At 40.3% G+C, this 123,824-nt stretch overlaps 11 protein-coding genes across 30 annotated transcripts; 4 read left to right on the top strand and 7 right to left on the bottom strand.

Annotated features, from left to right (window-relative positions):
- Positions 1–3,633: 3,633 nt before the first annotated feature.
- LOC130556044 (gamma-crystallin M2-like) lies at positions 3,634–4,601 on the top strand. The gene is made up of 3 exons (XM_057336696.1): positions 3,634–3,667; positions 3,815–4,057; positions 4,262–4,601. Exons 1-3 carry the CDS (start codon positions 3,656–3,658, stop codon positions 4,532–4,534), a joined length of 528 nt encoding a protein of 175 aa, XP_057192679.1. The 5' UTR covers positions 3,634–3,655; the 3' UTR covers positions 4,535–4,601.
- A 2,907-nt stretch (positions 4,602–7,508) lies between these two features.
- On the top strand, positions 7,509–8,424 carry LOC130556047 (gamma-crystallin M2-like). Its single transcript, XM_057336700.1, has 3 exons — positions 7,509–7,577; positions 7,706–7,948; positions 8,042–8,424. Exons 1-3 carry the CDS (start codon positions 7,569–7,571, stop codon positions 8,309–8,311), a joined length of 522 nt encoding a protein of 173 aa, XP_057192683.1. The 5' UTR covers positions 7,509–7,568; the 3' UTR covers positions 8,312–8,424.
- Positions 8,425–11,584: 3,160 nt separating this feature from the next.
- On the bottom strand, positions 11,585–12,519 carry LOC130556043 (gamma-crystallin M1). Its single transcript, XM_057336695.1, has 3 exons — positions 12,487–12,519; positions 12,044–12,295; positions 11,585–11,900 (listed from the first exon to the last, which is right to left on the bottom strand). Exons 1-3 carry the CDS (start codon positions 12,493–12,495, stop codon positions 11,625–11,627), a joined length of 537 nt encoding a protein of 178 aa, XP_057192678.1. The 5' UTR covers positions 12,496–12,519; the 3' UTR covers positions 11,585–11,624.
- A 15,219-nt stretch (positions 12,520–27,738) lies between these two features.
- Positions 27,739–31,105, bottom strand: LOC130556095 (beta/gamma crystallin domain-containing protein 2-like). The gene is given in 6 exon segments (XM_057336789.1): positions 27,739–27,829; positions 27,928–28,294; positions 28,402–28,622; positions 30,179–30,482; positions 30,668–30,910; positions 31,082–31,105. Coding segments are annotated over 5 exon segments (1,056 nt in total). The 5' UTR covers positions 31,097–31,105; the 3' UTR covers positions 27,739–27,829; positions 27,928–28,021.
- Positions 31,106–34,325: 3,220 nt separating this feature from the next.
- Positions 34,326–35,022, bottom strand: si:dkey-57a22.14 (gamma-crystallin D). The gene is made up of 3 exons (XM_057336787.1): positions 35,014–35,022; positions 34,689–34,931; positions 34,326–34,598 (listed from the first exon to the last, which is right to left on the bottom strand). Exons 1-3 carry the CDS (start codon positions 35,020–35,022, stop codon positions 34,326–34,328), a joined length of 525 nt encoding a protein of 174 aa, XP_057192770.1.
- A 2,624-nt stretch (positions 35,023–37,646) lies between these two features.
- On the bottom strand, positions 37,647–38,272 carry crygm7 (crystallin, gamma M7). Its single transcript, XM_057336788.1, is given in 4 exon segments — positions 37,647–37,856; positions 37,932–38,087; positions 38,089–38,175; positions 38,264–38,272. Coding segments are annotated over 4 exon segments (462 nt in total).
- A 7,492-nt stretch (positions 38,273–45,764) lies between these two features.
- Positions 45,765–47,027, bottom strand: si:dkey-57a22.15 (uncharacterized protein LOC795575 homolog). The gene is given in 4 exon segments (XM_057335440.1): positions 45,765–45,809; positions 45,811–46,041; positions 46,548–46,790; positions 47,019–47,027. Coding segments are annotated over 4 exon segments (528 nt in total).
- Positions 47,028–47,864: 837 nt separating this feature from the next.
- Positions 47,865–50,917, bottom strand: LOC130556096 (uncharacterized protein C2orf80-like). Its single transcript, XM_057336790.1, has 8 exons — positions 50,252–50,917; positions 49,896–49,977; positions 49,693–49,775; positions 49,486–49,573; positions 49,335–49,412; positions 48,784–48,871; positions 48,592–48,692; positions 47,865–48,026 (listed from the first exon to the last, which is right to left on the bottom strand). The coding sequence occupies exons 1-8, from the start codon at positions 50,290–50,292 to the stop codon at positions 47,958–47,960; spliced, it is 630 nt and encodes a 209-aa protein (XP_057192773.1). The 5' UTR covers positions 50,293–50,917; the 3' UTR covers positions 47,865–47,957.
- Positions 50,918–51,004: 87 nt separating this feature from the next.
- On the bottom strand, positions 51,005–65,926 carry sgo2 (shugoshin 2). The gene is made up of 8 exons (XM_057336783.1): positions 65,669–65,926; positions 65,464–65,577; positions 65,175–65,350; positions 55,658–55,735; positions 55,528–55,567; positions 53,508–55,406; positions 53,205–53,313; positions 51,005–51,326 (listed from the first exon to the last, which is right to left on the bottom strand). The coding sequence occupies exons 1-8, from the start codon at positions 65,688–65,690 to the stop codon at positions 51,236–51,238; spliced, it is 2,529 nt and encodes an 842-aa protein (XP_057192766.1). The 5' UTR covers positions 65,691–65,926; the 3' UTR covers positions 51,005–51,235.
- Positions 65,927–66,110: 184 nt separating this feature from the next.
- On the top strand, positions 66,111–71,390 carry uchl3 (ubiquitin carboxyl-terminal esterase L3 (ubiquitin thiolesterase)). 2 transcript variants are annotated; one of them, XM_057336784.1, is made up of 9 exons: positions 66,111–66,284; positions 66,452–66,463; positions 66,821–66,949; positions 67,185–67,341; positions 67,457–67,542; positions 67,790–67,837; positions 70,080–70,155; positions 70,818–70,876; positions 71,034–71,390. In XM_057336784.1, the coding sequence occupies exons 1-9, from the start codon at positions 66,243–66,245 to the stop codon at positions 71,115–71,117; spliced, it is 693 nt and encodes a 230-aa protein (XP_057192767.1). In that variant the 5' UTR covers positions 66,111–66,242; the 3' UTR covers positions 71,118–71,390. The 2 variants fall into 2 exon arrangements, with proteins under 2 accessions (XP_057192767.1, XP_057192768.1); XM_057336785.1 differs by lacking the exon at positions 66,452–66,463 and having other exon boundaries at positions 66,112–66,284; positions 71,034–71,389.
- Positions 71,391–72,072: 682 nt separating this feature from the next.
- On the top strand, positions 72,073–120,946 carry lmo7a (LIM domain 7a). 19 transcript variants are annotated; one of them, XM_057335325.1, is made up of 35 exons: positions 72,073–72,291; positions 76,559–76,629; positions 81,950–82,019; positions 87,222–87,328; positions 94,864–94,930; positions 95,268–95,381; positions 95,881–96,058; positions 97,025–97,265; positions 98,009–98,296; positions 98,493–98,771; positions 99,178–99,333; positions 100,378–101,130; positions 102,262–102,291; positions 109,357–109,480; positions 110,200–110,342; positions 110,541–111,186; positions 111,978–112,208; positions 112,323–112,437; positions 112,855–113,016; positions 114,141–114,313; positions 114,421–114,484; positions 114,815–114,865; positions 115,002–115,043; positions 116,233–116,258; positions 116,614–116,721; positions 116,844–116,930; positions 117,202–117,419; positions 117,660–117,716; positions 117,844–117,896; positions 118,048–118,194; positions 118,474–118,660; positions 119,074–119,334; positions 119,471–119,579; positions 120,072–120,174; positions 120,269–120,946. In XM_057335325.1, exons 1-35 carry the CDS (start codon positions 72,226–72,228, stop codon positions 120,289–120,291), a joined length of 5,550 nt encoding a protein of 1,849 aa, XP_057191308.1. In that variant the 5' UTR covers positions 72,073–72,225; the 3' UTR covers positions 120,292–120,946. The 19 variants fall into 19 exon arrangements, with proteins under 19 accessions (XP_057191308.1, XP_057191310.1, XP_057191313.1 ...); XM_057335327.1 differs by having other exon boundaries at positions 72,074–72,291; positions 98,493–98,762; XM_057335330.1 differs by having other exon boundaries at positions 72,074–72,291; positions 94,900–94,930.
- Positions 120,947–123,824: the final 2,878 nt, after the last annotated feature.

Raw genomic sequence — 123,824 nt, forward strand, 5'->3', positions numbered from 1 at the left:
CACAGACCGGGCAAGCCCCCCACGAACTGGCGAACATCCTCTGCCATGGTCGGCCACCAAAACCGCTGGCGGATGGCAGCCAGTGATCTCTTGGCTCCCGGATGGCACGTGAGTCTGGAGGAGTGACCCCAGCGGAGGACAGGAGCACGGACCGACTCATGAACAAAAAGAAGACTCGCTGGGCACCCTCGAGGCGCCCTGACACCAGCCAGCGCTCGCCTGACCCGCTGTTCAATTCCCCAGGTGATTGCCCCCACCACCCGCCCAAGCGGTAAAATGGTATCTGGAGGGGGCGAATCCTCTGGGGGGGTAAAACACAGTGACAGCACGTCAGGCTTGCCATTCTTAGAGCCCGGCCGATATGAGAGGACAAAGTTAAAACGCCCGAAAAAGAGTGCCCAGCGAGCCTTCCTGGAATTCAGCCGTTTGGCCAACCGAATGTACTCCAGGTTCTTGTGGTCGGTCCACACAACAAAGGGGATGGTGGCTCCTTCCAACCAGTGGCGCCATTCCCTCCAGGGCCAACCGGACTGCCAACAGCTCTTGATTGCCGACGTCGTAATTTCGTTCTGTGGGAGACAATCGGTGAGAAAAATAAGAACATGGGTGTAATTTTTGATCACCGGAGGAAACCTGGGAGAGAACCGCCCCAAAGCCCACCTCAGAGGCATCAACCTCCACCACGAACTGCCGGGCCGGGTCAGGAGAGGTGAGAATGGGGGCTGAGACAAACCTACTCTTAAGCTCCCCAAAAGCCTCCTGAGCAGCAACCGTCCACGTGAACGGCGTCTTGGTGGAGGTTAAAGCGGAGAGGGGGGCCGCCACCTGCCCGAAGTTCCTGATGAATTGCCGATAAAAATTGGCGAAACCCAGGAACTGTTGTAAAGTTTTGCGGGAAGTAGGTGGCGGCCAGTCAGAGAGGGCTCTCACCTTGGCAGGGTCCATACAAATACCCGTCGGTGAGATGTGTCCCAAGAACGAAAGCGACTGGACATTGAACTCACATTTCTCAGCCTTCACGAACAGTTGATTCTCCAGCAAGCGCTAGAGCACTCGTCTGACATGCTGAATGTCACAAAAATGAACTTATTAACCATATCTTGCAGCACGTCATTGATGAGTGCCTGGAAGACGGCTTGGGCATTGGAGAGTCCAAATGGCATAACCAAGTACTCGAAATGCCCTGTGGGAGTATTGAAAGCCGTCTTCCATTCATCCCCCTCCCTAATCCGGACCAGATGGTAGGCGTTGCGGTGATCTAGCTTCGTGAAGAACCTGGCTCACTGCAAGAGCTCAAAGGCCGATGACATAAGCGGTAGGGGATACCGATTTTTAATGGTTATGTGATTAAGGCCTCTGTAATCTATGCAGGGACACAAGGATCCATCTTTCTTCTTCACGAAGAAGAACCCTGCACCAGCCGGAGAGGAAGAGGGACAAATGATGCCTGCCGCTAGAGAATCATTGAGGTATTTCTCCATGGCTGCCTGTTCCGGGGTCGCCAGGGAGAAAAGCCGGCCGCGAGGCGGAGAGGTGGCACAATCGTACTGGCGATGAGGAGGGAGAGAGGTGGCCCGGGATTTACTGAAGACCGCCCATAACTCATGATAAATCTCAGGGACTCGGGTCAGATCAACCTGCTCCACCTGCGGAACAGAGAGAGAAGGAACAGAAAATCGTGCAGAACCAAGACAGTTAGCATGACAATAAGCACTCCAACTAGAAATAGAATTATTAGCCCAGTTTATAGCGGGATTATGAAGAGACAGCCAGGGGTGCTCAAGTATTATGGGAACCGTAGGGGATTTAAAAATGAGGAATGTTAGCTCCACCCTGTGGTTCCCTGAAGTAATGACCCCAAGCGGAACAGTGATAAATCAGACAGACTTAAGAACTCTACCATCCAGCGAGTGGGCGTTGATGGGTGAACTGAGAGGCACTGATAGGGAACCCCTTACTGCGCAGGCCCAAGCTTCATCCATGAAGTTCAACCGGGGTGCGAACTCTATCCAGGGGGACAAGGCAACTCGAAGACGAGCAGGCAGTAGTAGAAACCGAAGAGACAGTCCAAGGCGGTCTGGCTGGAACACACCACTCAGGAAGCGCCCGCACTGGACAAAAGACAAGGTTAGTTTCACAAAACACGACAAGATGATGTACCTCAGTACAGGGGCAAGGCGAAGAGCAAAACTAGTAAAACACACCTCGCTAGTAAAACACACTGGCGAGAGACAGAAGGACAGAGGCGAATATAACAGAGAAAGAATAATGAGAAGAGAGAGAACAGGTGCGCAAGAGAGCGTAATGATAGAGTGGCCACAGCTGTGCGAGAGCACACGTGGAAGAGTGCAAAAACAAAACAAATGAAAGAGGAAAAGTGAGCCTGGATCAAACCCGAGTCCTGACACTTTGACTTATGAAATTTTGCGGCTGATCCGTAATTATTTTAAATGTATTTTTTATAAAAGAAAAACAAAGCTTTTATAGTTTTTTTCTATTACAATAAACATAGCGAAATCACTTACATTGTTTTTGTGATTTCTTTTTTTTTTAGCAATAATCTGCAATAATTTAAAAAAATAATTCATGAGTTACATCTATTTTAGTGCCAACAGTGGGTTTTCACGAGTAGGCTTAAAAAGGGCTGCGCCAGTTAAGAAGTTAGATTTTATTCAATTTTGCTGGAATGATGGCATTCGATGCGAGTCTTTACGTTTAGTGTTCTCAAATTACTTCACCTTCGCTTTACAAAGCTTGCATATTGCATATGTCTTGTCAAGCTCCTTCTTACCATAAAGTTGATAAAATCCGAAGTATTTCCAAAAACTTGCCCTTGCTAAAAATGGGACGGGGTGTATTTCTTTTAGCCCCGCTGTTGCTGGGCTTAAGGTGTGTGGTCTCTCGACTGTCCGGCTGTTTCACCTTTTTTGTTCCGACAACATCACCAATTGTCATTTTAACTAGCAAATCAATTTTCGGAAATCTGTGAATCGAATCGCAAGAGGACTGAATCGCGATTCAAATGTGAATCGATTTTTTCACCCACCCCTATTAACCACAGCAACTTTAAAAGCAAGAGCATACACTTTATTGCACTTAAGGTAAAACAGACAAAAACAACAATGGGCAAAATTGATTGATAAAATGGGCATCTTGTTACCTGGATGACAGAAAAAATATATACTGTATATGTTTAAAAAATTGTTAATGGGAAACATGAATCTTGTCAAGCATCTTCTTTTTTTTTACTATTTATGTCAATCTGTGAGGAATACAATTACAAGGACAGTTTTTATATAAAATAAACAGAGTAATATGTAACTTGCAATATCCAATGCTTAGAACCAATGAATAGTTACTGTAGCTGGTATAAAATATACAAGACCAAGTTACACAAGCACGTATGGCCTATTTTCATTTGAGTGCTGTCTTGCCATTCGAACTGCTTAAAAAGCAGAAAATTCTAATATTCTCCACAACAAGGCTTGAAATAATAGCCCTTTCAAGTGGATACAAACAGTAAACCTCACCACACCATGCCGCTGACTAAGGCCTTTTAAACAATAGGAATACAAATTCTTTGGGAGTCCATATAGTATAAAGGCAGCAGGCTGTCATTGCATTGGCAAGTTCGAAAAAAACTACAACCGCAACCATGCACGGAAAAGTAAGCGAAGATAAAAAAAAAGAATCATACCCTTAATACAGTTCCAACCTACACACAACAAAACCAAAGCAGCTCAATTATTTTGGTAATGTTTAATATTGTAATGCTGTTAATCAGTCACTATTAACGTGTTTCTTCTTTTCTCAGGTCATCTTCTACGAGGACCGGAACTTCCAGGGTCGCTCTTACGAATGTATGAGCGACTGTGCTGACATGTCCTCCAACCTGAGCCGCTGTCACTCCTGTAGAGTGGAGAGTGGATGCTTCATGATGTATGACCGTACCAACTACATGGGAAACCAGTATTTCTTTAAGAGGGGCGAGTACGCTGACTACATGTCTATGTTTGGAATGAATGACTGCATCAGGTCCTGTCGTATGATCCCAATGGTGAGAACAGAAAATATTTTGATGTGTTTATAATAAATCAATATGGAGAATATTGAAACAAAAAAATCTGATTTAGTATCTTTGTAGACTGTCAAATTATGATAATCCCCAACTAAACTAAAATGTTTCAGATTTATGTTTTCAATTGTCAGTTAATTGGTTCTGGTCAATAAACATACATTAAGGCATACTTTTCGCATACAGTACAGGGGATCCTACAGAATGAGGATCTATGAGAGGGAGAACTTTGGAGGACAGATGTATGAGATGATGGATGACTGTGACAACATCATGGACCGCTACCGCATGTCTCACTGCCAGTCATGTCATGTGATGGACGGTCACTGGCTCATGTATGAGCAGCCCAACTACAGAGGCAGAATGTCGTACTTCAGGCCTGGAGAGTACAGGAGCTTCAGTAATATGGGTGGCATGAGATTCATGAGCATGAGGCGTATCATGGATTCCTGGTACTAATATGTTCTAATGTTCCAATAAAATAATTTCCTACAATACTAATCATTGTGTATTGGGAATTCTTTAATGTCACTAATATTTGCCTTGAAAGTTGGAAGCCACATAAAAAATACTTCCCAAGTTAAAATTTTAACTTTTAAACACTTGGTTAATATTCATGATTAAAAATGTTTAGATTCAATTTAGGGTAACATGATGCAAACTAAAATGTTATGATTTAGTTTTTTAGTCATGTGCTGAATAAAGAAAATTGAGTGATTAAACATGGAGAAATGCAGATTTAAATTACAGGAAGTTTAAAAAAATTAACAGTTACATAAAAGAAGTGGTCTAATCAGGTCAACAAAAAAATATGTAAAAGATGGAAAATGAATTGTAGTACCAAACTCAATTGATATAACAAATGTTAAACTTTGAGATATATGTAAATAAAAGATTTCTCTCTAGCACACAAAGTGTAGCTTTCCTCATGAAAAAAGGAATTTGATAAAACGAATTGTTTACAGGTGAATTCCATAATGAAATAACATTCAAAGACAATGAAACTCTGAAAATATTGTATTATACTGCATGAACCAAGTCGTATAACGCTGTACAGGTAACTTGCCTTAGCTCACATCCTAGCCTACTAATCGACCAAAACAATTAATAAAATTGGTAACGTTATCCCAAACTTGTACCTAGTAACAGAACAATCCAAACCTTAACAAGTAGTTTTGAAGGCCTACCTTAAATATACGCAGAAGATCCTTGTGTGCGTAATGGCCGTTAAGAGAGAAGCACAGTAGCACCCATCCGTTTTAGGTTCTAGGTCGGTGTTGTCCAATTTGGCGCAAAGCTCTCGCGCTTTCCAGTGGGCGCTGACAGTATGGTCCCTCCAAAGCTAATACGCCCTTTTCACAATGACGTCACTTAACTTCCGCCTTTTTGCAAAGCAGTGTATCATAACATCCGTCTTGCAACAAACAAGAAGAACTTTCCGTAAACTCCATTCTGAGGCGCTAGCGGAAGTAACTTCTTCTTGAGTTTTACTGGCGGTTGGCAAATCAGCTTATAGGTGCATTACCGCCATCTTATGAACTGGAGTGCTAGCGGAAGTAATGATACACTGCTTCGCGGTAGAACGGAAGATGCGTGACGTCATGTGAAAAGGGTGTATTGTTGGACTTTAAAGGCAGTCCTGCATGTTCAAAAATTTGCAAGAGACGTTTCTCCAAAATTAAGCAGAAGTTTTATTATCAGATGTAAAAAGGAGTAACAAAGCTTTGGGTTGTCAGACGACCTCTGAAAAACCAACAACCACAAATATTCAAAAACACCCCTATTTATAAAGTATGTGACGTCGCTCGTATCTTCTGACTCCTCCTCTGCCTTTTAAGGAGTGCTGCTCCGTTTCCACCAATCACCGTGAAGTCCTTTTTCTTAGTTCCTGTAAAATAACATTTCAAAACGTATATCCTGTGGTCAATCGCCAGTCCTTAGGAATGTTCTCCCTCCCCCAAGGAGTGGTCTCCTAAAAACAGTTTATTGTGGCCGGACAACACACCAACATTCTTAACATTCTTTTAGTAAAAAGAAAACACTTAATCATCTAATGTTTTTAATTATATAGCGTTGTTTCTTAATCCTATGATTCATTAAAACACATCACAACTCATGATTATACTTAGAACATATGCAATGGATTGATTCATAACATTTATTTTTCTTTGTGACTCTTTATATGTGTGTGTGTTTATCTAGATAATTTACGACTCCAACCCCCAACTTTCTCTGTTTTCTTTGTTTGCCCCAGTACTTTCCACTGAGTGAAATAGAAAGCACATGACCAAAACACACAGCTTAATGAAACAAATGAAAGAAAACACTTATTGATTATATTGATATTTAAATCATACTTTTATCTAAAAAATATTCCCACAGTATTCAGAGCGATATCTCCTCATCTCGCGATCAGGCAGTCCCCGTAAAATACTTGACGTAAACGGCAGTTTTAAGAGCGTTTGGTTAACCTGTGCAGATTCATTGCCGTCTCTGTCAGTCATGAAGAGATAGTGGCTGCATTGTGAGTTTGGCTACTTTACAACAAATGAACGGCTTGCCAAAAGTAAGCAGATATTCGCTAATATTTTTATACAAATATGAACTAGTGATAAACGCAGGGTTGGACAAAACTTTGAAAACGTATGCATGGTTTACTTTGAAACCAATGCTTGACGGCATGTCACAAAAAAGTCACGTGATTATTATTTGTGTCTGACGTTTCATTACAGGCGCTTCGAGCCTCATCGTGTGCGGTTTTCTACGTTAATGAAATTTTAGCTCTCATTGCTATTTTTTTCAATTAATTATCTCATACGGTCTTATGTCATCATATTGTGAAATGCCTTAATGCATTGCAAATTAATTAAATTAATTCACGTAACTTTAATTATATCTACTGTATTTTGACCTTTTAGAATAAGGTAACATTTGTGGGATAATGCTGATAAATTGATAATTGTGACTCATGGACTATACGTTTTCACTATAGGGTTCATGCCATTCTTGTCATGTGATGGATCATGTATGTAGCCTAGCAGCCCCACTACCGAGGCATAATGTGGTGGTTCAGACCTGGAGAGTACAGGAGCTTCTGCAAAATGTTTTATGGCATGACATTCATGAGCATAAGGCGTATTACAGAATTCCTAGTACTAATTTTTTATTCAGTGTTATATATTTTTATTCAATGAATGTAAATATTATCTTATAAAACCAAATACAACTTAAATATAGTTTCCAGTGATTTAAACGTGCAAATTTAAACATCTTCATGCATAGAGGTGTCCTGTATTTCGCCTCTGTTGTCTTGACAACTGATTCAAATGCTCATTGTTGTTTGAAAGCAGACCACTCCTTCAATAAAAGATGGGGAAAAAGCTGACATCTGAAGTTAATTGATGTGACTGACAATGTCTATTTTCCTAAAGTATATAAAAGGGTCCCAGCAGTTCTCTCTCTACGTTAAACTAGGACAACACTGATTAACAAAATGGGGAAGGTAAGGCTTTTGTGTCTTTTGTTTCTCTTTTTAAAAAACAATGTTATTTGCATAGCCTATCTGTTGAGGGGAGATGAGTTGTTAGTTTTGTACAGTAAATGATTGACATCATTAAAACTCTTTTACAGATCATCTTTTATGAAGACAAGAACTTCCAGGGCCGCTCCTATGAGTGCAGCAGTGACTGCGCTGATCTGCACTCTCATTTCAGCCGCTGTAACTCCATTCAGGTGGAGAGTGGAAGCTGGATGGTGTATGAGCGGCCACACTTTATGGGCTACCAGTACTTCCTGTGCAGGGGCGAGTACACTGACTATCAAAGATGGATGGGTTTCAACGACTGTGTCAGATCCTGTCGAATGATACCCCAAGTGAGCCCTTTGTTCTTGATCCAATTGCTACAGTATGGTTCACCTATATATCATATACGTTTTTATATCAAAAAAAATTATTCAACCCCATAGCACCAGGGATCCTTTAGAATGAAGATCTATGAACGTTCAGATTTCGGTGGTCAGACAATGGAGTTTACTGATGACTGTCCATCCCTTTATGATCGCTTCCACTACAACGATATCCACTCCTGCAACATACAAGATGGATACTGGATCTTCTATGAGCACCCCAATTATAGAGGTAGACAGTACCTCCTGAGACCCGGCGAGTACAAACGGTACAGCGACTGGGGTGCCATGAGTTCAAGAGTTGGTTCTATCAGACATATTACTATCTGATACCAAGCAGTAATAGCTCAGATACTGTAGATCTGGAATAAAAGCAAATGTTTTCTTCTCTCACCAATGACATTTACTATTGAATATGAAAATTAAACATGTTTGACCTGTGACTCCAGTTTGTACTGTACCTCATTCACATACATTTGGAGTCTCATTAACTTTTGCTGCAGTCCCACATGCCTCTCAGTTTTATGAAAAACATTGGTGGTTGGTCATATCTAGCTACTTCAAGACCTATAGCACATGTACGTCTATGTCTGCTAAAGATCTGGAGATCTGGAAAACATCTGTGTAAAAACATCTGATAAACTTTGTAGAAAAAGTTTTACATTCTAAATCATAAACATCTTACAGACATCTTCTAGATGTCTACACTGAAAAAAGGGTTTGTTGGAATTACTCAATTCAATCATGTACATTGGTTCCACACGATTTAAAGTTTTTGAAATAAAAAAAATGTTATGTTTTAAAAAATTAATTAAATCATGTGGAACACGATTACATGATTAAATTGAGTAATTCCAACAAACCTTACTTTTTTTCCAGTGTACAGTATATGTGTCACGGTCCTGCATTCTTGGTTCTGTATTTCTAGTCATGTGGCAGGATCGGGACTGAGCCCTTAGGTTTTATGTGAGAAAGCCATGAGATGCTTATGTTTTTTACTTCTCATGTGTTTTCTCGTGTCTCGTCAGTGGCTCCGCCCCTCTCGTTTCCTGTATTGTTTCCCATCCGTGTCTAATGTTTCCCACCTGCCCTAGCTCGTTATCCCTCATTTGTCTTGCCTTTATATACCCTCATGTTTCATTGTCTTTTGGCTCGTGCATTGTACATGGTGTCTTTCGTGGCGTTCGTCGTTGGATGTTTCATGTGCCTTTCTGTCTTCCCCTTGCTCCCATTTGGATTGTCTTGTCACGTTTAGTAAGTGTTCATTTAGTTTGCCTTGTAATGTTGTCGCTCCTAGGGGAGAGTTTCTTTCGGAGGCGAATGTACTTGTGGAAAAGATGGTGTTCTTCCATCTTTTCACGCATTCCGCAACTTCCAAACCGACGTTAGAGGAAATCTCTCTCCATGAATTCGCCGCCATCTGAAAGTCTTTATAGTCCACCGAAGAGGAGTCATACAGATGCGTGTATTTCCGAACCTCTTCAATCAGACGCTCAGTAACTTGGTCGATGTCGATGCTCGCCATGTTGTTCTTTTGTGGACTCTGAACTTGCCGGAAGAAGACGCCAGAAATGCATAGAAAGAAGTACGATGCTGCCAAACCGACCAATCACAGCGCTTTGCGGTCCGCGAAGGGTCCGCGTTGAGTTGACGGTTGTTACATTTTTGGAGAGGTGTGCGTCAGGCTACAGCGTAGGGTACGCACAGGGTACGCAGCTAGGCTACGCCGTAGGTTACGGCATAGGTCCTACGCAGAACCATAAATTGGCCTTTATTGGCTCTCGATTGCGTCATTACGTCTGTCTGAACTAGCTCTCTCTACATGTGTTGCATACATGGATAATCTTCATCTAAGCTTATTTCTGGCTTCAATTCAGAAGGTTTGCAACCCGATTTGTTTTGTAAAATACTGTTTGTTTGTCAATTTATGCAATAAATACCAGTGACTGTACATTTACGTTTTGTATGGTATGGGTTAGGGGTTCAAAAATATCTTTAAAACTATAAATATTGATGAAATGATTGATACTATAACAAATACGAAGATTTAAATCCATAAAAAGTGAACATGCTAAAGCAATGGAATGACTGTACTTCATAATAAGCTGCTGGTGCTAGAGGGCGCTCATCCCTAATATGTAACTTTTGATCGTAATACGGTGCTTGTACAAATGACCGACTGGGTCATTTTATGGGAGACAGTCTGAGTTTAACACTTGAGTTTGTAGGTACAATAAATGTAAACATTATGGAAGGTATATTCCACCCTTTTGTCAGTGTTGCTGTTCTCATTTCATATTCTTGGTTATTGCTAAAGTGGCTCAGTGTATTTGTGACCCCAAGCTAAATTCTTTAAAAAATACATTTTACAGAAAACAAGGACAACATCGTATTATTTTTAACACAAAATGTCAAATTATAATTGTTTAGCTATAGGATTTATATAAAAGTGTAAAATTTGTGTGGGTTTAAGATGCACTAATTTGAAAATGCAAGCAATTTAATGTTTCTTTCAACTCAACAGTTTTGGAAATGCATTTAAAGGCATAGTAGAGGTCCCTAAAGGTCACAAAACAATAACAATGGTATGAATGAGGGTGGAATGATGGAACCTTTACTCTTCGCTTCCACTGCCCATTGAAATTCTTCTGTCTTGCAATAAAAGTGGAACCCGAGGATGATGCTAAAATGCTAAATGCTGAATGCGAAAACTGAGGAGGTAAGTTACACTGGTTAAAACTAAATATCTGGATTCAAACATTGCTGAAAACCGGCTGAAAATCTGGGATAATGAAGACTTGTAAACCAAAAACATAACACTGAGCTAATGTAAAAATCTACAAAATCTTATTGTGCCTTTAATGCAACTGATTTAAATCCAACTACAAATTGTTACATTTTAGCATAAACTACATTTTAGCATCTTCGGTGTATACCCTTTGCCTACAATTTGCAGAAATGTTCTCTTGGCATTTTATGATCCAGCTGGGAAGCTGGTTTAAACTTTTAAAACAGCACTGCAGGAGTTCACATTTAGTCTGGGCTATTAATAACTGCATTTTACTTCATTATTTAGTCCAAGTTAGAAATTTCAAAACATTTTTATTCAAAGAAAATTTAAATTTTATAATGAAGTGAAAAGTTACTAGAAAAATTACTGTTAACCCAGTTCTACAAAAATCATTTTAAACATTTAAGAGTTTTTAAGACTATTTTTAGGATCACAAAAATACGTGGTCTTTGCTTGTTTGTGTTCACTTGGTGTCCTACTTGTCATTTTATTTGAAAATATTCTCAAGAGCGCCCCCATGCAGCTGCAAAATACCCTGGCTTGAAGTGCCCCTCACAAAGCATTTTCAAAACCGAAAATGTTCTTAACCAGGATAAAGTGATAAGCTACAAAAACCCCTCAGTGGATTTTTTGACACCTTAACTGCCCATCTACATGTATTCTCTCTTTGTAATACATGTAAGTTTAGTCCACCCAGACAAGTAAAAAAAAAGGTAATAAAGAAAATAAGTGCATTTAGATAAGTTTGATATTTCCCCTTGGAAAGTCAACCAGTCATCCAATAAAACAGTAGACAGCTCAGTTTAGCTAGTTCTTAAAATAACACTTCATTTATTTTTATATTCTAGAGGTTTAGCACATGTCGGAGATACGCCTCATGCTCATGAATCTCATGTTGCTGTATCCCATATCCCTGAAGCTCCTGTACTCTCCAGGCCTGAAGTAAATCATTCTGCCTCTGTAGTGGGGCTGCTCATACATGAGCCAGTGACCCTCCATCACGTGACAGGACTGGCAGTCGGACATACGGAAACTGTCCATGATGTTGTCACAGTCATCCATCAGCTCGTACATCTGGCCTCCGAAATTATCCCTCTCATAGATCCTCATTCTGAAAGATCCTCTGTACTGTAAAAGACAGTAAGTTTTTGTTATTTTTCTCAGAAATAAAAATAATAATAAACAAGTACAATTTGTGAGATCTGTGTTCTTCATTGTTTATGCAGTAAGCTGTAAATAAATATTCAGAGTAGCAAAAGGGAGTCGCATACTGGAGGAATCATGCGACAGGATCTGAAATTGTCGAACATCATGCCCATGCTCATCAGGCGCTGGATATCATGGTACTCTCCCCTCCTCAGGAAGAACTGGTTGCCCATGAAGCCACTGCGTTCATAAATCATGAAACAACTGCTTTCCACCCTAATGGAACCAACGCGGCTCAGGTATGAAGAAATATCGGAGCAGTCACTCATGCACTCATAGTTGCGACCCTGGAAGTTCCTTTCCTCGTAGAAGATGATCTGTTGAAGGGAGGAAGATGTCAGTGGTATAAAATTAACTGATTGATTTTTTGATGAATAGCATTATATTAGCAATAAAATTTTAATTAAAGAGTTTAAAAAATTGTTGAATTCAAATTTGTTGCAGTATGAACCTGCAGCTCTTCTATCATAATTGAATTAAAATGCTTTTTATTTCAGTATACGATTACCTTGCCCATGATGGTAGTGTGGCTTCAGTTCACTGTACCAGCTGTACTTTGATGTCCTTCGGTGGTGGTTTTTATACTAAAACCTAAAGCTGATGAACATGCAGTATGACTTCTGCTGAACTGATACCGAAACAATCGTTTTCATCCATACATCTCTGGCAGCTTTTCATGCATTGTCTTTTACAGTATAGACAGAGCTTTAGTCACACCCAGAGCGAATGTTCTGTGACTATCACAAATTACATAATGAGTGTATTCAGCAACCATAAAAAATACCTAAAAGGAACAATGAAAAGAAATAAAGAAAAGTTTTTATTGAGTATATTAACCCTCCTGTTACCCTTAAATCTGATAACATCTTTTTCCCCAGCAATTTAAACCTACAGAATGTGATTTTTTTTTACTAAAAGGTTTGTGTCAGGTAATTTATATCTTTGTTGAGTCCTTAAATAGACCTTTAAATAAACTCACAACCCCTCACCCCCACTCCCCACCCCTTGTACATCCAAAATACCTATTGCACAACTATGGACAAATTTGCAAATCACCATAAAATCTCACTAATTGACCTAAAATTGGAAAGGTATATATTTGGTGTTTATTTTTTTACCTTTCTGTTCTTCATCACAAGAAGCTCAGAGAGAAGCTCTGGCTATTTTTTATTTTCATTTTCCCCAACATGGTAACCTTCCTTTTTAGCAGTTCCTCACCCTCGCATGATGTTAAAAAACTATCACATGTAACGTGATGGCCATTCATTCCCTCAGCCATGTCTAGTACCACCCTCATGCCCTGATTTTTTCGGGTGCTTTTTCAATGTTAATGTCTCAAGAGGAGTCAATAAGCTGGTAGTCAAGGCAGAGCTGTATTCAGCGCTCGTCAAGGAGGGAATACTGCCTACGGAATTTGACGATTGTAGGGTCTGGTCGGATCAAAGTTTACCATCTGGGATCGTAAGATCGTAAAACACAGTAACCTCTCACCACGGCTTCTACCAGGCACCAACGAGTCTTGTCCAACTGCTCTATCTCAACACCTTCATCACTGACCAGGACAGATTCCAATACTCTCTGGACTTCAAATGAGGTTCTTGGGGGTGGGGGGGGCAGGGCTGTTCACCAAAGTGAGAAAATCCATGTGGCCCCCAGGGACTGAGAGCCTCAAATAGAATGTCTCTACCAAAAGAATGTCTCTTTCTCTTTCCTTGGCCACAAAAGACTGGTTTAAAGTGAATATACATGTATCTCCACATTGTATGCTTGTCTCCATGTTATTCTCCTTCACCTATAATCTCAAAGGCATGTGTGCTTAGTGGTATTCTGTGTATATTTACATTCTGGTACAAACTACAGGTCAATGTAATTATAACCCTTTCATGTTTCATATCTAAATGTTTCCCTCTTAATTTCTTAGAATATGGTGTATAGCACAGTAATGTATTTTATACCATACTCCTTTTATTTTATTCTAAGACTATTCCTGCTCCAAACTCCCAGGCGACCATAAATGCAAATGAGTTAGTGTCCTGGACAAAGAAACATGTTTTCGCACCCAAAAGCATCTCATCACATTGGATCGCCCACCTTGGAGCGGCATGATGCCCCCGGTGTTAAAACATCTGTGCACGAAGGAAAGATCGCTCGCTTGTGTGTGTTCGCGCTCTCTCGTGTGTGCTCGCTCGTGTGTGTTCGCGCCTGCTCGTGTTCGTGCACCCTCTCGAGAACTGTCTCTCTCCTCGGAGACAGCTTCTTCTGGCAGTTTGCTTCTGCTAAATTCGTTCTACCTTCATCAGCCAATCCGGTTTGTAGCGAGGAAGGCGGGACGAGAGCCGTGGGGCAGGAAGGCGGGGCCGGTGGCGTGAGTGATGATGAGTATCAGCTGTACGCGCACCGGTCCCGCATGCCTCACGGGGGAGCTAGGGAGCATAAGAGGACGAGCGACGGGACTGCCGACGAGAGAGGACCGGGCCCGGAAATGTTAAGTTTTATTTATGTTTGTGTGGCCGGCAGTCGACCGTGAGGTGGCTGCCGGCCTTTTACTTCCGTGTTATTGTTTGTTTATTTTTTATTAAAGTTTATTGTTTAAATGTTCGCCGGTTCCCGCCTCCTTCCTTCCCTACATTGAACTTTGTTACACGGTTCTAAGAAAGAATCCGACGGACTCACCCGCTCGCTTTGAACTCATCAGGACTCTGAAACCTTTTTGCACGCGCACCAGAACTTGTCCCAGCACAACCAGGAAGCCAATGCAAGTATCTGATCTATTTCTAAATAGCTGCGCTTAAGCTTTGCTCCTTTTAAATAAGGAGATTGTCCTTGATGGTTTATGCAGATGCGAATAGCTGATTTAATACTGCCACTCTTTGCTTTGTCTATTTCTTTCATTCTTTACTGCTTTTACGTTTTATGTTTGTTTGTTATTGTTTGGTTTTTGTTAGTTAGTTGGTTTTATTTCCCCTTTAGTGTAGTAAATAAAACCGCATTTGTATCCACGCTCGAATCGTTTCTGTGTTTACTTATCACATATCAACGTCACTTAAACTGCTTGATTTCGTTAAGATTTCTGAAGTGGTACTGTACTACAGTATATTATACAAGAATATTGTTTTTCCAAGGCCAGGAAAGTAATATTTCTTAGAGTTGATATACGATCTGCTGATCACTCGCTGGACGAGTACATTTAGTCTGTCGCTATTATTAATTCTGCTGCATCAGGTAAAGTGTATAAAATAGTTAATATTTAATCACCATTAATTATACATATGTTACTGTGGTTAAACTCATAGTTTCCCCGAAATACACTACACGATGTCTCAGAGGATGGTATCAGCGAGGGAGAAGAAAACTCGATACCTGATCAGCCTGATCATTCCAGCGTTAACCCCGCAAACCCCCAGTTTGATCCTGTTTTTGCATTGAAGCTAAGAGAGTTAGACTTGCTCTTAAAAAAAGAAGAGCATGAGCTTCAGTTAGTACATCTTCGTACAGTACAGGTACAAGGTGAGAGAGACATTAAACTGTGCACCCTAGAGCTGGAAGCGGAGCACTTCCGCCAGAGGCCTGTTCCAGTGCCACGCACTCGACTTCCCTCTTCACCTGTTAATCTGCAAACTCCTTCTCAAGCTGCGCAAGACTTCACAGTCGTTGGTGAGTCCTATTCCACTTTCGATATGCTTAGCCACATGAAGCTCGTACCGCCCTTTAGGGAGTCGGAAGTGGATGATATGTGGGGCCTATTGTTGCAATATAATTTATGAACCTTATACTGGGAAATGACCTAGCGGGTAGCAAAGTTTTCTCATCCCCAGTTATGATGGATAAGACAGACTTGATTGATAGGGCAGATTTAGCTACTGTCTTCCCTACGGCTTTTCCTTCTTGTGCTGTCACTCGTGCTCAGACCAAGAAATTTGATGACGTTGTAGGTATCGATCAGGTACTTTTTCTGGCCTGGCATTAGGGCTGCACGATAATTTATCGCGATACCACTAAATCCTATTGAAATCAAGCTGGCTGCGATATGCAATGTGTCGATATTTTTTTTAAATCCGTAGCTTGTCTGTGAAGCACGGCTCTGGGATCAGTAGGAAATGCTGCTCGATCTAAAAGCAGTGCGAATTTGAGTCGCTTATAATGTGCATTTGAAAAATCAACACCCGTCAAACATGATCATTATAAATATTCTTTATTATCATAAAAATACCTGATGAGGCTTGAGTAACAGTGATAAAAAGATGTCCATAGGCACTTCCTAGATTCTAGAACGTGTTATGGTCTTCTTCTGCAGTGCGTATTTGGAGTTTCCGCACGAGAGCGCCCTCTGGCTTTCGGATGCAGCAGCATTTTCCCGTACTTCACTCAAAAGCTGTGCTTAAATTTTGTGCTCGATTTTGTAAAGCATGCTACACCTGTCAGATGATTGGTAAACCCAACCAGAAAATCCCATCTGCTCCTCTCTTTCCAATCCCAGTTATAAGAGAACCATTTGAAAAATTGATTATTGACTGTGTCGCCCCCCCTTCCCAAATCCAAATCTGGCTATCAATACATTTTGACAATGATGTGCACTGCCACCCGCTTCCTTGAATCTGTCCCATTACGATCTTTGCAAGCTAAATCCATAGTGAAGGAACTGGTTAAGTTGTTTTCTACCTTTGGGTTGCCCAAGGTCATACAATTGGACCGAGGGAGTAACTTCACATCAAAGCTATTTGCCCAAGTATTAAACGAGTTAGGGATTGGTCATACCATGTCTACTGCCTAACATCCATAATCCCAGGGAGCTCTGGAGAGATTTCACCAGACCCTCAAATCCATTTCACCAGACCCTCAAATCCATGTTGCGTGCTTACTGTGTAGAGACCGGTAAAGACTGGGTTAAGAGTTTACCGCAACTGATGTTTGCTATCAGAGAAACGAAGCAGGAATCTCTTGGATTCAGTCCAGCTGAGTTAGTGTTCGGCCACACTGTGAGGGGCCCTTTACAACTTTTGCGTGAAAAGTTATTAGCTGAAGACCCAAAGCCTGTGTCCGTGTTGTATTATGTCAGCTCTTTTCAGGAAAGACTTCACAAAGCCTGCTATTTGGCCAAATGTCATCTGCTAGCTGCTCAGTGCAAAATGAAGGCCCATTTTGACTGCAAGAGCTAATCTCGCAGTTTTCAGCAGGGTCACCTTGTGTTAGTTTTACTCCCTGTTCAGTCTTCTCCACTACAAGCTAGATTTGTTGGTCCATACTCCGTTGAGAGAAAAGTGAATGAGGCCGACTATGTTATCAATACACCTGACCGTAAGAGAAAGACGAGAGTGTGTCACGTCAATATGTTGAAGATGTATATCACTCCAGATAAGCCAATCCCCTGCCAAGTTTCTAGTGTCACCACAGTTTTACCCACTCCTGTCTATTCCCCTACAAACGATGAATTAGGTGTGGATAAAGATATTCCGGCCTGTGAACGACTTGGTAACTCTGCTGTTTTAAATGATCTGAGTACCTACCTTTCTCATCTCACCCCCGACCAACGTGAAGATTTGGTTAGTCTCTTTGACAAATTCCCCATGCTGTTTTCAGATGTCCCAAGTCAAACCACAGTCATTCGTCATGACATTGATAACAGAGATTTGCCCCCTGTTAAGCAACATCCTTATCGGGTTAACTTCAAAAAGTGTGAATTAATGAAAAAAGAGGTATACTATTTGTTACAGCATGATCTTGCCCAGCCCAGTCAGAGTCCTTGGAGTTCCCCTTGTTTATTGGTCCCGAAGTCGGACAACACCTTCCGGTTCTGTACAGACTATCGCCGGGTTAATAGCCTTACAAAACCAGACTCCTTCCCGTTACCTCGTATGGAGGATTGAGTAGACCGTGTTGGTGCAGCGCATTATATCACAAAGCTTGACCAATTGAAGGGCTATTGGCAAGTGCCATTAACCGCCCAATTGAAGGGCTATTGGCAAGTGCCATTAACCGCCAGAGCCTCTGAAATATCAACTATTGTGACCCCAGATAGTTTCTCCCAGTATGCAGTGATGCCTTTTGGGTTGAGAAATGCCACAGCCACTTTTCAGCGGTTGATGCAGAAGGTGCTATGTGGAGTAGAAAACTGGGAGGCCTACCTTGACGATGTGGTAGTATTCTCGAATACTTGGGAAGAGCATCTTAACTCCCTCACAGATGTCTTTAATCGACTTGCTGCTGCCTCTTTATCCTTAAATTTTGCAAAATGCGACTTTGCCAAGGCAGTAGTGACTTACCTAGGAAAGAAGGTTGGTCATGGACAAGTGCGTCCAGTTGGAGCCAAAGTCTCAGCCATTCTACATTTTCCAACCCCCATGAATAAATGTGAACTCAGGCGCTTCTCAGGCATGGTGGGCTACTACAGAGGGTTTTGTGAGAATTTTGCCACCGTAGTTTCCCCATTAACTGATCTCTTAAGCTCCTCAAGAAAGTTTGTGTGGAGTATTGGGTGTTCTGATGCTTTTATTGCCGCCAAGGACATTATGTGCAATGCACCTGTTCTTGCAGCTCCAGACTTCACCCTCCCTTTTAAACTGAAAGTTGACGCCAGTCCCACCAGAGTAGGGGCCGTGTTGTTGCAAGAGGACGTATCCGGAGTAGATCACCCGGTATGTTATTTATCAAAAAACAAGTGCCAGCAAAATTACAGCACCATAGAGAAGGAGGCCTTAGCTCTCCTCTTGGCTCTATAGCACTTTGAAGTCTACATTGGATGTAGTTATTCCCCAGTTGTAGTCTACACAGACCCCAACTGGTCTTTCTTTCTTGTATGCGTAATTCTAATCAACGCCTGATGCGGTGGTCTCTCATTGTGCAAGAACATAACCTGGAAATCTGTCACCAAAAAGGATCAGACAATGTGATAGCTGATGCTTTATCCCGAACTCACTCTCCCAACATTCTGTAAATGTTTATTGGAAATGACCTTGTGTTAAGAATGTTACAACTTACAGTGGTAGTTTGTAATTTATGGGTGGGGGTGTTACGTTCCCGTATGTGTATTTGATATTTATTACTCTTATTTTTGGAAAGAGAAAAGTTAGTGTAAATTTGTGAGTGCTGTATGCTGGGAATTGTTGTTCTTTTGTCCCTCTCACTCAGACCTCCGATTGGCGACAGGTGCTCCTCATTACCGCTCACGTGGAGGATACTGCTTTTAAGCATGAGGAATCTGTTCAATGAGGAGATTGCTTCTCCTGTGTGTTACGCGCTCTGATGTCCCAGGCAAATACTGGATTCGTGGTGTTTATTGGACTATGCTCTTGTGTGGGGCAAACGTGTTGAATATTGAGTTAACTATTTACTGTTGTTGTCTTCAGTGATCTTAAGTGTTAGATCAGGGATGCTATAGCTATTGTGCTACCAACGTCTGTAAGTAGACATGTCTTTTTTATTGTTAATGTGCCATCCACCTTTCCTTTGCTTAAGAACTTGTTTTCGTTCACTATTGAAGCAGTAGGGACTTGGGTGCCATTTTACTTTTGTTAATATTTGTGACTCTTTTTGTTTTCTCATGTTTATGGATTAGCGAGGAAGACAGGGAAGTTCTATGTTGTTTATTTATACTTACTTTCCCTTTTATTAGGTTATTTATTTTCCGCTCACGGCGCAGTAAGCTTGATTTATTTATTTGGCTTAACCCTCTCCTGCAGTCTATATGCTTCCTCATCTTTATTTAAAGCTCTTTTGTTGATTTTTGACTGTTCAACAATAAATTTATGAACACATACTTTTTGTCTTATGTGCTGGGACAGAGGACAGAGTAACCTCATTTTTTGTCTTTACTCTAAAAATGTTATCCCCCTTATACCCCTAGATTTTTGGTGTCGTAACGCAGTGTACACCTGCATATTCCAGGCATAGCTGGACTGCATTACATGCGGCCTATATTTTTATGCCATATTTGACTGGTTTGCTTGGCATGTATTGTCTGAAGGGACAGCGCCCACAAAATGAAACCAGACATTCATCCACATTGATGTGAGCGCCTGGATTATGAAGAAAGGGTAATTGCTGAACCCACTTGTCCCATACATCCCGTATTGCTGCGAGTTTGTCACGCTCTCGTCAGCCCTGTCTGGTTTCTTTGTCAAAGCATATGACATGGAAGAAAACATGGAATGTCTTTAGAGACATTGTGGCTGGAAATATTGACATTGCAGTGTCAACATTCCACAGGCTTGCTGTTGCTTCTCCTTTTGACATGTACGCTCCTGCCAAAATGAGCAACCCAATGTAGGCTTGCAAATCAGTCACATCAAAGTCTTTCCAACTGTCCCCAAACACCCTCCTTCCCTCTAAGATTGTCATTGCAGGTATATCCTTTTCAATTGATGGTGTAATGAAAAGCACAAATGCTGATTCTTGGACATGGCTGACAGCATATCTGGTGGGCTCTGGAACAGTTTTAATGACATTAGCAGCACTTAGTCTACCCTGTCATACAAGTGGGGAGCGGGACCATAATTACTTTCCATTTTTGGAAGGTAATGTGTCTACAGGTGGTTGAGTGACAACAGGAGGGTCAACATTAGGAGACTCATCCTCATCTGAGGAGGATGCCTCAAAATCAGGGTCCTCCTCAACATTATCGTCTGTCTCGGACACATTCTCCTCTGTCACTTTCACTGTGACAAACTCATTGACAGAAAACCTTTGCTTTGAGGCCATTTCAATTGAGAGAGCATAAAGAGAGAACACAAAGAGTAATGGTTTAGAAGGCTTCTGTGCACGCTTTTATATGTTTGCTCCTCCCCTGTAAACCACAAGAATTATGTTTTCCTCTCCCATGTGGAATGGGAAATATCAATGTTCTCATGAGAATTAGGATTCCCCCTACCCCCATGTCATGTCAACTATCAGTGGTTCTTGCAATACTACAGGTGTTGGTATGCTAGATTTTTTTATATTATACTGAAAATATAAAATTATGAGGAATATTATACAATTATAGCATGTTAAAGTGACCTCAATATCTCCCAAATCAAATGTGTGTGAAATTTTTAAATGTATTGTGTTTTATGCAGCTAAAAGAGCCCAAGGAACACTGATGCTACAAAATGTGTAGAAGACATTGAAAAAATCACATCATGTTAATTTTGTGTTTACTTCGTTGTTCCGATGAAATAAGTACAAGTTATTCAATCTGAAGCAAAAAACTGATGTCAATCATGTATTTACAGATGTTAAACATTGAATTGGGTCAAATTGACTCCTACGATAATAGGAGGGTTAAGTAATACCTAATGTATATACAAACGGTACATATTACAAAAATGTTAATTCAATGTAAATGATGATTTGTGACATTATACCGTGTCCACACCGGATGCGACTGGCGCATCCAGTGTGGACAAAATAAAAAATAAGGGGTTCTAATGCGTTCTATTGTTACGTAGCATCCTGCCGTGCCACGTCCGGTGTAGACACAGTGTTATAATAAAAACCGTAATATTATCTATACTGTAATATCTAGTCCACTTTCACACTGCCTACATTTACACATTTAAGCCATTTCCTGCTAAACATATTCCATGATTATGACTATGTTTATTTATTATTTTGTTGAAAAATCAATATGCTTTCTGATGCAGTCTTCAGAGCAAAAAAAATCTCCACAAACAGATGTTTAAAAATGACAGCATGTAAACAGTGTGACAAAAAAAAAACATTTTATAATTTTAATTCATAACTTCATTATCAACTGTCAATATCATTAAAACATACAAACCCGATTCCAAAAAAGTTGGGACACTGTACAAATTGTGAATAAAAAAGGAATGCAATAATTTACGAATCTCATAAACTTATATTTTATTCACAATAGAATATAGATAACATATCAAATGTTGAAAGTGAGACATTTTGAAATGTCATGCCAAATATTGGCTCATTTTGGATTTCATGAGAGCTACACATTCCAAAAAAGTTGGGACAGGTAGCAATAAGAGGCCGGAAAAGTTAAATGTACATATAAGGAACAGCTGGAGGACCAATTTGCAACTTATTAGGTCAATTGGCAACATGATTGGGTATAAAAAGAGCCTCTCAGAGTGGCAGTGTCTCTCAGAAGTCAAGATGGGCAGAGGATCACCAATTCCCCCAATGCTGCGGCGAAAAATAGTGGAGCAATATCAGAAAGGAGTTTCTCAGAGAAAAATTGCAAAGAGTTTGAAGTTATCATCATCTACAGTGCATAATATCATCCAAAGATTCAGAGAATCTGGAACAATCTCTGTGCGTAAGGGTCAAGGCCGGAAAACCATACTGGATGCCCGTGATCTTCGGGCCCTTAGACGGCACTGCATCACATACAGGAATGCTACTGTAATGGAAATCACAACATGGGCTCAGGAATACTTCCAGAAAACATTGTCGGTGAACACAATCCACCGTGCCATTCGCCGTTGCCGGCTAAAACTCTATAGGTCAAAAAAGAAGCCATATCTAAACATGATCCAGAAGCGCAGGCGTTTTCTCTGGGCCAAGGCTCATTTAAAATGGACTGTGGCAAAGTGGAAAACTGTTCTGTGGTCAGACGAATCAAAATTTGAAGTTCTTTTTGGAAAACTGGGACGCCATGTCATCCGGACTAAAGAGGACAAGGACAACCCAAGTTGTTATCAGCGCTCAGTTCAGAAGCCTGCATCTCTGATGGTATGGGGTTGCATGAGTGCGTGTGGCATGGGCAGCTTACACATCTGGAAAGGCACCATCAATGCTGAAAGGTATATCCAAGTTCTAGAACAACATATGCTCCCATCCAGACGTCGTCTCTTTCAGGGAAGACCTTGCATTTTCCAACATGACAATGCCAGACCACATACTGCATCAATTACAACATCATGGCTGCGTAGAAGAAGGATCCGGGTACTGAAATGGCCAGCCTGCAGTCCAGATCTTTCACCCATAGAAAACATTTGGCGCATCATAAAGAGGAAGATGCGACAAAGAAGACCTAAGACAGTCGAGCAACTAGAAGCCTGTATTAGACAAGAATGGGACAACATTCCTATTCCTAAACTTGAGCAACTTGTCTCCTCAGTCCCCAGACGTTTGCAGACTGTTATAAAAAGAAGAGGGGATGCCACACAGTGGTAAACATGGCCTTGTCCCAACTTTTTTGAGATGTGTTGATGCCATGAAATTTAAAATCAACTTATTTTTCCCTTAAAATGATACATTCTCTCAGTTTAAACATTTGATATGTCATCTATTTTGTATTCTGAATAAAATATTGAAATTTGAAACTTCCACATCATTGCATTCTGTTTTTATTCACAATTTGTACAGTGTCCCAACTTTTTTGGAATCGGGTTTGTACAATGTGCAAAGGAAAAAAATCATTATTAACAAATAAAGCTACTGTACATTAAAAAAAATGTTTTGAATTAGAATATTAAGACCTTAAACACAAATTATGTTTAAACATAAGTTAATGAATGTGTGATTCCAACTGAGAATATTAAAGAGGAACTTCAACAACAACAAAAAAACACAATACCAAATCATCAGAATAATAAACAATGTATGCACTAGCATAGATGCAAAAAACTAAATTAAATTAGTTAGATGCTATTCATGTATATTAAAGCAATAAGCCCCAAGAAGCAGTGGGTTACAGTGCATTTTATAACAGCTAAGGGCGTTGTGGCACGACGCGAAGCGGAGTGCCTAAAACCCCGTAGCTGTTATAAAATGCACTGTAACCCACTGCTTCGCGGGGCTTATTGCTTTTATAAAACGGTTATTCCATATGCTTAGCAAGGTTTCATAAAATAAAATAAATAAAATGATATTTAGGCTATGTGGTGTGGTCAGCCGTTATATATTGAGGTATTTTATAACGGCTTAGAACTCCGCTCAGCCAATCAGAATCAAGGACCAGAACTGACCGTTTTATAATTTTGTTTAAGGCATATTCAAATGTTGCACACAGAGAACATTTTGTTTCCTGTTACCTACAAGCACTTTATAAGCTGTATTGCTCATGGAGGGGGTCATTCAGTTGACATTTTACATGCATATTAACAACTCCTCCCTGGTGGAACATTGTTCCTAACTCGGTCGGTCAACCACATCTCTCACAACATTCAAAAAACTACTTAAAACCCATCTCTTCTGTGAATACTTGACAGACAACTGGAAAAAACACTAACCCTCTCTCTTTCTCTCAACAGGTAGTGGTCTAGCTTTTGTTGAAACCAGTAACTTTGTTTTGGCACCTGCTGTATTATTGCTTCTGTATGACATATCGCTTATTGCTCCCTAAACTCTTTGTAAGTCGCTTTGGATAAAAGTGTCTGCTAAATGACTAAATGTGTAAATGTGTAACAGGTCTTTAGGGTACAGTACAGTAATCCTGTTACCTTATTAGGCACAAAAAGGAGCCCTTAAGCGTACACCCCCCACCCCCGGGGATGGTAAAAGGTGCAGTTTTGTACTTTTTTTCTGACAGTGTAAAAATATTTTCAACATGCTCTAATGGCATCTCTTTAACATTTTGTGAGATGCATGGCTATTTGCATGAATTCATAGGATCTCATTTGTAAATTTTAGTATACGATCTGCTTTCACTGTATTGGGTTGGGGTTAGGTGTGGTACTTTTCTATAAATTTTGTAAGATTCTCATTGAATTATTCACCTAGTAAATTTTTCATGTGAGATCCGGCAGGTATTTTAACAGGTAATAGTCTGCTGAGATACAATATGTGGTTTTAGATTTTTCAAAAGATTACATTATTATTTATACAGCTCTGATCAATTGTTTAATAATTATGCAGGCATTTTTTTCAGCATTAAGTTGTTTGATTTCAAATCCTGTGTCTATGTGTGTAGTGTTGAAAGTGCTCAACATTTTTTGTTATTTCACCATTTAGTCATTTAAAACAAAATAGCAATGTGGTGTGTAACACAGGTCAGAATTGAGCCGATCAGAAAAAAATTTATGTAATTTGCAACAATTATATTTTTACGTAAAATAAGAAAAGAAGTAATATAATGTGTTACTAAAGTGGTCCTGCTGTGCTAAGAATTAAAAAATAAATAAACAACATTTTATGTTTGTTATATGTCGGGCGCTACGTATGACGTCATAGAGATGAGACGGAATAGTCGCACGGAGAGCATGCACTTTGCAAATAGCCGGTGTCATCAAAGCGGATTTAAAAAGGCAATTATAACAATCATCCTTTTTTAATATGCGTAAATAATATGTTGTATGGTGTTACAACCCTTGTATAAAACTTATTTGGGTCATTTTAGTGCGATGATTGATGATATTGAAGTGGATGATAGCCGATTGTGGGGCCTGTAGAAATCTGATGCGGTTGATTAATTGTGTTGAAATCCCCCGGATTTGGTGCGTTTCAAAATAATATAATGTTCAGTTCTCTGAAATGAAGCGTTAATGAGTTACATTCAGAGGTGGTTAGTAACGCGCTACATTTACTTCGTTACATTTACTTGAGTAACATTTTGGAAAATATGTACTTTTTAAGTAAAATTAAAAGTGTGTACTTTTACTCTTACTTGAGTAAATTTCTAATAGAAAATCTGTACTTTTACTTCGTTACATAACTTACATTGCGTGACGTTCCTTCGTTCTTTCATTTTAAAATATGCTTTTTAAAATGCGTTGTTTATTTCAAGGTTGTCGTCTCTTTTACGGGCATTCCCGAGTGATCGATTCTTTTGAGTCGATTCTTTTGAAAGCATTAATTGAACAATGGGAAAACCATTTGAATAGGCTAATGAATCAGTTCAAATGATTTGTTCAGTTCGCAGCACGATCTGAATCATCTGAAGCAGGATTACTCACTCCTCGTAGCGCGAAACTTAAGAACACGCAGAACACAAAGAGCGTTGGATGAAGTGGATATTAATCTATATCTATACAATCAAAACTGCAAATGTGTCATATTGTTTGCCAGCAATGATAAATGCCCGCCATATGCGCGCACCCGCGCGACCTGTTCGTCAGACACCGCAACATGCGCGTTACCTGTCAGACACAGAGACGTGGGCTTGCAGAAATATACATTTGAAGAACAGAAGGAAGAAAACTTGTTGATGGGCGTGTGGTTCACTGTTTACTGTTTGTTTACAAGTAAGAGCGTTTCACAACACACACGTGACACAACACGAGAAAACATGAGCTTTGTTCAAAAATGTGTATTTCATTTAAGAGAGCACTGCAGATGTTCTAGATCATCTTAGGAAATGCTCTGAGTTTAGTTCATGCTTTAGTTTGACATGGTCTATTATTCTAAATAAGTTGTGCAAACTACATTGACATCAGGACTAGATGAAATTTACAGAAATGCTCGTCTCTTCTGTGTATGTTTATTCTTTAGTCTCTCTAGTATATTGCAAAGATATCTGCTTATGATAATTAAAAATATTGATTAAAATGTAATATTAAAATATTGGCGTTAATATTAATTTAATGTAGTAGGCCTATATAATCAGATACAAAGTAACAAAGTAACTAGCTACTTGAGTAGTTTTTTCATTGCATACTTTTTTACTTTTACTCAAGTAATTTTTAAAATAGTGACTTTTACTTTTACTTGAGTAACAATTTCTCTAGTTACTTGTACTTTTACTTGAGTAAAGATTTTGGCTACTCTACCCACCTCTGGTTACATTCATATTCAGAAGTGTTTTATATGGGTTTATATGCATTTATTTGTCTAGTTGGTAAGTGTAATGTATTGTAACTGTATGCATTAAGTTTATTAAGAGCTCAAAAAAGATGCTTATCAGCAGAGTATTGTCATTTATGTATATAAGTGATCATGTGTGGAGTGATAAAAGTGATAAAATAGTAATTTCCACCCAGTTGAGTTAACGTATGTAAGATATGCTGAGTTTAAAAGTCATATATGAGTGTCTATATGATATGTCTATGATGTTTATGGCACTGTTGTATGAACAGGTCAGGTTTTTTTTGGAAGTCTGTGATCCTGAGATGGCGAGCCTCCCAGTTTGAGAATACTAAAAGAGACTGAACGAAGGGAATTCACGAATCGTTGAGTGACAAGTGCTTTATCTGTTTTCACAAGTGGAATTTACTCAGCCTTATTGGTATTTCTCATCAGTTACCTCGACATTGCACAGAACTGATTGTAGCACTCTTGAACGTTTACACCACAGACATTCGTATACACTACAGTACGGATTCAGAGGACTATTTTCTTTGCACACGTACATACACACTTGTTCCATGGTTTGAGAACTGTTCATCTATCATCTATCTTACTGACAAGTTTTGTATTATTTTCAGTTATATTGTTATTTTTCTTGATGTGATCAGTTTATTGGAAATTGTATTCTGTGTGGGTTAGAGGTTCTAATTCAACCAAGGTAAAAAGAAACAAAGCTCCAAAAATGCTTAGAGATTTTAAAGCGACATCAAACAAAAGGTTGAATTTAAGTGAATTAAATACAAATTTATTTACAAAAAGGGACGATTAATAAACCAAAGTAACAAATGTAAACCAGATATAAATGTATATAATTTAATTAGATCAAGTAAACTACAAAGGAGCTCAAAACCTACATTTCTTGAAGGGAAAGAGGGGGAAAAGACAATCTCATTTGTTTTTATTTACTTTTATTGTTCATTTCACTTCATGTTTACATTTCCTGTTAACATTTATTTAAATCTTCTAAGTAAATCAAAACCTTCTTGGTGAAAGTATTTTCCTGGTCTGTCTACTTTGTGTGTTAGTGTGCATTCTCTCATTCTTGCCCTCAGTAGCGAACATTCTGGTCCATTACAGTGTATCCTACTATACTGGTAGTGAAGCTGGTTACAGGTGTCCTATAAAAATCATACAAAACGTGAGATATTATGATTTATTGTTGATATGCAAAAAAATGATACAGCACTTTATTATTAGAAAGACATGTTTTATTTACTTTTTATTCAGGTACATCATATGAAATGTTTATAAACAGGCATGCCTATAAACAGAAAAGGAACAGTTCATATAAATCAGTTCAAGCTGAATGGCTAATAATCGGCGACTCGTCTGAAGGAGCCCACAATGGCACAGGTAGCACACCAGTCACGGTATCTCCTGTATTCTCCAGGTTTCAGAAAGTACTGCCTTCCTCTGTGGTTTGGATATTCATAGAAGATCCAGTAGCCATTCATCACATTACAGGAGTACACATGCCGATGGTGAAAACGATCAGACACACAGGGGCAGTCATCTGTGAATTCCATCATGTGACCTCCGTAGTCTGCCTTCTCATAGATCCTCAGTCTATATGATCCTCTGTACTGTTCATTTCGAAATCCAAAGAAACGATTTAGTACACACATGAAAGGAAAAGGTAACAGTGGGGTATCAATATAATCACAAAAGCAATAAATTCAACAGAGCTCACCGCTGGAATCATGCGACAGGATCGAATAGTGCTACTGAAGCCCATCCATCTCTGGTATTCAGGATACTCGCCTCTCTTCATATAATACTGGTGGCCCATATAATTGGGACGCTCATAGACCATGAAACAGCCGCTCTCCACTCTGATGGAGTTACAGCGACTGAAGTAAATGTGAAGGTCTGTGCAGTCATTGCTGCACTCATAACTACGACCTTGAAAATGTTTGTCCTCGTAAAAAACAATCTGAAAAAGGGAGCAAAATGATCATTTCACTTTAGAAGTTCTAATGCAGAGAAACATTTATTTGAAGTTTGTATCTAATTTTAGCCTACATAGGGCAGGTGGAATTCAGTATATACACAGTAGTGAGAGTGATGCCAAAAACCCTACCTTGCCCATGGTCTCTGTTGGAGAGATTCCATATGCATCCCAAGCTTTTTATACAGCCTCTTGACAAACAGAGTATTGTTATTCAAATGAACACATAGGAAAATGTACTGGCACATGTTTACCTTTTTGTTAAAAAACAATATTGGGTTGAAAAATATGGATTTTACTTGAAAAAGGGTAAATGATTACACGTTTGGTGTTTTCTCTTGCATGCAGGGAAAGGACTGGTACAGTGCACGCACATTCAATGCACATTGTACGCAGAACTATATGGAACATACCTGTTGCATCAAAGATGCCATTCAACAGAGGGAGCAGTTATTCAACTCCAACAATATTTGTCATCTGAAGCAAACATGCTCTCTTATTAAAAAGGAATATAATAAAACACTGAAATAGATTTATTCATTTATTAACTTGATGCTCTCTAGATAAACAATCAATAATAATATTTTCCTTTTTTTAGCTCTTAGTCAGTTATAGCATAAAGATATAGACTAATGCTAATGGATCCGGTCAATAATATTATCATAATATGTTAACATTGCAATGGTCTAGGAGTTTTTACTGACACCTATCACAAGGGCTAAAGCATCACATAAAGCTACACAAATAATTTCTTTAAAACATTTAAGGTCAAAATGATTTCATTTTAATCAGGATGTATATCACAAGCTTTTAGTCATCTTTACTACAAAATTATTTCATTTCATTTCATGCTCCTAAAAACAGCAGTACATTATTACAATATGAGTATTAATGCAGAGTCACAAGGGAATTCAAAACCAAGTTAGCAGTAGATAACAAAAATAAACATTTTTACAAACCATAACATACTTACTTTCACTATAAATCCAGAAATATTTGATCAAGTCTTCTTATTTAGCCTTCTTTACATCGTAAAGCTGCCATTCACTTCTTCCCTATCGACTTTGAAGCACTTTCACATGCACATGGATTAAAAAACATCCTCTAATTTGTCCAAGCTCAATGTGCCTTTAAATAGCAGGGCTGCTTTTGTTTTGGACAGTGGTGGTTGCGATAGATCTACCTACAATGAGGACAGTTAATCCAGATGGAGCCCTACATTGTTCAGCCAAAAGCATGAACTGTGTGATAGAGTTTTCTCTCAGCTTTTCTCTACTGAATATTCCAATCAATGTTTTCCAGTCTGGTAACCAGGTTTGCAAGAGAAGGTCACGTGTAGTTAAGAGTATTGGTTGTGTTGCATATCATCACTTATTTATGATCATTTAAGTGAGTGATATAATTTATTCTATGATATTAAGAAGTAATGGCTTGCAAAGTTTTTGTTGGTGTTATCAATTTTACATTCAAGCAGAAATAACAGTCAAACAAGCAGATATTTCAGTTGAAATAATTTATTTCACACTGCATGTGATGCAATTCGTGTGATCTAGTTAAATGGTGATTCTTCGGAGGGATCCGATTCTCGGGCCAGTTCCTCCCCAATCACTGTACTTCCTGTATTCACCTGGTCCAAGGTAGTACATTCGGCCCCTGTAGTTGGGCTGTTCGTATAGGAGCCAATGGCCATCCATCACGTGACAGGACTGGATGTCAGATGTGTGAAAGCGGTCCATGATGTTAGGGCAGTCATCTGTTAGCTCTATCATCTGACCTCCCATATCAGCCCGCTCATACAGTCTCATACTGTAATGACCATTGTACTGCAAGAAAAAACATTTGGTTTGTATTGAGTAATATATGAACACATTAATGCTTTTATTTTCAAATGTTATATCACAGATTACTTTGCTTATGTGTTATACTGTTTATTAATACATTAAAATTGAAATACTGTATATGACTCATTTTTTAAAACTGCTGGATTACTCAGACCACAAAATCTCACCATGGGGATCATGCGGCATGATCTGATACAGTTACTGAAACCAGTCGTGCGCTGACAGTCGGAGTAGTTGCCCCTTCGCAGGAAGTACTGCTGGCCCATATAATTTGGATGTTCGTACACCATGAAGCACCCGTTCTCTACCCTGACAGAGTTACATTGGGTAAAATATGTGTGCAGATCTGCACAGTCACTGCTGCATTCGTGATAGTGGCCCTGAAAATTTCTGTCCTCGTAGAAAACGATCTAATAAAGATAAAAGACACAACACTGTAGTACAGTAATAGTTACCTTGCAACACTGTTCCATCACCTGGCTGCAATACTATGATATGAATAATGAACTTTAAACTAGATTCATGCTATCGCAATAGTATTAGCCGAGACAATGACAGTGACAGTCTAGATGCCATCTTACCTTTCCAATAGTCATGTTGGCACCAGGCGGGGCTATTGCTTATCATGGGCATCCAGTATCACTGTCTTTTATAAAACCTATTGTAGGAGCAGCTTTGTGATTGCACAGCATAAAGTATTGTCATTCAAATAAATGTAGCACAGGGAGAAAGTAATCAGGGGGACAATGAAACAGTCTGGTTATGTTTGACTTCATCCCTGGTGCAGTTTTTCCATATTCATCAAAATGCACATAGGAACCTCTCCAGCAGGCTGAGGCTTCAATCTGCCTGCCATCAGCACAATGAATTAATGGAATAGCAATAGATGTTGCACAAAATTAGGTGACTAATAGATATTTTGTATGAATTGGTAGGAGGCTGTCACAATCCACTGTCTGCCCTCGTTTTACACCGGACTACTCTCCCCATATTTCTTTGCACCCGTCTCACCTGATCCCCATCATTTGGACATTATTAGTTAATCCCCGTCATCTGTTTACTCCTCGTTTTCTCTGTATTTAAACCATGTGTCTTTTTTAGTTCTTTGTCAAGTCTCAAACAAGTTATGTTATGTTTACCCGTTCATTAAAGTTTGTTGGATTACTTCTACCTCATCGTCTGTCATCAGTGAGCACCACGTAACAGAAGACTTGACCATCCAGGAATGGATATAATCCGCTCTTCAGAGGCTTTCCTCCCGAATCTGAGGCAAGATGAATGGCCTCTGGAAAGCTATGTGGAGGAGTTTGTGCAGCTGTGTTACCGGGTGAGTTGGAACGATCCGATTTTTAACCGTGTATTTTTGACTGGTCTGGACGATGATCTGCATCTTGCTCCCCGACAGCGGAGGAGTGTCGGCTGGAGGTCTTCATAAATCGAGTCCTCCAAGCGGTTAGCTCCGAATTCTGCGTCGGGGTGGCTGATGGGGACTTGAGCCATTATCGTCCAGCACCAGTTGTTAGCGGTGGGTTCGTTCCAGCTCACCCCGGGTACACGCCTCACTCCTCCATCACTCTACGCTCAAGCGAACCCATGCCTCGTCGCTCACCCGAACCTGCTCCTCGACGCGGGGAATATATGGAAAGCCAAAAGGGACAAAACTTACTTGACCTTATGTACTTTTCCACTCCCGGGTTACCTGGCCCACCAGTCCACAAGTTCCCCAGTGGCTCGAAGCCCGAGCTCAGCCTGGTCGACCAGCTTATGCTGCTGGACTTCTCCGCACCGCCAGAGCCCACTGCTGAGCCGGTCCTGTCCGGCCTCCCAGTATGTCCCAAGCCGGTCCCGTCCGGCCTCCAAGAATGTCCCGAGCCGGTCCCGTCCGGCCTTCCAGAATGTCCGGAGCCAGTCCCATCCGGCCTTCCAGAATGTCCCGAGCCGGTTCCGTCCGGCCTTCCAGAATGTCCCGAGCCGGTTCCGTCCGGCCTCCCAGAAAGTCCCGAAGCATTCCTAGAGTCCCCAAGAAAGCCGGAACAACCCACCCAGCCTCCCTCTCCCACCTCCTCTCTATCTGTCATCACCACCACTTCCACCGCTGCATCCTGCCGGTCCCTCTGCTCACCCTCAGCCAACCATCGGTGATGTGGGATCGCCATGGGGCTGTCAGTCCACATTGGCTTTGTGGCTGGAGGATCCCTTGTCTCCGTCCTCGGCCCAGAATCCGTCTCGGCTCATCGACCCCTTGGCTCCACCTCAGCTCAATGCTCCGTCGCCCAGTCGTCCACCAGCTTCACCGGGCTCCTTCGTCCCTCCGGTTCCGCCTTGGTCGGTCGTCGAACTGCCATCGCCTCTGGACTCCACTCCTCTGGCTGTGCCTCGTCGCTCTGTCCCACCGGCTCTGTTGGGCTCCTCCCTCCCTCCAGCTACAACTTGGTCCTCAGTTGCTCCGGCTCCACCGCGAACTCCCGGATCTCCGCCTCTGTCGCCTGAGCTGTCGGTTCCACACGGGTCCTCTGGATCCTCGCCATCACCCTGGGTCTTCGGCTCTCCGTCTTCGCCTCAGGCTCCACCTCCACCTGCGGCGCCTCTGTCAGTTGGCCCCCTGAAGTCGTCTGCTCCTCCTCCTCCATGTCTCTGCCCTCCATCGGCTCCTCCGTGGGTTCCCCTTCGGGCTGTGGCCTCAGTCACAACAGGCTCCTCATGCGCTGGCTCCCTTCTGTCTCCACCCTGGCTCCTTCCACCTTCATCACCACCTTGGTCATCTGCCTGCCATCATCACCTGTCACCACCTGAGGTCCGTCCCCCTCCTGAACCCCCACCCACCCTCTTCTGTTGGATCTGTTACAGCGCGAGGTCGCGCCTTTTCGAGGGGGGGCGTACTGTCACAATCCACTGTCTGCCCTCGTTTTACACCAGACTACACTCCCCATAATTCTTTGCACCCGTCTCACCTGATCCCCATCATTTGGACATTATTAGTTAATCCCCATCATCTTTTTACTTCTTGTTTTCTGTGTATGTAAACCCTGTGTCTTCTTCAGTTCTTTGTCAAGTCTCAAACAAGTTATGTTATGTTTACCCGTTCATTAAAGTTTGTTGGATTACTTCAGAGGCGCATTATAAATTAATTTTAAATTTAAATAAATCTTACCAATAAACTAACGGGAAGATAAAGAATCATTGTATATGGACTTTTTAAATTAAACAAAATTAAAATAATACATTTATTTAAAAATATGAAATATATTCCTATCTCACAGAATTAATAAAATGCAATTTATTGAATTTGGAATGTTTTAAATCAGTATGATATGGTATAAAGGCAATTAGAAATGCAAATACATATTTTCTGATATCACAACTTTTAACAGTAACTTAGAACTGATGCTCATTAACACAAACCAGTAATGTAAATATTGAGTACAGTGTGTATATTGTATAGCCTATACAGACGCGGAAAAATCAGTCTTTCTGAATTTATTATTATATATATGTGTTTATATTTGTTGAAATTCAACAGTCACTGGACTGGAATGACCACAATACATCTAGATTAAATGACAATTTGGAATGGTCTCTTAATTTTACATAGTGTACATTAATAATAAAACAATAATAAAATTAATTATCAAGTGGAATAAATCTAGTAGCAAAAGTAATGCTTGTAATATAGTTTTTATTGATCAATAGGCCTATATCAATATTCATCTTGTGGACATCATTAAGATCCCTTTCGATTTTAAAACATATGCATTTAAAAACAAAGAGAAGTTCAAAGTTTTAATTAGAAGAGATGTAGGAGTATTAAGACACATACTGTACAACTCAGTCCAAGATTCGTTTTATGGAACCCACACGGGCATTACTGCCTCCCCATTCAGTGAATCTGGTGTATTCTCCAGGTCTTATGAGGTACATCCTACCTCTGTAATTGGAGTGTTCATAAAACAGCCAGTTTCCACCAATTACCTTGCAGGAGAATATGTGGTTTGTATGAAACCTGTCCATCACACATGGGCAATCCTCCACAAGACCCATCATTTGACCTCCATACTCCATCCTCTCAAAAAGCTTCACTTCATGTGAAGACTGCTGTGTCTGATAAACAGAGGGACAGAAATGTGTGTATGTCAACTTCCTCTCATTTTGGTAGACAGATTGTTAAAAAACAGCATAAAGTATCATCACCATGGAAATTACTTGGCAGGAGCATACAGAATCATTTTTGCCCATCCAGCAGTCATACTCAGGGTAGTCTCCTTTCTGGAGAAGGTATTGCTGGCCTTTGTAATGTGGTTGTTCATAGACCATGAAGCAACCGACCTTCACGCTGATAGAGTTACAGCGGTTGACATAGCAGAGCATATCTGCACAATCTCCACTGCATTCATACTGATGGCCTTCAAAATTTTTGTCTTCGTAGAAACTGATCTGTTACAAGAATAATATTAGCGATTTATTCAGCATTAATGTAGAACCTTTCATATTTTCCTCATTATGTATATTGCTTTACCTTTCCCATTTTTGTCACTCCAGGTGTATCGTAGTGCAGCACTGTTTATAACTTTGAAAACACAAACCTGTACTGTATATATAGTGGATGTGAAGTGCCGACACTGCATGTCATTCATATTATAATTGGTTTTAAAACATTAGTTGTTTTATTTGTTCTTGTGTCAAAACACAATCTATTTATGTAATTATTAGAAATAATAATAAAAATGACAATATTTTTTGCTGCCACATTGCTGTCATTATGTGATGGCAAAACAGTGTACATTTATATTACTTAAGTAATAGATATACAAACACTGTAAAAAATGTTACCTGGTTGCCTTAAAGTTAATTCAACCTAAAAATATTAGTCAACACAACGAGTTTGCATCAAATTCATTGAGTTAACTAATATTATTAAGTTTAACCAACAAAAACACGACAAATATTTTTTATAAACTATATAAACACACAGATATAAATACTTATATAATGTTAATATCCAATAAATGTCAAAAAGCATTGCTAGTTGTTTCAATACAATTTTATGCAATGCATATGAGATTTATTAACTACAACAGAAGGTTTCTAGAGTTGGCATATCTCATAAAGATTAGCAATGTATAAAAACAACTTAAAAAAATTCACCACTTTCAGGCTTTATGAGTCAATTAAACGTAAATGATATTGAACTGACTTAAGATTCATAAGTCAGTTCAATGTAATTCAGTTCAATTGACTCATAAAGCCAATTTTATTTAACTTAAAAATGTAAGGCAGCTGAAACTGGTGAATGTTTTTTACCGTAGTCATTAATGTGTGAAATGTACAGTGTGTTTATTTCGTTTATTTTGTTCTTCAACACCGTAAAAATGGTTTTGCAGTTTAGTTGTTTCAAAGAAGTTTCTAAATTTGTTCAATCATGTCCTGGTTTGAGAATTAGAGAGTTATAAAAAATTATTTTATTTAATACTTACGTACTGTAGATATATCTTTTGACTATTTAAATAAAAAATATGGATACATAATTACTAAGTAAAGTATTTTAATAGGTATATTTTCATTATGCCTTCAGAATTTAAACAATAATATTTAAAAACTATTTTTTGTACACCCCCATAAACATTTAGGAGAAACTTTCTTGTCCATTACAATCTGCAATTTAACAATTATCTATACAAAATGGAATGAATGAAAACCATAGAACATTTAACCATCCTGTTATGTTTGGGGTCAAATTGACCTCAAAGCTACTTTTACATTTTTTTTTAAATATGCTAAATATATATTTAAAACTTGATTCTTTCTGACTGTTTCTAATTTCATTAAAATAATAGACATGTTCATCTTATGTGACAGAGTTTTCAGAATGTCTGTACACGTTTTAACCTAATCGTTGATGTTTGGGGTCATTTTGACCCCAAGTTCTTTTTATGCTTAACTTTCTATGCTAATTTTTTTTGTTCTATTTTAACTTTTCCTGATGAATCTCTCTTGCCAACATAAGTAAACTATTAGTTTTATCAAACATCAGACACACACACACACACACACACACACGCACGCACGCACGCACGCACACACACACACACACACACACACATACACACACACAATCTGCACAACAGATTCCCAGTATCAAAAAAAGTACTAACTATTGTGAAATTGTATTTAGTGTTCAGTTTACATTTACAATTTTGCATTTTGGTGGATCTTTTTATTCAAAATGACTGGCAGTGAACAGGGTATACTGCAGTGTATGGGACCCATGACCGATGCTCTATCAACTGAGTAACAGGAAAACTTTTGAAGCTGTTGAATGTTGTTTTTTTGTGTGTGTGTGTATATCTATACATATGTATAAACCTATATACAGAAGTGTTTCTGTAGCTCAGTTGGTAAAGCATTAGCAGTGCAAAGGTCATTGGTTCAAAAGCCAGGGAACACGTACTGTGTATGAAAAAATGTATACTGTAGATACAGTAAAAAAAATATGAATAGCTCGAATGCATTTACCCTTTGAAAAAAACTTGCAACAAATGTAATAAATGTTAATATTATCTTAAATATTCTATAAATTCATGTGGCGCAAAATGCTGTTTTTCTAGGTAAACGCAACAAGTTAAATGTAGAAATTATTTATATAAATATGAAGAAATTATGAAAAAGCTGTGTTTTTTCTTAATACTTCTTGTAAAATATTAGGTAGGTTAATTGTGAGTAAATAAACAAAACATAAAACTTTCTTTTTAAGCAATTTTGTATACTGTATATTGAAGTGTTTGGGGTCAAAATGACCCCACACATTAAAAGTGTTGCTAAAAATTGAACATAACAGGAGGGTTAAATGACAGTTTTTAACACGTCATCTGTTTATAATTAGTTATTTACCACATATAAGCACATCTATGCACATTACAAGCAGAGAGAACACTCAACACCTGTTGTAATGAGAGAAAATGTTTCTATTGTTTTATTCAGCTCTCCAAACAGTGAGATGTAGTCTGGCAGCTTATAGTATGTGTCTTCATCAGGCAGTGATGGATAGGTGGAGAGAGCAAGAACAAAACTGAACACACCTGAGCACGGACACCAATTTATTTAGTGTGTGAAACAGGGAATACAGCAGACGTTTCACAAGGACTCCTTTCTTCAGAGGTCCCTGATCTGTCTGATGGAACCCATTCTGGAACTCATTCCGCCCCAGTCACTGTACCTCCTATACTCGCCGGGTCTCAGATAGAAGTGCCTGCCCATGTAGTTAGGCTGCTTGTATGCGAGCCATTCGTCCATCACTTGGCAGGACTGGAAATCAGACATGTGGAAGCGTTCATAGAGCCTCATTCTGAAGGTGCCATGATGCTGATGGGTAAGAACAGTGTGACTGCTTGAGTTCACTAATTCAAACAAAAACATTGCGATAAGCGTTAGTCTTACCATTGGGATCATACGACAGGATCGAATGCAGTCGTTCATTCCCATCATGCACATGTAATCGGGGTACTCGCCTCTCTTTAGGAAGTACTGGCAGCCCATGTAGCTGGGTCGATCATAGACCATGAAGTAACCACTTTCCACTTTGACAGAGTGACAGAAGGTTAAAGTAAGAATGAAGGTCAGCACAGTCACCCATGCACTCATGGTAACGGCTGCCAAAGTTTCTATCCTCGTAGAAGATAATCTACAGAAAAAAAACAATATAGTGATTGACTGACAAATGCATAATTCACAAAAATGTAACATGAAGAAAAGTTATAATTCGTGCAGACCTTTCCCATGTTTGTAGGGGGTTGAACTTTAGCCACTGAGGTGCTAAGCAGAGCTAAAACTATACATATATATCCAAGAGGATAATAGTACAAATGTTGTTGTGTTGTTCATGTGTTGTTATTTAGATCCCAGCGTGTGTACGTCAGCAGAAACAGTACAGATATAATGCAAACATGACCGTCTGTTTACTCCAAACAATCACTTTCATTGCTCTCCTAATGTTTTTCTAGTACAAGCAGCTCTATTGAAAGATGCTGGAAAGGTCAGGGCTAACAACAACACAGCAGAAGACTTTTGTCCTCTGAAATCGTCCCTGATGTGTTTCAAAATGTTAAATATGTAAAGAAAAATAGGGTAATAACAAGATGATCGGTAACAAATGTAAAAGAGTAAGTTACTTTATTGGAAAGCGTATAATGATGCACAAACAAACAAAAAAGTCCCAACACCAGACAATTAAAGCTTAACTCAGACTACTCTGAATATTATTACACTCGGAAAAGGGTAAAAAAGTTCACTCTAAAAAATAAATCTGTGGTAAATCTGTCATAGTAAATATCACAAAAATAAACAACGTCTTAATAAAATCATTTAACAGATTTATTTAGTGGGATTTATAAAAAATGATTAAAAATCAAAAGATTAAAAATGTCTCTTAAATGCACATACTGTATATTATTTAGGTTCATTTAAAAACAAGCATTTAATTGACAAATTACATTTTTATATATTTTGGAGAATTCTAATAGAAATATTTGACATTTTTAGATTTACTTAGTTTTTTTATTTACATTTTCTCAATTTTTGAGTGCAAATCGTTTCACATAAAATCACTGACAAAAAGTATGCTTTTAAGCCCTAAGAGTGCATATTAGTACCTCAAAGGGTACATATGGATACCAAATATACATATCTGTACCTAAATTAAAGGTTACCATCCTAGTGACAGCTTTTGATAAACTCCCTTATACAATAATAATGTTTTAGATGATTTAGATAATTATTTCACAATACTTTGTGTAAGATGTGTATAACTGAGATTTGTGTGTGGACATATAGCTGAGCTCAGAGCCCAAGTAACAGCTACTGGAGCACAGAGGAATCAGGCAGGAAAACCCTCCCGCTAGAGAGGTAACCAGAGTAACCCTGATATAAGGATGAGTGGCCAAGATGGAAACTGGTCCCAGCAAGCAGAAGTGAGAACCAGCCGACCTAGACCATGGTACTGTTTCCGCTGCGGCGAAGATGGCCACCTAGCCATCAACTGTGAGAACCCCCCAAATCCGTCTAGAGTTGAAGATAAAAGGCGAAAACTGAGGGAAAGGCAAGCTGAGTGGCATCTCCAGGGTGCGACCTTTAAATCAAAGGCAGTCTCTGTCGCAGGGCAGATGGGGACTGTGAAGAACAATCGAAGCCCTAAGCATCAAGTGCCGAGCGGACATACCAAAGTCAGGAACTCTTCAAAACTACCAGCTGGACTAGTAGGAATGAGGTGTACAGCGCAAATTGAGATTGAGGGAAGAGAGGTGAACTGTTTACTGGACACAGGCTCGCAGGTTACAACGGTTCCTTTGTCCTTCTATAAAAGTCACTTGTCACAACACCTCATTCAGCCCTTAAATAACCTGTTGGAGATTGAAGGGGCTAATGGAAAAGCTGTTCCCTACATGGGATACGTCGAGTTGACCCTGAGGTTCCCTCAAGGATTCCTGGGAGCAGAAGTTGAAGTCCCGACGTTAGCCTTAGGTGTCCCAGATCTAACGTACGTTCCCCAAATCCTCATTGGCACCAATACCTTGGACGCACTGTATGCTGATCATACACAGAGAGCTAAGCCCAGAGTCAAGTCCTGTTGTCATGGGTATCAAGCTGTGGTAAGAGTCCTGGAAATGAGACGATGACAAGCCAGTGCAAGTGTGTTGGGCCAGATAAAAGTGAAGGGAGATACACCTGAAGTAGTAGTATCTGCTGGAAGTACTGTAGTCCTCGATGGACATGTTGATATTGTACACCCATCATCTGCCACCTGGGTGACAGTGGAACCATCAGTGTCATCGTCCTTGCCTGGAGGGTTGTTGGTGGCTAGTTGTCTGCACCCCCTACCCTCAAAGCACCATGTCCAGATACCAGTAGTGCTGAAGAATGAGACACAGACTGATATAACAATTCCTCCAAGGGCAGTCCTGGCTGAAGTGCATGCAGTCCAATGTGTGATTGAAGGGAGAAACCCTGTGAGTGCTCCAGAGTGCGGAGACGCAAGCCCTGCAAGAGCTCAGATCGTTCCTGATTTCGGCAATTTCCCATTGCCATGTGAGTGGAAAAAGAGGATATCAGATCTCGTTAACTCCATGACTGATGTGTTTGCACTCCGCGACCTGGATTACAGCCACACCGATAAGGTTAAGCACCGCATCAACCTCAGAGATGACACGCCCTTCAAACAGGACCGCAGGACGTAGAAGCGGTAAGAAAACACCTTAAAGAGCTTCTCGGTGCAGGAATCATCAGAGAGTCTGAATCCCCCTTCGCTTCCCCTATAGTCGTAGTGAGGAAGAAGAATGACGAAGTGCGCTTGTGTATCGACTTCAGAAAGTTGAATTCCCAGACCATAAAGGACGCGTATGCCCTCCCAAATTTGGAGGAAGCCTTTTCAGTCCTAACTGACTCCAAATGATTTTCGGTCCTTGATCTTCAAATCTGGCTTTTACCAAATCGAGATGGAGGAGGCTGATAAGCAAAAAACAGCATTTGTGTGTCCTTTGGGGTTCTGGGAATTCAACCGGATGCCTCAAAGGGTCACCAACGCGCCAAGTACATTCCAGCGCCTGATGGAATGGTGCATGGGGGATCTCAATCGGAGAGAGGTTTTAGTTTTCATTGATGACCTCATCGTCTTCTCAAAGACATTGGAAGAACACAAGGCCCGACTCCTGCAAGTTTTAAAGTGCCTGAGGGAATACGGGTTGAAACTCTCTCCCAAGAAGTGTAAATTCTTTCAGACATCGGTCCAATACCTTGGCCACAGAGTGTCCCAGAGTGGAGTCGAGACGGACCCGACCAAGATCAAAGCCCTCAAGACCTGGCCAAGGCCCAGAAACCTCAAAGAACTAAAGTCATTTCTTGGATTTGCGGACTTTTACAGAAGGTTTGTCCAAGATTTCTCCAAGATCCCCAGACCTCTTAACGACCTTACTGTAGGTTACCCCCCCTTGCAAAAGAACCAGAGGTACATTCTGAAGGAAGGTGCAGTGTATCGAGACCCTAAGGAGCAATTTAATGACCGGTGGACCCAGGAATGCCAGCATGCATTTGACACCATCATAGAGAAGCTGACTTCAGCTCCAGTCCTTGGATTCGCTGATCCTAGTCTTCCTTATGTGCTGAACACTGACGCATGTGCTACTTGCCACCTTTATCAAGAGCAAGAGGGCAAAATGAGAGTGATTGCCTTTGCGAGCCGGGGACTAACCAAGAGTGAATCCAAGTACCCCGCACATAAGTTGGAGTTCTTGGTGCTCAAGTGGGCGGTCACATCCAAGTTCAGCGATTACCTATATGGAGGGGAGTTTACTGTTATGACCGACAGCAACCCGCTCACTTACATCTTAACATCTGCAAAGCTTGATGCAACCAGCTATAGGTGGCTGTCCAGCCTGTCGACATTCAACTTCAAGATCCAGTATCGTGCGGGTAAACAGAACCTCGATGCAGATGGACTCTCAAGGCGTCCTCATGATGGGCCTCTCGATGACTTTGTGTCACAAAAGGAGCATGAAAGAATCAAGCAATTTACTCTTCACCACTTGGGAGATGAGCAGACGATTCTGCCAGCAGCGATAAAAGCCATCTGCGAAAGGCACCAGGCGTATCAGTGTCTTGACTGTTCTGACCTCTCATGTCCCCGACCTACTGTGTTTGAGTCGCTATCCCTCAATGTCTGTGCAGTACCTCTAGGTTTCCAGCAAGAAGATGCTCAAGGTCTTCCAGTTTTTCCTGAATATTCTGAGCAAGATCTGAGGGAACGTCAAAGAGCTGACCCAGAGATCAGCAGAGTCATCGATCACCTAGAATCTGGAGAGAAACCTGTAGGTAGAGTAGAACCTGTAGGAGTTGCTTTGTGGCTGAGGGAGTGGAGTAGGTTGGAACTCATAGGTGGCGTGTTGTTCAGAAGGAAGCAAGATCAAGGTAATCTGCTCTATCAGTTGGCGTTACCTGCAGATCTCCGGGAGATGGTCTTGACAAGCCTGCACGACGACATGGGCCACTTAGGACAGGAGAGGACTCTACATCTTGTGAGGTCTCGGTTTTACTGGCCAAAGATGGTGAAGACTGTAGAGGAAAGGATAAAGAATTGTGAGTGCTGCATACGGCGAAAGACCCCCCCCCCCCTCGAGCTGCCCCTCTGGTGAATATAGTGGTGAGCAGACCCCTTGAGTTGGTCTGTGTAGACTTTCTGTTGCTTGAACCTGATCGGAGTAATACAAAGGACATATTAGTGATCACCGATCATTTTACCAAGTATGCCCTAGCAATACCCACCAGGAACCAGAAAGCTCAAACTGTGGCCAAATGCTTGTGGGACAACTTTTTCTCGCACTACGGGTTTCCAGAGAAGCTGTTGAGTGACCAGGGCCCGGACTTTGAGTCAAAGCTGGTCAAAGAATTGTGCAGATTAGTGGGTACTAGCAAAGTGAGGACAACGCCCTATCATCCTAGGGGCAACCCTGTAGAACGCTTTAACAGAACGCTGCTTCAAATGCTTGGAACCCTGGATGATAAGGGGAAGACGCGTTGGAAGGAATTTGTCAAGCCGTTAACCCACACGTATAATTGCACTCGTAACGACTCTACAGGATTTTCGCCATATGAGTTGATGTTCGGGAGGCATCCCCGACTCCCCGTTGATCTAGCTTTCGGCCTGCCTGTCAGAGAGCCGCGCCAGTCTCACCTGAGCTATGTGAGGAGTTTGAAAAATCGATTGGAGGAGAGTTACAGATTAGCAAGAGATAATGCCTAAAAAGTTGCAGGACAGCATAAGCAGAGATACGATGAGCTAGTGGTTGCTTCATCCCTCGAAGTCGGCAACCGGGTTTTGGTCAAGAACGTGAGGCTCAGGGGAAAGAATAAGATAGCGGATAAATGGGAGAAAGAAGTGTACATTGTTGTCAGAAAGGCTGGCGACTTACCAGTCTATACCGTTCAGCCTGAGAGCAGGGATGGGCCAGTCCGCACGTTGCATCGGGATCTGCTATTACCCTTTGGGTTCCTGCAGATGGAAGATGGAACAGAGGAAATACTGAGGCAGAAGAAGCATCGAAAGCCTAGAACTAGGGCAAATTGTAGTTCCAGGAATTCTGATAGTGAGGCCCAGGATTCTGAATCTGACGATGACTCCGTAAGTTACTACGCACCTGAGTGCTTACCAAGTGTTGAAAGTCAAATTCTCTCCAAATCTGCACCCAGAAATCAGTCGGAGAATGGAGTGATGGTGGAAAGCTGTCCTGAGGGAGTTGTGATGACTAGTGCAGACACTGAGCGTCCTGTTTCAGAGGAGTCACAAGGAAACTTAACTAACCTACCTGACATTGGAATTGAGAGGCCATCTGGTGATCCTAGAGTGAACAGTCCACCAATTATGAATCGTACAGAAACAGGCCTGTCGAATGACGCAACTCAGTAGGATGAGAAGTCGAATGAGCCTCCATCAGTGAATCTAGGTAGAGAGGATGAAAGGATTGATGTTGCACCGCAGTATGAATCTAATACTCCAAGGAGTCCCCGAGATGGGTCAAGTGACACTGTCCACAGCTTGGAAGATGCCCCCAGACGTTCGCAAAGAACCTGTGAACCTCCACAGAGGTTGCAGTACCCAAAGTTGGGTAGTCCCTTCTCCTTCCTTGTGCAGTCACTACTGCCAGGGCTTAGCACAGCATTCGCATTGTCAGTTGAAGAGCCTGATTCTCTTGGAAATATCCTTGTTGAAATGCCAAGAGTACATACGCCTGTGGTGGTTTCGCAACCCCATTGATGCAGAGGGACCTGCGTATCTTCGAGGCCGGGAGAATGTAACCGCATAACCTAGGTTACCAGTAAAGGGTTAAGCGAGAGAAAAGATGTCTGCCCAATCATTAGTCATGCCGCTGTGATAGACTTTCAAATTATCCAATGATAGCAGCATACGAGTAGCTCCGCCCATTGCTGGTTTACAGCGTAAGAAAGAGTGAGAAATAGAGGACAGATTAGAAAAGCAGCGCAGTGTTTTTTCCCCTGAAAAGTAGGCAATGTTTGGTTTATTTTATCAAAAACACGAGTAAGAGCATTCGAGCAACTGCCTTTTTTAGAGATCGATAGCTTGGATTGCGACGTAGAACCAGCGATTGGATACTTTATGCAGTGTCGAGACCGTGATTAATATTCTCCCATGAATATACGATTGAATTTCACTTTGGCTGGGTTTTTTGTGTCTGCTGCATGTTTTCTATTGAACGTGATATGCAAGATTCCTGTTTCGTGCCAAGTGTAACCGCTGGGAACAATTATCTGTGTGCCGGATGGCATTGCATGCTCACGAATTGGTGAGCCACCCTCGGACCTGATCTCCTTTGAATAGTACTCTGAACCCATTAACTGGTAGGACGATTCCGATATATTCTCAGTGTACGATAAAGGCTCGATTCTTCGATCCAACTTTCACATTGGAGCGGAGAGACTTTATCATTTTCTTTGGGAAACTCAAACTGATCTACGAGCGATTCGATTCATGGACACTTGCTAATGGATTCGTTTCACTCATAAGCTTGTTTAAATAGAACCAATTTACTGCCTGTGTTTTCAAATTCATATTGTGAATATCCTGTTAACTCGGAACGGAAGAGTGTTACATTTGGGAAGAATTTGAGTTATATTGCATGTTTTAATCAAATTGAACTCCTGACTCCTACTGTCATTTTGTGCAACCAAGGTGGTGTGAAACATTTTTGTATTTATTTTCTTTGGTCAAACTAATTTGGTTAAGTTCAAAAGGAGACAATCACAGGGTTGTTTTGTAAAGTTTATTTTATTTTGTTCTTTATTAATAATTTCTCTGAAGAGCAAGAAGCCTAATGATACTGAGTGTGTGCAGTGATTCCTGTACTTAAAAAAAGGGAAATGAAGAAGTTGATGTCATTCTAAACAATAACAATCTATCAAAAATATCAATATAAATTTCTATGTTAAATCAACCCGTGTCAGTCATTCACTCACTTGCTGGTTGTTCCCTTCCTCCAGTAGACGTTCCTTGCTTCTGATCCCATTGGCCTATTCTAAATTGTGTGGATGTATGTGGCGTGGCCATAACGTTGTGTGTTATGCGCTACATGTGCGTTTGTGAAATAATGATTATTCATCTTCTTGAGTAAAAACACATCTCCATCATAAGCACACACTGCTCATAGTTTTGTAACATTTTATTGACAAGTCAATGCCAGATAAGGCACAATTATCTTAATAATGTGGATTCTAAAATTCTGTGATTCTGCGGAAGGAGCCGATGGTGGCACACAATGGCGCCCCAGTCGCTGAACTTGCAATACTCGCCAGGAGGCATGAAATACTGACGGCCACTATAACTGGGATGTTCATAGAAGGTCCAGTAGCCCTCCATCACATTGCACGAGTGAATTCTGCGGCACTGGAAACTTTCATCAAGTGACTCACGGTCACCATTGAACTCCTTCATCTGGCCCCGAAAATCTGGCCGGTCGTAGATCCGGATGCGATAGGAATCACCACTGGGCTACAAAAAAAATGCAGTTTAAATGTGCAGTTGCAGTATGCATTATTATTGTGTTAAAACATCAAAATGTAAATAACAGTAGTTTATATAGTACACTGTGAGCACAGCGAACAAAAGATACAATGACGTGAAATTTGTTTACATTTAAACATTTATCACACACATTTTATCAATATGTTCCCCAAGAATCAGGCGTGACTTTGGCATTGTAAGTGCCAATAATGAAACAAAATGCTAAATTGAATAAATAAATAAAACTCAATTCAAGACACAGATGTATTTTCAGCTTGTGTTTTCTGGGAGGCATTAAGCCCATGGCATCTCTGGGACTGTGCTTTATTTACAGAGCAACAATATAGTTTTCTGTGTAAAAAATGTACTACAAACACTGCACTACCATACACATATAAAATATAGCTTACAAAATTCCAGGCAATATAATAGAAGCATAATACATGAAGAAAATGTTCATTGGTGCCTATAGTTAATTCACATTAGGTACTCACTAAGGAAATTGTACGGCAGGATCGAATGGTGTCATTGTAGCCCATCCAGCGCTGATAGTCGGGATACTCACCCCTGGTTAACACATAGTGGAAACCAGAGTAATTGGGTGTCTCGTACAGGACCCAGCATCCACTCTCCACCCGGATAGAGTTGCATCGACTGAAATGTGGGTGCATGTCTGAGCAGTCTGTGTCGCACTCATAGGAGCGACCCTGGAAGTTTTTCTCCTCATAAAAGATAATCTGAAAGCAAAAAATGAATAGACTAATGCAATACAGAGGCGAGCAATGCTTTCTCATAATAGTGGCTTCCTGTGATGCACGGCCTCCTGATATCATTCAGATATCTGTATGTTCTATTTCAGTTCTCATACATTGCATTAGTTGCATAATTGGTTTACAAATTGCCCATATTTAAATGTTGATCTTTCTTTAGGAGACACAAAAGAACTTGTTAACTTTTAAATGTACCTTGCTCATTTTGATAAGAACCCAGGATACAGTCCTATTGCAGATACAGTAAAACAGGGCATGAGGTCTGCTTTATAAACGTCCATCAGCATTTGATGGATCAAAGTTTATTTGTCATTTCAATGACTGGGATTTGGAACTTTGATGCTGCTGCTAACCTCTTAATCCCATCCATAGATTTAAAAGCCCTGATTCATCACATCAAAATTCCTATCTGGCAAATAACTAACCTTAGCTGCCATCCTCTGTTTTGGTTCAGATGCTAATGAGATGCTTTATGTTTTATGGAATTATTGCATATAGCATGGAAAGCATAAACTCATCACAAATTGTCATGGTGCTGTACCATATTTTATTTCTCAAACATTTTCTCAAATTCAACCATGGTAAACGTTGTATCTTCTTCGTTCATATTATAGTAACATTGCATGGACAAAATACAATTTTGAAAACACATTTTATTCTTTAAATGGGTAACATTTTACAATAATGTTGTATTAGTTAACATTAGTAAATGCATAAACTAACATGAACTAAGAATGTTAGTTAATGTCAATACAATTGTTCATGTTAATTCACGGTGCATTAACTAATGTTAAAAGTAACTTTTAACAACATTTAAAAAATGTATTAGTTAATGCTGAAATAACATGAACTAAGATTAATAAATGCTGAAGTATTGTTCATTGCTATTGCATTAACTAGCATTACCATACAACGTTATTTTAAAGTGTTACCTTTATATGTTATAAATATGACACATTGGTCAAATATTACACATATTAGTTAAATAAACATTTGGTCATTATAAAATATTCTTCTTCTTATCACCCAAGAGTAAAAAGTAAAGTCTTTTTTACTGAACATATAAAGCTACATGATGTACAGACCGTCTCTAAATAAACAAACAAAAGTTTGTTTAGATTGCTATATGTGTCTTCAGTCCTGCAGAGATTCTTGAGATCCTTCATAGAGTTCTGTTTCATCTTTTAAAGAATCTTCACTGCCCTGTATTTAACAGAAACCAGCAACAATGACCGATCACATTCTGACCACATGATGGCAGTATAGTTCCTAACTCTAAGTTTATCAATTTGTGTTATCATCACCTTTTTAATTGGGTGTACTTGTGAGGCATGTTTTTTAGCTCAAAAGTGCATTAGTGCTTGTGTCTAAATTACGCGAAGCATTTGAATCCATTACAATTTAAATGCCAAATAATCTACACAGAACTGAACAGTTTGGCCGTCTGAAGCCGAGTCAGAATTACTGAATAGGACGTGCTGTTTGTGTGCTTGACACTGCATGTTTGTATGACTCACATCAAGTCTGATAGATGATTTGGTATATTATTTAAATATTATAATTATTATATATTACTTTTATGTGTTGCATCATAAAAGCCTATAAGTGCAAAAGACTGTGTTGACAAATAGGTTTATAGCTCACCTAAATGCATGCCATGCACTTGAAAGGTTCGTACATGTAAGGTGTAACACGGCTTTAAACAGTCGTCTTGGGCGAATAACAGTACGTGGTCAGATGTGTTTGTGAAAAACTGACTGTCACTCACACTAAATGATGAGCAAGAAGAGGACGATGTGGAGGATGTCTCAGTTCCTGCAGACACATTCTGTTTACTCTGCTCCTTCATTTGCCGTTTCAGCATTAAGGCTGGCAAAGAGACAAAAGAAACATGAGAAATAAAGCCTTGGCTCTGCTTTTAAATAATGAATCTGATATGCAATCGGTCACATTGGCCTACTGTGTTTTCTTGAGTGGTCCACCGCTTTGAATGAACCAAGCATTGCAAATGGATGATAGGAAAGGGAGAATGGATGAACAATATTGCCCTGTTGAGGAAAAGAAGTCACTCAATTTTCTTTTGATAAACCCCAAAATATTTAAAACCGACTGAACAGAAGTTTGAGGTGACTTAGATTGTAAATCATACTAAATGTTTCACAAAATGCTGTTCTAATGTTCAGCTGTCAGCAGTATATATTATTTTCAAATATCCAATCAGTAAAGCAAAAGAAAAATGATTCCCGCAGCCCATGATATGGCCCTCAATGAGCCCTGATGTCAACAGTCTGTCTGGGGTTACCTGAAGAGACAAAAGTACAGCTAAAATCCGTTGAGGAGCTGACCAGCTACATAACTTAAAATGTATATGGTATTATTGTCTTAAACACCATCAGTTTTTATTTTTGCATATAAAACGTTTGCATAGTACTGCACATCTCTCTCTCACACATGACATTTACTCCACACAATGACAATGAATCACTTTAAACTATGTTGTTTTCTCATTACCTTACTGTGGTTCTGAGGGTGTAATGCAGATGGCTTGCAGTTATACAAAGACAGAATATCTTGGATAGGTAAACTGTTCTGAAAATGAAAGCACAATGAGAGAAAACACAAGGCAAAAAAGATAGCATATACATTCTTTGCTGAAACCTACCAGAAGCATTCCTGCAAAAGATGAAAGAATCATTGCTTCTCTTTCCAGGTGGTTAGGGTACTGAGTGTGTCCTGGACTACCAATTCCTCTATAAACATAGACCACAATGAAATAAAACACACATGTTGATCACATCTATGGCAAACACACTGCCAATACAGCAGCAATCCTATAAATTTAGACATATTGCCAAATGTAATAACTCACGTGACATCATTCTCTGCTGCATTCTTCCCATTCTCTTTATTGAGCCACCACAAAGCCACACTTATAGCCAAGTCATAATGTGCCTGAATGTGTAAAGTTGCATTTTTAGTAACACTGACCCTATTGTTTTTCCATAACGTGTTTAATTGTAATAAGTAACAATAACAGGGTCAAATATCTATGAATGGCTCAACAACACTTACCAGATCATCTAACATGGTAGAGGTGCCTTTCCCCTTTGGATCAAAACCATTTTCTCTAAGTCTTTGTCCAATGTATTCACCACTTTAATGTAATTTACATTAAAAAGTTTATTTAACAATTATAATCCTTTTAAGAAGCATTTCAAACTTGTACGCTGTCAATAGAAGTTTGCTGTATATGCAGCACATATATACATGCACAGATTCATGATACTAGTGTAAAATGTTTATTTTAGAGGTAACGGTAACATAATAATCATGTAATGTAGACAGACTACACAGTACTCTGTTCTTTTATGTCCCATTTATTTTGATCTATTAGTGTAGCATATTACAGTTGTGAATTTGTTACTTACAGCAAAGCTTTAACATCCCTCTTCACTCGCTTTGCTTCCATGATACAGACACTCAGTTAAGACACCTAAGCTTCAAAAAGTCTGTTTCTATCATTCAATCTGAAATTTCATTTTAAGCAGTGTTATTAACTGAAAAACATTTTGTGAAACAATTTTACCTAGTAGTTAATCCTCTGCCATTGGCAACACTAAACAGAGTGCAAACAATAAACAGGAAAAGTGAGATGAACATTTGACATGACATCTAATAGACAAGTGTAAGGTTACCCTGGCCAGTACATTATAAAAACTAACATTTCAAACCATGCTTCAATCTAATTTACTGAATGATGAAACTAAAGATGAAAACTGATATGAACTATTTGTCCATATTAACATTAAAACGCAATGCAGTTTCTTTCGCATTTACGCATAATGGTTGCTCACTTCTACAAACAGTAAAGAATCATACAAAAATATTTTACACAACAAACACCCAGAGAAACTCACCCAAGCTCTGATGTCAAGACTCCCTGGTCAAAAATAAGACTAGAATAAGTCAGAAGTAGTATAAACCGGTTGAACAGACACTCCTTCTCTTGATTTTAGAATAGTAACCGTCTCAGGTGGACATTAAATTATTCATTCTGTCAGTCAATCAGTTTAACACTGTCAGCCAGTTCCCAGTTACATAATACACAAGTGTAATGTGCCAACATAATGTTGATCAGAGAAAAGATGAGGTCGTGAACACAGGACCAGGACATCAGAAAGTATGTTTTAATAAAAATGTGCTTTAATTTTATTATTAAAACACATAAAACTCAAAAACATCTCCTTACACAAACTGCATGCGAACAGACTGAACGGATATATAACAGCTCTGATTAAAAACAATTTGGTAAAACTGTTTATTTAATACAAGTATTATCAACAAATGACTAAATGTAAGTAAAAGCAGAAAAAATAAATTAAGTGTTAAAAATGGGAGATTATTCCTTTCTCCTAAATTTGCTTCTTCTTCTTGTTTTTATCTTTGAACACCGGAGAGTTCAAGAACTTGGTATCTGAGTATTTGTCTCCACGCCTCATTTTGCTAGGGAAATTAAAAAAGTTGTTAAAAAGTGAATTAAGGATATTTGATAGATTACAAAATCAAAACCAAAACAACGTTTTTGTACACTATAAAGAACCCTATATGTTCATAATTAATGATATGAATTCTCTGAAGTGAACTCTGAATTCTGAGAAAATCTGCAACTAGCGTAATTACAGTTAGGGCCATAAATATTTGGACAGAGGCACATTTTTTGTTATTTTAGCTGTGTATCAATATGTTTTCGAGTTACAGTTTTATAATAGATATTGTCTTAAAGTGCACACTCTCATCTTTATTTAGAGTGTATTCACATCCAGATTAGCTGAAGGATTTAGGAATTACAGCTCTTTAATATGAAGCGCCCCCCTTTTTCAAGGGACCAAAAGTAATTGGACAGTTGAATAAAAAGCCGTTTTATTCACATGTATGGGCTTTTCCTTAAATAATTTTGTCATAAATGAAGCATGTTAAAGGTCTGGAGTTGATTCTACATGTGGTGTTTGCATTTGGAAGCTGTTGCTGTGAACCCACATCATGGGGTTCAGGGACATCGCCATGCAAGTGAAACAGACCATAGTTTGATTTTAAAAACACTACACATCCGTCAGAAAGATGCCAGGAACATTAAGAGCGGCCAAATCAACAATTTGGTACATTCTAAGAAAACAACAACACACCGCTGAGCTCAGTAACAAAACAGTCCTGGGCGTCCATATGACATAAAAGTGGTGGATGATGACATTATCCTCTCCATGATGAAGAAAAACACCTTCACAACGTCCGGACAAGTGAAGAACACTCTCCAAGAGGTAAATATGTCAATGTTTGTCAATCAAAACAATAAAGAGAATACAAGGAAAAAATAGAGAGGCTTCACAACAAGGTGCAAAAGCCTCAAGAATAGGATGGGTAGATTAGACTTCTGAAATAGCCGAACAAGCTCTAGAAAGCATTTTTTTGGAGAGATCAAATTAATTTCAGCCTGCATAAGACTAAAAAGAATAAAAGATATGGAGAAGGCTTGGAATATCTCATGACATGAGCATACAACATCTTCAGTTAAATAGTGTTCAGGCAGTGTAATTCCATTTCCATGCATGACGTCCTCAGGCACTGGGTCACTGGTGTTTTTTTGGTGATGTAACAGAAGACAGAAGCATCCAGATTAATTCTTCACTTGTCTGGAAGTTGTGAAGATGTTTTTCTTTATCATGGAGAGGATAATGTCATCATCCACCACTTTGATCTCATATGGACACCTAGGATTGTTTTCTTACTGAGCTCAACGGTGTGTTTTTTCCCCCCAGAATGTCCTAAATTGTTGATTTGGCCGCTCTTAATGTTCCTGGCATCTTTCTGACGGATGTGTAGTGTTTTTAAAATCTAACTATGGTCTGTTTCACTTGCATGGAGATCTCCCTGAACCCCATGATGTGGGTTCACAGCAACAGCTTCCAAATGCAAACACCACATGTAGAATCAACTCCAGACCTTTAACATGCTTCATTTATGACAAAATTATTTAAGGAAAAGCCCATACATGTGAATAAAACGGCTTTTTATTCAACTGTCCAATTACTTTTGGTCACTTGAAAAAGGGGGGCGCTTCATATTAAAGAGCTGTAATTCCTAAATACTTCAGCTAATCTGGATGTGAATACACTCTAAATAAAGCTGAGAGTGTGCACTTTAAGACAATATCTATTATAAAACTGTAACTCGAAAACGTATTGATACACAGCTAAAATAACAAAAAATGTGCCTCTGTCCAAATATTTATGGCCCTAACTGTATTTTTAAATCAAATGCATTTCCATTCAGACATTTTAATTATGACATAATACATTTTTAGGGCCACTGTATAATCAAACTCACCAGTTGAGGGTGGGCTCTTTGTAGGACACTGGTGTAACTCTCCTTCGTGTTCTCCCACCATCAGAACTAATGTCTGTATTTGTTAGACTCTTCATAACCCTGCTTTCTTCTGTTTCCAGAAATCAAACATAAAAGTACAAGACAAACAAATATGTAACACCAAAATTAAATCCTTATGCATCAGCATTCTGCAATTTTGCTACAAGTAGTTAAACAGTATATAAGCATTTAAACATAACTGGCCATGATGGCCATAATTGTTGAATTAACAAACTTAATTTTAGAGTAACACAGAAGGATTACCGGGAGGTTGATGCATTATGTCCGATTCCTCACCCTGGTTTATAGTCGGAGTGTGGGCCTCTGATTGCAGGCTGTTGATACAGCTTTCAACCATGTTCACTTCATTGACACCACCTTTGAATTGTAGGCTCTGGTCCTTTATGTGTTTGTGGAAGCTGTCTAAAGTCACATTACATCTCTCCAGGAGAAACATGCTTGTGTTCATATTAGTTAAAACCTCATCATTTCCATCTGTGAGATGATGTGATTCAGAAATTAGGCTGGAATCCACACAACCCGTCATACTGTTACTGGGTGAACTACAAGATGAAATCACATATGTTTTCCCGCTCTTGCTGTCAAGACCTTGGTTGGTTTGATTTGGATTTAAACGAAGAGTATTCATGTTCATATGGTCCGAATGATCAGCCTTGTCAATGTTTGTTTTAGGGTTTTTTGCATTAAGTTCACTTCTGAAGTCATCCTCTAAGGCTGAACAATGAGACTCTGCTGTTTGTCCTGAAGTCTCCAAATTTTCATCCTTCTCCAGAGCATGTTTGTTTCGTTGTTTCTTTGCTTTAGATTTTTCTTTTGCTGCTGCTTTCCTCTTTATCCTTTTATCTGCCCCTTCTTTTCTGTGTTTCTTAGCTTTGAGGGGCAATAATGATTCAAATTCAGATGCTTTCTGTACAAGACTGATATTAACATCCTGTGAACACTCTGGATGATGGCTATTTCCCGTCAATATCTTGCATGAAACATCCTCTGTTATATTATTAGAACAGCGAGTCGTTTGAGTTTCTGATGTCACTTCCTGTGAATCTCCTAGTCTGGGATCCTCCAGTGCATTGGTTATGTTTAAAATGTCTGTTGAGTCACTGCTGACAAACGTTTGACTTGCCTGAATCACAAATGTTCCTTTGTTCTTCAGCGTGTTGCATTCTTCTAATAGAGAATGTGGATGTGCTGGTGTTTTGTTTTTATGTTTTTTAACTTGAACTGTGGTCTCACTGCTGTGCATATCAGTACTCTGAGCCTCTGTGCACACAGTACCAGCACATACAACAATTTCAGGCACATGCAATAATTCTTGATACGTAACAAGGTATGGGATTTTGGTCCTTTTGCTTGTGTGAGGTTTCAGCTCATCTTGAACTACTAATGTTCTCCTGTTCATCTCACTTTGACTGTTAGGTCCCTTGGTAGCATGAGCCTCCTTTAATTTATGTTTAACAGCTTTGCACAAAAGACTTCCATCCCGAGGAAGTGAATTGCTTTTTTCGGAATTACGAAGCTCCACGTCCTTTAAAATATCACTGGGAGGATCTTGAGAAACTAGGTACGTTTTCTTTGGATCTGCGTTCTGCTCTTTTTGTTTGCATGTGCGCCGGCTACTTTTAGTGTAACGAGATGTGACGTGAGTCTTCCTGCATGCAGTTATTGATTCGGTTTCTACAAACTGGCTCTCATTCGTTTCTTGTAAAATTTCCACCTCATTCTGAACAGCGGGCAAGCGATGCTGTGTAGCGGTTATCTCTTTTGGCACAGCTGCTGTATAATTTGTACCAACTGTTTCTTTTTCATCTGCAGATGTACTCTCGCTACCTTCTCTGATGTGTTTTGTTTCTGGGTGTTCTTCCATAACTTTCGAGTTTCTTTTTGCATTTATGTCAACTGTCACTATTTCAGCAGCACTGTCCGTAATGGTCATGTCCATTTCAGAATCATACAGGGTATTCTGCTGTATTAGATTGTCTTGCTCTGGGCTGGGAGGTGTCTCGTTGGCTTTATTACAATATTGGGGAGGTAGATCTGCATTGACGGTGGCAGTTTTTACTGGTTCAGGGACATTATGCTGGGGTGGACAAAAGACTGGATTTCCTTTACTATGTACATATTTTCCAATATCAGTCATTTGGTCTGGAAAAAAGATTGAAATTAAATACAACATGAAAAGCAGGGCACATTATTTTTGCTGTAACGTTTACACATGCATTTTTAAACTAAACTAAAATTGGTACATCATATTTTTTTCACATACCATCAGTGGTGTTGTGTTCCATGTCCACACTGTCTGGAGCCTTTAAAAAAGGGCATTACTTATGACTATAGCTGTAGTCCTAACAACAAATAAGCTATGAAATTATTAATGCCTTTTCAAAACCACTTACATCTTCCTCGTTGAAAATATCCACTGCTTTTGTCATCCAGTTAAGGGAGGAGTCATAAAACTCACGTATAATGGAAAACTAAAGAAAGAGAAGACATTTGCATTCATATTAAATAGGGATGCACCAATATGTAAATTTTGCCCGATAACGATAATTCTTGAACATTGGAAGCCGATAACCGCTTTATTGGCTGATGAACACATATTAATATAACATTTTCTGAGACTGAAAAGTGTTTTTTCCCCTGAAAATCATGTACCAAGCCTACTTTACTTTCTTTAACTTTTCTGGTATAATATTTATTTAATAAACAAATTAAAGATGTTCTTCCAGAGCAACCCAGAAAGGTGTTCTCAATAGCCAAAAGTCTAACAGGTCTTAAGAGAGAATAAACATACAGACAGCAGTCGGCTTCAAACAATATGCTTTTGTTCCTATTATTTACACATTCATAAATATCTACATACTGCATCAACCATGTTTTGCTTATAGCAGTAAGTGAATGATCATGACAGAAACACAGTACTGTACTGGATTTTAACTGTGAGCAGCGTGCAGAGGAAATAATTAGGGATGTAAGGATTCACCGTGAGCCGGTTGAAAATCGGTTATAATGAGTGACGATTCAAATCGGTTGAGGTGTGAACTGAATCGCAATACATTTTTTGAACAGCAGGGGCCACTATTTTCACTGCAAATCTAAACGTGGACATGCTGCTATTTCTTAAATGCAAAAAATCCAAGAAAAGCTCAGACAGTATTAGTTTGTTTATATTAAAGAGAGTTTTTCTATTATTAATTTGTTATAAAATTGCAGTTTAGTTTTGTTATTTGAAATAAAACATTATTTTATTATACAAAGAAACGTGAAGCATTTAAGAAATAATGCAAGGGAAGTTGTTCATTTCTAATTTGTTTCAACTCATTTTGTAAAAATAAATCGTGAATAAATCGCATCGTGAGATCAGAATCGTGACTCGCATCGCATCGTGAGCTGAGTGAATCGTTACATCCCTAGAAATAATTAATAATTTATCAGCTATAATACATCTGCCTAAATTTTATTTTACACACATTATAAACTCTCTGGCGCGAGGAAAAGCCCAAGCCGTGCGCATTGCAAGCTCTCTTGCATGAACATTGATTTGCAACATATATTGGCAAACAGCAACAGCAAAACAAACAATATTGTATAGGGAATCAGCTATCGCCCTATAGGTCTGAGGATCGTCGATACACGATAGTATCGTCAATCGGAACAACCCTAATATCGGCCAATATATCGGTTATCGGATTCCGATGTTAAAGAATTATCGTTATCGGCCAACATTTACATGAACATCTATAATTTGTTTATTAAATAAAAAATATACCATCCCTATTAAAAATTACCATTTATCAGACGTTACCGATATGGCCGATAATTTATCGTGCATCCCTAATATTAAATACTTAAAAATCAAAAATATATACTATTTTATATCAACCACAGCAAAAAATGAAGGACACAGTTTGTCTTGGTCCGTGTAACGCTTTGCAGTTCTTTTTTCAATTTTCACCATCAAAATTAATCAAATGAAAATTGGTTTCAAACTTTCATTTTCAATGTTCATGAGTACTTCACAAATGGATAATTGTCTCTCAGTTTCATTTTCAATTATGAGTGTTTGGGTAATTGCTTCAGAATTTCTGATTTTCGAACAAACACAAAAATTACTTGTTTTTCTAATTTTACATTTATGTGCTTGCAGCTGGATCGTACCATTATCGCCAGTGGTAGGGGTGCAGTCTACAGCCGCCCACGGACCCACAGCACTGTCGCGTTATGAAAGGCCCACGGTTTATCTAATCATATTTATCTCCCTTATGTATCACACATGTATTACATATATTTTTACTAACACTACTGTCTGGTCTGTAATCACTAATCTATTCGACATCGGTTGCCGTTTTGGTTTTAGTCAGTAGATGGAAATGCTGCGGATCTGTATGTCATTGGGAACGGCCGGGCAGCAAGTGCAGTGAGTGCACGCACAAAAAGTAGAAGTGATGGATAACTTGTATCAGTCGCAGCCCGAGTTATTACGTAGGGTGGCGTATTGCTGCCACAAACGTTTTATTTTTCCACTCAATTATGTCATAATAACGAGATCATATGTCGTTAAAACAATATATTTTCTCATTTTGACGGGATAATACAAAGGTGTAACTTTGGTTTGAGAAGTGGAGGGGGGACAAAATGGGGGGAAATGTTTTTTATTTGAATCGTATCACAAATTCAAAATACCTGTTTTGCGTTGTTTTTGATTGTTTAAATTGATTAAACCAAAATGTGTTTTTATTGTGTAGCAAAAGTGGATGTTCATGAAGGGGGAAATGCGAGTATTGACTGAGAAACGGAGGAAAACTTGGCTTGTAAACCTGAATCTGCGGTCGAAAGGAGATGAGGATGACTTTCTAAAATGCTTAACGAGGTTTAACGTACCTAAACAACGACCAGGGAAGCCCACGTTTCTGTCAAGCCTTGTCATAAACGCACTGCTGTTAAAAGAACGAGTCCTTATTAAACAAAAAAAGTAATAAATCACGCGTTTCTTCCCCACAGAAGTCAGTTATAAGGAAACAGCTTTAACATAGCCTACCGAAACAACAACCACGTAAAAACAGGTTTCTATTCAATTCAAATCAAAACCACGTGATTGAAAACAATCTTTCAGTGATCTTTTTTTAGAGTGTGCACGCGACACTCGCATCGACGCAGGCAGACTCTCTGTGACACGAACAGGATTTTGAAAAGTGAGGGGAACATATGTCCCCCCTGTCCAGGGCTCTAGAGTACGACCAATTTGGTTCGTTGAAAACGTCGAGTCACTTTCAACCAATAAGATGCCATGTAAGAGGTCGCGTTTTCATTGGCCCGACGTGGAAGCCTATCCCTGATTGGTTGACTACTTTTGACAGCCTATAATGNGGGCACGTTATGGCTTCCCAGACCAGACCTCTGGAACCTCCATGTCTGGCTCCTGGACGGGACGAGGAGATCCTGAGTGGCCTACCCCCAGCGGTGGTTGAGACCATAATGTCATTTTTATTATGTAGTCGTATTTGTTTTTTGGTGAAGCATCACTAAACTCCTCCCTTTGCAGTGAGTTGTCAGCCGTATCAGCCATTTAATGTTCACGGATGTTCGTATGGAACATTTCAAATTTTCACCAGAAATGTTCGACCATACAGATTTCTTTAAGAATACATGTAGTGAGTGTCAGGAACAGGGAAATGTCCATGAGAGAGAATCCAAGCGCAGGCAGCGGTACACAAAAACGTAACTTTATTAATATACAACAAAACAAAACCCACGATGGGGAGTTGAACAAGGTCACAACTTAATATAAAAACTTTTAAAAAAAGACTTCCCACGAGGAGGAAAACAGGATAACTAAAACTTACTATAAACTGACGGAAACAAGACTATGTAACATACACGACTTGAGGTAGGGAAATAAAACAAGGTAAGGAGTAGACAAGGCAAGGCAAGGCAAGGTAAGGTAATCCGACAAGGCACCACAGCAAACATGCAAGGTACCATCCAACAAAGCAAACAAGCAAAACGAACGAGCACAGGACAGCAAACACAAGGGCATTAAATAGGGAGACTAACAAAGGATAATTAACAAGGGACAGGTGTCGGGGATGAAACACTGAAGGAAAGCTAAACGAGGAAACGAGAGGGGTGGGGCCAAAGAGAACGCACATTATAATAATATGTTTCTCTCCACACAAAACAAGAGGCTCTGCCATGATTCTGCCACAAGACCAAGAAAGAGATGACATGATGAGGCAGAATCGTGACAGTGAGCTAATGATATTTTTTATCCCCTCAGCCCACATTAATCCTCAGAGAAAACCTGCGCAGCAAGAAAACTGATTCCATGACAAAGCAGTTGTGTAACTGATAATGTTTGGGCATCCAAAGACAGAAACACCTACTAGAAAACCAGAGGAGTGACATTCAGCAATGAATAAGTGTTAATGTGAATCATGTCTGCTGTAGAAAACTTTAATGTGACTTTACATGTGTAGTCCTATAATGAGATAAATGTTTTAGAGAAATTTAGCTCTACTTGTACAATAATTTCATTTCATTTTGGGCATTTTTATACATTATTATGTATATACTGTATAATTAAACAAGTTATGGCAATTTCTTTGCTTTACATTATGAAAGTCTTGAAAGAACTATGCCCCATTCCCATCTCTATCATCAAACAGGTTGACCTCAGTGTCAACACCTTATTGTGTTGAGATAAAAAAACTGAAATTTCAGCAGCTTATACAATTATGCAGTTACTAAATTAATGGCTGAACAGAAAGTCATTTTTGTTAGCAGCTCTACAATAGAATAGAATAGAATGAGCTTTATTGGCCAAGTATGTTTCCACATACGAGGAATTTGTTATAGTGACAGAAGCTCCACAGTGCAACAGAAAGACAGCAACAGGACAGAACACAGATGATAAAAAATAATAATAATATACAATAATATAGAAATAGGCAATGTACAAAACAGCAAAAACACAATATACAATATAGACAATTATGTATGTACAGGTCTGATATGTGCAAATTTGGTGAATAAATAATGTAAAATAGAGTTGTGTGTTCCGCGTTTAATGTCAAGTGTTCATAAGATGGATTGCCTGAGGGCATCTCTTAATAAGCAAGACAGTATCATTTGCTCTCACCTCAGTGATGTAATCCTTTTCATCCATTCCATGTATGGCTTTAATGGCACAGATGTCCAGACCTCCAAAGACCTCTGCACATGTGTCCACCCACAGCTTATATCTGCAGGACACAAGAACACATGCCATAAACTGCTTTCTGTCGCTGTCCTTCCCAAACCTTGGGTCTCCAGATTCACTTTTTTTCAATTAAACACTGTGTTGTCAAAGTTGACAAGCACGTTTTGATACTTTTAAATGGTTAGATATTAGCAAAACATAGTGACTGTCACTGTTATATCTGTTTTGGTTTTGTCTTCTGTATTCCTTTGCCTGTGCTCATCATTAGTTAATTAGTCCTCACCTGTTTCGGTTTCCCCTGAATACGTTCCCCTCTGTATTTAAGCCTGTCTGTTCCTTAGTTCATTGTCTGCTGTTATTTTATGTTACGTTTGGTTGCGAAGACTCCTGTGGTTGCCTGTTCATTTATTAAAAAACTCTATTGGATTACTGTTCTTCTTTGTGCGATTGCTTATGTAGCCATATAATGTATATACATATGCATCATTTCCGTGTGTAGGGCAGTATATGTGCTTGTGCTCTGTGCTCGACTGGACTTCTTTGCTTGATTTCTTCTGGTCTGTAGAAGTTCAAACTCTGAGTGATTATACAGTAGACTTAAAACCTTGACAAGTAATGAGACTTAATAGCCCGGTTTCACAGACAAGGCTTAAGGCTAGTCCCAGACTAAAATGAATGTTTGACCAGCCATAACTGAATATAACTTGCCCAGAAATATCTTAAAATATGTAATTGCCATTGTTTTGTCTCAAGATGCACACTAGTAATGTATTCTTATAAGGCATTTTTGCAGTGTTGAAGTCTCGAGACTCGGACTCGGTCTTGAACTCGGTCTCGAGACCCTATTTTAATGGTCTTGGTCTTGTCATGGACTTGTGCGCATTTTGACTCGGTCTCGACTTGTACTCGAACATGTTCGGAATTGGACTTATGCCCGAGTCCACTCGAGTCCCAGCAACAGTGTTAATTTAACGAAAACTATGACGAAAAGTATTTGTTAACGACATGTTTTCACTGACGAAAACGAGACGATAACTAAATAAAAATGAATGCATTATAACGAAAACTCTAATAAAAATATACTGACATTTTCGTCAACTAATAAAAACGAGAGTAAAATATTCTTGTCCTACCTGGCGGACATCAGTTTGCGCGCATGTGCTGATCTCATATAAACGGCAGAGAGAAGTCTCTGGGAGAAGGGGAAGCACACACATATACTGTATTCTGTGTCTCCACGCGGTTTACAAAGCGTCTTATTTTCTTCACGATCGCCAGTAAAACGCCGCAAACTTGAAGCGCGACTGCAGGCGAGTCACCCCGAAACACATTACGAAGGAGCACAAAGGTTTTTATATGCCAATGTTAACTTATCCGCTAACACGAGCTGCTGCATATCATGAAATGCAACATAAAGTCAGCCAAAAGAAAACCAGCGCTGTCCTCTACTGATTATAGAAGTGATAAAGTGAGTCAAACTGTACATTCGATCCAAATATGTAACATGTTTGCATGACTAAATAAATGTAATGCAATTGATATAATATGTCTTTTTGAAAGCTATTTCTCATTCATTGCTGTATCAAGCAAAGACAGTGCAGCTCTTTCTTCAAAGAGACATGCCATGAGCCAATAGCCTTTGAGTGTGAGCCCTGTCAGAGCGTTTCATTGGTTGAATGAACTGAATGAGCACACCCTACTTAACGAGTCATTTGAGTCGAAAGGGATTGAATGAACTGGAACATGTCGTTCATGGTCTAATATTCTGTGTTCCAACAATGCAAATCTAGTTATTGAACTTTTCTGAAAAATAAAGGTAATGACCTGGTTTAATTTCATTCTAAGGTGAAGTAAATTATGTCAAAACAGTTGAATCTTTGTATGGAACATTTAATTACACCATTGTAAATTATTTAAACCATTTAGATTTTAGTAGACTAAATATAATGTATATTTATTCGACTATAATGTTTTTCATATTTCGTCGACTAAAACTAGACTAAAACTAAAATGATGGGGTTGACTAAAATGTGACTAAGACTAAATTGCATTTTCGTCAAAAGACTATGACTAAAACTAAATCAAAATTTGCTGTCAAAATTAACACTGCCCAGCAAAAATATTAAATACATTGAAAAGACGTCCCTTTATGGGCCAAAAATGAAAGTTGTTTCTATAGCTTTTCATGGCGTCTCCTGATTGTCTAATATTGATGTCCAGTCTGTACAAAGTAAAAACTGGTTGAAATTTTGAGTTTACACATGGAAATAAATTAAGTGAGACTCTGAAATAAACTGAGCTGAATGATTTGAGTGCAGTAAGATAGCAAGCAACCATTGAATCAAGGTTAAAAATTGATTATTTGTCAATGTTCATTGCATTGAATCAGTATCACTTTTGTACCTGCAAAAATCACCATTATTGTGATCTTTTTTAGCTTTAGTTGAGCTCTTGGCTCTTCTATTTTAATGTTAAATTAGGTTTCCTTCAGCCATAACTGTGTGTTAAAATAAATTAGTTGTGGCAAAGAGATGACTACTTCTGAATGGTAATGCTTGAAATTGTTTAGATCACTGTTAATAATTGGGTTTGGTTTAATAATGTGTCAGCTCCATGGATCTGTAGTTTGATATACTGTGATTTTTTTAGGAATTAACATATTCGCAATCTGTTAAACCACTTTAACACACAACGACATCAAGAATCTGCATATGAAACTCAACAATGGTGACAATCAACAAAAGAAAGCTTCATGCTGCAATGCATGCTGGGTGATCTGTTCGAATTAATTTAACAAAAGTCAAGGATCAAGAGCACAACTAAAGCAAACACTGATCACAATAATGGTTATTATTGTGGGTACAAAACTCATTTCATTTATTTCCATGTGAAAACTGAAAGTAGTCTGATAAACTCTAGATTTGAACCAGTTTTTACATTGTACCAAGGTCCCCTGTACATCAATATCAGATGTTCAGAAAACGTAATAATGGGCCAATAAAGGGACGTCTTTTCAACATCGAAAGATGCAGAAAAGACATCTTTTGGACATATCTTTGGTCAGGGGGAAGTCATAATTGTAATAAAATTACCTCTACAACACTTACTATGTGGCCTTTTTTACCCTCAGCTAATAATATTTTTAAACTAATATCAGTCTAAGTAAATAAAACACAGTGTACATGCCATGGTATATTTAATGCACTGAGCACTCTATGAGCTCGGTGCCAGTTTTATTGTTTCCACCAAACATTTAACATATTCTTGAAGATTTCTATAGGTCTCGTCTCAGATCTCTTGTCCTAGGACTCGGACTTGACTCGGACTCGACCCTCTCTGGACTCGGTCTTGACTCGAACTCGACCTACTCTGGACTCGGACTTGACTCGGACTCGACCCTCTCTGGACTCGGTCTTGACTCGAACTCGACCTACTCTGGACTCGGTCTTGACTCGGACTCGAATGAGCTGGTCTCGACTACAACACTGTGTTTGTTTCGTGACCAAACAGGTGGGAAACAAAACACGTGTTCCAGTATATTGCGCGAGCTCTTAAAGGTCAGCATAGCAGCATAATAAAGATCTCTGTTTATAATGTTCATCAAACAACAACGGACGGCCCCAAAAACACTCACTGATATTAAAGGAATTGTGTTCTCTTATAGGAGTCTTTCACAACAAATAAAGGAAGAAAGATGTGCTTTAAATATGGTAAAGTGTTGAAACAGAGTTTACATATACAATAAAAATAATTAAATCATAAACAATTATTTGTATTAATTTCTAATTGATTTATTAATGTATTAAACACATTTTAATGAAGTTTTAGTGATTCTTTTTTCTTACCTCACTCCATGACTCTGGTGCTATCAAATTAAGGGCTGGTGCCACCAACTGAATAACTTGGTAGCACCAGTGCCACCTCTCTCATGTGTTAGTCTAGAGCCCTGCTTTCTTGTAGAATTGTGCTTCAAATAAAGAACTTTATGTTTACCAGATTGTTAGTTAATCATTTACAAGTCAATATTGCCTATATGGACAGCGATTTTTTTTTTAAAAAGTGAACTTGTAAAACTGCGGTGTTAAATGCGATGCGGTCGAAAATTTGGGTGCACCTAACTTTTGTGCTGGCGCACCAGTGCAAAAAGTTAGTCTAGAGCCCTGCCCCCTGTCCCCAGTGGAAATGACGTCCCTGGGATAATATGGCGTTTAAACGATATATTTTCTTGTTATAAAGGGATAATATGACGTCTCATAATAATTACACATTAACCGTGAAAGCGACATGTTTTCTAGATGGACATTCTACCAACCGACGGATCACACTTTCATGTGAATCAAGCGCACTCCACTCTCTCATTGTCCAGACAATGTGGTTAACGTGCAAAGGTAACGGTGATCTGATATAAACAGTAGGACGCACTGTAAACCCCTACCACCGGCGATAATGGTACGATCCAGCTGCAAGCGCAAGCACATACATGTAAAATTAGAAAAACAAGTAATTTTTGTGTTTGTTCGAAAATCAGAAATTCTGAAGCAATTACTCAAACACGTATAATTACAAATGAAACTGAGAGACAATTATCCATTTATGAACTACTCGTGAACATTGAAAATGAAAGTTTGAAACCAATTTTCATTTGATTAATTTTGATGGTGAAAATTGAAAAAAGGACTGCAAAGCGTTACAAGGACCTGTCTTCACAGACTCACCAACTGTCTGTTTTTATGACGCTGAAAGGCAAGATCAAAAGCAAGTGCCTGCACGTCTTTTCTCAGCCGTACAACCTCGGTCTCCATCTCTCTGCTTCTATGTTTCTGTGCCACCAGAGCCAGAGCAAGAGCCTTGTTGTTGGTTTTCAAAGACAGCTTAAAGAATGATGATGTATCTGAGAAATCACAAAAGGTCAAGTTGGTTTCAGATTTTCATCTTATATCAGAACATTTAAATGCGTTCTTTCACCAACTACACCAGTAATGTAACCAAGCTGAAATTTCTCACTGTGGATTTTCGTCTTTATCTTGGCTGCATACACAGATGCCGTCTGTTTAACGTTACCCATCCTTGTGTTTTCCTTCTCTTTTGAAGTAATTATCATAGTTTTATCAGTGGGCGCTATTGTAAAGACAGAAAATACGAGGTTTGATAGAATCAAATAAAAGTAAAGTTACAATTAATAATACGAAGCGCCACTATGACTACTCACCACTAATTAAAGTTGACGACATACTTATCTCTTGACAATGTTTATCCTAATACTTGTTATAATACATCTCTATTCGGATAACTAGCAAAGGAACGCACAAAGTAAAGCTCGTCTCTCTTATTTAAATCCAAACAATACCGCGGAATCTCAAATTTCTTCTTCTATGGTCGATCAAGGGCGTTGGTGGAATCAAATCGGAAGTACCGCCACCTACAGGACAAAGAGCAAAGGGCTGTACATTGTGTAGTGGAGCTAACTAATGTTGACGGTTAAATTCAAAGTTTTTCCTTGTTGCTTCATAAACATTGCATTGTCATACAAATAGCCATGCAAAGAGCTTCATTGCACCAAGCGCGATGATGACGAATCCATCACACTTAATAAAAGAAAGCGGGCGATGACTTTTATTTTGAATTACAGTGTATTCCTCTGGTTTCTATTAAAACGGTTCACACATTTACAAGTCCATATTCTCTAGAACTTCCTTCTCAACTGTCCAGCGTTTGCACACCATTACTCGAAGGCTGTGATATCATATTTTATATTTACGATATTAGTCGGAGCTCAGTCTGAAATGGAGGGACAGCGCTGGTTACCACTGGAAGCCAACCCTGAGGTATTACTGTCACCCTGCACCCCCGCTCCTTTCCCGTTAATTCAATTTTATATGGTCCATCGATTCGTTTTCATAGGTAGCTTTTAGCAGGAACGGTAAGATGCATTTCACGTCATGGTCATCATATTTTATATGACATGTTTTATGTTCTGTGTCTGCTTTTTCAGGTTATGAACCAAGTGAGTAGATGTCTCGGCTGTCTGGGTGTGTCTAGGAATCAATCAAAACTAGTGCCAAATGAATGATTCAGGTTTATTTTAGCACGTCTGAGATCAAACCAATTGCACCTTTTTCTGTTATTTGATTTGTGACAAATAAAGCATTTCCTTTGTTGTTAATAACTTAAGTTCACATGTTTTAATATATATTCTCTTTCTACATTAGTTTAAAATATAACGGTGTGTACTTTTATCTTGAAAAACATTGTGTGGACCCTTGCATATACTTGTTCAATTCTTTACCTATTTACTTTGAACCCTTTTTACCGTTACATGAATTGTTATTAATATGTATGTGTTGTGTTGTACCTGTAAAAGTTTTTACGACAGCTGGGCTTGGTACCTACCTGGCAGTTTGGGGATGTGTATGGTTTGGAACTTGAAGTTCTCAGTTTGGTGCCAAGACCAGTGTGTGCCGTTCTATTGCTCTTCCCTATAACAGAGGAGGTATGACTGCAGTCACGCCCATATAAACTTTATATTTAAATATATTCATCATATTCACCTCCTGCAATAGGATATGATTGCTTCTGATAGTTTTATTATAATCACTGTTCAATATATGTATATATATATACATTAAATCATACTTGTTTTTGATCACTTGGATGCTTTATCACAGATTTTTTTTACAAGGAAACTAGGATTATGTTTAGTAAAATAGTTCCTTTTCCCTATACAGTATGAAACTTTTAGACAGGAAGAAGAGGCAAAAATTAAAGCACAAGGGCAAGAGGTGTCCTCTGGGGTCTACTTCATGAAACAGACCATTGGCAATGCTTGTGGTACAATAGGGTTGATCCATGCTGTTGCAAACAATCAAAGGCATCTGGAATTTGGTAGGTGTCAGTGTTTGTATTTTCTAGAATGGTTTTCCCAACTGTAGTACAATATGTTAGTTGTTTCGTTTACATGTTAAATGTATTTTGTGCTTGTTGATGTGTTCTTTTGCAGAGCCTACTTCACCACTAAAAGAATTTTTACTGCAAACTGCAAAGATGAGCCCAGAGGAAAAAGCAACTTTCCTTGAAAAAGACGAGGTAGTAAAATTGTATGTCTTTGAATTACCATGTGCATCTACTGTATATAGCAAATATATGTGAGTTTGCAGTCAGTCCAGCATCAGGCAACAGAATGAGCAATAATGTATCATGTGTAAACAGTAGACATTTTGCGGAATGGATTGTAGGACAGCCCACACTAACTACATCTAACTGTTTTCAGTAAACATTTGAAGGAAACTAAATGAAGCCTTTATTCACAGTACTGATGTTTGTATGATTTCAGAGTATTCGTGTAACACATGAGTCAAGTGCTCAGGAAGGACAAACAGAGGTTAGTATTTGCAAAATACAGAGAAGTAAAAAAAACTAGTCAAGTATTACCAACATTGTTCACACATTTTTATTCCATTTAGGGATTTTTTCCATGTAATGTTTTGCTTTGAAGTAACAGGCCAACAAAGCATATATTGGGACATCGACCATATTGTAGATATCGGAGGTTTAGACTTTGATCTTTTAGAAATAGAGATTATGGAAGTGGGCGGAGCTTCAACGTGTTGTTGTTTTTTAATTACTAGTCATTAAGTCATGTAAAGAAATTACAGTAAATGTACAGTAAAACAAACCTTGTTTTCTTTGTTTTTTTTATTTGGATACATAGATTAACACAATTTTGTATATCTGGTTTGTAGTATATATAGATATCTTCATTTACAAACCCGATTCCAAAAAAGTTGGGACACTGTACAAATTGTGAATAAAAACAGAATGCAATGATGTGGAAGTTTCAAATTTCAATATTTTATTCAGAATACAACATAGATGACATATCAAATGTTTAAACTGAGAGAATGTATCATTTTAAGGGAAAAATAAGTTGATTTTAAATTTCATGGCATCAACACATCTCAAAAAAGTTGGGACAAGGCCATGTTTACCACTGTGTGGCATCCCCTCTTCTTTTTATAACAGTCTGCAAACGTCTGGGGACTGAGGAGACAAGTTGCTCAAGTTTAGGAATAGGAATGTTGTCCCATTCTTGTCTAATACAGGCTTCTAGTTGCTCGACTGTCTTAGGTCTTCTTTGTCGCATCTTCCTCTTTATGATGCGCCAAATGTTTTCTATGGGTGAAAGATCTGGACTGCAGGCTGGCCATTTCAGTACCCGGATCCTTCTTCTACGCAGCCATGATGTTGTAATTGATGCAGTATGTGGTCTGGCATTGTCATGTTGGAAAATGCAAGGTCTTCCCTGAAAGAGACGACGTCTGGATGGGAGCATATGTTGTTCTAGAACTTGGATATACCTTTCAGCATTGATGGTGCCTTTCCAGATGTGTAAGCTGCCCATGCCACACGCACTCATGCAACCCCATACCATCAGAGATGCAGGCTTCTGAACTGAGCGCTGATAACAACTTGGGTTGTCCTTGTCCTCTAGTCCGGATGACATGGCATCCCAGTTTTCCAAAAAGAACTTCAAATTTTGATTCGTCTGACCACAGAACAGTTTTCCACTTTGCCACAGTCCATTTTAAATGAGCCTTGGCCCAGAGAAAACGCCTGCGCTTCTGGATCATGTTTAGATATGGCTTCTTTTTTGACCTATAGAGTTTTAGCCGGCAACGGCGAATGGCACGGTGGATTGTGTTCACCGACAATGTTTTCTGGAAGTATTCCTGAGCCCATGTTGTGATTTCCATTACAGTAGCATTCCTGTATGTGATGCAGTGCCGTCTAAGGGCCCGAAGATCACGGGCATCCAGTATGGTTTTCCGGCCTTGACCCTTACGCACAGAGATTGTTCCAGATTCTCTGAATCTTTGGATGATATTATGCACTGTAGATGATGATAACTTCAAACTCTTTGCAATTTTTCTCTGAGAAACTCCTTTCTGATATTGCTCCACTATTTTTCGCCGCAGCATTGGGGGAATTGGTGATCCTCTGCCCATCTTGACTTCTGAGAGACACTGCCACTCTGAGAGGCTCTTTTTATACCCAATCATGTTGCCAATTGACCTAATAAGTTGCAAATTGGTCCTCCAGCTGTTCCTTATATGTACATTTAACTTTTCCGGCCTCTTATTGCTACCTGTCCCAACTTTTTTGGAACGTGTAGCTCTCATGAAATCCAAAATGAGCCAATATTTGGCATGAAATTTCAAAATGTCTCACTTTCAACATTTGATATGTTATCTATATTCTATTGTGAATAAAATATAAGTTTATGAGATTCGTAAATTATTGCATTCCTTTTTTATTCACAATTTGTACAGTGTCCCAACTTTTTTGGAATCGGGTTTGTATATATTACATGTATTTTATTTTGATAAATTGTTGTAATTTATTCTGTGTTTCTCCTGTGCTTTCTTTATTTTTCTGCTGACATTTTTCAGTTCGGGGGGGTGGTGGTTTATAAACAACATGTATTAACTTATTTAATGTAAAACTTCTTTAATGTATATAAACTTTTTGGGTTTACTTCATATTGTAAAAAGTGTATTTGTAGGACATGATATTTAAAATCATGAAACATGCTAACTGTTTCTATACTCTGCTCACCCATACAGGCTCCAAGTTTAGATGAAAAAGTGGATTTGCATTTTATTGCTTTTGTAAATGTTGACGGACATTTATATGAACTGGGTAGGTACATGACGATGAATAATTATTCTGTTATTAAGCTATTTGGAAGGGTTAAATTTAGTCCAAATTGCAAATAAATGCAAGTGCTGTTTTAAAATCGTATTATAATATAATGTATTGCAGCATTGTTTCACTGTTGCCTCACCCATCATCTTTGCCTCACCAACGCACTAACCATTTGATTCCCAAAGCTTGCCAAAAAACATTAGCTGTTATAACATGTTCCACTCTTCTGGTGAGGCTTTCCACTAGATGTTGGAACATGGATGCAGCCGTTTTCTTCCATTTAGAGGTCAGGCAGCGATGTTAGACAATCAGGCTCCCAGAATGTGTTCCAATTTATCCCTGTGGTGTGGTCTGGGCTTTGTGCAGGCCAGCCAAGTTCTTCCACGCCAGATTTAGTAAACCATTTCTCTATGGTACATTGGCATTGTCATACCAAAATAAAAAAAGGACTTGACCCAAACCGTAACCACAAGGTTGAAAGCACACAGTAAAATTAAAATGGTATGCGTGGTGTGGGATTATGATTCGTCCCCACAGAAATGACTGAAATAACCAAAACTTAATTAGAAGAGGTGTCTACCTTTGGTCAAACATTTTAAAGCAGTGTCTTATAAGTCTTATATTAGGGTTATTTCATACTTTTTTATATGTTGCAGATGGACGCAAGCCTTTTCCAGTTGTTCATGGGAAAACCGCAGAGGACACATTTCTTGAGGTGGCTTTATGTTTCTAATGTGGATGTGCAGACTCTTGGCAGTTTGTCTATTTTCTGTTTGATTTATTTGTTGATATTCCTTATTTAAGTATTTAATCTCTTTGGATTGGCAGAGTATTTTTTATGGTTTTGGCCATTAATTTTGTTTGGTTTGCAGGATTCTGCAGAGGTCTGCAAGAGGTTCATGGCACGGGATCCCCAGGAGCTCCGCTTTACTGTGGTGGCTCTTTCCAAAGCATAAATATTCTTGATGTTTTACCTAAAACTGCCAATCGTTCAGAAGTGCTGTTTGCTTTAGCATTTATACATTATCGGTTCAACTCTGACTTTGATAATGAATTTGTATAAAGTTGTGACTTCGACAGATACATGCTGTTAAAAGATTATGAAAATAAATGGTATCCCACAACTGTTTATACAGAGTCATCTCCGATAAGTTTATATATAATAAATATACGTTTTTTTGTGTTCACATTGATTCCCACTCACTTCCTCCAAAATTATACACATATCTCCCAATGTGTTATTGTATATGGTGTCCTCACACTTCTAAATAAAGTCCTTTACAGTGTTCTCAAGAAAGCAGCAGAAAAACGTATTTAATAAACAGTAGAGATGATTCCATAATTCATTGAGATCAGATAGACCAAAACAAACAAAGAACAAACCCAAATGTTTTATCTTAAATTGACCTTGTTGATTAAAGAGTAGCCTACTTATCTGGTCACAATTTACAGTGAGATTCCATTTGTTATATTAGTTAATAATTTTGGAGCACTAGTTAACATAAACTAACAATAGCTACTTCTACGGTTTTTACTAATAGTAGTGCACATTCATTTCCACTTAATAAATTCTTAGGATGATCTATCGCTTTGTTGTGACATATTGTGATTATTTAACTATGTATTTTCATATTGTCTCATATTGTGTGCAGCGCACGTCTGATTCTTACGTTTAAAACGAACCTGCAGTTCTTCCTCATACTTTCAGTCTGTTCGGATAATGCGAGCTAGTGATGTGATGGGAGGATCGGATCATTTTACTGATTTGGGCCTTTTTCTGAAAAGCACTTTTTGTAACGTAAGCTAGTAGGAGGTTAGGTGTAGCCTATATCTGACGCACTAGAGGGCGTATAACTCCCACAAAGCCAACTAAAGTTTCTCACGAGTAGCCAAAGACACAATAAAGACGTAATTTTCTCGCCAATCGTTCGTTGGTTCTCCTTGAGTTTTAAAATAACGCTTAGGGTGGTCGCATAGGAAAAGTGGGATTACTGATTATTTTACTATCCTCAGATTTTTTTAATTTTGCATTTGCAAGCGCGTGAATCTCACCTAATGTGAGTGATGGAGTGGCAGCAGTCATCGGTGGATTATGAGTCTGCTTTCTCAGAAGCACAGAAATGGATAGAGGTAAGAACTTTTCTCACTTTCACATGTTATCTCATGGCTATAAATCACAAAAGTCATTTTCATCCCTCTGGACGTTACACATAGGCTACAACCTGAAGAATTAATTCTCTTAGTGTAGACTAACGTTACTTAGCTACACATACCTGTTGAATGGTTGTTTAACAGTAAATTATTAAGTTTGAGAATAGATAGGCTAACTTTGTTCTGTTTGAAATGTAGCGAGTTTACAAATTGTTTGTTTTAGTGACAAATTAGTAAAACCTTAAGTTTTTGAATAGGTCAATTATTATAGTTCATTTAGTTTTAATAAAGAAAATTTGGTATACGGATTGGTAAATTTATGCACTGCAATTGTATTACTGGATTTGGATTTTTTTATCCTAATGAAGGTAAAACTTAGTTTCCTATATATCCAACTTAAATCGCACTATACAGAAAAGTATTATTAACTTGCAGCTGAGAATACCACCAAGATACAAAGCAATAGTTCCTTATTTTAATGATAAAGTTCATCAAATATATTTTGTTTGGCCTTTGTCAAATTCACTTTGGAAAACTGATTTTCAGAAGGCATTGTGTTTTCAGAGCATGTCATATCTTTTGCACCTGCTGTCAAGTTATGACGTCTTACTAACAGTAAGCATGCTGCCTTAAGCACTCAGAACTGTCACAATGGAAAACCAAGTACTACAAAAACAATTTTAACGCTTTGCTGGGTTTATTCCACCAAATTCAAGGGCATTACTGATTAGGACTTTCCTATCCTCGTGAATTCCCCATCTCAGCGGGAGCTGGCAGGGCCAACTGCACTGTCTGTAACTGAACAAATATTGTTCCTGATTCATGAGGGGTGAATCGGAATGCTTTCGCTGTGACATCAGTCTCCCACACATGCACACTGGTTCATTGTCATGGCCAGTGAACCTTGGCAGGGCAGTTTCAGCCTCGAGCTGCTCCCCCGCAAAGCAAGGTGATGTGTCGTTTAGCGTCTGACTCTGATCTGAATGATTCACGTGTTGACGGGTGTGAGGAGCACGGAGCAGGGCTGTGAGTCTGTGCTTGTGTCTGTCAAAAGCTCAGGGTGCTGTGGTCAGCTGAACGATCTGGAGCTTGTCACATGTGCTCACTCTTGCACCAGGCAGGCACCATGACTGGGCTAAGACGTTCTTGTTTTTACTCTGGGGTTAGTTCTCAGCTTGTTAAAGTCACAGCCTTCTGAATTAGTTGGTACAACTGACTTAGAAATGTCAAGGTGCAGGAATGTTAATAAAGCTGCCACTAGCCGTTGTAATAATTAGACTTCAACTTTTTATGCTAAAAGTAATTTAAAGTAGATTTGCATTTATTTGGAGAAAATATTTGCATGGCAGCTAAAGAATAGTGTAGAAGGTTTATGCGAGCTATAGTTTCAGACTTTGATTCTGTATGAATGAAATGTAGCACCAGGGCTGCCTCAGCTGTTGTCGTTTTCACGTTTAGGCTGCACACAAGAATCAGTCACTATGTTGTTTGAAAGCAATGGTGAATGATTTACTATATAATAGAAAACAAGACCAATCAGAATTCAGTATCCAAATAGGTGTAAGAAAAAAGACCAATAGCAAATTCACTGTACTGTAACACCTTTGGTGTAATGCTGAAGTAATGTCATTGGTTCTCAACAGGGGGGCTGTGGCCATTTCCGAGGGTGTCTAATAGCTATTTTAAAATTAGACAGAATGAGCATTCAAATACATAATAAAAATATATATTTCTTATCATTTTTTTAATATAAATAAAAATTTGACAAAAATATCAAACTGTTAAATATTTTATTGGGCCTCGCCGTTTATTTGTATGGTTAAATTCTTAATTTGAAAATTATGAACATTGTGCCATTATAGTCCTTCATATGTTCAGTCAACCTTGCTTGGATATAGGGATAAAGGCACTTTGGCACAATTAACAATGTGTTGTATTCCCGGTGTCCAAACAACTTGGAATGGCTTATTGTGCATTCATGAATGAACACAAGCTTTGGTGCAAATTTGCAGATGAATTAGAATTACATGCCTCACGTCAGCCAAAACCTGCTATTTAAACAAGTACAGTATGTAATCACAACGTAAGCTTAAGAAGTAAGTTGATGATATTACAACCTTACAACCAGAAACATTTATTTATTGGTAGTTGAGAGGCTGAGAGGCTTGTGGGTTAAAGGTGCACTGTTTGACCACTTAGATCTCAGATCTTAGTTTTTAATCTTAGTTTGGGAGCAGTATTTTCCATTTTAGTGTTTAAATAAATAAAAGGGTTGAATGCCCTAGAACTGTTTGCTTTCTAAATTCGTCAAAACATCTTTTTTGTGTGTTCAACAGAACAAAAAAAAAAAGATACAATTTTTCCTACTATGGTAGTCAATGATGTCCCAGAAATGTCAGTTGTTAACATTTTCAAAATAGCTTTCTTTGTGTTAATCAAAACAATTAATGATTTATACAGGTTTGGGAAAACTTGAGGGTGAATAAACCATGACAGAATTTTCATTTTTGGGTGGTGGATCCTTTTAAGGGAGGCATTACACTAAAAGGAACAGCAGGGGTCAGGATTTCATACGTCTCTGAACTATAATGTTTACGGCACCATGCTGTGTGAAATGTGCTCCACATGATTAACCTATTGTGTCTTCATACACTTGTGATGGTTTGCATGATTATATAAATCGCAAATATGGTATATGAGGTTATTTGTCAACGTGAGCGTCTGTGCCAAATGATTCTGGAATTAGTTTTTCCTTTATTGCCATGTTAACTTTATCTTTAGCTTTAAAAGGCACAGATCAATGTAACACTGTATGCAATTTACTAAATTCACATGGATCTTTGGAATTTTACTTTCTTTTGCAGAACACAAAAGAAGATATTTTGAAAAATGTTGTTAACCGTTAACCATTAACTTGCATTGGTTTTGTATCCATACAATAGATGTGAATGAGTGTCGCTGCTGTTTGGTTACCAACATTCTTTAAAATATCTTCTTTTGTGTTCTGCTGAAGAAAGAAACTCATGCAGGTTTAAGGTTTCATGCTGGGTGAGTAAATTATGACAAATTAATTTTTGGGTGAAGAATCCCTTTAATCTTTTCTGTATGTAAGCAGCAGTTTGAGCTTAAAATTACTTTTAAGCACGTGTTCTAAAAGACTGAAAATCTCTTTAAAATGATCTGCCTTTGGTTTGTAATTTGCAGTGAAACATGATCTGGGGAGAGAATCACAGCATTTGTCCACACATCATTAATACCAAAATGTGCCTATTATTTTTGGCCTCCTTTTGTTCGCCAGACATAGAAAGTGTTCTTTTAAAGCTCTGCTTCTGACAGAAAGCCAACAATAGGAGACTTACATTGTGGTTTAGATCTTAGTCAATACCGTTCTCGACATAGTCAGTGTCCTTTTACATGTAAGGCTCTCCACGCCCTCTGAATACATGCCATGCTGCTGAGAAACAGCCAAGTCAAAGCAGCTTAGTGTACTTTTGGAAATAACAGAGGCGATGCTATCAATAAGTGGTTTTACTTTATTGACATCTCTAGATTTCTTATCTTTTTCATATTTAGTTGTTTCGTATCTAATCTCACCCTGTAACTTTGTTGTCTTTGATTATAAAAACAGTCTCTGCACGAGTCAGTCTTGAAGACATTACACAATGTCTGTAAAATGGTGAAAGTATTTATGCAAAATGATTTCTTCCTGCACCAATGGTGTACGGTAATACAAAACACATTGAGATTACTCATGACATTGTCTCTGGAAAGCTAAATAACAACTGCTGTTTGTTGTTGTGTCTTTAAATCTGAAAATGGAAAACATTCGGAAAAAGGGGCTTTACTCATAGATGTTATATGAGGTGTGGATCGACGGGGCTCGTCGTAAAAGCGGACTCTGAGGGTATAAACGCAACATAAATGCTTCCCTGTGTGCGAGGAACAACAACAGGCCGCCTGCCTACTGTGTCCTGCAGGAGCTGCTTGAGAGCATTGCAAAGACATGAAGCAGTGTGCAAAACTGTGACATTCCTCCAGATGCTCTACTTCACTGTGGTTTGGCCGCTGGGTTTCAGCCCTGATTACTGAATAACCCAAGATTCTCCATAAGAGACCGTGCTGTTGTACTGGTTTGCTAGTCCTCTGGAATTGCAGCTTGGAAGAACAACTGTTGCTTTCCTCTCGCTGAACATCCCACCTTCCCACTCACTTGTTTTGGCACTTCCTGTGTTTGTCTGATTCTTAGGCAGTCACTCAGAAGAGGTTTGGGAGCAGTAATTTCCGGAGTTCTCTGGAGAATGGAGTTCTGTTGTGTGAGTAAGTAAGAGTGCCTTTACTTATACTTTTGTATTTTTTTACGCATGTTCTACCTTTGTCATTCTTAAAGCACACTTTATGATTTGAAGCTTTGTTGGTTAAGTTCTTAATTGCTAAATGAGGGACATATTGCTTCTTGTGTGTTTGCCATAAGCGTTGCAAGTCTCTGTATGTGATATTAAAGAAGGCAGCCCATGAAAGGCTTTATTATGTGTTTTGTTTTGCAGCGGTTTTGTGCATTATCCTGCTTATTACACAACTTGTTATTGTACAGATATTGTCATTTGCACTGAAATAATAGACATGACATGGAATTTCAAAAGTAGGGGACTGGTTGCCAGGAACAAGGGTCAAATGTGAAGTTTCATTATAAAAAAAAATATTGGACTGCAGAATGCGATATGATATGAACTGTTATTATTATGAGTTATTATTATGTAAGATACTTAAAGAAATACTTTATTTTGTGTAGCCTCATTTACTTACCCTTATGCCATTTCAGATGTAAGACTTTCTTTCTACAAATAAGCACTTTTTTTAATAATTAAAATAATATTTGTTTTTTGTTCATCACTTTACATATGTGCCCAGGTGAAAAAACGTGCACTGAAATACACTTGTATTTAAAGTGCTTTATTTTCAAGCACCACGTGTAGTTTTGTAATTAATATACAAAAATAGTCTTTTTAATGATAAACTTAAGATGTAAGTGTACTCAACTATTTTGAGACACCCTGAATAGAATTACTAGAGACTATATTTTTAATACATTAAGTACAAATTAATGTGTGAAAATAGAGCACTTTTAAGTATACTTATGAAAGTGTACTCAGTTTAACTAAATAAAGTGTATTTTAGTGCAGATTGTTCACCTGGGAAGACCCCAAAAAGTTAAAACAAGCAAAAATCAGATACATAAAAATCCAAAAGTGCTTCTGAAGAAAAAGGATATGTGTGTTTGAGTGAAATATATTGATCTTATTTAGCAACACTAGAATCAAAACCAGCATATCCAAGTGTTAAATTAAAATATGACAACACATCCATTTGGGATGACATGAGAGTAAATCAAGAGAGTTTTTATTTATTGAGTGGACTGTTCCTTTAAATCACTGTATGAAATATTAACCAACGTATAATTAACATTAACTCAACTTACTTTAACTGTAATGTGCCTCTGATGTCAGCTGCATGTCATTCGGTGTTCATTATGTAATGCAATTCTATTTAAAAACGGCATAATTTGTACCTTGCCGCAATCTCTGTTCCGTGCTGTCCCAGCAAGCTGAGGAAAACAACACGGATGGCAGAGCATTTAAAAGTACATCTGTGACGAGGTGATCCACAGTGCCAGCTGCTTTAGCAGGGTTTAGAAACCTGAGCAGGGCAGAGTGCAGGCACACAGGGAGAGGCAGCGCTCGGACCCCTGCTGCAGTAGCAATGCTGCTCTGTTTAGGCGAAGAGAGATTGTCGGGTCAGTGGCTGGACATGACAGGGTGCAAGCTCAGGGATTTCAGGCCGTTAATGAACCTGACTGGGAAGTTCTGGAGAAGCACGTGGGCTGTGGCCCCACGGTCCGCCGAGTGACTCAGCAGACTAATTACCACAGACCGAAGTAAAATCTCACTAGCCTTTCCTGTGTTGCTTGCTTGCAGAGCTGAGCCATTAGCTTTGCTGTTTGCACACGAGCGATCAAAGGCGTACCTGAGGATACTGTCACTCTGGATCTCACTTTTAAACAAAGACTCCTGTGATACAACCACTGGGGCCCACAGCAAAGAGCTGAAAGAATGTGCATTTCATAGATGTGTGAACAGATCTCTCGGCAAGGTGGTGCACAAGTGACATTATATTTCTTGGTTTAAAAAGTCAAAACAGTTATAGTAAATATTTTTTGTACTTTTTTAAAACACAAGTTTTGCTCAGGTTGTTTTAAAAAGGATTTTTATGAAAAAAAATAAATGTGGGCCACCAGTGATCATTTCTATAGGGAGTAATTGTCACGGATTGGCAGAAGAGAACCCAAATGCAGGCAGGCGGTGAAGGGGTTAACAAACAAGACTTTATTATAAATACAAAGAAACAAAAACACCCGCGAGGGGGTGAACGAAAAGATAACAAAATAATAAAACGAGCAACAAGACCAAGACTACCTAAACAATAAACTAGACAACACTTTGACAGAAACTAAACTAACACTTACTAAGACAGGACTGGGTTATAGAAACAGGAACACGGGAACAACGACTGGCACGATTCACATACACGACGTAGTACATACACACGCAATGACCGACACAGGACAATGACACATGAGGGTATTATATAGGGAAGACAGACAAAGGATAACGACACGGGGCAGGTGTGGGTAATTAAACACTCAGGGAAAGATAACGAGGAAACGAGAGGAATGGGGCCAATGACAAGACACTGGAGAGAACGTATATTGTTGTCAAACGGACAACAATATGTTTCTCTCCACACATAACCTAAGGACTCTGCCCCGATCCCACCACACGACTAGAATTTCATAAACAAGACGGTGGGACCGTGACAGAGCCCCCCCCCCTTAATGAACACCCCCAGGTGTTCACCAAGGGGTTGACAAACAAGACATGACAGACTGGGAGACAGACAGGACAAGGCAAAACAAAGAAAACAAAATTAAGGGCAAACATGACACGACAACAACAGGACTTGGGTGAGACATCAAAAATAACAAACATGGGAGGGGGGGAGGGACCAAACAAGGGCCCATAGGGGGCAGTCCATAGGGGTGGGGAAAAGTCCCAGTCCCCGGCTGCGCTCGAGGGCGCGGAGTCCTGGGGGACTTAGGGGGAGTCCTGGGGGGACAGACTTTGGCCCTGGCAGTTTCCCAGGGGCCAGCTGGACAGGGCTTGACGCCGGCTGGAAGGCCGGCTGGACATGACTGGACGCCGGCTGGATCACCGGACTGGACGCCGGCTGGATCACCGGACTGGACGCCGGCTGGATCACCGGACTGGACGCCGGCTGGATCACCGGACACAGGCTGGCCAAACAGACAAGACTGGACACAGGAGCTGGACACAGGACTGGACACAGGACTGGACACCGGCGCACCGGACTGACGCCGGCTGGATCACCGGACTGGACGCCGGCTGGACACCGGACTGGACGCCGGCTGGATCACCGGACTGGACGCCGGCTGGACACCGGACTGGACCCGGCTGGATCACCGGACTGGACGCCGGCTGGATCACCGGACTGGACGCCGGCTGGACCACCGGACTGGACGCCGGCTGCACCGGACTGGACGCCGGCTGCACCGGACTGGACGCCGGCTGCACCGGAGTGGTGCCGGCTGCACTGGACAGCACGTTCCCCCGTAACGCTCCTTCCTCCTTTTCCGCACCCCGGGTCTGCAGCCATCTTGGCGACCCGTGGGGACCGGAGGTAATTCAGCTTGGGGGAACCCCCAGACGTCTCCCCGAGTCCTTCTCTCCCCACTCGCCACCGTCGCCACCAGGGAACCGGGAACCTGGAGCTCCAGCCAGAGGGTACTGAGTCCCCCCGGGCAGCGGCAGCCAGGACGAAACCCCCCGGGAGCTCGACCGTGGAGCGGAAGTTCCAAATGGAACTCCACTCCCGGGATCATCCCGGTTGGCCACGTACCTGACCATATCCGCAAACCCGAGAGGAGCCAGCAGCCTCTTCTCCGACGGTGTGAGGCGCCGGGTGAGGCAGCAGTTGAAGATTGTCTTCAACTCCGCATCACTGAACCCGGTCGCCTCTGCCACCGCCGAGAATGCTCTGGCGAACTCCGGTCCCCATAATCCCCTGGCGGAACCCCAGTAGCAAGTGAGCCAGGCCGATCGGGGGACGACGCCTTGCCGTCCTTGGGAGCCGCCTGCTGGGTTCGATAGAGGTCGGTCATTCTGTCACGGATTGGCAGAAGAGAACCCAAATGCAGGCAGGCGGTGAAGGGGTTAACAAACAAGACTTTATTAAAAATACAAAGAAACAAAAACACCCGCGAGGGGGTGAACGAAAAGATAACAAAATAATAAAACGAGCAACAAGACCAAGACTACCTAAACAATAAACTAGACAACACTTTGACAGAAACTAAACTAACACTTACTAAGACAGGACTGGGTTATAGAAACAGGAACACAGGAACAACGACTGGCACGATTCACATACACGACGTAGTACATACACACGCAATGACCGACACAGGACAATGACACATGAGGGTATTATATAGGGAAGACAGACAAAGGATAACGACACGGGGCAGGTGTGGGTAATTAAACACTCAGGGAAAGATAACGAGGAAACGAGAGGAATGGGGCCAATGACAAGACACTGGAGAGAACGTATATTATTGTCAAACGGACAACAATATGTTTCTCTCCAGACATAACCTAAGGACTCTGCCCCGATCCCACCACACGACTAGAATTTCATAAACAAGACGGTGGGACCGTGACAGTAATGGCTTTAACAACAATGGCAGCTCTAAAACCACTACAAATATCAAATGCTGTGTAATTCTTTACATTTGGTCACTTCCACGAATAAATAATATTTACATGCATATTTGGGTTTATTCATTTTCATTAAAAGGAAATATTTCCATATAAGTAATTACACATAATAGGTGAAAAAAGATATGAAACAGATGTTGCTTTCTGCCTCTCCCTGTATTTCACGTAACAAAACTTAAAATCCCATATTTAGTTTTACACTCATCATTATCTTTAAAGAGACAGGTCACCCAAAAATCTCTCATAATTTACTTACCCTCATTTCAAATCTCATTGCTTCTCTCATGTCTCGTTGTCATATGAACGTTTTGTCACAAGGAAATCAAGCACCAATGAGATCTGGCGAGATTTTGAAATGCTCTGCTAGTTCACATTTCAGTTTTGCTAAGTATGAAATGTTTTCTCAAACAAACATATCACTTTAGAAGACATTTATTACCCCACTGGAGTTAACTAATGATGGACGTAGGTTCTTTCTGGAATTTCACCATAAGATAACAAAGACATTTTAATCGAAAATTATTTGTTTATGCTTAAATTCCTTTAAGTTTGTACTATACTGCTTAAGTGGCGGTTTCTCTTTCAAAAAAATTTCACACACAACTAGACAAGGCTGTGAACTAATGTCTGTGTATGTTTCCACAAAGAACTGGTTGGTTGTTGTTTTTTTAGGCATTAGATGACTTGTTAACTGAAGCCAGATGGACAGAATTAAAGGATGCTGTAAACTGGCGACCAACAAACATTAAGATTGCTTGTATTGACTTGTGTTATTTTTCTCCTTTCAGTCTGATCAACAACATCAAGCCTGGCATCATCAAGAAACTAAACAGGCTCTCCACACCTATTGCTGGCCTGGTAGGTTGCTTTCTCTGATGCCTAGACATGAACACTTCAGCAGAATTCAGTTGTAGTATTTAACCTGTGTGTTATCTGTAACCTAAACCCACCATTAGAAGTTTAGAAGTTCAGGAATGATTCACTGAGTGGCTGATACGTAAATAGGTATTTGGTGTGAATAGAGTCTATCATTTACTTAGACCTGGTGTTCAGTATAGTCATTTGTTTAAGTCAAAACTCCCACCAGGTGTCCAACTTTCCATTGCGATTCCTGCGTTATGACTGATTCACGCACATGGTAAATAAGGTGGAGCATCTAAGTCTGTACTTTGATATGATAACCAATGCCATATATTGTTCTTAAAGGCACAGTATGCAAGATTTTGCATTAAAATATTCAAAAACCACTAGCACAGTGTTGATGTTGTATGTTGATCGATTTGTATAGTGCCACATACAATCAAACACCGCATGGCAAACCAGTGAAACATGCAAAGATAGTAGCATGTAGGACGCCATTCTGTTGTTGTTTCTATCAAGCCACTGTGTTGGCTTACGTTAAAACTTAATTTTGAACACAATTTATGAAACATAAGCATGACTTTGAGTTCAGTTGAATTGATTTCCATTTGCCAGTGGAAGTTATGACAACAACTCCCATCATTTCATGTCCTTTATTGTGCCATCGATCTTTTATTATTGCTTTGTGATCTCTAGCTGTGAAAATGACATATTGTGCCTTTAAAGAATCAGTTAAATTATTTAATTCCATTGTTCCAAACCCGTATTATTTTCTTTCCTATTCAAAACACAAAAGAAGATAATTTAATGAATATTCAGCTAGGTGAATTTAATTTAATGGCAATACTTTGACTCACTTTTATGTTGATGAAACATCAGCAAGGACACAGATGCAGCTCACTGATCATAAGTTTTGTTGAAAAAGTTAAATCATGGCTGCCATAAAAGCATCTTGAAATGACACTGTGTCGAGGGAGGCGTGACGAGAGCCGTGGGAGGAAGAAGCGAGGCCGGGACGCGATTGATAATGAGTGTCAGCTGGGCGTCATTCCGGCCTCGTATCTCTCACGGAGGAGCGGAAGCATAAAGGGACAAACGGCAGGAGAATACGGCGCGAGAGGACCGGGCCCGGACATTAGTTAAGTTTTGTTTTAGTTTGTTTATGTCTGTGTGGCCGGCAGTCGTCCGTGAGGGGCTGCCGGCCTGTTTTGCTGTTGTTTATTGTTTATTTGTTTTTGATTAAATGTTTTGAATTTTCGCCGGTTCCCGCCTCCTTCCTTCCGTTTTATTGAACTTTGCTACAGACACCTTTCTTTATGTATGCAGCTTTCTTTTGCTTTTACAGATGTAGCATAACTACAGTAATGAAAGTGATGTATTGAGATGACATGGTATCCTGCACAATTTCATTTAATAAACATTCTTAAGTGCTTCATTATGTATTAAAGTGAGCCATTATATTCTGCTATTGTATTCAATTCACCATGGGTGTTCATCAAATTATTTTCTTTTGTGTTCGGCAGAAGAAAGAAAGCCGTACAGGTGTGGAACAACATAAGTTTCACTAAATAAAATGTTTTATTTAGTATTTAAGTTTAATAACACAGAGATGTGACCTATGAGCTTGGACTAAATCATGTGTTTATCAAAAACTTTGGGGCTAATCTATGCAAACATGCAAGCTCATTTATTTCCTATTGCCCTTTAAAACTGTTTACCCAGGTAGGCCTGGATAAGCATCTCCATATCCAACAGCAACATAGAGGTATTTCCATAAAATGGTTCCAACCCCTACTGAGCATAAACACACAATTGAGGTCTTAAATGGCAAGAAAGCGAAGATATGCAAGGAAAAATACACAGTTTGGAGAATGTTTCTGTTTTCTTAAATTTCGTTACGACTGCGTAGTAAGAGCACTGTCTCTGAGCTAACAAAAAACACCATTTCTGCAAGAACACAGTAGACTCTTTATAGCTATATTTATGACTTATGAAATCTGTTTTTCCACTAAATAAAAGGCTTGTTCCCATTTCTGAAATCTTACCGGTGCTGTTATAGTTCATTCTGGATGCTTAGCTTTGTTGAACACAATTTCGTTCTAATACAGAGGTTTTATCATGGCTGTTGATTTGGTTAAATCAAGATTCATTATAGCGTAGAAACGGAAATCTCTGGTTTTGTGGACTATGTAGTGATTCTGGCTTCGGATTGCTGAGCTCTACTCAGGGTTTGGCTTAAGCTCATCCCTGGATCAGTTTCCCATAGTTTGCACACTCCTTGTTCCATCAAACCAGGAGCGGCGGTTTACCCTCGTGCTTCCCCAGATAGCCGATACTCCTTTTAACAATCTAAAGAGAGGAAGCCTACACTAGTGTGGCACTCTATACGACCACATTAGAAAACTCATTCTGGAAGGGCTTTACCCTGAGGTTGAGAGGAGAGATGACTCCAGAGAGCACAGCCCTTCATAAACCCCCTATAATTGAGCGGAATGGATATATTTGAAGTAAGCCTCAACACTGCGAACGGAGAATTGGCAGAACAAATTATTTGAATAGAATTTTCCACAGGCCACCGAGCTTTAAAAATGCGTTCTTTAAACGTTTATATTTTACGGTTAGGTTTTATTACGCCAATAATGTATGAGTGTTAAAATTTCAGTTTAATGAACTGGCAAGTTATTCCCTATTCAATAGTTTAAATGATTAAATACTACGTTGCTATGTTTCAGAAGATTTTGAGAATTTACATCAACATAGACAGAATGCCATAGATTAACTCACAAATGATGTTATACTGTGTAACTAGCGATGCCTATCCAGATAGCACAGGTATGTCTGATAGATGTCTGCTAAAGATCTGAAAAACATCTGCTAAGTAAAAACATCTGATAAATGTTTTTCTTCGAAAAAGAAGTTTTAGGCATTTTAGAGTCTGAAATGAAACTTATTGTGTTGTATTGTCATCACTGTTTGTGCACAACTAAATGTCGGTAATATTTTCTGCTTCATTGACCCATCATCTGTCATGAAACTAAATGTGCAAAAATAGTTCCGTCACTATTTACTCTATCTCATATTGTTCAAAACCTGTATAGCTTTCTATCTTTCATGGTACATACAAGAAGAAATGTTTTTGTGTCTTTCTTGAAGCTCGAAAAGCTCCATTGTATGAATCAAAAGAGTTACATGGTGCATTTTTGTGTTCCACAAAAGATAGAAAGCCATGCGGGTTTAAAACAATATGAGGATGAGCAAATGATGACAGAATGTTTATTTTTGGGTAAACTGTCCCTTTAACAGATATTAATGTTTTGACAGACATGTCCTTGAGATGAATTTGAACTTGGAATTTAAAATTCCAAGTAAAGGTTAAAGAGTTAAAGTGCTGGAACAGACACCTGTTCCAAGAAATTTAACAACAGGTATTTGCAAGCAGGTGATTAAATGAAACATGCCGAATCTCACATATTTCACTTTTGTTAATATTAACGACACTAATCAAACTGTTTGTGGTTGAGAAATGGAGTCATTCCAGGGTCAAATTTCTGTGCACCACGTCCACTTGATTTTACAGTTCAGTGTGTTTGTTCCAAAAAAACTTGTTTGTCACCTTGAAGGAGGCTACAGATGAAACTGAGTACTTTATATAAACGAAAAACATATTTACCTTCACCTACAAAGGTCAGGGTTCAACCTACGATGAGTCTCAGGAAAATAGTTCTGCACTGGCTTAAGAGAGGAGGTCATTTGGATGTGCAGTCAAACTTCAATGGTTAGCTCTTTATTTCCATGCTAATAAGTATGTTTGCTCTTTAAACATAGGCCAAAGCAGCCTGCCTTTTCTGAGCAAACTGTAAACAGATGGGTGACATGGGAAAGGGTGGGCTGTGCACTCTAGACAAGATATTCAGATGGTTGACAGCTAAAAGAAGTAAACAGCTAAATGAAACTGACATTGCTGGTCACCAGCATGTTGTGTTAGCTTAGATGGAATTCTGTTTTTTTAAAGGTGCTGTGTGTAATTTTTGCAATATACTGTAATATACATAACTATGTCTTCAGAGGTGTATAAAGACCTTATATAATAAAGTGTTATGTGTTTATTACCTTAGAATGAGCTATTTCTATCTACATAGTACATACACCGTGAGTCCCCTTGCATGGAGTTCGCCATGTTGTTTCTACAGTAGCCCTAAACGGACAAACTGCTCTACAGAGGGCATTTCGTAAATACTTTATCTTCTTGAGCAAAGAAGCAGAAATGTGATGACATCTTAGTGCGGTGTCAGCCTCCGTAGTGCCTTGAGAGGGGAGGGAGGAGTGGAGTGAGCCGTTGGTTGCAATTCGCAACCTCATCGCTATATGCCGCTAAATTGCATACAATGGGCCTTTAACCTAACCAACAAGACCACCTTTGTCATTCTGCAAAATCAAGTATGCTTAGTTATGATGGGCCATTTGCTAGTTTAGCACTACTATAAACCAGCCTGAACCAGCACAGAAATTCAAGCTGGTCTTTACAACCGAGAAATTGAAAAGATGTCATAACACTCATTCAGGGACATGGGTTCAGTCTTCATTCAAGTGCGCTCTCAACATACACTACCTGTTACACATACACGTAGACACACAATCTTACATTTCCTGTAATAGTTGCTTGGGGGAAATAGTTTGTTGTTTAAGTCACCAGTCTTCTGTTTCATAATAACATTGTCTCCAAAATAATCCACCGCCCTGAAGATTCCTCAGATGTTCTGCTGAGAGGTTGAGTGCCGGTTTCTGGGTGTGAAAAGGGAGCGCATGGCTGAGTTTATGTGTTTGTGTGTGAAGTTATGTGCAAGACCGAGAGTAAAAAGAGAGAGAGCTTGTGTTCGTGTGACTGCCCTACATGTGCATGGGAGGGCACCTGCAGCTTTGATACTCTCTGTCATACTTTTGCACCGCCCCTAGGGCAAACTCATGTTCTCACAGGTAATGACACGGGTCACTCACTGGTGTCCTGCCTTCTTTTTTTCACTCTCGCTGTGTTGTGTCACTCTTTATTTGCCACCTGCCTTCGCTCATCTCCTCCCACCCCTGTGAGCTCACAGGACTGTCTGAACTTTGGATGCAATGATTTCTGAACTGCGTGTGCCAGAGTATTCCCACACAATTACTGTCTAACTCAAACAGTGGACACATATTCTCTGTTGACAGGACAACCTCAACATCTTCTTGAAAGCCTGCGGCGTGGTCGGACTAAATCAAGCCCAACTTTTCCACCCAGGAGACCTGCAAGACTTATCTACACGTGTAACTGTCAAGTAAGTTTTGGGTTTCTCAACTTCTCAACAATGTATTAGAAAGTTTTGCAATACGCCAGTGTGGAAAATAGCTGTGGTGTATCTGCAACAGACATACGTCCAACTGCTGTTTATGGTTCACTGCATGGTGTTTTTGGCAGTTCTGAATGTCCACTGGTCTCGTATCCACATACTTCAGAAAAATAGGCTTGTATTACCAAGCCAGGCAGTTAAATTCTGTATTAAAATATAAAACCGCACAATGTGAACCGCACAGTGTGTATTGGCCAATCATTAAACAGATTCACAGGAGGTTTTCTTGGTTCTTGACATAATAGCTTAATGACATTTACTGTACAACCATGCCCTGCTTGTATTAACTTGTTTTGTTTGTAAAAATAATTTGAATATGAAATGAATTTGATACGGTTGTTTGTCAAGTGAAAACTTCAAAAGAACTGTCAAAGAACTGTCATTAAACTAAACAGCCAATAAAAGAAGCGGAGCAGAGGTGAATGGCTTTAAAACCATAATCTGATGTGTAAATCCAAGACGAAGAGAGATGAAAGATGTGTTGCGTGCGTTCTGAAACTGTTTGATTTACCACATGCATGTGTTTGTTCTGCGTGCATGTTACATCACGTAATATTATTTAAGTTTCAATGTTTTGGATCAGCAAATACCTGTCACTTGGGTGGAAAGACATGGCATGTTGATGAACCAGTTCAGTATTCTCACAGGTGTGGCTGTGGGAGCCCTTGACGTTGTGCGCTGACATGTTCTTTACCGCAAAAAAAATATTTGTTTGATATTTGAGAACAATAGGTTTTAGGCTATTAGACAGCTCACTCGAATTAAGTAACACTGTGAAGTGTTTGTGGATAATTCACAATAATGGGTGTTTAAAAAAAAATATTACTATTGTTTAAAAGGTTTGATACCAAAATGACACACTGTTGCTTTTTGTATGTAACACGAAAGTTTCAACTTTATAAGAATGATTGTGCAATAACAGCATTCCAATCTGTAAGATTTTTTTGCGTGCTTTATAGGTAGGCATATGCCTATCTGCAATACTTTTAGTTTTGTTCCCGAGTTTTCCGATAGTTGATCCTTTGTGAAACGCTTCATTTGACTAAGGTGTGTACAGCTTGGTCACGAACATGTCCAGCTCAATAACGTCCGCGTATTGCTGCACAGGACAGATCCATCCTGTTTCACGTCACATACAAATTAGTAATGATTCAAATATGCGAAATCAACCTGCCCACATTGATAACACTGCTTTGAATACAGATGCATCTGCTAATGATATCCTTTCCGTCTGTATTACCTCAGTTAAAGTGACAGCGCCATCAGACGCTCAGCTGTGGGGTGAGATTACACAAAGTGAGCTTTGCTGCATGACGGTTACCATGCCACACCCTCTCTCCCATAGCAACAGTACACAGGCTCTAATTAAATAGTGCTCATTCACTCCCTATGGGCTATAATAACCCATTTACTGGTTTTGCTTGAATTGTATGTATATTGTCTGTGGGTGTGTGTGCACAGGTGTATATGTGGGTGTGCATGTAGGATCTGTGTGTGTGCCTTGCTGCATGTGTTTATCTGAGTCCACTGACCACTGAGGGTTCCAGAGGTGCTAATTTTAGAATGGAAAGGTCGCATTTTGACACGAGATGAACTGCGGTGGTGATATGAATCCAGGCACTTGCTGTTTTTAGCATCTGTTTTCACGTGGTGTATTACATTCCTCTTGTTAACCCTTGTTAAATCATTCTTCTTAAAGGTATAGTTCACCCAAAATAAAAATTCTGGCATCATTTATTCACTGTCATGTGACTCGTGTTATTCAAAACCTTTAATGGCACGTTGTTTTTTAATGGCACAAAAGAAGATATGTTTAGAAAGGCCCCAGTGGTTTTGTTTTCATACAGTGGAAGTCAATGGGGGCCAGTGATGTCTGGTTATTAACGTTCTTCCAACTATATTATTTTGTGTTCTGCAGAAGAAAGAAACAGGTCTGGGAGAGTAAGTCATGAAAGAATTTGAAATTCATGAAAATTGAAGTTGTTACAAACCTGTATGAATTTCTTCATTCTATTTAACACAAAAGAAGATATTTTGAAGAATGTTGGAAACCAAACAGTTCTGCGGCACCATGGACTACCATAGTAGCTTTCTTTTCCCACTATGGTATTCAATGGTGCCCCAAAACTGTTTGGTTACAAATATCTTTCTTTCTTTTCAACAGAACAAATAAGCGTATACAGAAGAATATGAGGGTGAGTAAATGATGACAGAATTTTCATTTTTGGATGAACTATCCCTTTAATGGCCAATTCTGCATTATTTTAACACATTGACATTTGTATCCTTGGGAATCGAACCCATGATGAACCCATGTGAGCTTCACATATCCTGAAATAAATATCTGATTATCCCCTCGATATAAACCCATCAATCAAGTACCATGGTTCGGATCTTTTATTTAATGGGAATTACTAAAAGCTGAATAGCCTGTGCCATGCTAACACAATAAGTTTGCCAGCTGTCAAAAATTTTGGAAATTTTGTCAAATGGACACCTTAAGCACAAAAAGATATTACTTACACTTATACTGTGTAAGTGAAAAGCTAATTTTTAATCATTTAAAGCAAGAATGAACGTTTAAATAAATAAAATAAAAAATTATCCAGTGGAGGGGCAGAAATGTTCCCCTGTTTGAAGAATTCCTCTAATACACATTACACTACCCCTTCTGCAATCTCAGGACATAGTTTGTGTGCCACATGAGATGTTCTCCAATGTCTCATGCTAATCCTCGTGGAGTTTGAAGCCAAATTTCCAGTCACACTGAAGGCAACGTGAGCAGTTATCACAGTCGCTTGCTAGCAGGCCTGAGATAAGCAGAGCCTTTATTCATTATTACTCATCAGTCCATGAAAAGCAAATGTCTCAGAGTGAGAAGCAATTTCAGGTCATCTGCCCATCGGTTCCTTCCTTTTCCAGCCTGACAGCTGCTTAGTCCGGCTTGTCTCTACGTGAACATGAACATCATCAGATCATTTAGCTGTCTCGCAACAAAACGCATGCTAAATAAATACCGTATAAATATGTTGCTCATTATTAGTTCATGTTCATGCTAATGCATTAATGCTAAACTATTAGAACTGTTAAACTGTAGAATCGTAAAATGTGTTAGGTTTATTCAGTGTTTGTAATATTTTCAACCTGACTAAAATGAATTTCATTGTTATTCTTTTTCAGTTAGCACACAAAGCATATTTGTCATGAACACTGGGGGAAAAGAACCCAATCGCAGGCAGGCGGGGATGAAGGGGTTAACAGAAGTTTATTTTTACAAAATAATAACAGAACACAAAACAAAAACCCACGATGGGGGCAAAACACAGGAACAAGAAAATCACACAAGTAACAGGGACGTAAACTGACTAAACACTAGACTCACATAAACTTAGACAAGGATTAAACTAAACTAACACTTACTACAAAGGACGAAACAGGAACAGTTGATACAGCTGGACATGACACGAGTACATACACATGCAATGACCGACACAGGACAATGATACATGAGGGTATTATATAGGGAAGACATACAAAGGATAACTACACGGGGCAGGTGTGGGTAATTAAACACTCAGGGAAAGATAACGAGGAAACGAGATGGCGGGAACAGAGACGAGACACTGGAGAGAACTTATATTATTGTCAAAAGGACAATAATATGTTTCTCTCCACACATAACCAAAGGCTTTGTCATGACTCTGCTACAGGACCAAGAAAAACATGACAAAATGAAGCAGAGCCATGACAATATTTTTGTGTGTGTGGAGATTTACGCAACAAGTTTGTCCAGATTTATTTGTGCTCTGTAAGTATCGGATGTGTCGAACATCCTTTTATAAATGAATGTTCTCAGACATTTGATTGACAAATTGACATCAAAAGACGAGTCGACTGAACATAATGACAGTTATTACTAAAGCATTAAATCAAAGTTCAGCAGGCAGTCATGGCGGAAGCCTGAGCTTCTTTAAGTGAACTTTGTTCTTGGTGTCATGATTTACCATTGTGTCGCAGTGGCCATACAGTCATGTTACTGGAGATTACAAAATAATGTTAATGATACTGAATTTTATCTCTTCCTACATTCCAGCGATTCATAAAGTGATGCATTACAACTCATAAAAACCTTACCCTTTGATTTTAGTGTTGACGTTTATAGGTAATCATCAAGTACATGAGATTTATTAGTCGTTACATTACATAAGAAAAGCTGCAGTTGTTCCTTGATCACAATGGAAAAAAAATGTTTTGCTTAATTTTAGGAAGTGTTTGCATTCTAGGGGTTTTAAATCAAAATAATACTATACATGGCAGAATAATAGAGTACTGTTCTTATCCAGACTCTAGATATTATCATTCATTCTCCAGTGCTAAACTAATTCCCAGATAACTCGCTGTTGATGTTGGAAGCGTGACGAAATACTGGATAAAATTGCTATGTTGTATAGTACTGTTTATCATAAAAAAGTCAGATCCATTTTAAAACACAACATTTTCACTAGGAAGCCAGGGTATGAACACTGGGAATGAATATAGCATTTGATCAACAGCGCGTGGTACTGGATGGCATCACTGGTCTCTGTAACAAGGACGCTGGTACATTGTGAATTGTTCAGTTGTGAAGGACACAATTGTGGCGATCAGCCTGTCAATAAATGCTCCTCTAAGAAAAAAAAACATTTGTGTTTGTGTTCTCATCAGGACACTGAAGATTGGTTCCACAAATGTGAACTTGTGCATTATAGCTGTTGAGTTGGATAAGTATATAACAAGCCTTTCGGGAGGCATTGTATCCATCGTTCCTCCTCCTTGAAATATGCATTTGATGCATTACAGAGCTATGCTGTTAATTGAGAGTTAAGACTATTTTTCCTTTTAATAGAGTGAATGATGCCAGCTGACGTGACTCATTAGTAGCATTCGTTCTTGAAAGCAGACGGACATTCTTTACCTGCTGAATGTTACAGAACAGGGCAGTAATGGTCTTAATATCTCAGCTATGCACACACACCCACTCGAATTAGATTCTGACAATAAGGGGTGTTGACGTTTCATCAACCTGCCCATCCTTTGTCAGTGTGTCATTTTATTGCATAACCCGAAAGGGATTGGCAAACCTTGACGTGTCTTTTGTGCAACTGGATTATTTCGATATTGAGGATGAATATTGCGTAAAATTCAAGAAATATGCAGTGGATGTTGTGAATAAGTACTCGACTTTGCCTATAAATAGCCTGTCATATTGTGTTATGTGGTGTGATAGTCTATCTTTACTTTAGACTCTTTTACATGGGCCTCTGTGGTTTAGATGTTCCGTTACTGTGTAGACGACTGTAGAGAAACAGGGCAAAGTACCATTTAGAAAGATCCACTTTGCTCCAAATATAAATAAACCAACATGAGGAGTCTTTATGACTTTCCCGTGGATTCATATTTTATGACATCAACTTGTTGAGACAGTAACTTCAGGGCCTAATACTGGCAGAAAAACATATTTTTGATTGTTACTTGGTTTGTGAGTTGTAAGACACGCCGCAGGTTGATTTCACCTTTTGTGAGAATGTAACCAAGCAAACATTCTCACAAATGGCCAGCAGCACAAACAAACGTTTTGGTTTGCCTTGGGAAATACGCATGATTATAAGCTATTTGACACAGTACTTGTACTTGTGTAGACACATTCGGTCAAAGTAATTTCAAATCTGATCTAAACGGTCTAAACAGAGGCCCAATTGAATGGCATTTTCCCTCTGATTATATCTGAAAGTGTTTTGATTAGTAAAATGAGCTGTTGGAATAGGAATGTTCCAAGCACAATACTCTTATAAAGCGACTTTTAAAGAGGACAATGATATATATATACTGTATAATGGTTGTTAAAAACTAATGCACTCCTTGCCATAATTCAACATAATCTAGTTTCATAAAATTACACTTTAATACACTACAGTCATTACATAATTAAACACAAGAAAATGTGATACGTTTTTTTATTTTTGGATAAATATATGCCTTCCATGTGAGTGACCAGCTGATGGCATGAACTTAAAGTATACCCTAGATCAGGGTCACCCAAATATGATGACCCTTTTGTGAGGGACCACCCTCCTAAAATACATATCAATGTATTTGTACAAAGAAACATTTAAACTATGTTAGATAAACATGTTAGACATAGACATAGTTTTCTGGGACCCCTCAGACCCTTCTGGAGGATCCCTGGGGGACCCCAGTTTGTAAATTATTTTTAAGATTATATTTTGATGATTTTTAAAGCCCCCCTTCATCTTTCCTCGCCCAACAAAGAGTCCTTTGGCTTTTTTATGGGAGTTTCTTTTCCAGTAGCTTTATAAATGTGGACTTTGTTCCAGCTGCAGAGAACTTGCACTTTTATTGGAGCAATAAATTGTTGTTATCGGCGAGGCGAATGGCTTCCCTTAATTCAGATAGTTTCACATGCCATGCAGGTTCACCTGCTTAAAACAAGAAAAACACAGGTCACAGCGTGATCATTCTTCAAATACATGAACTGTCATGGGTTGAACTCTGCTTTTCTCATCAATGTGACTGTCTCAGCTAAAATTTATTTGCATTTTCTCTAAAACAGTGTTGTTATACTCAGGGAATGTCGCCTAAGGTGAAACTGGGTTCTAGCCAGCTGCATAGCAGATACCACAAAATGTAAGGGCCATGGACACATACATGTGTTACTATTGTATTACAAATATATCTATGGCATTATAATCACTTAATATGCATGTATGGCCCTTTATACTATAATGTCAAAGAACAGAATTGTGTCATGTGATAATGTACGAAATGTGTGGCATTCTGGTAAACATGAGGATTGATGTTGGATTTTATTTTCAGGTGTAGGTCGAAAGAGCAGAGAAGGAAAAATGGTACATCACTTTAAACACAACAACAGGATGTAAAGACTGTGCTGTTAAAAATGCCATTGATGTTCGGCCCTAACCATTACGTGAACCTTCTCCTGAATAACCAATGGAGGATAAAAAGTCACATACTGTAGAAATACAGCATACCACCTGTATCTTAAGATGATTAAACACAATTATTTTGGTTGTCTTTCTAAAACAGACATATTGTCAATTTTAGAGTTTAAAACAACAGTTGTATCAAACCAGCATCTTCAGTCTGGGTTTAGTTGATGTGCCTGGATCAGGCCTTTCCTATCTGTTATTCTTAGTCAGCTGATGTTGCAGACTTATCCAGCAGGACGGCCTCTCTCATGGGACAGGCTTTTTCTTTTTCGGGCTGTGTGGGGTGGAGTGCGGTTGAATGATTGTCAGTGTGTTTGAGTGAACATGTGTATGCTGTGTGTATGCTTTTGTACAGAGCCTGTAGAGTTGATGGGATTGTACTCTCACTTTCTAGCTCATTCACTAGGGAACACAGAGACCCAAAACATGCTTATTCTTTTATTGTCTTTTTCCCAGGCATTCAGTGATTAACCGAACACTTCTCCCCTACAGGCACCAGGAGAGCAGTAGGAGGCTCAAAAATGTAAGTAATAATGCTCAACTATTTGTTTGGATGTAAAATCGTGTTTATCACCTAATTTGCTCATTTAAAAAGATGCTGTGAGCTTGAGGAATATTGCTTCATTGCTGTAGCATTAAATTAAATCCTTATTTTACAGCTCCCACTTTGTAGTTTGTGGTGCTCTGTTTATCTCCTTATACAGTTTGTTATATCTATATTTCTGTATTAAGAAATGATTTCAGGTTTTCCTTTTGTCTTAAAACTTAAAACCACAGTAAGTAACCTCTGTTATGTAATGCAGTATGGGTTTATTTTATTAGAGAACATTTTAACATGTTTTAACAAAATTAAATTACAGGTTCTGATCACCTTATATTGGTTGAGCAGAAAGGCATATGCTGATCCTTTTTATAATGGACCTTACCTAAAACTAAAAGCATTTGAGGGATTGCTTGGCAAAACACTACATAAGGTAAAATATGTGTGTTTTACTGGTGATATATTGAATTGCTTTAATACTGTGGATTCCTGCAGAAATGGAGACTAGATGTTATATATATGCATTCTGGTATTTAAAATATCTTAGATTGTGGCTTACTAGTCTCATCATTTAACATAACTACAAACGGTGAAAAACAAAATCAGACAATGTCAATGTCTGCTTGCTTTGATCCTTTTGTCTTTTAAACATCGTAAATATCCACATGCTTTCTTTCAATGCTGTTTTACAATGCTTATTGTATTCTTATTTAGACTTTATAATTAGACCATTGGCCTTCCTTTTTGCTGTTTCGATTTTTGCAATGCATGTCTTTGTGTCATGTACACGCCCATGACAAAACATCATTCACACTTACAGTACACAATCGACCACAATGGCATGACTTGCAATAGAAAAGACAGTAGATTTTCAGGAGCGAAACTGTCGTCTGTATGAGTGTCTCTCACACTCACGCCCTTGTGCTCCACAGGCACTAGAGGATTACACATCACTGCAGGGCAGTGCAAGAAACGGCTGGTACTCAGAGAAGGAAGAGCTCTTACCTCTTACTGGTCACAAGAGAGAAGACTCGCTAGACAGTCTCGACTCACTGGACTCAAGAACTTATAGCACATCCTCAGACACTATACTCAAAGGAAGCAGTGAGGGTAAGATGCCAAGCTTCAGTCAAACTCTTCAATTAGGTCTCTGGTTGTTCTAGCTTGACTTAACAGAAAAAGTAGTTTTATATTATGAAAGGTGGAGACTGATTTTTTTTCACGTAAAACTGTCTTCACCTGACCACAGAAAACAAATTGATGTGTTTTTGCTTTGGCTAACATGTAGTTTATCTGTAATTCAGTACATTTTTATTTGGCTGTGTGGAGGTATGGCATTATATAAAATAAAGTACTTTACACTGTCATCCATTATTATTAATTTGTGCGTTATTTTTTTGCATTAATTTAAAATTATTTATAATTCAAAACGTTTCTCAGTATGTTTGTATGTTTTGAAACCTTTTTAGTAATTGACTATTGTCACTCAAAACAAATGCTTGATGCCCTCTAGTGGTGTGTGAATGCTGCTCTTTATCTTTACAAACAAAATAAACAAGGCTTTTTTTAACCCGCAACCGGTCATGATCTAGTTTTTGATGCTCAGCAGATACTGTTTTGATGGAAAGTGCAAACTCTATCCTCTCATACTCTTCAACGTGTTTTATTGACATTAGCATCTTTCAGCTCCAGTCATGGTCCCAGGGGCTCAATTGCAGCTCATGAGGAAGGTGCTGATGTAATTAGTCTTCTGGACTTTCTCTTTGTTCAGCCCAATGAGACATTTTTGCTCATTCCCCACTGACCTGTCAAGGAGTCACCCTCTGTTCACACTGCTGTGTTTACCACACAGAAATATGCGAGTGTGTGCGGTATGCTTGCCTTGGACAGTAAAACTCATTTATTTCTTTACTCATTTATTTCCTAATTAAAATCTTAGTATGCAAATAGTTTCCATTGACCTCCATTGTACGGTCTCAAAACCATGCATGCAGTTGTTGACTAGCAATTCTCATCTTTTAAAGTGATGTGTGTGATAAACTCTTGTGTTCTACAGTATGTGCTTTATTTCTTCAGGTTGTGGAAGTGACCCTGAAGCAGATTTGAGCTTCACCATGTCAGAGTCTAAAGAATACCGGCGCTCTCTGGTCGTAACACCCAAGACCACCACTCAGTTCAACCAATTCCTCCCGTCCAGGGACAAGCAGTCAGGCCATGTTCCAGCACCGCTGCGTAAGAAACGAGTCGAGAGAAATGACGACAACAGACAAAGCTGGGGTGCTCCATTGTACACAGATGAGGACGGCAATTTTGCTAGGTAATGCAAGTCTGTTAGAGAAAGTATTGAATTGCACTGTAGAGATTCTGGTTGGTTGGTTGGTTTGTTGTTGGAAGGATCTCATCGGATGGTACATTGACCTGTAATGGTAAAAGATGACCATCTGATTAACGGCAATGTTTACACCTGGTATTAACATCCATCTCGGGTGATCTGATCGTTAGTGGATCGCTGTGGTTTGCATGCATTTTGTGTCAGTGCATGTTGGCGTCAGGCAGTCCGTTCAATTTGTTGACGTCTTGTGCATGTGCATTTCATTTTGATCAGTCAGTATTAATTTTCTTATCTTATGTAACTGTTATGGCACAATCTTGGATGGATAGGTGAGTAAGTGGCCATTTGACGTGATCAGGATACATCAAGGACAGATTTGTGCTTAAACCTTTGGTTGCTGTTTTGGTGTTTCTATTAAAAAAGCATCTTGTACCCTGTTTACACCCATTTTAGCACTGTCCTCATGTGATTGGATGGATTGCCAAAATCACATGTTAATACCAGGTGTAAATGGGGTCAATCGGATCCAGCCTAACCTTACATCAAATTGGTCTTTTTCTATGGAGTAAAATGATCACTTTGCTATCCAAAAAACTGTTTATGTCTTTTGAGTTCCTTATTTGATGGGTGAGTTATTATGGTTGTTGTTTGGATGCCAGTTCTTACATTATGCTTCCACTATGTGTTGGCATTGTGCTCTTGTTACCAACTTTGGTGGTCCATCCCAGCCAAGTGAGAGCAGGTTCAGACCCCTCCTCTGTCACCGACTTGAAATCCCAGTCTCCTCACCTGTCTCGGGCTTATGATTACGAGAGCACTGATTCGGATGTGGATCGACCAGATCCCGACGTGGTTCTAGATGACCTGGCTAGCCGTAGATTTCACAGCCCCACCCCTCTTGCACCGACCAACTTTGCCATACCCATACACCCGCTGGGGGCAGCTGCTATCCCACGTACCAACAGGCCACGCGTCACTGTCACTAATGCGCCCCAACAGACGCTGACACGACTCAGGTCAGAAACCATTGACGCTTTAGTTTGGCAAATTGTGAGTGTTAATGTTAGGTCATGCAGTAATCTCAGATTGGTTTGGTTTTGCTGTTATGATCTTGCTGATTTTCTGTGTGACTTTAACCATGGATGGTTTGATGTGCTTTGATCATTGGACGTATCGTATCGTATGTAACAAAAATGGATGTCTTTTGAGCAGCACTCAGTCGCAGACCTACACAAGGCCTGGATCTGCTGGACTCTGCATTTACGATGACTCTGAGGAGGACGATGACGAGTTCGGTTATGCCGACCCTGTTCAGGATGACCTTTATGCCCGAAAAGTAGGCCTGACGCCTCAACCCTCTGCCAATTTATATTTTGATCAATTTCTGCCCAAGTTCTGGACACAAGAGGAGGATGCACACATAAAGAAGATTAAACTGGGTTCCCAGCGCCGGCCTTGGTATAGAAAGATCCAAGGATTCAGGTCTGTTAGGTACTACTGCCATAAAAAAAGAAATGCACGATAAATAAATGAAGCAGTAGAGGTGGGAATCATAAAGAAATATTAAAAATGTGTTATTGATCAGATTATGAGCAGATTTCTTATTTAGAATAGATTGCATACATTTTTTTAAATACAGGTTACCCCTTTGTAGTACTGTTTATGTTCTTTATCTTATTGTGGTATTTTTTTCCATTTAAGTAGAACACGTAGGAGTTCCAAAACGTTGATTCCCAACCCTATCGACCAATCCATGAGTTATTCAGTCTATATAAATTCTTTCTTGCTTCTGCACTTTATTGCTAATGCTCTGCTGTTATCTCTATCTCTTTGCTCTGGTGATGGCTGCTAACTTTTCTCCATCTTTCTCTGTGCTCTTTCACCTCACGTTTTCCAGCCACCCGAGATCAGGCTCTTCCTCAGAAGACTCAGATGGTGACATCAATCCATGGCACTCTCTTCCTTCTCTCTCTCGCACTCAATCTGAGCCCCCTCCTTCTCACTCCCATTCACCTGAAGGCCACACCCACTCCAGTCTCACCACCACTGCCAGGTCCTTATCACAGCCTCACATGGAGTAGGACTGGACATCTGCTCAGTCCCTCTCCCCCTGAACAGCTTTTCCTTGTTTTCTAATAAAAGTATCAACTGATGCTCACTAACATGTAGTGGTTTCTGTTTAAAATCATTATTATGAATATTGATGACCTCACAACACGTGCTCCTTGAATTTACATGGAAAATGTCAATAATATCAATTTTATCACCCAATGGATAGCTGACTCAAAAATGATCCTTGTCATTATTACCTCACCCTCATCAAACGTGTGTGCTGTTGTGTAAAATACAAAAAAAGAATCTTCACATAGCTTTTTCCCATAAAATTCATACAGTTCATAGTGACCATGATGTATAGTTTCTGAAGCCCCACGATTTTGGACGGAACAAAATTTAAGTCATCATTTATGAGAATGTTAAATAATATGCTTATTCGAGAATTGAGTTATGACTGAATCATTGAGTCACTGAGTCAATGGAGGTATGGATCAATGAACAAATGAATGAATCGTTTTTAATTAAGGGGATTTTCAACCAAACATGAAAATTATTTAATAATTTACTCCCCCTCATGTCATTCCAAACCAAACCTGTATGACTTTCTTCTGCAGAACACAAAAGAAGATATTTGAAAAAGTTGGTAACCAAACAGCATTGGCTCCCATTGACTTTCTTTGTATGAACACAAAAACATATCTTATATCTTCTTTTGTGTTCCACAGAAGAAAGTCTTGCAGGTTTCGAACAAAATGAGGGTAAATAAATGATGAAAAAGTTCATCTCACTGACTCAATAATCTGGTCACAAGTATTTTTAATTACCTATAGAAATATCTATTTTTTTTTAGTATATTTCCAAATATACTTAGTGTTCTTACAACGTTTCCAAAATCCTAAGTAAATCAGTTCTATATAATATTGCTATTACTTATATTTATTTTTACCTTGCTCATAAATCCTGTACACTTGCATTCATCTCCTTTCTCTTGCATGTTCTCAAAGCTTTCTTCACACTTTTCTCCTTTCATTCACCCCTGCAGTTCTCAAACACAACCCCTCATGGTTGCTTATCAAAGTGTTGGGCTGCCTAGAATAGAGGCCCCTGATTTCTGGCCCAGGCCGGATCCCACCTCTGGCCCAAGACTCCTAAAATGTGAAAAGCATACCCTTCTCGGGCGTGAACACCCCAATGACCCATACAACGTTTCTGCAGACATCCTGCCTGACTTGGAAAATGACGATATGTTTACACGTCGTACCAAAACTTTTCAATCCAGCGATGACCTTGCCAAATTGAAGTACGGTCATTTCCTGGTCCCCCGTCGCAGACCCGCGACGGACGTTACTGTGGTAACACCCCACCGTGAAGGAGAACCTGTTTACCCTGACATAGAAAAAGATGACGTGGTTTTTCGAAGGGTTCAACAGCAAATACATCAACGGCCTCTGTCTGGGGCCCCTGACAACTACCACCCCGTGCCCATTCCAGAGCCATGGACTTTACCACCTAAACTGCAGGCCAAGCTGATGTGCGCCCCATATGAACCCACACAAAGACAACCCAAGCCTGCTACTAAACCGGAAGTACAATTGAAAACAGATGACATGCTCCTCAGGAAGTTAAAAGCTTTAAATACACAAGGAATTGCAAATCCTGGTGCGAGTCAGAATGTAGCGGTTACTCAAAAGGGTCCCAGTTTTCCTTCATCCTGCAGTGAGGAAGACCTACAGAAATGGCAAGCCATCAGAGAGGCCAGTCGTGTGAGATACAGGAAGAGGCTGATGGTGGAGAGGTTAGGTTTCTGAGCCTGCAGAAATGCCTGTGTTTGCTTGTCATGATCTCAGCTGCTGTGTACTTTTCTCATTCCCAGGTTAAATGTGATCTGGAAGTGAAAACGTTTGTTTGGATCTGATGTGTGCCTTTCATTGCATGAGATGTGTCACTTGATAAATTGTTGTGGATATTTGGTTTCTTTTGTGTGTGTTTTTTATTATTTCACAATAATGTCTTAATATCAAATTGCAGTCAAGATCTATGCAGTTTATTATAAATGGTTTGTTTATTTGCTCATGTATACAGATTTTGCACTCTGGATGCTTTATTATAACAAAACAAATTATTGAATATTTAGCATTTTTAACATAAGGATGCATAAGCTTTTTACATCAACACTGAAGACTCTGACCTTTCAATTAGCTGACAATAGTTTTTGTTTTGCGTGCATATTGCATTTGTTTGTCTTAAATAAAAAACGACTAAAATCATGGTGATGAATGCATCTAAGAAATTGATACGTCAAGTACAAATTCTCATCCATTGACTTGTCTCGCCCCTTAAATGAAAGTGTTCTAAGAGACTTTGTAAGGTGTGAGTTGATCCCGCTAAGCTGTGGAGGAATGTTAAAACCTGAGCAGTGTCTATAAATAATCCAGTCAGACACATTCACTCTTTACGAGGTAGCTCACAATCCACTTGAGCTCCACATTCCCCACACCCTTGTGATCCTGTGAAAGCTGGAACTTACACTTACATGTCCATGGAAACATCCAAACACACCTACTGTAGCACTTGAATCCCAAGCAAAACATTTATTTTGATGAGAGTCCATGTAATTCTGTGGCATTAAAATGATTGGTGGGGAATTTCCAGTGTTTCCAATGATGTCATACTGAAGTAAATCACTGCTGACAGCTAATATTATGTTCACAAAGTGAACATAAAATTATATATGTGTACAAAAACGGTAAAAATGTATTAAGTCATGTTAAGAAGCATGGTGAAAGTGTACTAAACAAAAATAACCACCATGCACTGCAGTGCCTAAGTGCTTGATAGTTGACGTGTGTCATAACTTCATAAAGTTCATAACTTTATTTGTCACACCAATATATGACTCTTGTTGTGGTTCTTTTTGGTTCCTCAGACTGCTTCAGGAAACCTCTAGTACTGATGGGTGAGTTGTAGACAAGAATGGCACATTTTTGCTCAGTTGTGAGGTCACGGCTGCTGCCTTTTGTTTTGTTCGGCTCTTCGCTACATTAACCTCTGAGACTCACAATGCTTTGGACCCCATGGGCGCTGGCCAAACCTTGCACTGCAAAACTGTGGAAACCACAGATAACATGCACTCTTGGCTTATTTAATCTAAATCTGTGTTAATGTGTTGTTTTCTGGATTCGGAGTGTGAGAAGCACTGGTATTTTTGTATTACAGTGGAATAGACCTTAGTCATGGTAGATGCCTTATAAAGCTTTATAAGAACGATATGCAGTTCAATTGGTTATAGATTTTTAGGTTCCATGTTTTCAAAGTATTTTGTTACAAGGAATATTTTTGCAAAGACAAATTTCCAATGTTGTGTCAGCTAAACAAAAAGGTACACAACAGTACAACCTATTTAACTTGTATTTCTATTCCTTATTGACTCGTTTTTTATTTAATAAATGGCATCTAGACTGTCTAAGGTCCAATGTGCTCTCACAAGTCAAGTCACATGATTGGAAGTGAATGGAATATTAACCCATTGAGCTGTCACATAAAAACGTCTTGGTTACGGATGTAACCTCGGTTCCCTGATGGAGGGAACGAGACGTTGTGTCGAACCGACAGAATGGGGTTTGTCTTGAGAACCTATCATCTTCTGAGTATTTAGAAAAGGCCAATGAAAATTGGCGAATGAAATTTGCATGCCGGGCTCCTCCCCGGATGTCCGGGTATAAGAGGGAAGCCGGCGTGCTCATTCATTCACCTTTGGTCTGAGGAGCCTAAAGCATCCTCCCCCGACCGCTGGGGTGGGCGGCCAGTGTTGTGGCATGAGGGACACAACGTCTCGTTCCCTCCATCAGGGAACCGAGGTTACATCCGTAACCAAGACGTTCCCTTTCTGTCGGTCTCTCGACGTTGTGTCGAACCGACAGAATGGGGTTCCTATGGAAAACGCCACAGCACTGAGCCGCGTCACAATCTCTGCGGAGCGACGTTGACTGGCCTGGGCGAGTCAGACGAACACGCTAGCGCGAAATTATGACCTTCCAGTGGAGAGGAAGGGGGACCCAGAGCTTTCCACAAAAAGTTGGGAAGCCCCCTAACGCCGGCCGTCACGGGCGGAGGCCTAATTCTCTAAATGGCGAGAAGCCGCCCGGCACCGTACGGGCCACTGGGTAAGCATTATTCCCCCTGGGGGAAAAACGCTGCAGAGGCCACTACCTACCGTAGGGAGGAATTAGTGGAGACACCACATGGTCTCACCATCAGGGGAGAACTCATGGGAGGAATGTGCGGACTGCAGGAGTTAACCGCAAGGTGGGAGTCCACCTGGGGAGGTCATGGGTTGCCAAGGTGGGAACCATTCATGAGGATACATCAGACGGAACAGCCCACGGAGGGGGGGTTACCACGTCTGGAGCACTAGGTCCGGTTAGAGCTATGTGGGAGATAACTCAACTGTTCCCCGGCCTAAGGGGGCAGGGCTGCTCTGCCCAGCCTGTCCCCTGGAAGGGTGCTTAGTGATGGATGGAATGCCTATTCTTTACCCGAGGGGAAAGAAGTGAGGCTGGATCGCCACTGCTCCCCCCGAAGGGGGAAGGGCTTCCGCAGGCGTACGCCCAACGGCTGCCGGTCCTACCTGTTGCCCTGCAGGACGCGGGCTGACACCGGTTCAACGCGGAGGTTGTAGAACCTCGCGAAGGTATTGGGCGTAGCCCAACCCGCAGCTCTGCAGATGTCTGCCAGAGAGGCGCCCTGAGCCAGTGCCCACGAGGAGGCGACACCCCGAGTGGAGTGCGCCTTAACTCCTAAGGGGCAGGGGCGATCTTGCGACCGGTATGCCAAGGATATGGCATCCACGATCCAGTGCGCCAGTCTCTGTTTGGAGACAGCTCTCCCCTTCTGCTGACCTCCAAAACAGACAAAGAGCTGCTCAGAGCTTCTGAAGCCCTGCGTGCGGTCCAAGTAGAGGCGCAGTGCGCGTACTGGACACAACACGGAAGGGGTTGGGTCTTCCTCCCCGGTGGGGAGCGCCTGCAAGTTCACCACCTGGTCCCGGAAGGGAGTGGTGGGAACCTTGGGCACGTAGCCGGGCCGTGGTCTCAGGATAACGTGAGAGTCTCCAGGCCCGAATTCTAGGCAACCCGAGGACACAGAGAATGCTTGTAGGTCCCCTACCCTCTTGAAGGAGGCGAGCGCTACCAGGAGGGCCGTCTTTATCGACAGGCGAGAAAGATCGGCCTCTCCTAGGGGCTCGAAGGGGGGCCTCTGGAGGCCCTCCAGGACCACTTCGAGGTCCCAAGAGGGTACGGGGCGCGGGCGAGGCGGATTCAACCGTCTCGCGCCCCTCAGGAACCTGGTGACCAGGTCGTGCTGCCCTAGAGACTTACCAGCAACTGGGTCGTGATGTGCGGCTATAGCGGCAACATACACTTTCAGTGTGGAAGGGGAGAGGTTCTTCTCAAGTCTCTCCTGGAGAAAGGACAGTACGTACCTGATCGAGCATCTCTGCGGGTCTTCTCCGTGAGAAGAGCACCAAGACGAGAAGATGCGCCACTTGAAGGCATACAGTCTCCTAGTGGCCGGAGCCCTAGCCTGTATGAGGGTCTCTACCACCGCCGGGGGTAGGTCGCTCAGGATCTCCTCGTCCCGTCCAGGGGCCAGACATGGAGGCTCCAGAGGTCTGGCCTGGGATGCCAAAACGTGCCCTTCCCCTGAGAAAGGAGGTCCTTCCTCAAGGGAATCGGCCAGGGGGGAGTTGTTGTCAGGCTCACCAGCTCTGAGAACCAAGTCCGGTTGGGCCAATAGGGCGCAACTAGTAGCACTTGATGCTCCTCTTCCCTGACCTTGCACAGGGTCTGTGCAATGAGGCTCACTGGGGGGAAGGCGTACTTCCTCTTGTCCCGCGGCCAGCTGTGCGCAAGGGCATCCGTACCGAGGGGACCGTCGGATAGGGAGTACCAAAGCGGACAATGGGTGGAGTCCGGGGAGGCAAACAGGTCCACCTGCGCCCGACCGAACTGCTCCCATATGAGCTGAACCGCGTGAGGGTGGAGTCGCCACTCTCCGCGAGGTGACCACTGACGAGAGAGCCTGTCTGCTGTCTGGTTCAGGTCGCCCGGGATGTGTATGGCTCGCAGGGAGCTGATCACCTGCTGACTCCACAGGAGGAGGCGTCGGGCGAGTCGTGTTAGCTGCCGTGATCGAATACCACCCTGGTGGTTGATATACGCCACGGCAGCTGTGCTGTCCGACCGGACCAGCACGTGTCTGCCCTGCACGAAGGGTTGGAACCTCTTCAGCGCAAGTAGCACAGCCCACAACTCTAGGCAGTTGATGTGCCATCGCAGGCGGGGGCCCGTCCACCGCCCCGCTACTGCGTGCCCGTTGCACACAGCACCCCAGCCCTGAAGGGAGGCATCCGTCGTTACCACGACGTGTCTTGATACCTGCCCTAGGGGGACCCCCTCCCGTAGGAAGGCCATCGATGACCAAGGGGTCAGGGTGCGCCGACAGAAGGACGTGATGACCATACGCCTGCTGCCGGTGTGCCACGCTCTCCAAGGAACCCGACTCTGTAGCCAGTGTTGGAGCGGTCGCATGTGCATCAACCCGAGGGGGACCACCCCCGCCGAGGATGCCATGTGCCCCAGGAGCCTCTGAAAATGTTTCAGGGAGACCGCCGGCTGCCTGAAAACCTTCAGGCAGCGTAACACTGACCGGGCACGCTCTGTAGTCAGTCGTGCTGTCATGGAGACAGAGTCGAGTTCCATACCGAGAAAGGAGATGCTCTGCGCGGGGGAGAGCTCGCTCTTTTCCCAGTTGACCTGTAGCCCCAACCGATCTAGGTGCCGGAGCACCAGGTCCCTGTGTGTACACAGCAGATCTCGCGAGTGAGCCAAGACAAGCCAGTCGTCGAGATAGTTGAGTATCCGCACACCTTCTTCCTTGAGGGGAAGAAGGGCGGCCTCCACGACCTTCGTAAAGACACGTGGAGACAGGGACAGACCGAAGGGGAGGACCCTGTACTGATATGCCTGTCCCTCGAACGCGAACCGCAGGAACGGCCGGTGTCGAGGGAGGATCGAGACATGAAAGTACGCGTCCTTCAGGTCGATTGCCATGAACCAATCCTGACGCCTGACCGACGCCAGGATGCGCTTCTGCGTGACCATCCTGAAAGGCAGCTTGTGTAGGTGCCTGTTCAGAACACGCAGATCCAAGATAGGGCGCAACCCCCCGCCTTTCTTGGGGACAATGAAGTACGGGCTGTAGAACCCGCTGAACATCTCGGCCAGTGGGACGGGCTCGATCGCTCCCTTCACCAGAAGGGAGGCGACCTCCGCCCGAAGCACGGGGGCATCCCTGCCTCTGACTGAGGTAAAGAGGACGCCCCGGAACTTGGGCGGACGTTTCGCAAACTGAATCGCGTAGCCGAGACGGATCGTCTTCCTCAGCCAACCTGACAGTCTGGGAAGCTGAGACCAGGCACCCAGGAACTGTGACAGGGGGACTAGAGGTTTGATCTGCTTCATCGTCCCCCCGGAGGGTGGTTCGATGGCTAGCAGTACGGATTCCTTGCCGAGGGAGGACCCCCGGGGAGGAGATCGGCTCTGCTGTTTTTCCTGCCTGGCGATTGTCTGGCTCGACGCACTGTCTGTCTGAGAGTGCTGAAGGCCAGTGTTTATACTCGACATTGCGCTTCGCCATGACGCAACGTCGAGTTGCCGTCCACCGTCGACCAGAGGGTGGGAACGGCTGTGACAACCCAGAGAGAGAGGAAACTCTTTTCGTGAGGAAGTGGGCGCTGGCCCCCCGGGGGGGACCAGCTGATGGAAGGACGGGGCAGGAACCGTCCCTCTCCGATCCAGCGATGTGATGGCTGGAATCGGGCCCGATGGTACTCTCAATCTCCCTGGGGTCTCTCCGTCAGGGCCGCTTCTGCTTCCGCGACGGCTGCTGACGGGGAGGCGGTTTCCTCTTCGACGTCCTTCTCCGGGAGGCAGCCTGAGAAGGGGGCACTGGAGCCGGATCCGGAGTCGAAGAGGTCCGGGGCTGCCGGGAAGCAGACGCCGCTCGGGATCTCGGAGGCCTGACGACGGCCGAGTCACGGCGGGGCAAGATGTGCTTGATAGCCTCCGTCTGCTTCTTCACCGTTGAGAACTGCTGAGAGAAATCCTCAACGGTGTCACCAAACAGCCCTCCCTGCGAGATGGGGGCGTCGAGAAAGCGAACCTTCTCAGCGTCCCGCATCTGCGCAAGGTTGAGCCAGAGGTGCCTCTCTTGGACCACCATGGTGGACATCGCCCGACCCAAGGCCCGTGCCGTCACCTTAGTCGCCCGTAGAGCGAGATCGGTGGCGGTACGGAGTTCCTGCATAACCGTTGGGTCGGTCTTACCCTCGTGGAGCTCCTTCAACGCCTTGGCCTGGTGGACCTGCAGGATGGCCATGGCGTGGAGGGAGGAGGCGGCCTGACCCGCAGCCATGTAAGCCTTCGACACCAGCGATGCCGAAAACTTACACGCCTTGGATGGGAGTCTAGGCCGAGCCCTCCAGGTGGCCGCTGTCTGCGGGCATAGGTGCACCGCGACAGCACGCTCCACCTGGGGGATCTCGACATAGCCCCTGGCCGCCCCACCATCGAGGGAAGTAAGGGCGACTGAGCCTTTCTGACTGGAACGAGCCGTGAGGGGCGCGTTCCAAGTCTTACTCAGCTCCTCATGTACCTCCGGGAAATACGGGACCGGCGCTGGGCACGGCTTGGAGCCGCGCTCAGACCCCAGGTACCACGTATCCAACCGCGAGCGCTGGGGTAAAGGCGGTGCTGTGCACTGCAGCCCAATGCTCGCGGCGGCCCGGAAGAGCATGGTTGACATCTCAACGTCCGCCTCTTCCTGGGCTCGTCCCCCCGGGGGAGGGAGCTCCGAGGAATCGTCGGGGTCGGATGCCAAGAGGTCGCCCTCCGATGCTGTGATCGACATCTCATCTTCGTCACGCACTCCCGAGTACGTGGCGGAGGAACAAGACGGGGTAGGACCGTCTCTTAAGGGATGGTCAGACAAGCGTAACGGGGCGTGAACGGTCCGTGAGCCTGTGGCTGGCGGTCTAACGTTCACGGTGATCCCCATATCACCCCCGGTGTTAACTGAAACGGGCGGCAGGGCCGTAGTCACTGCCGTCACGGATCGGGTAACAGACGAGGTGGTGGCTTTACCCATAAAGAATACAGCCACCCGTGACCGCAACGTCTGGATAGGCATCTTCCCGCAGTGCGGGCAAGATGTATCCACGAAGGCTGCCTCAGCGTGCTGGAGACCCAAACACGTGAGACAGACATCGTGTCCATCCCCTTCCTCAATGAGCGCGTCGCACCCAAGAGAACAGCGGGACATGCCACGCTGGAGAAATTTACTCTTTTAGAAAAAAGGTGCTCAGACACTTCTGGAACTGCCGAGACGCCCAGGGGAAAGTCGCTGCAGGAAGGGACCGTCCGCTGCACCACGTCGTAGATTCCAGCAGGATACCAGCGAAGAACTGGGAGATCAGCGAAGATCTGGAAGATCAGCGAAGATCTGGAAGATCAGCGAAGACCTGGAGCTGCTCATCAGATGCGTAGGCTCTGAAGAACAAAAGGTGAATGAATGAGCATGCCGGCTTCCCTCTTATACCCGGACATCCGGGGAGGAGCCCGGCATGCAAATTTCATTCGCCAATTTTCATTGGCCTTTTCTAAATACTCAGAAGATGATAGGTTCTCAAGACAAACCCCATTCTGTCGGTTCGACACAATGTCGAGAGACCGACAGAAAGGGAACTAGTTGTAGTTTGAAAATGATTTGCAACATAAATGCTGTTTTACTAACCTTCCAATATTTTGTCTTAATATTTTTACTTGCTTCAGCTTTAACACTTTGGAAACTATGTCAAAAAGCTGAAGGGCTGCTCCCAATCTACCTTAATGTGTCTGAAGTTTGTCCTGGAATGATTTAGAGTTCATCTGACAAGAACGCTTTTTGAACAACATCTTTTTAGAAGCCAGTCAGTGAGTGACATCACAGAGCAGATGAACCTGAGCAACTTGAGCAGGGAGTTGCGCTTTGAAGAGCTGAGAAAGATGCGTGAACAGATGAAAGAGAACGAGGAGCAGTGGCAGGACGTGAGTATCAAAATACATGGTTTTGTTACTGATGATGTTTGTGGTGTGGATGTTTTCATACGAGCCCCACAAGGCAAAGTCCTTTTACACCACAGATTTGTAATAAAATTAATTTGAAGGTTTTGATCATTTATGCATTTAGCAGATGATAATATAATAATAAAAATAAAATTTTATAGTCATAGGAAATTACATTTAATTTAATAGTAATTTAACCTTTTGCATGGCCTTGGATTTGCATATTTTGAGTCGCTAAGTCACAACAATAGATACAGGAATGTCTGATTGAACACATAACACATAAACAACAAAACACTTTTATGTCTTTATTAAACACACAGTCTAAGCATTCACAGTGAAGGGTTGAAAATGTTTTTAAATCCGCTTTGGCACAAATAACATCACCATATCAAAATGAATATCAATATTCATTCATCTCAAGCCCTTCAATGATAGTTTGCATTAAGGATGTGAATGGACCAAGCTTCAGTACAGTATTTAGGTCACATACGGGCTCCCGATCCACAAGGGGAAAAGAGTCGGGTGGAGCCAACCATACAAAATAGGACACAAGTAAAATCTAGTCCTCCCTCACTCCTCAATCTGTTCTCCGGTCTCTTCACCCTTCCCCTGCGTTGTCCCTCCTACCGTCATTGCTTCTAAATAAGCACCTGTGCTCCAGTTATGGAGGCTGAGTGTCTTTCTGCTCACCCCTGCAGGATCTCTCGAGGTGGAAGAACAAACGCAGGAGTGTGAATTCTGATATTGTGAAGAAAAAAGAGGAGAGAGACCAGATTGACCAGATCACTTCAACCAGCAGCTCCAGGAGATCAAAGACCTTTAGTGAAATGCAGGATGAGAGGTGATCATACATTCCCTCACCTCGAGTTTTATTTTATTTTTCTGTATATGACATTTCCTAGAAGGAAAAATGCAAAAATCTGTTGCATTGTGTGCTGTTAGAATAGAGAGCGCAGTCTGTGCTACTTTCTCTGTTCTGTCTGAAAGTGTAATCTAATCGCAGTTCTCGTCCTGCCTCTCTCACTTCCTCCCCTTTCAGAGAGAGCCGAGGTCAAAGCAACCGGAACAGCTTTAATTTCAGCAGCGATGATGTCTTTGAAGAACCCGTACCAAGAAGGAGAACACTGCAGCAACGCAGCTACACCATTGACACCCCTTACGCCCCTACAGACAAACCTTCAGCGCCCTCTGTGCCATCTCTGATGGAAGAGGAACCTGTTGCGGGCACCCTGGCATCAGACCAGACCGATTTACCTACCAAACGTGATTACTCCAGCACACGTAACACGACGAACAGTGTTCAGGAAAGCCAAACAACTACCCGAAGCCTTCTGGATGATCCGGCACCAGTTATCTCCGGCAGCAACACCAGCCTGCTCAAGCCCATCAGCCCCATCAAACCCACCAGCGAGAGTAAACGCAGCACTACCAGCACCGTTCTCAACAGCTCTCAACAGTCGAAGTCAATTAACAGCACTACGCCGGTTGAGACCAACAGCAGCTCCATTAGCTTTGTGAGTAAGACCAGTTCAATGGAGACAAAGCAGCCTGGGAGCGATCGGGTTTCTGCCTTCCTCCCCAAGAGCTACCAGAGATCAGATAGCTCCAGACTCACCTCTGTAGTCACGCCCAGACCGTTCGGCACACAAGCCAACCGAGTCACCTCTCTTCCAAGAACATTTATGGTAGGTGGGACTGTTTGCTATCAGTCGTGTTCAAATGCCATTTTTTCATGAAATATTTTTTTTGCAATGCTTAAGTCATTATTAACCCTTGTGTGGTGTTCATGTTTTTGCCAGTATTTGCCACAATGGGTCTAGTGGATCCACAGTATTATTTGGTTTAAATCAGTATGTATGTAAAAATATTTTACAAATGTTTAATTTATCCCATTTACAAGCACCATTCCACTCTTTTAAATCAACTTAATGAAAGGGGTGCTTTTATGTAAAAAAAATGATGTAGTTGGAAAAAATGTATTTATTATTATAATAAATATAATAAAACAATAAAATATCATATAACATAAATAGAATGAAAAAATATTTTATAAATATAAGGGGTGTTGACAAATGTGTCCTATGGTGTGACAGCTAAAATTTAGAAAACAAACTGTTAATAATAAATTATTTTTAGATTATTCATATTTGTAATGTAAAATAGCATTTATTTTCATTGTTAGTTTTTTCTACATTTTTGCTAGGACACATGTATGGTTTATTTGTCAACTACTCATAATTGTCTAAGGTTAAAAAAAAGAAAAAAATTGAAACCAATAACAAAGCTTTCTATGACTTTTTTGCCAGATTGTCTCCCTAAATTATTATGCGTACCGTAATACTGAAAAAGTCAGCAGGTTGCATCTTCCTCAATTTCTTTTGCTTTCAAAAGACAGTGCAGCAGATCTCAAATTGTCAATAGCAGATGTGAAGAATTGTTGAAAAATTAATATTCGCAATTAAAATTATTTTTCCAGGTGGAGGACTCTCATAAGCGCATGAATGGAGAGAAAGACAGCCTCAAGAAACCTGCAGTTCCCAGCCGATATGCTCAGTTTGCTACAGAGGATGAAAATCTCTCCCAGGGCAGCCCTGTGCAAAGCAGTAATGAAGAGGAGGAAGAGGAGAGATCAGCTGCTCAGACGCCCTCTCCTGTCCCTCCAGTCAACAGAGTAACTCCTCTCAGCCCTCCCAATGAGGTACGACAGGTGATGACTCTCCCGAGCAATAAATGCAGATTTTAACTTTTGAAAGACTTCCACTGCACCCACCAGCCATATTGACTCTGAAGAATTTGTCAAACACTTGTTGATGTCTTGCAGGGGGACTACAGTGATATGAGGATCAGTCTGAACCAGAAACCCAACAGCAGCCAGGATTTCGGCCTACAGACCAACTGGGACTCCACAGGGGTCCGTGTGCAATCCGTGGTTCCAGGTAAAAAACCTGGATTTCCAGGTTTTAAAATCTTTTTAAAAGGTTTCTGAAACATGACCTCTAAATGTGTCTCATAGGATGCTGAGAATATACTGTATGTCAGCGTGTACTGTCCAGTGTGAGTGAAGCATGAAATATAGCCTTTACGTGCAGATTCGGCGAGAGACCGCTAATAAAACGCATATGCTGCTGTATATAGGACAGAATTTTTCTAGGTTAAATGAATCTGAGCCTCTATTTATAAAAAAAACTCGCAACGCTTACTAAGTCTAAATCTCTGTTAGAACATAATTCCTGCATTCCAGTGTCCAGCCTCAGCACCTTCCCGTTGGCATCAGTCTTTATTTCTAGTACAGATCATCTTGATGAAAACATTTGTGATCCTTTTCTTCTGTATTTATGCTTTCGTGTGAGAAGGCAGTCCAGCAGAGCACTGTCAGGTGAAGGTTGGAGATGAGGTCCTTACAGTGAACGGGCACAGGGTGGCAGACATGAGCTATAATGAGTGGAAGAACAGTATGGATGAGGCTCTGAAGCAGGGTGCTTTGCTCATGGATGTCCGCAGACAAGGCAGGAATTGTAAGTCCAATGATCAGTGTATGGCCCTCTTTCTATAGCAGTGTGACATTACTGCAACTTACACCCCACAGTACTTGAGTACATTAAAAACTTACCAAAATACAATAACCAAATTTGAACCAAGCAAAAAAAAAAACTAAGAAAGAACAGCTTTCACATTGTATTTATATTTTCCAAATCATATAAGCAACATTGGGGAGCATTGATTACTTTTTGAAGCAAAAGGACCTTTGGACAATGGACCTTTAAACTTATGTGTCTGTTTATTTAACCAGACACATAAGTTAAAGGTCCATTGCGTAATTTTTTGGAGGATCTACGTATTTACAGAAATGCAATGTAATATACATAACTATGTCTTCAGAGGTGTTTAAAGACCTAAGACCTTTCACAATGAAGCATTATGTTTATATTATCTTAGAATTACCTATTTCTATACATATACCCCGGGTCCCCTTACATGGAGTTCGCCATGTTGTTTCTACAGTAGCCCTAAACGGACAAACAGCTCTAAAGAGCGCATTTCGTAAATATGTTATCTCCTTCGGCAAAGAAGCGAAAACATGTTGACATTTTTGTCCTGTGTCAGCCACCATAGTGCTTTGAAAGGGAGCGGTGGAGTGAGCCATTGGTTGCAATTCGCAACCTCACCGCTAGACGCCGCTAAATTTCATACACTGACTTCATTTAATTTGAAAGGGCCCTTTAAAGCAGTCCTATAGTTAAAATGTTAATATCTTTTATATCTTAATATCTAATGTGCTCATAGTGTTTGACTTCTGTCTGTCAGTGATTCTGGGTGCTGAATTTCTTAATCCCACTTTTTAATTTCCATGTTAACATCTATCTTTTCCTCGCTTTTTAGCCACATCTAGTGCGCCTTTACTTTTCTGTGTGGTTCTTTATAGAATAGCGATGCCATATTTTCAGTGGTTTTATACAGGCCTATAATGTGTTGGTAAACTTGGTGTGTGGATCTCATTCTGCTGACTGCATGGCAGGGGAAGGTGGTCTGTCTGTCATCCCCACTAAAAATTAGAAGTATTTTGTTGTAATTAGTAATTAGTATTTTGTTGCTAATTGTGTTTTTTAAACAAATTATTTTGTTGATGTGGCACAATCAGCATGGGGCAGAGACCAGCCTTCCCTTCCATTTAAAAGCCATAAGACCATCAATCTGACCAGTCTGGATCCTTTAGGTTCTTCTGAGAAACGTCTCAGTGCCAACTTGGATTTCACATCCCACCAAAAAGACACCATTGTGAAAACTGTGAACGTCAGCTCTCAGTCTGCCAATGTAAGCAAACAATAATAATTCATTCGATTATGATGCTTATACTTTATAAATTGTTTTTTATTATATTTTGATATATTTTAACGGTTCTGTCTGTGTGCTTCTTTTAGAATTATGGTTCAAATGGGATGAATGGAGGTTTCAGTGAGGACTCTGAAACGGTGAATAATAAAGGTGAATTATTTTTACCTGTGCTGTTGTTTTGTGTCAGGTTTTATATGCTTGTTTTATGAAACGCATGTTGTGCAGATAATTTGTGAAAAGCATTTGTGAATTTGTGAGATTGAAAATGTTGAATAGCTTGACAAGAGTGTCTGTTTTTGATTAACTTTCAACAAGAGTCAAAGTCAAAAGAGAGATAAGATATGCATTCCCATAATTAAAATGCCTTAGCCTACATTTCTACAAGAAAGCATTGCGATAAGGCTAAATTGCAAAATCTAGTTCCCCATTGCTGAGCCTTTTTTAAAAATTCAACTTTTAACTTTTTTATCTCCCATGTAGAATCCATTTCTTTGAAAAACTTAAAAAGGAGATCAGAGTTTTTTGAACAAGGTAACAGAACAGCATCAGTTGTGTACTGGTGCTTTCAGGCTTTGTGTTTCTGGGGCTGGGTACTGCTAGATCTTCATCTCGCCATCCTCCTTCTCTCTCCCAGGAGCCCCTCATAACCTCTATGCTCTTCCCTCAGGCTCGGCAGGGCTGTCAGTCAGTTCTCTGGTCTACCTCTGTGGTAAAGGGGGGTTGAGTTTGCAGTGTCCACTTTCATCTCAGGCTCTGACATGCTGTCTACAGTTGCCTTGAGTAACACTAACATTTTGATACTGATTCAATGATCCAACTCAACTCCAGTATACAATTGTATCACGAGCTCCGCATTCTTGAGTCTTTTTGGTGGTCGATTCTCATTTGCATAAAGTTAACATCAGATTATGCTCATTGATATAGCGGAATCAGTAGTTGCTGTTGCATCCGAGCTCCAGCTCTCCAATAAAATAGTTAAATTCTGCTAAAATCCACAGATCATTGCCTGAACGTATGATATATAAGGCACACAAAATGTTAAACATTTCAGAAGTTTCAAATGTCATCATATGATGAATTCTGCAGGATTTCCAGGTAACATGTATGTCATGTTTTCCTAACTGTCCACCTGGAAAGAAAGCCGAATTGTGATTGATTGCTTTACATGTCAGTCAGAAGCCCTCTTGGGCGATCCTTGACCACTGAAAGCTAAAGTCTGAAGGTCTGATTATGCAAGATTTCTATTAATCAGACTTCTTTAATAGGGATGCTCCGAGGCCTCTGTAAGACAGCATGTCAGGAACAATACCAACATACAAAGCACTCAAAGACAAACATAGGGAACTACATCAGAGTCATATGAAGTTCATATCTTGCTGATTTTATATCTTGTCCACACAGAGTTTTATGTAAATGAAAACTGAATTACAGATTCGGAGCATGTAAAGCTTCAGATAAGACAGGAAAATCTATCACGCTGTTGTGTGGTGTGTTGGTATTATGTTCTGAATGTGACTACTGCATGAGCTGGCCATGGATGTGGTTTGGTTTTACTAATATCCAGTGCTTCTGCATGTGGCATCATATTGTATTTGGGGACTGCATGGTGAAAGATGTTTATCTATGGGATGTGTTTTTGCATTATTTGGTTTGTTTGTTTATCCAGGTCTTTGCATGTGTTTGTTTGTCCAAGTCACTGCACGAGTCCACAATTTAACAATTTATCATTTATTTATAACATTTTGAGGTTGTGAGTTTCTTATTTGATCAGATTTCATATTAGCTGTATGAAATGCTGTTCATGCAGTTAGGCTAAGATTATGCAAACATTTATTTTGAAATCTACACTTTTTCAAATGCATCTAATGAAAAACATCTAATTTTCCATTATTTTACAGGTGGTTCTGAAACAGCGACATCAAATGTAAGTTGAGCTTCTCCTAACACAGTAACAGTTCATGGGTTTTTGTAAAGGATTCGATTTTAAAAATGAAGCAGACAACTATTTCACAAAAGTTCATTTTAGAAAGGTTTACCCCATGTCCCAAGGGGAGGATTTTTGTGTCTCAGTCATTTTACTATGTAAGCTTTTCAATTACCCGCTTATTTAGTTACAAAAATGTAGCTGTAATTGAACCATTGTTGCATGTGAAAGCATGTGTTTTCTTTTAAAAAGTCATAAGAAAGGATTAGATGTGATCAAGCAAAGATCTTTTCAAGGAGTTCTGAAATATTATGTGTGTTACTGTAATGGTTGAATTAATTCTGTCTGTCTGTAGCTTCCCATGCCTTCCATCACTACGTCCTCCACCCGCTGGTCCTTGGACCCAGAGGATGAGCGCAGACGACAGGAGAAGTGGCAGAAAGAACAGGAGCGCTTGCTGCAGGTAAATATTTTACATACTCATGAATTGCACTGGACATCTAAAGCAATGACATTAATATTAAAGTTCTATACTTTAATTGTGTAAAAGAAACATGCAGAAAGTAGCAATTGTTTACCTTGCAGGAAAAATACAAAAAAGACCAAGAAAAGCTTGAGGAGGAGTGGAAAAAGGCCCAGAAAGACTTTACGTCAAACTCCAAAAACGAGAAGGTTTGCAGAATATTACTATTGTTGTATGTTATGTAGTGTTGAGCAATATATGGAATATATCAAGATAATTGTGCGGAAGATATAGAATTAAAGAACATAGTGAATATCGATTATTGTTGAAAATTAAGATGAATGTGCCAAACTTGGGTAACACAACACATAATGTGTCATTATTAAAATGGTGACAGGTGTGGAAAGACAAATTAGTCTGTAATATAGAGATGGTTTGATACCAGACACCAATCATTTGAATGTCCATTTTGTTGTGTAGTATGAAACTGAAGTGCAAGAGGCCTCCAGACTGGCCCAGGAGGAAGAGAGGAAGAGAAGAGATCAGGAGAGGCAGCATTTAGAGGAAGAGAGAAGGAAAAGAGAAGAACAACAGCGCCTTGAGCAAGAGAGAAAGAAGAGAGAAGAGGAAGTGCGCCTCCGTCAGGAAGCAGAGAGGAAAAGAAGAGAAGCGGAGAGGAGGCAGCAGGAGGAGCAAGAGTGAGATTCATCTTTGAAAACATTATTGTCATTTTTAACCCTCTTGCTTTGCCTCATCTGTGTGGCGAGCTCATTTATAAAACTGCATGATATAGCATTGAATAGCATGCTTTATGTAACCCAAACTAACGATGTTTGATGGTGTATTTATTTGTGCTTTAATAACCACGCTAATTGTTTTCATTAATGTCATTCTGTCGTGAATGAATCATCTGCTTACCTGTGCTGCTTTGGCCACAGTAAGGTGGACACCTTTGGCTATACCAATGCTTACCGTGAATTATCCTACTCGCACAGGTAAATAGAACTCCTCCGTTTGCACTGCCATGTAATTTAAACAAAGCTGTAGGCCAACAAAACGAAAGCACCTAGATACGATCTTTTATCTGTATATCTTACTTTATTTATTTGTTTTGTTTTGCAGGTCTTTGTCCAAATCTACTCCAGAGCTTGATGAGGCAAAACCAGATATTAAAGGTTAGTCATGGTATATCTTTTGCATCCAAAGCCTCAAGTTTCTATTGTTTGTTTGAGCGTTGTGAACCGCTGAGGAACGACTATGTAAGCGATCATGTAAGATTCCTCAAGTGCACGTTGTCAGTGCTGTAGAGTCTGGGACTCTGTGCAGGTGTGTATAGCAGGCACAGGGGTCTGGCATCATGGCTGCTGGAGGAGGAATTGAGACGTAAGAAAAACCGTCAGCTGACAGCAAGTGAGCTAGAGCTCGAGAGAAGGAACATCGTAAATGCCATGAAATACAGAAACCCGGAGAGAGGTGGGCGCGGCTTGGAACCACGGCAATCAATGAGCCCAACCAATCAACTCGGCTTGATTTACATAAATTTGTCATGTCAGCAAAATCAGATGAAATCGAGTCTGTGTCCTGTCCCTGTGATCAGAATAATAACACATATCAATCTAATATACATATTAGATCTGATTTTCAGAAATCAGTTGCTTGAAGTGAAATTATGGGATGTTTGTACATCAACCCCAATTTATAATTTCTACCTTTTTATTAATAACTCACTGTTTTCGTCGTTGGTCCCAAAAGCTGGCAGTCTCAGCGAGGTCGGGAAGGACTATAAGAAAGAGCCCCAGTCTTATGCTGAGGTGGAAAGGCAACAGATCATACAGGAGATGAAGAAGAAGACTCCCCTGAACACAGACAGCAGCTGGATTCGCCAACAGAGCCTTTCTAGCAACACCGCTAAACAACCCGCCAATCTGCCAATGAGGAGGTCAGTGTGACAACCATTCTTAATTGGGAACACAACAATATGTAAACAATGGCAGATAAGGGGTTACATCCATTTTGTTGTGCCTTCATCCTTTTAAGTTGCAAGCTTTAAAGGGACAGTTCACCCAAAAATGACAATTCTGTTATCATTTACTCACCCTCTTGTCATTTCAAACCTGTATGAAGATTTTTTGAAGAATGGATAACGGCGGTACCCATTTACTTGCATTAGTGAATGGGTACCGCCATCGTCTGGTTACCAACATTCTACAGAACACAATATCTTCTTTTGCGTTCTGCAGAAGAAAGAAAGTCATGCAAGTTTGAAATGACAAGAGGGTGAGTAAATGACAGAATTTTCATTTTTGGGTGAACTATCCCTAACTAACACTAAAAAACCCACTTTTTTTGCAGGGGCGAGTCTCTTGACAATCTCGATGTGCCTTGTTCTTCCTGGAGATCATCGTGGGCACCTGGTAGCACTTCGTCCATACCAGACTACAGCCGGCCTTACTCAGCTCTCTCTAGTTCTTCGTCAAATCATAGTGGACGCCCGGGATCTGCCGCTTTTCAGACATCTCAGTCCATGAGCTCCTTCAGACAATCCTGGTCTCCATCTACACCCCCTACAGCTACTTCACCAGATCCAGAGTCTAAAGCTCCACTACGAAATAAGTAATCCTCACTCATTTGTTTTTTAAACAAACTACATTCTTCCATATCGTAGCCATGTGTCTCCCATATTTGTGTAGTCTACAAGATTTTATGTTTGCATTCCACATGGGCCACGATCATGTTTTCTGTAATCCAGGTCAGTGAGCGGCAGAAAAATCTGTTCGTTCTGTAATACACCACTGGGCAAAGGAGCAGCCATGATCATCGAGTCCCTGGGGCTCTGTTTTCATTTGACTTGTTTTAAGGTGAGAATTCAGAGATCTGCAGAGGTCAGGTCCTGTCTGGCTTCATCTGTGACTAACTCAAACTCTCCTGCCTGCTTTTGAATTTAGTATAATCATTGCACTTATAAACCCCAAAAATATGTTTAACCCTTTACTGTGTTTACTGACACCCAACACTATGACTTCAGAGAACAAACCATGGATAGCAAACTTGAATTTGTTCCACTGTCTCTATCTTCAAAGCAGTATGTGGCTCAATTAGAGCTCATCTGTTTCTCGCACAGCCCTCTCATCCTCCAAATGTCAATCATTTCAGCTCATCCTTTCACTTAGACTGCATTGTCCTCCAGCTAATCTTTTCTTTGGGTTTTTTGGGGTTCTTTTGGCTGTTGGCTATTACTTCAATTTCCTTCGCTCGCGCTACAAGTTGCCCTCTCTCTCTTTTTGTGAAGGTGAGTGGATCCACTTCTCAGACGGTTCTGTTTTTAACCATTCCTTCATCTTTTGTTTTAGTGCATTGGCTGCAAGTCTGAATTGGGGGGCTCAGAAGCCGGAGCCGAGGTCAGAATACGAAACCAACAACTCTATTGTAACACCTGCTACATGCGACTCAAAAGTAGGTCAAACATCTCTGCAGTATATACTGTTCTGTTATACTGTTCATCAGCGGTCACTGATTTTTAATGATGATACATTTTTCTTCTCTCTAGCTGGGCAGCCCACCGCCATGTGACCACACTGTATTGCATCAGATTGAGGAGGAACCAATCACAGATCAGGAACTGTGAACACAACAACTCGGAGGAGAAGTGATGAACATTGGGTGATTTAGCCAACCATGATTATTCAATGAGCTTCTATTCTTCCTTTTGTACTGAGTGGATGCAATTCCTAAGCTTAAGTTTATGCAAAAGTATTAGCAATGGTTTGTACAACTGGGATGTGCATGAACCTGAAAATTAACCTCAAACTACAGTATGCATTTAAAAAGATCATTCATACACTGTCTTTTTCAATTCTGATAGATTTGACTTATCTGATATCTGTATGGTCCTAGAAATGTTTATAGTGAAATAATAGACGTATACTATTTTATTGTCATTGCTTATGTAGATTTCCCCTGCAGTCTTGGCTATGTAAGGATTTGCTGAGTAAAATATTCTCTCATTTCACTTATCATTTGTGTGCCTTTTTGTGTTCTGATTGTGGGAAAGATGATTAAGGAGAAACCATTAAGAATTCATGTAAAAGTGGCATGGTTAGTAGGCAGCACTTATGAGTTATATTCTTTCATGGGAAGCATCTATTCTGTGTGTCTGAGCAAGTCCCTTAGAGGGAAAAGCAAAATATTCAGCAATAATTGTAAACAAATAAAAGCCAAAACATAATGTCTTTGTGGTTGTGATTTACTTGACTAATCATTCTTGTTTTATTCCCTAATTTACAAAAAGAATGATCTCACCACTGCTCATCCTTTTTACTGTTAATAGCTTAATTTCGGTGAAATGAGACTTTCATCCAGTGCTTTTATTTTGCAGTTTGTGCTTAAGTAATGGTGTTAAATCTGCTCCACGCAGACATCTGTTGGGTTTCTCATGTGGTTGTCAGAGTAAATTGGATTTACCAGTGGGCATTATGATGACGGTATTGTTCAGATTCAAATAGCTATAGATAGACATCTCTGAGCTATTGAAGGAGAGAAATCCTACAATTCATGAAACTGGAGCACAATTTACTTTTAATGGAGAACATCGGTTGTTGATAATCACATTTCAATGCAGCACTGCAACGTGAGGAATAGCAAAGCTATAAAGAAACAGGTCAATCCTTAAAACGGTTTAGACCTATCACATTCATTTCTGTCACGCATTTAATTTGTCTATTTTCCCAGTATCAGTATCCACCTTATTTTTGAACACGGAAGTAAACGATGTGACGTAGGCCTACTTCCTTTTTGTGTTAAGACTTCCATTTTATTAGCCGGCCGGTGGAAAACAATGGAAGTGTGTCGCCGCGGGAGCACGCTCAAAAGCTTTTAAAACAACTCTGATGAATATGTTTTCACACCCGCGATGTATTACACAGTGGGAGGATGAAGTGGATTTATTCAATTATTTCATATTTTCTCTCGGAGTTGACGGGTCTTTGATGCGCAACCATAAAAGCACAGACGTAACGTTACATGCACGGTGGGAAAGTCAGTCGAAATTTGTACATGACAGACCACGAATTTCTGTTTTTAAAAGCAGAGTTGAATACCAGTCAAAGTGGAGCAAACATTACTGAATCCTTACAAATTATAACGGAAGAATGGAGACGGCAGCATCCATCACAACTTTCTAAAAACAATTAAAAACATACTAATCAATAACTGTATATTTTTATGTAATTATGTATTGTGTATAAATAAAGACAATATTTTATGTTGTTCATTCTCTCCCTTGCTTGCTTCAGCTTTAATCCTACTAATATGGCCTGGTAAAGGCTAGCAGTAGCCTACTGTTTAACGTGTTGACAATGTCAAATGTGCTTTGGATGAAAGCGTCTGCCAAATTAATGAAAATGACAGGGCAAGTCCTACCTGTTACTGATAGTCATGCAGCTGTGATCCTCTGGCATGTAGGTTTGCTTTAGCCTATTACGTTTTTAACTACATTTAAAAAATGCTAACAGCTCAATTTTAACTGCTGCTAATATTATAATACCATTTGCATACTGTTTTAGTTGTGTGTGAGCGATAGCTCGGGCAGCTGGAGGCATAAGAATGTCCAAGACAAAGTAAGTCCCGTTTCAAAGTAGGCTTTAATCCAAGCAGTGCAAGAATCCCAGATGAAAACAAAACAAACACGTGAAAGAAAAAAAAACTTCAAAGTAAAATAAAATAAACATATTTGCAAACCCATACCTGGAGTAAGCATTTATGAGCTGTAAATTAACATGGAGGCAATCGCCCCAACCATGCGATCAAACTATGAGTCCACACTGACTAGCATACCACTGACTAGCACACAACTGCACTCTCCACCATGCTGCATCTAGCAGCCATTTTCAACCCAAGGCCACGCCCCCTGGAATGTACCATTTAGCAGGTAAGAAAACAAATTACATGTGCACTAAATGATTGAATGAATGAATAATGAATAATGGTGGATAATGCCATACATAAACTCAAAACCTGCAAACGCTAATGCTATAGCTACTTGCCAAACATTTACACAATATACCCTTTCATTACACTCCACACAATTCACATTTAAACATACAATATTCCACATCTCCTTACAATATTACACAGGTCAGTACCGGCAAACAGACTGTGTTAATGTATATGTATGTAAATGTATGTGAGAATGAATCAGTGTGCATAGTTCATGTATAGTCACGGGACCTCTCCGTGACACATATTATTATATTATATACAAATATTGGCAAATATTTATGTCGAAGCAATACAAAAGCAGCTGTAGCTTTGGCACAGAAATGTTTTAGTTGAAAGAACAACAGTATTTTAGAAAAGTTTGACACAGCATTGAAAGTACAAAAAAAACTGAAGGTGAGGTCACAGTGGTCCGCACTTATATTCATGCATGTGAATGTAAAAGTGTGCAAACTCGAACACATGTAAATAGATTAAGTCTGCCTATCAAGTTCATCTTCAGTAAATCCTGACAGTGTTGCCTAAAAATTGAGTATATATTCATTTAATAAAATTCATCTCTTTCATCTGTGAAACACAAAAGAAGATATTTTGAGAAATTGAGTATTTTGAGTAAATTGAGAAATGAAGTTGAGATGACTTTAAGTTTAGTCTAACTGCACCTTCAGGTCCGCAGCGTCCTATAATGAAGTGCTTTGGTAGAGCTAGGTGTTTCAGGTGGGTCAGTGCACAGAGGTGAAATGAACAGGATGCAGAACACGATCGCATCAGCTGTGCTGTTGTAATCTGTAACACACCGCCGAGTCATTTGCCCATAAATGACATGCCAGAATATATAAAAAATAACTCCAACAAATCTGACGTCAACATATACACACATGCAGAAATCTCTGATAAAAATTCAGCTCGAGACAGATGTGTGTGCATGCCATCTATGAAAAAAAACCCATAAAACTGACTTCTGGCCCTAACTGATAGTTGGCTCTGTAAATGCGAATTGTTGTTTGATTGATAGCGCTGGTATGAGCATTCAGTTTGTGTAAGGTCTTTGATTCCATTATGTTAATCATTCTCACCTGTGCTGCTGTGAATGATTGCAGGGAGGTGCT

This window comes from Triplophysa rosa, linkage group LG6 (assembly GCF_024868665.1).
Source record: "Triplophysa rosa linkage group LG6, Trosa_1v2, whole genome shotgun sequence".
NCBI lineage: Eukaryota > Metazoa > Chordata > Actinopteri > Cypriniformes > Nemacheilidae > Triplophysa > Triplophysa rosa.

Bases quoted from the DNA above. Each gene is read 5' to 3' on its own strand.
- LOC130556044 (XM_057336696.1), top strand. The intron at 4,058-4,261 runs GTGAGAACAGAA...TTTCGCATACAG, and splicing joins CCTGTCGTATGATCCCAATG to TACAGGGGATCCTACAGAAT.
- LOC130556047 (XM_057336700.1), top strand. The intron at 7,949-8,041 runs GTGAGCCCTTTG...TCAACCCCATAG, and splicing joins CCTGTCGAATGATACCCCAA to CACCAGGGATCCTTTAGAAT.
- LOC130556043 (XM_057336695.1), bottom strand. The intron at 11,901-12,043 runs GTATGCGACTCC...TGTCTTTTACAG, and splicing joins CCTGTCGCATGATTCCTCCA to TACAGAGGATCTTTCAGAAT.
- si:dkey-57a22.14 (XM_057336787.1), bottom strand. The intron at 34,599-34,688 runs GTGATGATACTT...TCTGTTTATCAG, and splicing joins CCTGCCAAGTAATTTCCATG to ACACAGCAGTCTTCACATGA.
- LOC130556096 (XM_057336790.1), bottom strand. From the start codon at position 50,292: ATGGAAGCAAAGCGAGTGAAGAGGGATGTTAAAGCTTTGCT. The intron at 49,776-49,895 runs GTAAGTGTTGTT...TTACACATTCAG, and splicing joins CTACCATGTTAGATGATCTG to GCACATTATGACTTGGCTAT. The intron at 49,574-49,692 runs GTGAGTTATTAC...CTATGTTTATAG, and splicing joins GCAGCAGAGAATGATGTCAC to AGGAATTGGTAGTCCAGGAC.
- sgo2 (XM_057336783.1), bottom strand. From the start codon at position 65,690: ATGTCGTCAACTTTAATTAGTG. The intron at 53,314-53,507 runs GTAATCCTTCTG...TTCTGGAAACAG, and splicing joins CATAATGCATCAACCTCCCG to AAGAAAGCAGGGTTATGAAG. The intron at 51,327-53,204 runs GTGAGTTTGATT...TAATTTCCCTAG, and splicing joins AAAGAGCCCACCCTCAACTG to CAAAATGAGGCGTGGAGACA.
- uchl3 (XM_057336784.1), top strand. From the start codon at position 66,243: ATGGAGGGACAGCGCTGGTTACCACTGGAAGCCAACCCTGAG. The intron at 66,950-67,184 runs GTATGACTGCAG...TTCCCTATACAG, and splicing joins TCTTCCCTATAACAGAGGAG to TATGAAACTTTTAGACAGGA. The intron at 67,543-67,789 runs GTAGTAAAATTG...GTATGATTTCAG, and splicing joins CTTTCCTTGAAAAAGACGAG to AGTATTCGTGTAACACATGA.
- lmo7a (XM_057335325.1), top strand. From the start codon at position 72,226: ATGGAGTGGCAGCAGTCATCGGTGGATTATGAGTCTGCTTTCTCAGAA. The intron at 95,382-95,880 runs GTAAAATATGTG...TGTGCTCCACAG, and splicing joins TTGGCAAAACACTACATAAG to GCACTAGAGGATTACACATC. The intron at 101,131-102,261 runs GTTAGGTTTCTG...TTGGTTCCTCAG, and splicing joins AAGAGGCTGATGGTGGAGAG to ACTGCTTCAGGAAACCTCTA.